At 37.5% G+C, this 144,179-nt stretch overlaps 1 protein-coding gene across 1 annotated transcript; it reads left to right on the forward strand.

Annotated features, from left to right (window-relative positions):
• Positions 1–635: 635 nt before the first annotated feature.
• Positions 636–98,173, forward strand: LOC149802315 (cadherin-23-like). Its single transcript, XM_089951499.1, has 13 exons — positions 636–755; positions 8,866–8,946; positions 9,831–9,913; positions 15,369–15,535; positions 15,832–15,885; positions 16,245–16,334; positions 20,386–20,507; positions 21,943–21,946; positions 28,091–28,216; positions 63,891–64,013; positions 65,559–65,622; positions 96,041–96,137; positions 97,978–98,173. The coding sequence occupies exons 4-13, from the start codon at positions 15,419–15,421 to the stop codon at positions 98,171–98,173; spliced, it is 993 nt and encodes a 330-aa protein (XP_089807625.1). The 5' UTR covers positions 636–755; positions 8,866–8,946; positions 9,831–9,913; positions 15,369–15,418.
• Positions 98,174–144,179: the final 46,006 nt, after the last annotated feature.

The raw sequence follows: 144,179 nt of genomic DNA on the forward strand, positions 1-144,179 counted from the left end.
CGATTGATTGAGAATTCAGATTTTGTGAACTATGCAGGAGAAGACATATTTATATAACGCAGGATGAATTTCGTTTTTATGCGTTTGCACAGAATATGATATTATTAGAAGGCAATATTTACAAAACGTATATTATATACAACCAAGCGTTGAAAAATTTGTCTCGCTTATGGCTAGAAGTGATGTAGTGATGCTGCAGAATGTATCGCACTTTGACAGCTCATTTGCTGGAAGAAAAGATCTTTTATCTCTTTCCGAATAAAATCATGTGCAAATGTTACTATTTGGAAATAAGTGTAGAAATAAGTGCACAAGGGAATCAAAATTCATATTTCACCCCTATTAAAGAAAATGCGGCGTTCCAATTGCGTATATCATAAATATAATGTTGTATCCTGGGCCGGCGGCATATATTATAGAAATAAAGTGATTTGAATTATGATTTCGACACAGTGGAAAGTACAGTACTGAGAAACAAATGTAGAGACTATACAGGAAAAAAATCGATACCGGAGTCAACATTACTAGAACATGATAATCACTGCTCTTGAGATAAGAGTAATTTTTGCGAACCTTGCCTGGCATGTAGCACAGTGAGCGTTCTCGTGTTTTAGATACATGACTTAGCGACACATTCTGGATCTGATAGAGAGTCCCAGTCGCACAAGCGGCTACGAGACCCAGCTGACATAAGCACAACTTCCGTACGGGTAACGTGTGCAGCTTTCGCTGGATTCGCCCTGAACCTTTATGTGGTAAGAAAACTTCATTCATCCTTCTTGCAAGATTAGCCACGTCGCCTCTCTTTGTTCTGCTCGCATGTTAGGAGAGTTTGTTAACCTTCATGTAGGAAATCCAATTTTCTTCCTTTACAGGTTCCGCTAGATATAGGTAGGATGCTCAACATTCCCTCCACTTGTTATCTATTTTCCTTACGTTGTTATGCTCGAAGAACGTATCTGAAGGTAATCGAAAGAGAAAGCACATTTGTTCAGTAAATTATGTGTCTACTGTTTTGTAGACTCACCTTACATTTCTTATGCAGTGGTAAGCACAGTCCATTTCATCAGAGAAGTGGGGTGCGGAATGTGATTTGCTTTTCAAACAAATTTTGTCTCATATTTACATCAACACCTTTTTTCTTAATGTAAAAGATAACACTCTTTTGTCAAATATAAAGGCCGTATTTTTTACATGACTATCATTTTTTTTTTATTTATTTACCTGCAAATCAAAGTATTCGGTTATTTAACATATCTAAGGTCACCATACCCCACACAAATAATTGAAGTTTAATGGTTGGTTCCTTAATATTTATATCAGGAGAATCGAGTAAAAGCTATTTCTGAATTTTGAAATAATTTCTGGATTTATGAAGAATAAGAAGCGATTTGCTTAAAACGTGTTTATGAACAACTTAGTAGAAACTACCTCTCACACTTATTATAGTGAATAATTTATAATTAAAATAATAACGAACTGCGTACAGTTCAACTTTCACAATTAAAATCATTAGATTTTCACAGCGTATCCGTTTGGGAATTAATCATCGAAGGCAGGAAAACTGGATCTTAGACAATATCGAATATCATGATTCTGTGGAATTTCAGATTATGTATGGTCCAAAGCAGATATTATTATGTACACACTTCTATTTTCATTGATATAATTTTTAATCTGGTCATGTTCAGAGATAATGCAATATTTTGAAATGTTGTATCAATATAATAAGAAGATAATGAACTTGTCTATATCAATTTCATCTCATTTATGTTGGAAGCGAGTATCCTTTTAAGTTTCATCTGAAATGTTCATAAAAATCGTGCTCACCATACAAAATACTATATTAGATGAATCATATGGTTTTCAGGATAGTAAGGGTAATGTGAGAAAGATATGTGCAATTGCGTCTTAAAAAACAATACTTGCAAAACAGGACATCAGTGGAGACACAGTAACAAACTACTTAAATGTTGAACATTTCAGATATTGTTTTCTTAACAAAATAGTTGTGTCTATGATATACCCCATATCCCCTTGAAACATAATGGTTTAGCCCTAGTCAAATGTTTCTTTTCAGAAGGTAGATGTATAGTCACATTATAAGGCTAAAAAATACAGATTTGGCGTATTGTTTATCGTGCTATGTCTAAGGAAGATTGGTATTATGTTCCAGAACTATGCATGTGTATTTTGCTGAATTTATGTAATATCAAGAGTTTTACTAATTATTTGCTGTTCAGCCACTGAATCGTTTGTACACGTTTGAAGTGCATAAAATCTCAATTAGCATTTGCCACAATTAAGTATCCTTTTGCGATTATGCGAGCCTTAAACTCATACCATGAATACTAGTAACAATAGCTGTAGTAGTAGATTTGTTGTTACTGATAATCAGGAATCCTACTACTATATTCCAGCTACACAATCGGTATCAAGATGCAGCAACCGGTTGCATTTTCTAAATCAGGAATAAGTAACCCGATCGTTATTCATGATTTTAATGGGAATTTTATATAAGGAGGGCGAAGATTAAAGCGAAATAAGATATAACGATGATTACTATTACAGTAGCAAGAAACAAAAAACTCGTGGCATTTTCAGCAGGCAGTAAGTAATTGAATGTCTATTTCTTATTGAATCGCGAATAAGAAGCAAGAAATACTCGGAAATACGGAACTGATCATTTAAAATCCGTATTTACTGATTCCAATAGACAAATTTAAACTCCTTTTGAAACATTGCTGGAGATAAAATCTTAGAAAAGGTCCTTGACAAATTCTTTAAAGAGGGCGTATTTGGGGTTATATGTATACATACGACTACATCATCATACAGCATGTGTTATACCCGCGGCCCGTTCCCCATATATTTAGCAACCTAATTCTCTTAATCAGATCGACGACTTTATTTCCTAAATTTTCCTTCTGTTGAAACAGATACCTCACTAGACACGGTCAAACGGAGATTGAGATCAAAATTGTCTAAACAGTGGTTCACACATCGCACAGTGTGGCAATAATCGATACAAAATCCGTGACGCTTTTATCCTAATGGAATCCACAAGGACCCACCTATGTCTCTGATTGCACTCCAAGAAATTCGTCAATACTTCTTTTGGGAGTCATATATCCCTACATACAAACATATCAAAGAACGATCCATGCCAAAATCATTTTAGTTGTGAACTGTAGGGTCCATATAGGATTGAATAGATAATCTCATGGTGCACTGTTTTATCACCCTTATGAAGAGCTCCCGATTTTCTCAAAGAAATTCTTCAAGATACGTCGAACTCCAAATCATTTAGGTAGGGGTTTAGTTATTAAACAATATCTATACTATGGATCCACTTTGTACTGTGTGCCATATCCGGTGCCCAGAAGTTATCCCTTACTTCGTTGATTAGTCTCGACGAAATTCGAGTATACTCTTTTCTTCGGTCGGATATATCCCCGAGAAAAATCTAAAAGAGGAGTTATGCCAAAACACTGTAAAGATGGGCTGTTAGCGCCTATTTGTGTACGTGATACTGGACCTACTCAAGGCATGTATTGTATATTTAGCCCGCAAATTCTTTAAATTGGGTGGACAAGTGGGTTTTTTTTATTAACTTTTGCGACCGTATCAACAGATCCCTAAGTATGAACCGAAACAGAGACTTAAATCAAGATTCTCTATGTAGGTGTTTTTAGTTAGATGCTTTGATCTTGCATCCTATGATCATATCCGTTCGTCACAGCTAGTAAAACATACTGTGGAAGCAACAGTGCGGTAATTTATCATTTTAGAGTTTCTTGCCAAATCTGCCATATGCTTTCATTGGTTGTAGAGGCGATTGGTGTATTGCAGGAAAGACTGCGATTATATTCTTTGAACTTCTAATAGATGGTTTTATCCGAGGATGCACATTTTGGTCTGAAGTCACGAGGATGTTGCTGTGGGTACATTGGTCAAGATATTGTTGTTATTATGATGTTGCAAAGAAAAATCTTAACCAGCACTCTTTTGAACCTTTAGCTAAGTGTGAACTGCACATTACATATACCAACAATTTAAACTTGCGTGATTCCATCTCCTAATAATTTCAGTTGTTATCAATTAATTAAGTTTGCACACACACACTGTTACAGTATTTATCACAGGTACCACCAGGGGAAAAAATGGTATAGTTATATGCGGAAAATAGGACCAAGCAGCATGTCGTATTAACATAAGAAACAAATACGTGGTCTACATCCAATAAAATGTTCGAGTTTTGTTAGTCGATGGTATAGTAAGCAGGGATATGAACGAAGCTTTTAGTGGTTTTGTTTGGACATATTCATTTTATATTCCGTTCATATGGCTTTGTCTGTGTTCAGTTGTTCTAAACTAAATACCTTTAGCAGATTTATAATGGAGTTGCTTTCATATCATTAATATGTTCCCTGAAAATATATATCTTCTTAACAACAAACTCAACGCGTCTTGCATAATTACACATATACTGATTGAAAAATAATATCCAGAACAATATTTCACTTTGTTCCGCTAGCCAGTACAATTTATTTTACCCTTATTTATAATACGAAGATTATTTTAATGTAGAAAACAATAGAACATTACAAATTATACTCGAAAAGAGTATATAAAAAGTACTAAATAATACAAAATAAGGCAGGTAAAATAAAGAAATATCCCTTGCAATATTAAGTAATGTTTATCAAAGGATAAAGGTACAAATATTAGGCTATACATAGAGCAAATAAATTAAATAACGACATCTAAATTGACTAGAGATACTTTTAAGTATTAAAATTTGTTACAGCTATTGTGCCATTTTCTGAAACGTCCACTAGCATGGCAATAATATACAGGTAGCGTACAGTAGACTATATGTATTCGGAACAGAGTGATTCATTATAAATCCTTTGGGGTAATTTTTATATATTTCTATCGACATAAACAATTTAAGAGTTTTCATTTTCACATGTCCTCGTGTCGAAATTAATCAATGTCTAGTCATCTGTTGTAACAGTAATGCAAGTACTTTATTATTGTCAAACAACATGAGAGTGATTCATAACCTGATGAACAAAAACTTCTTTATAGTTCAATAAATGACACATAAACTTCATCTAACAACTTTGTTCTCTTTATCATTTGGAAATATTGTTCTAAGATATCTCTAAACTTTAGGGCCTTTCAGGCTTTCAACAATAACACAAAACAATACGATTTGCATTCATATACTAATGTAATAGCGTTGTTATTCTGAGTAGCGTCTTCATGCACTATCACGATCATTCTCCCATTTGGTGCATATTAGCAAACCGGCAGATTATATTCATAAAGAGGTTTTAGTGCCTTTTGCGTATGGAAAGTCCACTTTCCTCTACCTCAAATAAAGATGGTCCCGTTTTCCATATTTGCTACTGATTCGAAGACTATGTTAATCTTCCAATTGTCACTCGACACGCAAATCCTTGCTTGTTTCAAAACTATAGATATCAACAGATTTAAATTTTCGACTGAAAGTATCCGAAAATTTGAAGTTTAATGTAAAATATCAAAACATTTTATTTTCTCGACTTTTTGCAATAGATATTTACGTTTTGGGGCACATCATGGACTCTTGTCGCAGTTTCAGCTTAAATTCAAGTTCGAAGGTGTCATTAGTTTGTTAATAAACAGGCGTCCCATTTTAAAACTAACTCAATGACGAAGTTCGGTCTTATGTCAGCTTTATTGAAAACTTACTTTTAAAGGTTATGTTATTTTCTCAGAGAATAATTCCGTTTGTATATAGGATTGAACATGTGACATAATCATCTTTTATTGATATACCTTTTACAAAATTTTAACATATTGATATTTTATATTGCATCTTTTTTGTACTTCATGCTTACATGTATTAGGAAGGGTTTATCTTTTTAGGGTTTTTGTGCAGGTCTTCATTTTCAACATTTCTAGATGTCGTTAGGTGTCGTTATATGCTAATACATGCATCCATCTCTCTCTCTCTCTCTCTCTCTCTCTCTCTGAGAAAGAGTATGATTTCAGTTGAACCCGAAAGTCGTATATCTATGTATGTCTACTTATCTAAATCAGAGTAGCGTGGGATATTCTCAAGTAATTTGGAACATTCCCCAATAAGAATGTGTTGTCAATGACGAAAGTGCTTACCAAGATAAAGCGTGGTCGGGAAGTCCTCGAGCGATATGAAGATGATAGAAAATCAATAAATTACTAAATATACACCCTTACATATCTGTAAAATGGACGTTTCGCCACTTAAATATCACACATGAGAATTGCATACATGTTCGGGATGTTATGTGAAACCTTTTGAAACTGCTAAAAGTTTGTTTTGATAGAGGGGCACTTAAATGAGGCCATTATTTTTTGTGCTCGTCGATGTGTTTTCCGTACTTAACATATTTGAAAATGGATAACTTCTTTATGATAAACATTCAGTTTCAGTTAAGAGAGATCAATCTTTGTATCCTTCTTCACGTTTTCATTGATATGAATATTCTTTCCAAACTCAAAATGAAAACGTTTGTCATGTTACCTCCTAATATTTCTTTTCGATTTATGTGCTCCTTAATTGTAATGACATTGTTAACCCATGTTTTTAGTGTATTCATAAATCGTCAATTCAGGAATAGTTTTTATTAATCAGCCTAGAAATTAATTAGATCTGGATAAATTGCGTCCGTCTGATATTTAAGAAGTTCAGAAGTCAGATACTGCATCTCGTAGTGCGTTACTCCCACAATTATTTTTCTTTTAATGGATATTATAAAAAAAACTTCGCTATGCTAATAATGCATTTAATCTGAGTGGGAATCGAGGCACCAGTCTCCATTAAAGGTCACTGGCTACGTATATTGTACAAAAGTGTAATATTATTATAATCATAATGCACACCATAAAAATGTTTAATTAGAGTTGAAAATCCGCTTTTTTACATGAACAAATTATTCACCAATCTCCGTAAACATCTGGTAGTTTCCGCGTGCCAGCAACGGATATGACCTACATTTATCCGTCCTATTCAACCTAGTCATTCAAGTGTTTAATTTCCCCACTTAAATGTCTATGTGATATACCTTACGATATTGCTTTAGCACAGCAAATATAGTGCACTGTGTTGCATATCTATGTAACCAAAAGAATGATGATGGGACAAAAGGGTTCTTTCTTTTTCCAAAAAATCCTGTTTATCACAAAGAATGTGGATGAAAACTGTGGGATTGAATAAGGTGAAGGATTGGAAAGGCTAAAATCACCTAAATCCCGTTGAAAGCTCTATAGCGCATATGAGAAGATGAATAGAAAGGGCGTAAGTAAAATATGTAAAATCAAGGATTACAGTACAGTAATCTTACTGCATATGTAAAATACTCACTGCAGATGTAAAAGGAGTAATGTTTAAAATAATCAGAATAGTTTTTGAACGTGCAGAGTGTAGATTTGATCAAATTCTTTATTTAGCATTATTATAACCAAAATGAACTCAAAAGGATTTACAAAAAGAAATATGAGCTATTACTCTGGGACGTTAATCACTGATAGGTGTTTAATTCTGTAGAATCAGTCACACACACACACACACACACACACACACACATATATACATATACATATATTAGGTTTGTTTTGAATTTGTGCCCCCCCCCCCGGCACGATACAATAAAATAAGTAAACAAAACTGGTATTTAAAAATAAAATAAAGGAAACTAACCTTGCATTGTTATCATTTATTCCTTCTTTTTTCATCACGCGAAATTTATTATAGAAAAAGATTAAAAACATACCCATGGCCTCCGTATATATAACAGATGCCGGCTTGTGTATCTATCCTTACTGTAGTGTTTATCGCTTATGTCGGATAACAAAATCACAAATGAGACTGGAATATCAACTGTATGCTTGAAGGCACCTGCGATTCACACATAATACAGTATAAGGTGCAAAATGACCAAGATTGTATTGTATCCAGGTTAACTATACGATTGTATATCGCAAATAAAAATCATTATTTGAAAATACATTCACTCTGAGTGCAAATGGTAATCTTTCGCTAGCATGGGTTACAAAAGTATCATTAAAGCAAGTTATTACTGTGTATACTATTTACCCTATGAACATCAATGCCCGTTTGCATCAATTATGATTACATATGGCAAACAAATAGAAGCCCGGGTGATAAATAAACACAACTGGCAGCGAGCAATAAACTGATTGCAAGCCAATTCCGGAAACTCACTTTGGATTTGTTTAAAAGTGTCCATTTTTTATGAAGTCGGTCGACATAATGAAGCCAACTTTGGTACCTTTGGATTGTTTTAAGCGTATATATTTTTTTTTTCAAAGTCGGCCGACATACGGAAGCCAGTACTGATTCCTTTATACCTGTACTAAAGGGAATTTTGAAGAAAAAAAAATTAAACAACGAAACAGTTTTGAATGCGACACAATCTAGTGCGTCCTGGATGCATATCGATCTAAGGCGGAACAGTTCATTAGTTTTCAATAATTTCGTCTAAATGTTCCCTACCCATGGTTTAGTGATTCATTTTCGACAAGAAGCATGAATATCGCCTTGTGGGGATAAGTTTACGGCATTTCCGGTTGGCGTCCTCTATAGGTGGGAAATCGTAGCTAAGGGGAAGTAACAGTGTTATCTACTTTCATTTCGAGTAATTAAAGTACTATTTCTTCTTTATACTTGATAATGATTTTATTCTTTTTATGCGAGCATAACTATTAATCGTGTAATGCCAATCTGATGAAAAAGGGAAAATGTTAATTAAACAGCGGTGGGTATGCTATCAAACGGTTTGCCAATTTGCTATCTTACTTTATATTTTCAAGCACGTTTTACAGAAGAACAAATGGGCGTTAAAGATGGAAGAAATGTAATTTTGGCACACGTGATTGTCATTGGAATCACAGGTTTGTAAGGTTCATGAGTTGTTGTCGATACTACCGATACGCAAAAGTAACGGTGAACTGCGTTATCTTTCTTTATGTGTAAAACGCATGATGTCCATACCTCATTTAAAATAATTTATATAAACGATATTCGCATTGTAATGAATATAAATGTCTCTAATGATAAGTGCATTGAATTGCCTGAAATAATAACAGTACTAGTATTTATCGAGTTTTGATTCATAGACAACCCTGATGTAATTTCTCTCCCTTTTTATATCATAAAATCTTCTCATAAAACATAATTGCATTTTGTTGCGCTAATAAATGACAAACTGTTAGAGGTTAGTTCAGGCTACATGGTCTCATTATGCCCAGAAATGGCAATGCAAAACCTCAATATTTTATAGACAGATACATTCTGAGATGACCGAGTTCAAGTAATAATTCGTACAACAGACAAGTTATTTAGTCAGACTAGTTGGACAACATTATTTTACTACAAAGTTTCTCGAAATATTTGATCGCCAGGACAAACGATGATGATGATGATGACTATATATCTATATATAGGTTTCTCTAATCTGGAAGGCAATTTTGGAGATGTCCGGCTTATCAAAGTCCGGACATTTTTGGAGGATGCTTAACCTCCGTTTCCGTTTTTATTATATTTCGTTTCTTCATAATTGTTTTTGTTCTCTCAGCCTCCTTCTCCTCGTGCATCGGCTACTGCTACAGCAGATAGGGTAAGGTTTACGATATACAATTTCTTTTAAAAACTCCTTCTAGAAAGAACTGATGCATTATTGTCATTTAATTATCACATAGATGCAATTTGCATAACACTAGGTATTTTATCACGATGTTGATGCAAATAAATGTTTTCGCAGTTTCGTGTTTTACAGATTTGCTTTTTACTAGCTGTGTGGCAATACCGTCGTTTGATCTTCAACCGGCATTGTCGAGTTCTTGGAGAGCACACCAATAGGTATATTAGCAACTAGTAATATGAAACGTATTTATTCTTGCACCATTATACGTAGATTATCTGATGTTACACTGCTTTATATGCATTGTATTGGTCTTTTGAATTTTCACAATATTTTTGTTATTTGTACATTGTTATTTTATAATCTACTCAGATTATATTTCGGCACATTATTTATCATGCATATTTATAGTGTTGCTTTCTCCAGTTGGAACCGTCCCTTTATAGCAGAAAAGCCGAACGCATCTGTCTAATGCTCCAACAGAACACTGAAGGAGGACTTTTCCTAAAAGAGAGTATGATAATAGATTCAATCAAACTTCACAAAAGCTACAGCGCTACTTCAATCTCGAATGATTCACCCTTTATTGCTCTTACTAGGGGAAGGGGATATGATGATATGCATAAAGAGAAAGTATATCCTACTGCTTATTTGTATGTAAATATGCAATATTGAGAACCAAAAGAACGATAGGCATCTGAGAAGATACATTTAATACCTTTCTGGCAAGGTTTGCCTACCCTAGACTTATTTTTATTTGCATGCATTTACGTCTAGTGTTCACGATGAAAAAGCATTACAGATCCGAAGATTTCACTTCAAGGTGAAGCTGATAATTTTGGCGTCGGGTTAATACAATTGATTGTTCATAATATTAGTAACAATTTATGTTCGTCTACAGATACAAACAAATGAATATTGCAGTTTGTTTCCCCTCACTACGCTATGAATGTTGTTGAACGAGAGTTTAAATGATACCAACCTCTCGCGATTTTTAAAATATCCACGCTTTCATAAATATTAAAAATAGAATTCCTAAACTTCTTTGTATTAGCATTATTGATACCAGTTTACATGACGAAACAATAACACAATCAAATCCTAATCTACGAATAGTTCTCTCTCTAACATATATTTTTATCCCGTCATCTGTTGCCCTTATGTGTCCATTAAATATAGGGAACAGTGATTTTAACAAAACATTTTATGCTATTTATGCTAGCATCTTATTACCATAAAAGGTTTTAAACATAATGTTTTCAACAAAAAGGAATGATATTCAAGTAATGTAGCTGTAAATCACTGAAGAGACACTTATAAAACACCTTGTACATAATCAGTAATAATCAAGATTATGGCACTGATTATTGAAAACAAGGCCAAGTTTAGATGTCACAAGATCTTCAGTGGACACTTATACGTAACTCAGTTCAATTAGCATTTGAAATCTATTCTGTATTTTATATCATTTTTTTTTTAAATTTAACACAAGAAATATCTTAATAAGGTCGCAATACGTTTGTACAAATTAACCTTATTATGCATTGCTTTATACGCTTTATACACAGAATGGGCATTGGTGCGGGGCTGAACTAATGCAAAGATCACTGTTTATACATTTAAACGATATCTATCAAGAATTTAAATATGTTTAAAACACCGGTTCAGTAACAGTCATTAGATAGTCAAGTAACTTGATCAGAAATATCTCCAAGATTCTGTATTCATCTGGAACTGGCATGTTATGAGCAATATTTTTCCATCTATTAACGTTTTTCTTCTTGTATATTTGGCACGAATAATTATTACACGTTGTTTTCTTGTATATTTGGAATAAATAATTATTACACTAGGGCAATTCATTTTACGACACGCTCACTCACCCTGTGGCCTTTAGGTAAATGTCGAAACCATATAAAATTTACGTTATAAATATGGGTACAGTTTATTCATTTATTTATATTTCCTAAACTATTGGATGGATTATTCTCTTCATACTTAGGATTCATCAGCATGAAGTCAAGACAATCCATTATGTGAGGTTACGCATGCCGTTTCACACAGTTGTCAAAGTTACATAAACAAATGCGTTCAAGCTTTGGTTAAAAATATTGTTTATAATTCCTAAAATCATTGATCGATTTTCTTTACATTTTGGACGAATCATTATGAAGCTAAGGCAATTAATTCCGTTGCACACTTTTTTTTTAAAAATTTAACACAAGAAATATCTTAATAAGGTCGCAATACGTTTGTACAAATTAACCTTATTATGCATTGCTTTATACGCTTTATACACAGAATGGGCATTGGTGCGGGGCTGAACTAATGCAAAGATCACTGTTTATACATTTAAACGATATCTATCAAGAATTTAAATATGTTTAAAACACCGGTTCAGTAACAGTCATTAGATAGTCAAGTAACTTGATCAGAAATATCTCCAAGATTCTGTATTCATCTGGAACTGGCATGTTATGAGCAATATTTTTCCATCTATTAACGTTTTTCTTCTTGTATATTTGGCACGAATAATTATTACACGTTGTTTTCTTGTATATTTGGAATAAATAATTATTACACTAGGGCAATTCATTTTACGACACGCTCACTCACCCTGTGGCCTTTAGGTAAATGTCGAAACCATATAAAATTTACGTTATAAATATGGGTACAGTTTATTCATTTATTTATATTTCCTAAACTATTGGATGGATTATTCTCTTCATACTTAGGATTCATCAGCATGAAGTCAAGACAATCCATTATGTGAGGTTACGCATGCCGTTTCACACAGTTGTCAAAGTTACATAAACAAATGCGTTCAAGCTTTGGTTAAAAATATTGTTTATAATTCCTAAAATCATTGATCGATTTTCTTTACATTTTGGACGAATCATTATGAAGCTAAGGCAATTAATTCCGTTGCACACTTTTTTTTTAAAAATTTAACACAAGAAATATCTTAATAAGGTCGCAATACGTTTGTACAAATTAACCTTATTATGCATTGCTTTATACGCTTTATACACAGAATGGGCATTGGTGCGGGGCTGAACTAATGCAAAGATCACTGTTTATACATTTAAACGATATCTATCAAGAATTTAAATATGTTTAAAACACCGGTTCAGTAACAGTCATTAGATAGTCGAGTAACTTGATCAGAAATATCTCCAAGATTCTGTATTCATCTGGAACTGGCATGTTATGAGCAATATTTTTCCATCTATTAACGTTTTTCTTCTTGTATATTTGGCACGAATAATTATTACACGTTGTTTTCTTGTATATTTGGAATAAATAATTATTACACTAGGGCAATTCATTTTACGACACGCTCACTCACCCTGTGGCCTTTAGGTAAATGTCGAAACCATATAAAATTTACGTTATAAATATGGGTACAGTTTATTCATTTATTTATATTTCCTAAACTATTGGATGGATTATTCTCTTCATACTTAGGATTCATCAGCATGAAGTCAAGACAATCCATTATGTGAGGTTACGCATGCCGTTTCACACAGTTGTCAAAGTTACATAAACAAATGCGTTCAAGCTTTGGTTAAAAATATTGTTTATAATTCCTAAAATCATTGATCGATTTTCTTTACATTTTGGACGAATCATTATGAAGCTAAGGCAATTAATTCCGTTGCACACTTATTTGCTGTTTTAATCCTGAAGTCAACTACACAATGATAATATTTAGAGTTACGGTTTGTGTTAAGCTGTTGATTATTTGCTTATATCTCCTACATCCCTTAACCACTATTCTTCATCCTGTCGGTGACATTATAAGGCAAAATCGATTCATTCTGCGAAATGCTCGCTCTGCCGTTTGACCGCGGGCTCAAGATATCAAGTTTTACAGTAATGCTTTTATCGTGGGCTTTTCATGCAGACCTGGTCTTCTTGCAAAGTGTTCTCTCAGCTTAAGATAATTTATGTCACATAACACATCTGAAAATTTTCTTCAGTCATGAAAGTCCATTACTGTCTTTTGGTAAACATACATCAGAGCACACAAAACCATCGCATTATTTATTGCGTTAAATAACGTTAGCCTGATTGTCGACAACTGAGCTATTGGTAATATTACGTGTATCTGTATATGCATACCAGTGGTATAGCACATCATTGTGATCAATCTCACTAATTCTGAACCATCTTACATTTCCAATCTGCAAATTCCATTTGTCACAGAATAATACATTTGACATGCTTTGATTTGTTTTCTGGTAAAATGTTAAACAGAAAGGCAGTAATTTTGCAAGTGCTATTTTGTAAAGATCAATATTGAGTAAACCTGTAGATAGCATGAAGAGATGAGTATGTAATGTTAATTATGTATGTGTATAATCCACGCAATCTGCAACTTATGTACGTACGGTTAATGTGGACAATCAGTTATTATATGGTATAAGTGCACAATATGGAAGTTTATGGGGAAAAAAAGCAGATATCAGAAACTTTACTTAAATCTCTAGGAACATTTTCTTACATAACAAAATAATGATAATAACATTCTTTATTTATCAAGAGTGACATACTTAGCTAGAAGCTAATTTATTTACTTGTATCGCCCTGCAATTAATGGCAAATACGCCAATAGGTATGCATTAAGTTAATTCCCACTGCATGGTTTAAATCATGTGAGTTCTTCTAAAAGGCTGGAAATTTTCGATTTGTCAGGTAGGTGGTTGTAACAATATGCTTGTTTTAGCGTTTTCGCCTGTGTATAAGTTTTTAAGACTGGGCAGTATTTCTTTTTCTTATTTCTTGTGTTCTTGTTGTAACATAATGTATGCAGACGTGTTTTATGTTGTATCTAGATATTTTCTGAGAGATCAAACAACTGTTTGGATTATTCCGTGGAAATATGAAGTGTTCATTGGATTTTGATATTATTATGGAACAATTGTGAATGACTGAAATGAGTTCTGATCAATGCCATTTTGACAACGTCACGATTCATGGAGGACAAGTACATTTCTGGTCTTAAAATTGATATGGAACTTTTCATTCTTTCTGGACTTTAAGTTACAAAACCTTTTGGTTTTACTTCTTTATGTTACTTAGTTTATAACCATAGATTCGTAAAACCACGGCCTTCGTATATTTGGATCATCAGTTATGAGATCTCAATCAGTAAACATTGATTTTGGTTTTAGAAGAAGCGTGATATAATCGGGTCAATAAAATGATTCTGATTCTGATTGTGGTTTGTTCAGATATTTTTTTAAATTTAAGACAAATTTGTTGTTAAATATGCTAAGCATTCAGACATAAAGCGATTACATTCGATGAACGTTAATATTGAACAGTGACATTTTTGTCTAGGGCAGGTAATTACACGGAGTAATGTTTACGATGACTGAATGCACTTAACATGTATGTATGTATGTATGTATGTATGTATGATGGATGGATGCATGCATGCATGCAGTCGGTATGTTCGTATGTAGTACAACGGATTGTTTTTATATGCCGATTGGAAGACACCCACACCAGCTTGAAAAATATATGGGAGTGGCACCGTCAATTTAAAACTCTGTGTCTGTCTCCCTGCATGTACATATGTATGTATGCATACAAGTATTAGATTTTTGTATAGTCATGTTTAGGATTTGACATACTTTAACCGAAATTTACTCGTTGCATTATCAGGAACAACATTGTTCGTTTTAAGAGCAACCGATGTGGACCACTTCAACAAAATGATCTTCAACACAGACAGTGCAGATACAAATGAATATGTCCACATCAATCAGACAAGGATATTGAGTCCAGCTACTGCAGATATAACTTTAAAGAAAGAACTCGATAGAGAATTAGTAAGTGTTGATCACATGAGGTAAAATGGTACAGAAAACACTTATTATAACTGATTTTTGAAGGCTTATTTTCAAATCATATAAATTCACAATCGGTGATAACTGTTATACAAGTATTGACTCACGCGAAAGAATGTAGTTTTTTTATTTATTTGAATGGAAACATCACGAAATAAATGTTGCAAAAGACAGCACAAGTCCGGTAACAAACGGCTTACCCATGAAGTATTACCAGCCAATATGTATATTTATGTAATTTATTTATTTTAGGAACATATCTTATTCTTTGATTTTAGCAACCTAGTGGGATATTACTGAGGTTTTCCCTTACCGACACCACAGGCAACAGTGTAAGAACTTTTCAGCAATGTTGACACTATGAAGGCAATGGAATTGATCTATCTATCTATCTATCTATCTATTGATCGATCGATCGATATATTTATCTATCAGGAAAGATGGATTAGAAAGCTTTATGCGATTTCAAGAGCCGTAATTTGTATATACGTCTTTATTGTCCTTTCAAAATGTAACTGATGAATGTTATTTTTACAAGTGGTTTATTCCATGACAGTCCTATCTCATCTACTTCGTACGTCTCAAAACATACTATTATTTCATTAACAGTTTCATCTAATATACATGTATATGATTTGTTGAATTTTAGCTTCTATAACTGAATTTCTGAAAGTGTTTTTTTTATTTATAGATACATAGATCCGTTAATGTTTACATTTTGGACGTGTGTGATGAACCACCGAAATTCGATAATTTATTTTACACGTTGGAAATTAATGAGGTAATTTTCCTGTTTCCATTCAATAAAATTGTACTCTGATAACGTTACACAGTATCTGCATATTACAAGATATTCCAGTCAGAACACAATTCAAAACGCTTAGTGAAATACTCTTCATTGAAAACATAATGAGTACTGGAAAAAATGCACATTGCCCTAGATAAAACAAAAAGTTAAATGCAACATGCCTTTGGCTATAAACAAATCACTAAATCTATTTATAAATTAAATGTAAATTTCCATTAATGCTACTCTAGTTAGTCCATTTTTTTTCTTCCGGGTTGAGTTTGCAATACTTTCTGAAGTGACTGCATATGGACAAAGTCAGTTCCAGAAATATAGTTTAGTGTACTTTAGAAGGAGCATCAACAAATAAGAAAGGAGTATCTGAAATGTAACCCCCAATGGGGGCCCGTGGTGGCGAAGCCCCAGAAGCTTATATATTTTAAGCCTTTCCTGGACATAATTTTATCCATCTGTATGAAAAGAAAACTTACTTTATAAAACGTTACGGTTGTTTCTCTCTAAGTTTTAGAAGAGGGAGGGGATACAGACTTTGCTCCCCTTCCCCTGGTTCCACCCATATATAGAAATAAAAAGGAATCTTCTTGATAGAAAGAGCGGTTTCTTTTGATGATTATATTTGATAGTAAGAGGGTGAGACACTGTTAATTTAAAATTTAGAGATGAATTGTTTTCAAAACAAAATTTACATTCGAGGTATAATATATTGATTAAAAAAGAAAACATGTAAGTGCAGAGGCAATGGAAGTGTAGTTCTTTCCTAAAGATATACAAAGACGGCCGGGCTGGGTTTTGTCTGGGTTGGATTCGAAAATGCAACCCAAGGATTTTAAACCCAGCACGCTAACCACTACACTACCCTAATTCTTGTATGAACGAATGTTATGCATCAATTGTTCAAGGTAAAACTTCTGTATGTTATATTTTCTTGAGCTATGATATATGTCTACCGTTTTTTTTTTCTCTTCAGTTTTAGTGAATTTTGCCGTAATATAAGTTCTTTTTATCCGTAAACATTGTCAATTCACTGTTCCAGCGACTTATTGTAACCAGTCATTTGTTGTATATAATCAAACGTCGTTGCTTTCTAACTTGGAGCTTTGCTCATCCATCGTCTTTAGAACTATTGACTTTCACAGGTTGTATTTTAGAGCAATATTTGCCGATATTTAATTTTAAACGCTCATTTTAAATATAATTTTCAATGGGATTGTAAACTCTGATTAATGGAATAAATAAATGAATATATATTTATATATGCATGTGTGTGTCTGTGACTGCGTATTTTTCTGTGTCTATGTGTCCGTGCGCATGTGTATGTATGTATGTGTATGTGTTGTCTATATTTTTAGGACTGTTTGCTACGGTTCTTTCAGTCATAACATATTATGGGTTCGCCTGGTACTGGCTTGAGGTGAAATGAATGTAGTAGTTTGATTGTGGTGTTGATATTTCTGTACAATAAAAGGCTAGAATACAGAGGAGATTATAGAGAAGAACGAAGAAATGTGTGCTATTTATGATGTAAATAATTACAGAATAAATTATGTTTTACTTTTTATTGTGTTTTCTTATTTCCTTTTTCTAATACTCACAACATAAAAATTACATTGACATACCAATAATAATTTTACTTCTCGACCATACATTTACTATACAATATAAGCAAACAAGATTACTTTTAATACACAATTTTTCATGTATACTTTAATAAATAATGATTTTAGCATAGTTTTATAAAACTAATTAAAACAAATAAAGATTATGTTATTATAACATGAAAGTGTGATCTTATTGGGGGAGAATTGTACTAATCTTATTGATAGAAACTTTATATAATAAAACCTTCAAATGAAAATCTGAACAATTCCGAAATTTTAGACACACCCGAAATTCGTATAAATCAAAATCTGGGCAAATGCGAAGTTTGGACAAATCCGAAAAACGGATTACTTAAAATCTGGACAAGTCCGAATTTTGTATAAATCTAAATCTGGGCAAATCAGAATTTTAATATTGTAATAATATAACACTTTCAGAGATGCTTTTTACCTGAGTAAAAATAGTCATGACATAATAATTTGGATTTGGAAGTTTCAAATTTTGTCCGAAAGGAGACAGACAGTTCTGATTAAAATGCTGTCAGTCCCTCGTGTGCAACGACGGAGCCTTATTTATACTTACAGTACCCTTGGAGAACCGCCGATGTTTATACAAACATAAACAACGGGGACACTCGAGATTCTCCGATTCGGGTTAGAAACGGAATCGCTACCACCTCGCGCTGAGCAATATAGAATGCTGATAACAATGGCGTCATTACAAACCTAGCCGAAAACGTTCCGGGAGGTAATATTTGATTAAAATACCATGTAAACAAGTAAGGCAACATAAAATATCGTCATCTAGTAATAAATAAGCATCTAACAGTTACTCGAAACATAGTGACGAGTTGAAATAATCATCACAATGGATGAAATGAGTGGCGGTCGATGTCATTCAAAGCCGACATGTGCTTTCAAGGAGGGACCCTCTCAATGTAACGTAATCATTGGAAACAAGGAACATGTACGCAACATTTTAAATAATTGTACTAAACATATATATATATATAATAAAATTGTGAGACTGCCATAGCCATATATATATATATATATATATATATATATATATATATATATATATATATATATATAAGAGCACATGATCATTTCAATTTTTGATGGCGAAATAGGTCCATAATCCGTTATTGAAAACAATATATAAGTAAGAAAAACAATGTGGCTTTTATTAACCATAAATGTGGGAGGCTATTTATAATGTCCAGTGTATACGATTTCAAGCCATGGGCAATTTTTTTAAATATTTAATACTAATGCTAAAAAATGTATCAGAAAAGAACACCAATAGCTTTGAACATTGCATGCAACACAGTAATGTAGAGGATTTTCTGCTTAATAATCTAAAAATTGTCTTTTCACTTGATGTTTAGATTTTACGTACAATTTTTTATGTTTGACAATATCTTTATTTTTTATATTGATTATACGCTGTTGAATTTAACTTTATCGGAATTAAAAAGAATATATTAAGATATGGAGCGATTGTATAGACTCCTGGTATTTTTTTCTTCCAAATGTTAGTGCAAATGTCATATTGGAGACAATGATGCTTATATAATTTTTAATTTTAGTGTTATTTTTCTAAGACAGTTCTAAAAAAGATAGTTTATTATTTTACCTCCAGACACCTACATGTTTCTTTCATTCTTCAAGATGTTAAAGAAGTCTGCAAAATGAAAACATAATATATGTTGTATATCGCCGAAATATTCTGACATAAGATCTATTTTTCAGATTGTATGCCTTTCCTTTTATTAACAAAGGAACTATTTTCATTTGAACGAACATTTTCTTGTTACTATATATGATGACAGCAGCAACATGAACCAACCTGAAATCTTAAAAATAAGATTAATTATATATATATATATATATATATATATATATATATATATATATATATATATATATATACTTTTTCTATTACTTTGAAAAACAGCAATAGTAATGGAAAGTATAGCAAGGAGTATATATTATAGCGCACGAGTCAAATTTAAGTTCTCTTTCCATCTTATTCAGGCAAACATGTATGCGATTGCGACCGCAGTAATTCTTCTCATGATATATTATGCATGCCTAATGACCGATAATGAAATAAAAAGTAAATGCCAGGCTATTACTGATGCTGTATTGGCTGAACATTACTGATGCTGATGCTGGCGACGATGGTGACGATAATTCAGTGCAACAATTCTTAAATAGACTTATATTAAAGCTGGTTTCACATGGTCATAACTTTGTGCTAAACAACGGAAGGATGAGAGATTGGGGCCGAGAAAGGTGAGACATAATTTTCCTCGGAACCCTTATTTACCATTAAACACTTTCCTTACCTGATACTTTTTAATAGCTAATAAACACGACCTTTTGGGTAGATGCTGCTACTATTACTAATTTAATTTCAGACGAATGTAAACACGCCAATACTAGTTTTCACGGAAATACACGCTACCGATGAAGATAACGCTTTCAACGCTTTCTTTACATATTCGATGGAGGTAAGAGCCAATATGTTCTCACCAGAACGGCAACTGTTTTACACATTGTTACTGATATGAAATTTCACATGACCTTAGCGTGTTGTCTAAAATGTCCACATTATCTTAAGTCCATAGTCTGAATGTTTTTCGTGTCTTTTCGCTGAAATTGCAATACATTCAATTGAAAAATAGAAACTTTCATTTGTACTAAATTTGTCTAAAATTTTAATTTCAACATTTTTTCTTCAACTAAAGGTTGAGTATATTTAAATATTATCTTAGCTGTATTAGACGCTCGTGCTACATCCACTAGCATCCACAATGCAACGAAGCCACGGACAGTCATGTTGGGTATATGCATTTCGAAACATTTCTGAGGGCATGAGTGAGTGATTTAGAACGATGGTTCAAGCTAATTATGTGACATGTACCGTATGCCAATAAATAAATTATAACTCTGTAATCTGTTTAATTTTATCGATGTAAATGTATTTATAGATAACTGTTTGCTTGTCAGCCGAACGATAAGGGCACATCAATCATTTTTTTCACATTATTAAAGTTAAAAGCAGCCTAGTACACTGTAAAGACACCGTGACATAGTTATGTGTATTGAAATTGTTTATATTGTGATTTGGTCATTTTGTGATCTGCAGAAATAAAGATGCAGAATCGACATATTTGATAAAAGAAATGCTCCTGTCAGTTCATTCTTGATATGGCTATGCCCCTTTTTAAACAAACTTTACACGTCATACTCCTTATTGCTTACTGTCAAATTGAATTTTGTGAGCATATATACAGACCATTTACTATCCTTACCTCAGGAGGGATATGCATGCTTTAAGAAGTTGTTATACAACCTTTGCCAGCTTCATGATATAATACGGATAAATATTTCTAGTATATCGCTAGATTTATAACAAATGAATGCAAAATAAATGTACACCTACTTACTTTCAACATCGGAAAGCCTTTCACAATGGAATATTTTTCCTAACATTAGCTAATTATCATCCTCTTATAAAAAGTTACTAATTTCAACCTTACTATTATATTTATTGTCAAACTGAGAGTAACTGTGAGCAAATATCTGAATTTTGAAATATTCAACTTTCAACGTATTTCCGCAGCCAAACACAAAGGTAAGAAAATCTCTCTCTCTCTCTCTCTCTCTCTCTCTCTCTCTCTCTCATGAGTAAGCTAGAGCATAGACGTGAAAGGAATTGTAGCTATTGCCTATAGAAAAATGATTTTATTTAGACTTCTTTTTAAAAGTAAATTTCTGGACAAAGTATAAGGAAAACATTTTCTCTGTGAAGCTGTTTTATTGACAATTCTGCAAAATAATTTAATAAAGATGTGCAATGATGTGCAAATAGATTTTTTCTATTAGAAAGACGTCTTAAAATCGCAAATGAATTGCATTTTTCATCAAATTATAACAAACATAGGTCTTATTTTTTGTATCTCTGTTTATAGATTTGTTAGGTTTTAGTGACTTTTATTATGGGTCAAAGTGATGGAAGATATTTATCAAACCTAGCAATAAGCCAATTTTAGGTACATGCGTCATTATCATTGCAACGTTTTAATGGGACATTTTTGGCAGCATGAATTAGTTTTACAAATTGGGTTCTGTCAGATTTCTTAATATAAGGAAATCTTGGTATCCTTACATATAAGTGTTTAGTAATTTGAGACAGGAGCAATTCTTTGCAGCTGGTGCTTTGGTCCTGTTTGGTGATACGGGGCATGTGATACTGGTCTATAACTTAGAATTACGTGCCAATAAATCATACCAACTTGAGCAAGCAAAACCATGCAAATGTGTAATTAGAGTCTCACGAATGTATGGTCCTTGGTATTATTAAAGAAATACTTTTTTCTGCCTTTAGTGTGTTTAAGAACCCTTCTGATTACGACAGCCTAGGTTTCGAATGTTTTGGAAGTAGCAGAAACAACTACCTCAAGCGAAACTTACGCTTAGTGACTGACGTCATAATTTCTCTCCCACGTAAAGTTATTGTGGCTGCTTTTAGACTCTTTGAATGTTACAATATTGTTTAACATTTATTTTACTCCTTATATATATATATATATATATATATACATAATACACACGGGGGGTGCGTGGCCTGGGCCTGACGTCCCGCTTGCCAAAGGAAAGTGAAGCGTCTCTCATAGCCTCTCCTTCCCACGTGTAGTGATCGCCGCAGGACCACTGTCTCGCTCTGCGGGGCAGGAGGTTACTTGCATATGGCCTCTCCTACACTATTGTGTCCACAGCAGCACCTTCACGCGGTGCCCCCTGTTTTAACAGAGCCTGCTGTGTGGCGCGACCGAGTACCCGGCGGTATAACTGGGTGGGCAGACTGGGCTCATTAGCCTTGGCAGGCAACCAGTCTAAGAGAAGGGAAACTCTGACCCCAAACCCGGGCAGATGAAGCTCGTTAGCCTTGTCAGGCAGTTCATCTAGGAGAAGGAAACTCTGATTCAAAACCAACAAAGTCCCATCCATTGGATTATGGCTCCACTGCCTTGTGGATATCTTCGGGAGAAGGAAAGGCTACGGGAGTAAACCCAGACAGAAAATCAGGAGTGGAGCCCCTAAGGCGGCTGGGGGTCGACTACGACCTCCTTCCGGCAGCTCCTGCATCCAAACTGGTGCCAAATGTCATGCTCAGCATTCCTTTGGACCCCACCAGCAAGGACGAGAGGGGGATCCTGACGTCTGGGCAGCCCAGGATCTCCATATTCCACGCCCAGGCTTGCGCCCTGGAGAGGACACTCCAGTCTCGCTACTGAGTGAGGAAACAACACGGAAGCTGACAGTTTACGGGTTATAAGTCCCACCCGATTGGCGTAGGGAAGGGGCGCCACGGGTCAGCTTTGACGGTGGGAGGGATCATCGTGTCCCACTGGCCAACTATCGCCCGCCTCAAGCCGGGCAGCCCCCGGTCAATAAGGTGTTGACCCCCCATCGTCTGCCTGCTCCAGTGGGTGTCTGGAGCTCAGTGTGTGGTTCAGCATGACAAGCAGACGGTAATTCCACACCAGACAAAAGAAACAAGAAACCAATAAAGAAGACTCCAGATCTTCGATGTGAAAGCTGGAATGTGCGCACCATGTGTACAGGCATCTCCGACGACCTCAGAGAAGTGGACGACACCAGAAAGACGGCCATCATCGATAGAGAACTCACCAGACTAAATATCAGCATAGCTGCCCTCCAGGAAACCAGGCTCGCCTCTAGTGGCTCCCTCAGAGAGGAAAACTACACCTTCTTCTGGAAGGGTCGAGAACCTGAGGAGCCCCGTCAGCACGGAGTGGGCTTTGCCATCAAAAACAATCTCCTGGCCTCGGTTGAACCTCCAACAGGGGGCACTGAGCGTCTCTTGTCCATCCGCCTCACCACTACTTCAGGTCCTGTCAACATCATCAGTGTCTACGCCCCAACCCTCACGTCATCAGAAGACGTGAAGGATCAGTTCTATGGGCAGCTGGACGAACAGATCAAAGGATGCCCCAAAAATGAACCACTATTCCTCCTCGGCGACTTTAATGCCAGAGTAGGTGCGGACCACGAGTCCTGGCCTACCTGCCTCGGATATCATGGCACTGGAAAGACCAACGAAAACGGCCAGAGACTGCTGGAGCTATGCACCTACCATGGCCTGTGCATCACAAACACCTTCTTCAAGTGTAAGCCACAACACAAAGTGTCATGGAAACACCCCAGATCTCATCACTGGCACCAACTCGACTTGGTCATCACCAGGCGCTCTGCCCTTAACAGCGTCCTCTCCACCAGAACCTACCACAGTGCAGACTGTGACTCCGACCATGCCCTTGTGAGCAGCAGAGTGCGACTACAGCCACACGTGCTACACCGCACAAAACCAAAAGGATGTCCTCGCATAAACACTGCACAGATGTCAGTCCCTGCCAAGGTGGAGGAGTATGTGTCTGCCCTGAACAAGGCTCTCCAGGACCTGCCTGAGTATGACGCTACAGCCAAGTGGAACGCCATGAAGGGTGCCATCTATAGTACAGCTATGTCAACGTTTGGCAAGAAGGAACGACCCAGCCAGGACTGGTTCAATGCACACCTATCAAGGATGGAACCACAAATTGAGGAGAAACGAAAAGCCTTCATAGCTTACAAAAAATGCCCTAATAAACGGACGCTTGCTGCTCTCAGAAGTGCCCGAAGTAACACCCAACGCATTGCTAGACAGTGTGCGAACGAGTACTGGCAACAACTGTGTGAAGGGATCCAGCGCAGTGCCGAGTCCGGACACATCCAAGGCATGTACAGTGGCATCAAGAAGGCTCTTGGCCCTACAGTGAAAGGGGTCGCTCCCCTGAAATCCCTGACGGGAGAGAAGATCACAGACCGTGGGCAACAGATGGCCAGATGGGTGGAGCACTACTCAGAACTCTACTCCAGAGAAACGTCAGTCACTGATGTAGCCCTCAGCAGCATAAAGAATATGCCCACCATGGAAGAGCTCGACAAAGTGCCAACCTTAGAGGAGCTCAGCAAAGCAATCGACTGCCTTCCAAACGACAAAGCACCAGGTAGTGACAGCATCCCGCCCGAAGCTATCAAACGTGGAAAACCAGCATTGATTAAACCACTGCACGAGCTACTTTGCCGCTGCTGGGAGGAAGGAGTAGTCCCCCAAGACATGCGTGATGCCACAATTGTGACCCTTTACAAAAACAAGGGCGACCGCAGTGACTGTAATAATTACAGAGGGATCTCGCTCTTGAGTATTGTTGGTAAAGTGTACGTCCGCATCATACTCAACAGGCTGCAGCTGCTGGCAGACCGTGTGTACCCGGAATCACAGTGCGGCTTCAGAGCAGGCAGGTCGACGACAGACATGATCTTCTCCCTACGACAACTCCAAGAGAAGAGCAGAGAGCAAGGTCAGCCACTCTACATGATGTTCATCGACCTCACCAAGGCCTTTGACTTGGTCAGCAGGAAGGGCCTTTTTGAACTTCTGAGTAAGATCGGTTGCCCCCCAAAACTCCTCAGCATGATAATCTCTTTCCATGCAGATATGAAGGGAACAGTCCTGTATGATGGATCATCCTCAACTTCCTTCCCAATTAACAGTGGTGTGAAGCAGGGCTGCGTGCTGGCACCAACACTTTTTGGGATCTTCTTCTCCCTGCTCCTGTCCTACGCCTTCGACACGTCCACGGATGGCATATATCTGCACACCAGGTCTGATGGGAGCCTGTTCAACCTGGCACGACTGCGCTCAAAGACCAAAGTGAGAGCTGTGCTCATCAGGGAGATGCTTTTTGCAGATGACGCAGCTCTTGTGGCCCACACCGAGGAAGCCCTCCAGAGACTGGGAGACCGTTTTGCTGTTGCCTGCACGCACTTTGGTCTCACAATCAGCTTGGAAAAAACAAATGTCAGCGTGCAAGATACCACCATTGCCCCTTCAATCAAAATCAACGGTGTCACCCTGGAAGCAGTCAACAACTTTACCTACCTAGGGTCAACCATCAGCAACACTCTCTCGATTGATATGGAGCTGGACAGAAGGCTTAGAAAGGCAAACACCATCATGGCTCGATTAACAAAGAGGGTTTGGGAAAACAACGCGCTGACAGAGCACACCAAGGTCCGAGTCTACCAGGCCTGCGTTCTCAGCACCCTTCTATATGGAAGTGAGACGTGGAGTACCTACATGAGGCAAGAACGCCGGCTCAACTCCTTCCATATACGGTGCCTAAAACGCATCCTGAAAATCAGCTGGCAAGACCGTGTTCCACACAGCGAGATCCTGCAGCGTGCAAGTACCCCCAGCATGTACTCCCTGCTAATTAAACGCCGCCTTCGATGGCTGGGTCACGTCCGACGCATGGAGGATGGAAGGCTGCCAAAGGACATCTTATATGGACAGCTGGCCACTGGCATGAGAAGAGTCGGACGCCCCTCACTCCGTTTCAAAGATGTGTGCAAGAGGGACATGAAGGCATGCAACATTTCACCCGATGGCTGGGAAGAGCTGGCTGAAGACCGAGGCACCTGGAGACTGATGGTAAACAATGGCATATCAGTCGCTGATGCGAGGAGAGGCCAGTTGGTGGCAGAGAAACGTAAGAGAAAGAAGAACGCAACAGCAACCACAGTAATGCAGACTTCCCAGTATGTCTGCACCAACTGCAGTAGGGACTGTCACTCACGTATAGGCCTGCACAGCCACAGCAGACGTTTCTAACAGAGACAGGCAACACCCCAAGGGCGCTATTCGCATGGTCTTTCGAGACCGAGTCGCCAATGAGATATATAATACACACACATTAACATTACAGTCTGAGCTTAAACCTAAGGATAAGCAAATGGCTAATCTGATCCACTACTGTGCGATGCAAAATAACTCATGATCCACACGATGCATAAAATTCCTTTATGTACAAAATCTCATACGAGATCCTCCGGCAATACAGATTAAGCTATTAATGTTCACTCTCTTTGCCTTGTACGCGTCAAGACTAATCATTTCACATATTTAATAGGGTATGTGTGTTCTTTGCATGAACATGATTCTGAGATTATAATTTCAAATCTGGCTATGAACCGACAATGACCAAATAAAATTTACTCAATTATATAATATATCTGTAAGAGTGGTCAATCAATTATAAACTGGAATAAAATGTTAAAATTCCTACGAAATCGTATTGTCATTGTGCATGCGCGCGTGTATGTGTATTTTGTAGTACATGCGAGGAGAAGAATTAAGTATTAGACATAGCAATTGCAGAGATAATGGAAACATTAAGACTTGTCTTACCATCTGTATGTTATAACGGAATCAATACAGAAAGCAAGCAACCCAATAAAATCACTATAATTGATCTCGTACCTCACACAAGTTTGATTGGACATTTACATACCTTTTTGCCTGCTAAGTAAAGAACACTATTTCGTAGGAAGACGCTCATTTTATAATGTCGAATTGAATGAATATCATGTCTGTTTTTCGACACCACTGTGTCCAACTGTTTCTTACATGATTGGTATTGATCGATCGCGTTTAATAGATATTTGGTAAAACAAAAATCATTTACGTAATTGATGATGCTAAAAAGAAAAATTATGCATAATTAGCTATTTGACAACTTTGATAAAAAAACTTGAAAAGGTTTGAACTCTTTCCTTGCGATCCGTCAAATATTTATAGCAGCAAACCCTGTATTATCACTATATAAAACTCGGTCCTTCTTTCTTACTAAACTTCTAAGCACTGTACTATTCACTGATGTGTGCATATTTGGTTTCCTTGTGAAATGTACTTTATTAGAGGTTGTATGCAGTCACTATTAATACTTATTCAGAATGACGGGTAAGTAAAACTAGCAGAATTCATTATTTTGTTGTTTGCATGACAAAAGACACTCAAATGAAATTTGCTACTATTATTTACAGCTCACATTTACGATAAAACGGGTAAGTAACATGCTGCCCAAAAGTTTCTTCTCTCTTGTGGGTTGATTTGTCGCTACATTGTAAAGTGTTTCAGTAGTAACTATGGTTTCCATTCATTATCTCATTCACTGCCACAGTTGTAGCAGTAACCTTTCCTTTTAATTTCAGTCTGAGGAAAGAAAGAATATGTACAGGGAGATGTTCACGATTGACCCTAACAATGGAAGTGTGTTCCTTATGCACAGCCTAGACTACAAGCAAAGAAATGTCTATCAGTTTACTGTCCATGCGAATGTACGTAAAATTATCTATCTCACGTATGTATGTATGTATGTATGTATGTATGTATGTATGTATGTATGTATGCATGCATGTACGTACGTATGTATGTATGTATGTATGTATGTATGTATGTATGTATGTATGAATGTATGTATGTATGTATGTTTTTGTGTATGTATGTATGTTTGTGTGTATGCGTGCGTGTGTGCGTGCGTGCGTGCGTGCGTGCATGCATGTATATATGTATGTATGTTTGTGTCTGCGTGCGTGTGTGCATGCGTGTGTGCGTGCGTGCATGTATGTATGTATGTATGTGAATTCAATTGGAGGAAGTTAAGCCTCTAATCCTATAATGCCCCATGTCAAATGGAATTACAAAGGAAAAAGACAAAATAAAACATCAGATAAGAAATGCTATCGACGTTAATATGCGGCGGCACCTTTTATTATGCATTCGATTTTTGTGTCTATAGACAAAGCTTAGCTGAAATTAATCATATTTAATTATGACGATATATATATAATTCCATTGATGTGGCTATCAGATCCTTATTTTGATCTGCACAGCAAATCTTTACATCCAATTGTGAGAAAATTTCTTGTGGATGCGGTGTAGAGCTAACGTATTATCAAATTTACAGGTAAATACATTTTGTAGCGACCGTAAGGTTATTACACGTGCCACAGACCATGGGCATTAAGTCATGGGTAGTACCAAAGTAAAGTGAGTTATGGATTGGCCAAATGAAACTCACTTTGGAGACTTATTACACATTCTGACACAAGCAATGTGCAGAGGAGTAGAGAACAGCTAGGAACCATGCAATTAAGGATAATTGTTGTTATCATTAGAGTTTTATCTGCTTTCAATCACAATAATAGTACACATTTGGGTAATTTAGTTATAATCGAGCTATTTAATGAGACAAACAAACAAACTAACAAATCGTTCTCGTTTGAAAGTGTCATATTCTTTTGAATCGTTCTTTTCTCCTTGTCCGTTTTCCTTAGTTTCTGGTGGCTTCGAGCTATCTAAATATCGTCACATGTTGACGTTTGGCATTGGAAGTAGCATGTGTCATCAAACAGTGCATAGAGGTAGACGAGCTTTTATAAGACTTACAAGCGTCTGTTGAAAGCACCACGAGAGTTATTTATCTTCTCATCTCATCCAGATTCACAGGCGGTCATCAGAAACAATTAACTGTTACTTTTCTCTCACATGTCTCTAATATTTCTGTTAATGTCATGCCAAGTACAATTTGTAGATTATATATATATATATATATATATATATATATATATATATATATATATATATATATATATATATATATATATATATATATATATTCCAACTGGCCAGATGGACAGGCTATTGATTTTTTTGCCGAAGACCCTTTTGAAATAGGCTGGCATCGGTTCGGCCGAATGGCAGATATTTCGCACACGGGTTAGTGTATGACTTTTACAATGAAGAATAATAAAACATATTTCGCAAAATTGAACACAACATTAAAGATAAAAAGGAAAAATCCAAAGGAGGACCAGTACATTCAGAAGGACGAGATAACATGTTAATATGCTAGATTGATTTCGAATACTCTGGTCGTCCTGCAAACGTATGGCAATTGAAGCAAGATCAGTGTGACACATATCTGTAGACAGACCATTTAATAATATATGTACTGAAATAGGGCAGGTTTTATTTCTTTCTGTTTTCGTTTGTAGCACATAACACATGTACACAAAGGCTATTCCACCATATCTTAATTGTACCGTATGCGACCTGTCGCTCATATTTGTTAATCTGCATTCACCGTCTTATACAAAAAAATCACAATCGGATCTTAGTCCCGCAGCTATGGGGGGGTTGGGGTTCTACTTTAAATATAGTTGAGGAGAGTTAGGGTAATTCTATCAAAATTTCATTCAGACTTGGTGTAACATATTTAAACGAAAATCATGTTGACATGTTTAGTACGATTTTGCTAAAAAGGCAAATTAAATCATTCTTAATTTGCATGAATTGATTTGCGGTTTACAGCTCCGGTTACATAGTGGTTTGAGTGTCCGCCTCGGATGAGGGAGGTGGTGGGTTTGAACCCCAGCTGAGTCATACCAAAGACTTATAAAAATGGTACTAACAGATACCTCGCTAGGCGCTCATCGTTCAGATGTTAATGCTACGACTGGTCGGCCTGGTGTCAGGATAATGTGACTGTTTGGGACATGATGCTACATGTCTGCGGCATGAAACCTCAGTGCTAGACATCGCTATAGACTGAAACACTGCAGACATCGTAGCGGTAAAACTAAAATGTTCTTAATGCTACTTTAGAAATCAGTATCACACACACAAAAACACACAAATATGCGGTTTGATTGAAAGAAACATATGAGTAGTGAAGGGGGGCACTTTACGGTCAATGGGAATTAGCATTAAAAACACCCCTGGGCAAGATTACCGTCAAGGGAAATTTAACATGGAGAAAAATCGTGGGTAAGATTACCGTCAAGGGAAATTAACATGGAGAAAGAAAAAATCGTGGGGCAGTTTAGCGTCAAAGGAAATTAAACAGGGTGGGCCTTTATAGCGTCAAGGGCTTTCACTAAAGTGGGCCTTTATAGCGTCAAGGGAAATTGAACATGGGATTTTTTTATATTTTTTTTTTTTTAAAAATTAAAAAATTAAAAAAAGGGGTAGGCAATGGAAAGGCTATCTCTTTTCGAGAAATATGGTTGGCCCTGAAAAGGGCCTTTGGGTTTATGTTAATGTATTCATTAACATAAAGGGCACCGTATTGGTCTTCTTCTTGTCCTTAGGCTGCGTCTCACTGTTGGTCCGTAAACCAGCACTCTTTTGAGGCATCCTTGTCTTTCAACGTAGATCCTACGTATCCACAGACTGGTGTTTGTCCTGTGGACAACGGTCCACTTCGATCGGACATACATGAGCAAGTCTGTCCGAAACATCATGGAAGACACAAGGGTGGATGACTCAACTGTGGTCCACATCTTGAAGCGACGAGAACAGGTGAATCAATGCAGTCAACTGCGCTTATTTATAGGTACAGGTAGGATTGAAACGGATTGAGTTCATTCACCAATCCTAACACGCGTTACAAACTTCAGTCAGCCCGCATCCAATCCGAAGAGAGCAGTCTGTGACGTCTGTTGGTCTATATAGATTCGCTAGCGCTTGTGTGCAGTCAATCTATGCGACAGTGATTCAACATGACGGAAACTCAGAAAACGATCCATTGGGCTGCACCAACAGGGGAGACTGCCCAAGGGAACCCGGACTTACTTTCAGAAGAGGTGAATTGGGATTTTGTGGATTTTCTCTCCTCGCAAGAATTTGTTCCGGAACCTGCGTTACCTTCTTCATTACCGCAAGTGGGGAATTTTAGACAGAGACAGAAAGAAGAATTGGAGAAATTTATACAACGACAAAAGGAAGCAGAACAAGCTTTTCTCCTACAGCAGCAGCAGCAAGAAGAAGAGGAAATAAAAAAACAACAGCAGCAACAGCAAGAAGAAGTAGCAGCAAAGAAACAAGAGGGTGAAAATCAAACGGTCATGGTACTGTTGGACATTTTAGCGGAGTTAAGAAGTCTGAAACAAATGTATCAGACTTCTTTATTACGACCGAAGAGAATACGACCTTCCCGAGCTAAACACGTCAACCCTGTGACTAAGCCTACCGTACCACCCTTAGTGATTTCAACCCAATCATTATCATCATCATCATCATCAACATTACGCAGTCCAGAAGTAGGCCTTGGCCGTGGCAAAGGCTTAAGGCAGTTAAAGTTGATTGCTTAAACTCACCCCTTCACCATGAAGAAAAAAGGCCCTTTTCAGGGCCACCCACATTTCTCGAAAATAAATACAATTTCAATTTGCCAATAACTCAAAAAAAACCCATCCATTTTACCCTTATAGTACGTGTCTGTGTATGAGTGCGTGAGTGTACGTTCTTATTTTAAAATCAAAACTCAAAGACACTTACCTTATATCATTCATTTATTCTTTTCTCCATTTTTTACAATCCAATTCACAATTCACAACACTTTAATTAAAAGTTCATTGATTTCTTCTTTTTCTCCTTGTTTAGTCTCTCGGTTTTTTGAATTTCTTCACCGTCACACTCTTTTCCTCTTCTTCTTCCTCCTCGCTTTCTTCCCTTCTTCTTTTTTTCTCCTGTTTCTTTTTCTTCACCTGTCTTCTTTCTTCCTCAGAAGAATCCCTCTCTTCCTCTGAAGAATCCCTCTCTTCTTCTTCTTCTGAACAATTCCTCTTTTCCTCTGACTCCTCTTGTTTCTTTTTGGGGCAATCTGGAGACCAATGTCCTTTTTCTTTACAATAATAACAGGTATCTTGACTTTTGTCTTTTTTATCCCCTGTTTTTGTTCTTTTTTGACGGTCTGGACATTCTGAAGACCAATGCCCTTTCTTCTGACAGATATAGCAAGTATCTTGACTTTTATCTCTAAAGGAAGGAGAGTAGTCCGTAGGCTGGTCTGAAGAGAATTTTCTAATGACCCCTCGCAAAGCTCTGACGAAACGTTCCATCTGGTTAGTCTCTTCCATCGTTGTGTTCGGCTTGAGAGTGAAATGAATAGTGAAAGGACAAGACACACACCCTTTTATATACGCTGGTCTGCTATAACTATAAAGTAGCTCATGGTGTTTGAACTTGAGTCATTTGACTTTTTGCTTTCAAGATCAAACGATCTAATTCATTCGAGAAGAAAGAAGAAGAAGAAAGTAAGAGGCAGAAACGTGATCTATCGCCTCGTACCAGGGCTGAAATCTTGGCACAAATTCATGCCAGTGATTTTGAAGAGGACATGAGTGAACCAGAATCAGAACCCTCTAAACCAAGTTCACCACCCTTAGTTAACCCTGAAAAGTACTATTCCATTCGAGAGACGGAAAAGCGCTCCTCTAGAAAATTTAGAACCACGGCTTACAAATACACGGTGAAGTTTAAAGATTTCAAGGCTGAAGTGCCGTTAGAGAAAGCAGAAGGGTTTATCACTGGGGTGTGGGATTCTTTGCTCACTTCACTCAAGCAACAATGTCAACCCAAAGAAGACGACCGCTTGAGACTTTCCATACAACACGACGGTTTGAAATCCCCTGTTTGGATCGAGTTTAGCACCCCTGCAGAATTGACTGCTTCCAAAGTCATGGACAAGATTCAACACGTGCAACAATCCAATGACCAATTTGACATCACCGATGGTAAAGCCACACTGGACATGACCCAAGTCTCTCCTCCTCAAGGGACTGGACGCAAAAAGATGTTATTGGTGGACGACCTTCGCAACACCAAAAAGAGTCTCGTCCGAATTCGCAACCCTCATGACCAGATGTGTTTAGCCCGTGCCATCGTGGTGGGACGAACCTATGCCAACAAGAACGACACGGTAGAATGGAAAAGAACCTGGAACACTATTCAACGTTCCGATCGAGCCAAACAACGAAACGAAGCAGAACTCCTGTTGCAACAAGCTGGCTTGTCCAAAGACACACCCTGTGGCATTCCTGAGATGCAAAAATTGCAAGATGTCCTAGCTCCACGATACACCTTGAAAGTGCACCCTCAAGAAGTGCGCGGACCTCTATTGTTTCGAGGGCAAGACTTTAAGGACGGAAAATACATTCATGTCTATTATCACGATGACCATTTCGATACGATTACCACTATCACTGGATTCCTGGGATACAGTTATTACTGTGAGAAATGTGACCATGGTTATAACAATCGAGAGCAACACAAGCATTGTGGATCGAAATGCACAGGATATTTGGCCTCTTCACCCTGTCTGAGCGAAGAACCAGTGCCTTGTTCAACTTGTCTGCGCACGTTTGTCAGCCCTACCTGTTACCAACAACATTTGAAGACGCAAGGTTCACAGAAGAAATGCGCTTGTCAACTGCTGAGATTGTGCTCTACGTGTGAACAAGTCATACGTACCAATAATACCAAGGCACACGTATGTTCAGGAAAGAAAAAATGTCACATTTGTCACCACATCGTGGACTTGGAACACCAATGTTACGTGCAAAAATACCAACCCCCACCAGAGAAAGAGGACGGTCACAAGAAGAAAGGCAATTTCATCTTTTTCGATTTCGAATGCATGCAAGAGACCGGCATTCACATTCCTAATTTCTGCGTGGCTCATCGAGCGTGCGAGAAGTGCATTCAAGAACCTATCTTCAGTCATTGCCCTCACTGCAGCAAGATTCCCGGAGGGCGTGAAAAAATCTTTCGGGGGCCGAACACGTTAGCCGATTTTGCCCAATGGGTCTTAGACCCCGTCGACAAGACGTGGAGCCAAGAGGATATCGAACGTTACGGAGATTGTCATCGTCATGCCACGGTGATGGCTCACAATTTCTCCGGATACGATGGACAGTTTCTTTTGAGGTACTATACGGAACAAGGCACCGAGCGTCCTAAAGTGACTTTGAACGGAGCTAAAATCATTTTCATGCAAGTGGGACAAGTACAGTTTAAAGATTCGATGAGTTACTTGGCCATGCCTTTGAGTCGAATGCCTAAAACGTTTGGAATGACAGAAATGGCTAAAGGGTACTTTCCACACTTTTTCAATACGGAAGCCAATCAACACGCCGTTCTACCCCATTTACCCGAGACTCACTATTACGACCCCGACAACATGCGTACCGAACAACGAGAAGCTTTCTACGCTTGGTACCAGGCTCACGCCTCGGACCCTTTCGACTTTCAGGAAGAAATGCTAAAGTATTGTCGTTCCGACGTGGACATTTTACGGCGTTGCTGTGGAAAATTTCGAGAACTGTTCATGGAACACGGAGGGGTCGATCCTTTGAAAGAAGCTTGCACCATTGCCAAAGCGTGTTCCTTAATGTACCGCCAACGATTCATGTCTGATGGAACACGGAGGGGTCGATCCTTTGAAAGAAGCTTGCACCATTGCCAAAACGTGTTCCTTAGTGTACCGCCAACGATTCATGTCTGAAAACACCGTGGCTGTCATCAGTCCTCAAACGACCCACTATGTCAAACGTCAATACTCGGTCAAAGCCCTACGTTGGTTACATTACTTGTGCGACAAGGAAGACAAGTGGATTCAGCATGCCCGCAACAGAGGGGGCGAAAAGACCATCGGAACGTATTCGGTAGATGGCTGGGACTTAGAAAACCCCAAGATCGTGTACGAGTTTAACGGTTGCTTATTTCACGGATGTCCCGTCTGTTACCCTGACCGTGGCACCAAAAATCAGTTTTTGCAACGAACCATGGAAGACTTGTACCAGGACACTTGTCAGCGTCGCCTAAAGTTAGAACAGCAAGGATACCAAGTGGTGGAAATGTGGGAACACGAGTACGATCACCGTATGAAAACCGATCCCGAGTTTAAACGCCTCGTGGAAAGTTACCAGTTCATGGACCCGCTGAACCCAAGGGATAGTTTGTACGGAGGAAGGACCAATGCCACCTGTTTGCTGTACCAAGCCGACGAAGAGAAAGGAGAAGAAATCAAATACTTGGACGTGTGTTCGCTGTATCCCTACGTGTGCAAATATTGTCGCTTTCCTGTAGGGCACCCGCAATTGCTGACGGAACACATCGACCTGAAAAACATTCGACAATACGAAGGCTTGATCAAGTGTAAAGTTTTGCCTCCCACGAACCTATACCATCCCGTCTTACCTCACCATTGTCAAGGCAAACTGATGTTTCCCTTGTGCCGTACTTGTGCCGAAACGTGCAACCAAGACCAACCTTGCCATCACAGCCAGGAAGAACGGGCCTTGACGGGAACCTGGGTCAGCGTAGAATTGTTCAAAGCTCTGGACATGGGATACCAACTGTTAGAAGTGTACGAAATTTGCCACTTTCCCAAGACACAACAATACCACAAGGGTGACCCCAGTCAGAAAGGCATTTTCGCCGACTACGTGGATGCCTTTTTGAAACTGAAGCAAGAAGCCAGCGGCTATCCTTCCTGCTGTCACACTCCCAAAGACCAAAGACAATTCAAAGAGAAATACTACGAACAAGAAGGCATCACTTTAGACCACATCGAAAAAAACGAAGGCAGGCGATCGTTTGCCAAAGTGATGTTAAATTGCTTGTGGGGTAAAATGGCACAACGACCGTGTTTACCCAAGACGGAATATTTGACAGAACATTCCCGCTACTTCCAGATGATTCACGACAAAACCAAATACATGAAACACGTGGACGTCGTTCGAGAGAATTTAATCTTGGTCAATTACGAAGAAGATCTGGACTTTGTACAAGACGACCCTTTTGGAAATGTCATCATTGCGGCTTACGTGACAGCTCATGCTCGCTTAAAATTGTACGAAGCTTTAGAACTGTTAGGAGAACGCGTCCTGTACTTTGACACGGACAGTTGCATTTACATCCATCACCCGATTCAACATCACCCTGACATCGAAGGAGACCGTTTAGGAGCCTGGACAGACGAGCATCCCAACGACAAGATTCTAAGTTTCGTCAGTGGCGGTCCCAAAAATTACGGCTACGAATACCGGGACAAACAAGGAGAAGTGCACACGACGTGCAAAGTGAAAGGACTGACTCTGAATTATCGTACCAGTCGAGTGGTCAACTTTGGGGTATTGAAAGAAGCCTTGCAATCGGGAGAGGATGGAAACTTTAAAGTGACCACCTATCAACTCAACAAGATTGTACGTTTACCCACTCACCACATCGTCAGTCGATCCCTGGAAAAAGTCTATCAAATCGTGTACCAGAAGCGAGTGCGACTTCCCAATCATTTCACCTTGCCGTATGGACACGTTGGTATAAAACATTGGTTGTAAGAGGATAGTCATCCACCAGAAAGATGACTTCGCCACAGCAAGAATCAAATGAGAAACCCGATGAGAACTCCAAGTTCAAACCCTACCATTTTCCAGTCTTCTTGCCTGACTATTGTGATTGTGCCCGTCGATTGGACACGTTTCAGAAATGGCCTACGGATAGGGAAGGATTACCTTCTTCGCATGTTTTAGCTAGAACAGGATTTGTCTACTTGGGACCTGAGTCAGGATTGGGATACGAGGTACAGTGTTTCGCTTGCGGACTGAAGTTACGAATGGATCTATGTATCTATAAAGATTCAGCTATTCTGGAGCATACTCGATGGTCTCCGCATTGCCCTTACCTTTCTATGGCCTTTCCACCCATCACACTACGGTACAATGTTGACGGTACCTTAGAGACGGTACCTTCCAGAACAGGACATAAAAAACGTAAAAAAGGAAAGATGTACAAGCTGGAGACTGCATTGCGACTAGTATAAAAAAGGGGCTATGGTCAAGATCGATAGTTCATTGTGACTACCAAGACCGAGCGAACAAGATGAATACTTTCAGAGAAACACAGAACAAGTTGTTTAGAAAGGCACAATTCAAGTGTGAGGCTTCGGAAGTGGAATGCGATTGTGAGCCTTGCGATGGGTACGATGCTGTACCTTGTGACCTGAGCGATGCCGTAAAGCATCATGGGAACTTTAGTGTCACTACCCCTATCATGGAAAGTGATGCTGTGCGTGTCAAACCTGTGGGATGCGAAAGTGATGCCGCTCGTCCTCTTGGACATTTTACTGGGTTTCGTTTTAAAGGGGAATGTTCACCTTCACGTCTACCCCCCTACGTATGTCATCTAGCCCTGAGCAAACTCCTGCCCATGTCACTCAACCCTCATCGAAACGAACCTGTGAAAGACGAATATTCGTTTCCTGTGCGTTTGTCGGAATACTACGACTTTGAAAATCGTCTTCAATCGTTCAAAGGAAAATGGCCTAAGTATCTGGGAGGACCGACCCCCGAAGAATTAGCCAGAGCCGGATTTTTCTACTTGGGTGAAGGAGATAAAGTCAAGTGCTTCAGTTGCGGTGTGTCACTTCACCACTGGGAACCGCAAGATTCGGCCTACGTAGAACATGCTCGATGGTCACCGAATTGTCATTACTTACCCTTAGTGGGACCGAGACATTGAAGTAACCAGATTGGCTAGGAGTCAAATGTTGCACATCACCGAGACCAGTATTTAAACTTCATTTCAAAAACGATATTGAATCATTACCTAAAGAACTGCAAGAGAAGATTTACAAGGAAGTTTGGCAGGGGTTTGCCAGAGTGAAATCTCAATGGGTCACTGTAGAACTTTTGTGTCGAGAAATTCATAAGAGGAAAGTGAAAAAAGTCAACCAGTGTGTTAGATTTCTTTGGGTCAAGGTTGCATTCATCCTATTATATCGCTTTAGACCGTTTACATCAAAAGAGTTCAGTGACATTCTTGGACGTTACCCTGAATGGCAGTGGTCAGAAATTACTCACTATGTGGATTACTTTTGTGAATTGTACAGACTGACCTATTCATGAGTACTTTACAAGAGAACATTCGTGCTTTGCCTGTGGAATTGAGAGAAAGGATTTACCGAGAGCTGGTGAAAATACAAGTGAAACGTAAAGAACAATTGCATCCGTTACGTCACCAGATCTTTAACCACTGGTACCTGAATGGTATAAGAGAACTGATTCGTCAGAAATTGTTTCAATGGTCAGACCTTGTTCAATACTTCCAGGCCCCCGATGATTCACGTGTTGATCATTTTGGTTACTGCGAGATTCACCTAGAGCAACCCCTTGAGGAAGACGAGGTAAAGGATTACCAACATTTGTTACGTGGAATCTACTTAGCGGAAGAGGAAACTTCTAATCGAACTCTGACGTTTCGGTTACAGTATGCAAGATTTACATTCCCCACTGGAGAACGAAGATCACTGGCTAGAAAGTACGTGTATTCTTTTCGAAACAAAGAGACTATAAAAACAGGTTGCTATGCCACGACTTATGTCGTATGTAATCCAACAGATTCCGTGGAAGGAACTCAATGACCATATTCAAACTGTGGATCATTACCATCGATTATTACAAGAACTGTATCCATTCAATTTGGGACGACAAGTGGTGTGTGTCTTAGTGACTTGTTTTCTGGGATTTCGTTTACCAGCCGATTCTTTGTGGACTCTTTACGATCAGTACTTACCACCTCAATGGCCTTAAATGGTCACGAAAAACTCCTTTTGCTCAAAGCCTTGCGGTTTCATCTGGATACTTCTCGACCTCAACAGGAAAAAAAGATTCGTCAACTTTTAGCTACCCAAGACGTGTATGACGATGTGTGTGTAACTTGTGACTTACATCCCCATTGGACAGATGTCCGTGCCTGGAAAGAATGGGGTTTTGAGGCTTGGACCCAAGAAGTGGCCCAGTATGCACGAGAGTTGTTCAAGGAAAAAAGTTACTTTTCAACCCGTGTTAGTGACGGTGCCAGAAGAACCCGTCACCCAGGACAGGACTGTCCTGGACAGGCCTGAAAGACCCTTTCGGGAGGACACTTGTGTGACCTTACCCCCTACTATAGAACTGGTTAGAACATTACCCAAAACATCTTGTTGTACAGACACTTGTGTTTATTCCACGTTCATAGTTATCATGTGCCTTTTATCCTTGTACTTAAGCCTTTGGCTTTTATTTATTTTTGTCTTTCGTATTCATGTTTGAAAAAAAACATTCAATAAACGTGTTCTGAAAAAGTATATAAACTCTCGTCTTGTTTGTTTTTCGTGTCACAAGTGACATTTCTCACACCATGGCTACCTCTGCTGTCTCTGCTCCCTCTTCCTCTACTGTCAAAGTCATCGACGAACACTTAGATCGTGCCAGTTGGGAGGCTTTGTATCTTCGCCATCCCTTTAACATGCTCATTGCTGGACCTAGCGGTTCAGGCAAAACCGAATTCGTCAAACGTTTGATCGAACATAAACATCATTTGATCGATCGGCCACCTCAACGGATCGTGTGGTGTTACAAAGAGTGGCAATCGGCGTACAGCCTCTTGCGAGAAAGTCAAGGCGATTCCATCGTGTTTGTGGAAGGCATTCCTAAAGAAGACGACGGCATCGTCTCTGACTCCCGTCAAACCCATTTGGTCATTTTCGACGACATGTTAGGAGAAGACGAAGAAGAAATTAAACTGTGGTTCACGCGCAAAGGGCATCACCGTAATGCCAGTGTCGTTTACATCACCCAAAATTTGTTTCAACAAAGTAAAGCCCATCGCACCATCAGTCTCAATGCACATTACGTGGTCTTGTTTAAAAGCCCTCGAGATAAATCGCAAGTGCAAGTCTTAGCCAAACAGTTAGGAACGCCTTGGATGACTCATGCGTACGAAGATGCCACTCAAACGCCACACGCCTATTTACTCGTCGATTTGAAACCTACCACCCCCGAGGATTTGCGATTTCGTACCCACTTGTTTCACCACTGGTGCCAAGACGGAGGGCCTGTCCTGTACACGTCTCCGTCCTCGACTTCATTTCACTCCCCATCAAAAAATCTATAAAAACCTCAGACCCTTTTTCGTCTGTCTCACTCTCAGTGCAAACATGACGTCCCTTCAGTCGCATCTTCCCGTCAAATTGATTCGTGCCTTGTATGGCATCAGTCGAGAAAAAGATCCACAAACACGAGCTCGTGTCTTAGAAGCTAGTCTCAAAGAAGTCTTACGATGGTTCACGGTGACGGCACGTCAAATACTCCAAGGAATCATTCAGATTCCTCATCAAACCAAACGCTTTTTCGATCGAAACAAAGTCGCTTTGGTCCAACTGGCCGATCTCCGCATCGACACTCAAACCAAAAAACAAATCATTTTGAAACCTGGAGGGAGCGGTACTCTAGGAGGGGTCATCATTCGCTCACTCTTAAGATGGGATCCTAATGCCCCCAAAGTTATCCCCAAGACAAAAGTCCAACGAAGCCCCAAGAAGAAAAAGAAAAAGACCCCAAAGAGAAGAACTTCTCCAGTGGCGGGACCCTCCTCTTACCAGACACCACCCCGGAAAAAGAAAAGAAGCCCCAAGAAAAAGAAAAGTCCACAGAAGAAAACTAGTCGCAAGAGAGGCACTTCGACCAGGACGCAACCTTACACTCGCAAACCACGACCTGCCACAGCGGTGACTGCGTCTCCGGCAGCCTCACGTTTATCCACTTCTCCGTTGATGTCACCAGGAACTGAAGAGTACTTAGAGACGTTCATCACACCAAGAACTTCTCCGTTGATGACCCCCAAAAGAACTTCCCCAGTGGCAGGACCCTCCAATTTAGTGGCAGTGGCTGCTGCTCACAAAGTACCTTCTCCCAAAATCAAAGTCCATGAAAGATCGGGCATGTTACAAAGTTTACTGGATTTGTCCAAGCATGAACTGGCTCAATTTAGTCCGTTACGTACCCCTGCACGACGTGTCATGCCTGTCCTCAAACTGATACGCCGTAAAGACAATCAGTGGCGACGCGTTCCAGTATAAAAAAGGCCTGTGACCGAGTAGGGTATCAGTGTTTTTAGGTGCTCCTAAAGACTCAAAGATGTCACCCTCCAGAAAACCCCAAGGAAAGAAAAGGAAAGGACTGCCACCACGTTTAGCCAAACATGGGGACCTGTTATCTGTCCTGTCCAAAGCTTCTCCACCCCTACGAAAAAAACTCATTCAAACGGCCTCCAAAGAGGTCATCGATACCGTGTGCGAATGTTGTTTGAACGTTTTGAAAGGCACGATCCCTTTGTCCAAACACCAGAAACAATGCTTAAGCAAGCATCGTCACGTTCTTCGCCAAATGGTTCGAAAAAAAATTCCCATTCGTCAAAAAAAGAAGATGTTGGTCCAACGTGGAGGCATTTTACCTCTCTTGTTAGGTCCCATACTGAAAGGAGTCTTGGGGACCATGTTGGGAGGACTGGTGGGAGCAAGATAAAAAGGCCCTCGGAAGTCCCAAGATCTCAGAATCGACCCCTGACAACCCCATGGAAGGACGAAAACTAGCTTTAGTGCCTTACAAACGATGGATGGAATACCATCGGTGGCAAGAACAACGCACTCCGCATTTACCTCCCAATCCCAATTTGAGCGAGATGTCCCAGTTACAACACGAATTGCAGTCCTTGATGGATCGCCAAGATTTGTCCGAAACAGAAAAATCGCAAAAGTACGGTCAACTCTTGCAACGACTGCAACTCTTTCACCAGAAAGCTTTAGACGAAACAGCTCTACCCACTTTGAAAGATTTTAAGACCTTGATGAAAAGTCCAGCACCATCACCAGTACCAGTACCAGTGGTCAAGACAGAAAAAGGAAAAGAAGAAGAAGAAGGGTTTCAAAGTCCACCAGAAAAAGTACGCAAGTTAACAACACCACCTACCTCCAGAATTGGATGGATTAAAAAGATGATGGCCACCCCTTCTTCATCACAAGAGAAAAAGAAAGTGAAGACAGAAGTGAAGACAGAAGTGAAACAAGAACCGATATCCCCCGTTCAGACATCCTCCTCTTCAACACCTATTGCCGGTCGCACACGCAAAGCCTTGCAATCCAAGAAAATACCCCAAGAGAAAAAGAGTAGCCTCTTCCAAGAGTGGGTGCCTTATTAACACGCAAACACAAAAAATGGAAAAAGTCTTAGCCAGCATTTACTACGATCCCTCGCATCCTGCAGGTTACGCAGGAGTTCAAAAATTGTATCGTGCTGCCAAAACTCGACTGAAAAGTCTCCGTTTACCTCAAGTGCAACGATGGTTACAAGAACAAGCTACCTACACTTTACACAAACCCATTCGACGCAAGTTTGCCAGAAGTCGCACCCGAGTGGAAGGCATCGATCATCAATGGCAAGCCGATTTAGCCGATGTCTCTCATTTGGCCAGCTACAATCGTGGCTACAAATATTTGTTTTGTGTCATCGACGTCTTTTCCAAATTTGCCTGGGTCGTGCCCTTGACTTCCAAATCGAGCAGCGAGTTAGTGCGAGCCCTACAACGAGTGTTGAAACAAAGCGGTCGTCACCCTCTTCGATGGCAAACGGACAAAGGTACCGAATTTCTGAACCAAGCTTTCCAAAAAGAATTAAAGAAACGTGACATTCATTTTTTTTACCACCGAGAATCCCGAAACCAAAGCCAGCATCGTGGAACGTTTTCAACGCACTTTGAAAGAACGCATGTGGAAATATTTTACGCATCACCACACTCTGAAGTACATCGACATCTTACCGCACCTGGTGCAAGCGTACAACCAATCTTACCATCGAAGCATCGGACGTGCCCCGCAAGACGTGACTCCCGACAACGAAGTGCTGGTGTTTGAGCGTCTGTTTGGTACGTCCCCGACGAGGGCTGTCCCCAAGAAAAGTGGAGAGTTGACCGTAGGAGATTGGGTGTGCATTGGCAAAACCAAACGCACTTTCGACAAAGGTTACTTACCTAACTGGACGACCGAATTGTTTCGCGTCACTGGACGAGTGCATGGTCGTCATCCTACCCTCTATAAATTGGAAGACATGAACGGAGAAGTACTCAAAGGAACGTTTTATTTACCCGAGTTACAACGTGTCACCAAAAAAGAAGACGACGTGTACGACATCGAAAGCATTCTCGAACGCAGAACCCGTAAAGTGGGCAAACGACGTGTCGAAGAAGTCAAAGTACGTTGGAAAGGATATCCACCCAGTTTCGATTCTTGGATCGACGCTTCGCAAGTCATCGACTATAAAAAGAAGAAGTGACCATCATGCCCTTTCACACAGCAGACGCAACTACGTCGACCACTCCTCCTTCACCTAGTTCTTCTGTGCAAGATTTACAAAAACAACCCTTGTGGGTGTGGTGTGGAGAAAGTGTGCCTAAAACGCAAATCGTCTTTTTCTGCCAAATCTTCGTGGTGTATTGTGTCATCGGGGCAGCCATCGCCAATTTGAGTTTGCAACAAGGAGACAAACAATTGTGGACCATTTTATTGAGCAGTTGCATCGGTTACCTGCTTCCCAATCCTTCCCTGAAATTCTCCTCGAACGGGAACCCCGGAAACCTTGTGTCTAGTGCCAGTGTCAGTCACCAGTTCAACCACAACCAGAACCCCATTTTGGGCGGAGACACTCCTCTGACGTCCAGTAATATCCCCTCGGACAGCCACAGAACTCTGGAATTATGAGTCACGAAAACCAATTTTACTTAACCTTACCCAGTGACAGTTCCATGGAGGTGTTTCCCCACAACACGTTGTGCTGTTACACGGCCAAATTACCTCAGGCCATCCCCTTAGATCACGAAGCCCATTGGGAAGTGGCTTTGGTAGAAATGATTCACCCGACCCAAGTCCTCAATGTCCTTCCCAATCAAAATAAATTTGATGTGGAAGTTCATGACGAGCAAATGCAACAGTGGATGGATACCAATAGCAAATATGACAAGAAAACCTGTACACCAAATCTAAAGTGGACCACCTATCACTTGTTCATTCCCCCAGGCTATTATTTTACTGGTCAACATTTGGTCAGCACCATAGCCACCAGGTTTAATGGCGTGTTTCTGAAAGCTTTGGAAAGTGTCAAAAAAAGTGTCACCCTGGAGTACCACAAAACAGCTCGTCGCTTCCTGATAAAATTTCCTGAGGGGCCCAAAATCATGTCTTTCTTATTTTGTCCTGAATTGTTTCACATGTTGGGCGGTGACATGGAGCTGAGGAAGAAAGTAGAACAAAAACCCGAATTACCAGTCATTTCTGACAACGAGACTTTTGCCAAGTATTTTCGTATCCCGGTAGAACTGAACCAAGGACTGAATTTGATGTTTGTGTATTCTGATGTGGTGGAATACAACGTGGTGGGACACACCTCCGTGCCGTTACTGCGTGTCATTCCTTTCAAAGTGGATTCTGCCGCAAACGCTGACGTGGAAGGTGGAAACACTTACCACGTCCACCGCGAATTTGTCCATCCTCACTATTTACCTGTCAGCAAGTCGTATTTGGACACGGTCAACATTACTATAAAAGGAGATTTAGGACAAAATATTCCATTCACCAAAGGAAAAGTCACGGTGAAACTCCATTTTCGAAAACGGTTTTCTCACGACTCGTAAGTAAGTCATGTATCCAGTGTACCGAGGGGTTGCACGACAGCGAGGACACGGTTTAGGAGACATGTTAAAATCGGCCTTTCGTTCGGTGGCCCCGGTGTTGAAACCGATGGTAACACGCGGATTGCACGCCTTGAAAGATGCGGCACTGACGCAAGGCAAAGAATTTCTCCAAAATGTCATCATCGACAAACAAAACCCTAAAGAAGCCTTCATGAGGGCTGGCAAAAATGTCTTGCTGCAAACGGGTAAAGACATTTTAGGCCGACGAGACACACCTATAAATGCCCTGCACGCTACCGAGTCAGGCATTCAGCAAGGACAAGGCAGAAAGAGACGACGCAGAAAACACCCTTTCACCAGACTTCAAGCGAGAAAGGCCAAGAAAAGAAGAACCGTTCGAGACTTAGACGTTTTCGATTATTGAGAGAACAGACCAAAAATGATGCACCGAGAGTCTTGCGCTTGTTCCAAGACGGAATTGGATCTGTTTGCCATGCCCCCCACCATGATGACGATGCAAGAATCCCAATGGGTGGAATTTCACCCCGTTTCCTCACTGACCGATTCCGCTCCCATCGAGTTTGAAATCAAAGGACAGCCCGAAGATTACATCGATCTGAATAGCAGTTACTTGTACCTGAAAGTCAAAGTTGTAGATAAGACAGGAGGTGATATAGACACTGAAGCGGTAGCTCCCGTCAACAATTTCATGCATTCCTTGTTCAGTGGAGTGGACTTGTACTTGAATAACAAACTGGTCAGCAGCAGCATGGATACTTACCCTTACCGTGCCTACCTGGAAAATCTCTTGACGTACGGAATAGACGCCAAGAACACTCAATGCCTGTGTGGTGTGGGAAGGTGACGATGAAGGCCAGTTTGAAGAATTGGAAATTGATACAAAGAAAGAACACAATGCGGGATTTGTAGAACGAAGAGACAGAATCAAAGATGGAAAGAGTTTAGAACTGATGGACCGTTTGCATTTGGACATGTGGTTGCAAGAGAAATATTTGCTAAACGGAGTGAATGTTCGCCTGAGACTGAATCGGAGCAGTACCGCTTTCCATTTATTGGCTAATGATGACGAGTACAAAACCAAAATCCAAGAAGCCAAACTCTACGTACGCCGTGTGGAAGTGTTACCTAAAGTGGGAAACGACATCAGTCAAACGTTGAGCAGAACGACCGCCAAGTATCCCATACGACGCGTGGAAGTCAAAACGTTCACCATTCCCGTTGGACATCATTCCATGATCGAAGATCATCTGTTCCAAGGACAGCTACCCAAGCGTTTAATCCTTGGTATCGTCGAAAATGAAGCCTTCAACGGAGCTATCGGTAAAATTCCTTTCAACTTTCAACACTTCAAGGTGAAGAAAATCGAAGTCAGTCGCGATGGCAAAACCTTGTGTACCAGACCTTTCGAACCTGACTTTGACAACAAAAATTACTTGAGATCGTACTTATCTCTGTACGAAGCCACCGGACAGTTAGGAACCAACACCAGTCACGGTATTACGTACGAAGATTATGCAGGAGGCTATGCTTTGTGGGCTTTCGATTTCACTCCAGACCAAGGCAGCGACGAGGGACATTTCCACCCTATAAAATCTGTCCAGATTCGTGTGGAACTTCAGTTTGCAGAACCACTGAAAAAGACAGTGAACGTCATCCTGTATGCAGAATTCGATAATACCATAGAAATCAACAGTTTGAGAGAAGTCATTCTAGACTATTAGAAGCTATGGAAGACTGTCTTTGCCTAGTGGAGAAACTTTGGACATGGAATGTGAGGAGACCGTGGAAAAAGAAGAATCCCAAGACAAAGACGAAGAAGATATCATGATGAAGTCAAGATGGCCGGAACAAGAAGCCCATTTAGTCTGCTGTTTTGCCAAACACTTGGTCGATAAAATGACGGAATTGATCAAGAAAAATTGTTATGGATGTCAAAACGATCATCCTAGTCAAATTCAACACGATAAATGCCTAATGTTAAGTCAAGAAGAAAAATTGGACGTGTATCTGGACGAAGCTTGGAGTCTCATCTCGGACAAAGACGTGTTGCACCAGTGGTATAAAGACTTGCGTGAACATTCTTGTCCACCATTAACCACTCAAGAGATCCATCGTATCGAAGCTCTCCTGAATCAGAGTGAGGAAACAGAACGAATAACCGTTTATTCGTCAGACATTTTCAAGCAAAAAGTCAGGATCGAATTGACAACGTATTATTACCTGTGAAGAAGAAGAAAAAAACAACACAGAAAACAATGGATACCTGGGAACTTTATTACCTTTTGAACCACAGTTCGTATACGGCTTCTTGGAATCCTGTCGTCTGTGCTAAAGATGAACTCCCTCATCGCAAACCTAAAGACCATCAAGCTTACGTGATCAACACGGACGACAGTCATCTCCCAGGAACCCACTGGGTAGCCGTCTACTTTCCTCAAGAAGGATGTGTGGAATATTTCGATTCGTACGGATTGCCCCCTTTGGAAGACGATATCATCGACTTTATGAGAAGAAATGCTGAGACCACCCGATTCAATAACGTGAAATTACAAGGCACAGATTCCTTGGTGTGTGGACAATACCGTGTGTATTTTCTGCATCATCGCAGCCTGGGCTATTCCTTAGAACATTTAGTGACTCATTTTGATCCTCGTTCTTCTGCTAGAAACGATGTGAAAGTAGATCGATGGTTTTGTGACCATTATGCTTATCTTTTGTCTCAAGCTAGGAAACGTAGTGTCAATCAATGGCCTAATGATTTCCAAAAGTGGAAATCACAATTTCATTCACAACGTTGTCAGCCCTGTTCAAGGTAGATTGTATTAGAAGAAAAAAATGTTTGTGATTTGAAAAAAATTGTTTGATGTTATAGTGTTGGATTATTGTTAAAAAATGTTAGAGTTGTTGTTTAGTGTTAAGTGATTTTTGAATAAAAAATGTTGTGTTTTGAAAAAAAAATGCCTTTGTCTTTTGTTTAGCTATAAGAATGTTGGATTGATGCTCTTTCATTTCTTACTATCCCTCGCATGACACTCGCTGAACGTTGCGACTCGAAAACCGTGTGGGGGATGTTTTCCTTCATGTCCGCGCTTTGACTTTAAGAACCGGGGTTGTTTCCAGTCTAACCATCCATTGTCGACTCATCCTCCTAAGAAGATGTGCTCCAAACTAGCTAAGCTCAACGAAGCCTACGTGAATTTGCATAGGGTCAGACACAGTCTGATACCGAAGCCAGAAGAAATAGAGAATGTGAGAATGTTAAAAATCACTGAAGACCTGATAGAAGAGCTCTTCAGAGAAGAAATGAACAGGGAAAAAGAAGAATGGACAGAGAAGTACAGACTTCAGATACAGCAGCAACAGCAGCAACAGCAACAACAACAACAGCAACCTGAAGCTGACAGAGGCTTTGTCGATTGTCGTATCGACACCAAAGAGTTCTTCTTCTCTTTCCGAAGAAGCAGACCTATCGCCAGAAAGTCTATCCTCAGAGGACATCGCATTCTTAGAAACTAAAAAAAGAATGCCATAGCAAACAAAAAAAACAGCCCTTTTCAGGGCTACCCAATACTCTAGAAAAGAAATAACGATCGATTTGCCAATGTGTGTAGGCAGAGTAGTGTGAAAATAAACACTAACTGTTTATTGATAGTGAGAGTGTATGTGTTTGTGTGTTAGTGTTAGTAACAGTTCACGTAAGTTTAGGTCAATAGTAAATTAAAATAATGTATTTTTTTTGGTGTTTGAGGTGTATATTTGGGGTTAGATTGGATTGCTTTGAGTATGTAAATAGTCTATTGAAGTGATTTATAAAAATTTTAAAATAGTGATGGGTAGCATAAAAAAGTGAGTGAGTGTTTCTTTTAGGTCCGCGAGTTGTTGTTTTTTTTTTTTGGTCATGATCTAGGTAAGATGAATTTTATGTTTTTAGGGGGATGTTTTCCTTCACGTCAGCGCTTTCAGTATAAATTGAAACTCGTTCGGCAGTCTAGCTACCCTTGTTGATTGATCAACACAAGAATGAATAGTAGCAGAATAAGCAAACTTCTTGAACTCCAGGTACATCTGGAATATGTCAGGCGCCTGGTAAATGAACTGGCTGCGGAGGCTATAATAGAAGAAGAAAGAATAAAGAAGGAAGAGGAGGAGAGAAGACAGAGGGAAGAGGGGGAAAAGAAAAGAGAAGAGAGGATGTCGTTCAATATTCCCGAGACAGAGGATTGGGGTGCTGAAGCGAATAATCCTCCCTCTTCGCTACCCAAAAGAAAGGTAAAAGGAGACTGGGGAAGAAGATGCGTGTGTGGCGCCAGGCCAGGAAGGTGCAATCATTAGATAGTTGCATCTGGAGTTCAAAAAAACAGCCCTTTTCAGGACTACCCAATACTCTAGAAAAGAAATAACTATTAATTTGCCAATGTGTGTAGGTAGAGTAGTGTGAATATAAACACTAACTCTTTTTAAAAAAATGTGAGGGTATGTGTTTGTGTGTTTGTGTGTTTGTGTTTGTAAGAGCTCAGGTATGTTTGTGTGAATAGTAGATTATGGGTTTCTTAGAGTATGTGAAGAGTATAGTTAGGGTTTTATTATATGAAATGAGAAAGTAGGGGGGATGTTTTCCTTCACGTCCGCGCGTTGTTAGGTCATGATCTAGGTAAGATCAATTTTGTTTTAGGGGGATGTTTTCCATCACGTCCGCGCTTTCACTATAAGAACCCAGTGTTCGTCGTTCGCACGATTCTACGGAAAGAAAATGGCAGCTGTATCTGACCTGTTCAACAACTTGAGACACTGTTATTTTTGGATAGTAGATGGAGTATATGTTGTAGAAAGAGTAGAAAAGGAATGGAAATATCCAGTTACAAGGGATTTTGTGACCAGACAAGTGAGGAGTCTGAAACTAGCTATGGATCTCCTTGACGGTATGTTAGAAGAAGAAGTGAAGAAAATAAGAGGATTCATTAACCCTCCCTATGTAAGAGTAGGTAGCTTGAAGGAAGCTCTGGATAATACAACATTAGTAAGATGCTTCCTACAAGATATCTTAGTTTGGAGTGAGTGGTCTTTTGTGAAATGGGGTGTTGACCAACTTATAAAAGCCGAGGTACTTATGAAACGAGTGCTGACCCAAGAAGTAGAGAACATAAAGGAAAGGTGGACTAAAGAAAGAAAGGAAGAACAGAATAAGAAGAAGAAATTAGAATTCGACCAACTGAATAACAACTGGATGAAAATACAGGCCAAGTTCCGAGCCATGGGTCACCCGGACTGGATGCCGGAAACAGAAAAGAAGAAGAAAGGAATGATGAACAAAATAAGAGGATGGTGGAAAAAGTTAAGAAGTTAAAAGAAGAAGAAAAACCCAAAGGCCCTTTTCAGGGCCAGCCATATTTCTCGAAAAGAGATAGCCTTTCCATTGCCTACCCCTTTTTTTAATTTTTTAATTTTTAAAAAAAAAAAAATATTAAAAAAATCCCATGTTCAATTTCCCTTGACGCTATAAAGGCCCACTTTAGTGAAAGCCCTTGACGCTATAAAGGCCCACCCTGTTTAATTTCCTTTGACGCTAAACTGCCCCACGATTTTTTCTTTCTCCATGTTAATTTCCCTTGACGGTAATCTTACCCACGATTTTTCTCCATGTTAAATTTCCCTTGACGGTAATCTTGCCCAGGGGTGTTTTTAATGCTAATTCCCATTGACCGTAAAGTGCCCCCCTTCACTACTCATATGACAGTTCAAGGAACGTGATGGGTTGAAATATTATTTCGAGGCTGAATATGTTGAAGGATATATGTACTCGCGGTGTATTCTTTTATTCCTTTCCTACATATGGAATGTGCATTACTAAACAAAAATAAGCTAGGACAAATTATAGGTTAAATCAATTAGCTAATCAGGTCCTTATACTACAAACTAATTTTTGTACAGCCTTTGGCACTGTATATATCAAGATAATAGTGTCGACGATGTTATTACGCATTAGTGCTAATGGAAAGACTTTATGGATGATTTACAAGATGTACCAAATAATTAAGTACCGTGTTAGTTGTGCAGGGGAACTGTCCAGTTAACTTAAATGCAATATTGGGGTGAGGGTGGGTGGAAAACTATCATTGTGTTTGCTTATATGCTAGTAAACTATTCTCTGTCGCTGTAGCATTTGTCATGGTGATAATGAAGATATGATGATTCAGTGTCAGCTAGCATTTTCTGCTGGCTACGATAGAGTTTTCGTCGTTTAGCCATTCGAATAATACTATCAATTATTTGATAGGCTATAGAGAAATCGACTTGGAAATCTTGCTCATTTGGTTAATAAAAACATGATGGTTTCTTATAGTCTTTGAGACACATTGGTAAAAATGTTGAAAATAATGAACAATCAGCCAATGCAAAGGGGACAAATTTAATCTTGCAATAGCGCAGCAGCATAAACATAGCAAATATCATGTACTATGTACAATCCAATAACAGAAATGCTTCAAGCTTTTCGAGTGTGCGTGGTAAGCGTTTCCTTTAGAGAAATAGCAAACCGTGTATCGAAACAAATATTTTCATCAGCACAATTTACCATGTGATATATAAATCTTCTTTCACAGATGGATGCATCATACTTTTAAAACCCTCGATTGAAAGTTTACAATTGGCCCGTCATCAACCATGGACACTGAAGAAATACTGACCTAAACATTGCATTTTCACGTAGACAGTTCACAGCTGACAACGTGGCACCCAAAGAACGTTTACCTGTCAGCATTTGTAGCACCATACAGTCGAGTTTTAAATCAAACTGGCATTTATAATATTTTCGGCATAAATAACATGTAGAGAGAAACAAAAAGCATCTTCAATATGATGTACTAAGTGACATTACTATATGCTCTTATTGTTGCATTCAATGTTCTTTTAAAGAAGCTATTAAAGTGTAGAATTGGTTGTCCGTCAATATCGGATATTGCACACGTTTTCAAGCTAATCATTTATCTTTATGAATAGACTACGATAGACTACCTAATAGCGAATGAAGTTTTACCTGAAGAGAATTGTTTCCCATTACATAGCGCCGATGAGACAAATCGCCTCAGTGTGGCAACATCGTCTTCGAGCTGGTACAGAGATCAGAAATGATTTGGTCACGATAATCCAGCAAACATTACATACTCATGAGAAATATTTTTTGTTAAAGTACATATGCTTTGAACTATTTAGAGGTAAGTATAGAAACAATTTCAGCTGGTATAGGTATTGCAAAAGATGGGTTGGGTTTATTCGAAATATCAGCTGGCACGGGTTGGGCACTAACCTTCGTCGGATTTAGTTCTCGATGTTGAATTTATCATGACGCTCATGCAACGACAAAATAATCACTTCACCTGCTGTAACGCAATTATGTTGTGGGAATATTTTCCTAATGATTCGCGTAAATTTATAGTCGATTGTAGTCTCGGCCACACACGCGATAATGTCACACTGACATGTCTTGAGTGTAGCCGACGTAGGAGACCTAGCTCCCTGAGCTAGTGCCCTTTGCCTGCACAAATTCAACCTGGCAATCATTATGTATTTTCAGGAATTACTTGTAATTGTTTAAGGACAAATCCATGCGCTGAAGACGCAGAATCTAATCTGTAGATTGCTGGCCAACCTGTAGATCCTACAACGCTGACAATTTTCTGTATGGCTGTTCTAGAGAGGATCGGTTGCTCTTTTTCTACCGCCTTCAAGTTCCCAAGGTTCATATAAATACCTGACTGTCACGTTGCTGCCCAGCACCGGTCTCACCGGCGTGTCGCTCCGCTTAATCGGGATCTGTTTCTTCGCGATTGCACCGGCGGGTTTCATAGCAATTTCACTCGTAACTTCGTTGTTTAACGTGGCTATCACGTGCGTTAGTCTCGTAACCCATACGCGATATCTGTCTTTGCTCAGAAATTCCTGATGTTCAAACAATGGCTCAAAAATGTTCGATTAAATCGTTCAACGTTTGCCTGGTCACGATATAACGCGGCGTGTTCGCTTCTGATTTCAACTTTATGTTGTTACACCAGCGATATTACTGTGCCGGTAAACTCTTTGCCAGGGTCAACCTGCAGCAAATATGGCGAGGGTAGGTTTCCACGCGAATAACTTCGTTCAAACGCGACCGCGACTTCAGTTACTGTATTAGTCGATAGCGCATCAGCTTGTTTGTAACTCTTTGCAACGTCGACGACCGTCAACGCGTATTCGTATGTGTCTCTCTGTCGTTTACATGCTGCGCAAGTTAGAACAATGTAATGTGGGAAAAGCAAAATATCTGCCTGATGAACATCGTTGGGCGTGCTGACATCAAACCGTCCATGCAGTATCGTTTTAGGCGGCGGCAGATACTTTTGCCATATTGCCTGTCGAGACAACCAATCCGTGGAAACACCACGCGAGCTTGCTAATCGCTGATGTGCCTTGGACTATAATAAATCGACTCGGTTATTATAATTACACTGGTTTGCTGCCAAAATACTTCCGAAATAAATGTAATCAAACTTTAATAAGTCTGGGTCAATTAGAACGAAAATGATGCTTAACATTGTTGATTGGCTCTAGTTTTAAAGATATGATACTGGGTCGGTATATAGGACCTTTGACTTGGGAATGACGGTGGATAAGTGAGTTATAAAGGGAGGTGAGCTCAATTTAATCCAAAAATGACTGAAACACATCTCTGATCGGATCTATGAATAAATCTATGACTAGGTTTGGACAGTACTAGCTTTTTAGGCAAAATAATGAATAATGAATCTGAAGTTGGTATTGCGTCATGCATGGTATGAATTGCATCATGGTATTCCTGTAAGTCATGGATGATGCAATCATAACTAAGCTTAAATCACTCTGTTGAACAAATTGCCTATATCAGCTCTAGAAAGCATACAATATCGTGCTCTCTTATTTGTCAGTGTTTGATTTTACATAGGAACACCTTTCTGTTTAGCCAAAGTGAGCACAGATGCCGCGTACTTGTGTGAACAATGCGTAAAACGTTTGCTATGTTTGTGGTGAAGTAACATTTGCATCAAAAAAGGGCAGAATAACCATTATGGTTAAGAATGCCTATCACCTTTATTTTGGCTGCAACATTGGAGGTCAGGACAAGAGGTGGGCTCTACACATGTGCTGCAACACTTGTACAACAAATCTTTGCCGATGGCTGAACAGGAAAAGGAAATATATGCCTTTTGCAGTGCCAATGATTTGGAGAGAGCCAACAGGTCATAACAGCAATTGATACTTCTGCATGGTGCCTCCAGTTGGGAAAGGTGTGTAAAAGAAAAAAATGTGGACTGTGCATTATCCAAGCATTTCATCAGCTATACACCCAGTACCCCATGGAGAAGGACTGCAGGTTCCTGATGTACCATAATCATTCTCACTTGAGTCAGACGAGGAAGAGGATGAAACTTCAAGTCTTGAACCATCAATGTAATATGACCTATATTTTCTCCTATCCTCTCCCTCTGAACCACACATCATAATACATGGTGAATTGAATGACCGTGTCAAGAATTTGGAACTAGCTTAGAGTAAGGCAGAGCTATTGGGATTCAGACTACATCAGTGGAATCTCTAGCATGTGATGTTAGGGTTTCCATGTTCCGTAACCGTCAAAAGGATCTTGTCCCATTCTTCTTCATGGAAGTTGATTTTGTAGCCTGCAACAACATTGATGGTGTGATGGCAGCCCTCAATATCGTTCATGATCCAGATGAGTTGGGTTTATTCGAAATATCAGCTGGCACGGGTTGGGCACTAACCTTCGTCGGATTTAGTTCAATAGTCACTGGAATTGTGTCAAAAGAATGAAATATTAATTTACAACAAAGTTTCAAAAATATAATGAACTGTTTACGTCAGACATCGATTTAGTTGAACGGCATTTATGACGTGCTTAGCAAGGGAATCATTGATAAGAACATAATCGATGATGCGTGCATTGGTTCAATTTAATGGTGAATGAGACAAAGAGAAGAAAGCGATTAAAACTGAATAAGGAAAAAATGTAGAAATGAAATTGAAAATAAACACCATTAGATAACGTTGGGCAATATTTACAACTGATCTACCACATCGTGAATAGTGATACACATTCATTTGAATCTGATATGGAGACCATTAAAACATATCTGGAAAGTCTATGTACATGGTAGTTTGTTTCGTGTCCTTTGATGTAAAGGAAAAGTATATACTAACCTTTGCTATCAATTTTAGTAGATTAATTATAAAAGATATCCCTATATCATATAGAATCATATAGAAGCGATGTTATTTGTACGTGATATAATCACACCGTGTTTACAGCGGACTAAGGTTAATTTAGCTGTGTCGGTTATGACAAACAAAACTGAGCACATATCCACAATGAGAAATGTTTTAACCACACTGTATTGTATGGCATAAAAAGAAGATCAATATATGTATTTAGCACTGCAAATCAAAATCATCTGTCAATCATATTCTGTAAGTTTATGCAAGAAATTCTATATATTTCTCTCATTCAGACAAATCATGTATTCGTTTAATGTAAAAAATGTAAAATGGTGAACTAAACCACCGTTTAGTTTCTTTATCCATTATTTGTAACCATCCTTCAAACGTCTTTTGGCCTCCGTATTATTACATATTTTTTCTTTCAGTATCTTACCACCGATAGATTTTGAGATTCGGTCTTTTGCTTTGGTTCATCTTGCATAAAGTAAATTGTATTCTCTATTAAATTCTTTTTAAGTTCTCAACATTAGAAACATTCCATTTGTACCAGATCGTATTGTTTTGCAATATCTTCCTAATCAAGCCTTCTCGTCTTCTTACCGTTTCTAGCCAGTGATCGTACAGGACAGTTTTCCAGTTTTGCAAAGACATTACAGTTATGTTGAAACACTTCATCATTGCGCAAAGGAAAGGAAGCCAAAATGTGCTTAAAATATTGACTCACATGACATTCTACCTGTAACAAGATTGCTAAAAATACCTGTAAGAAGATTGCAAACAATACATACTAACTCCTTGCGCTGTGCATGCTAAAGCTGATCTTTTAATTTAGAAGCTGGTATATAAAAAATGCAAGTTTACAGACGTTCGGGGCAAATGAAGTTTTCTGAATGAAGTAATCAAACAGTTTACATCTTCTTCATAACACTGAGTATAGCTCTTTCGACTTCTTCTGGTGAAATTGTGCCTGTCGATGAATTTTCAGCTCTGTCTGGAATTTTCAGATTGAGAATGAATTTTTGTAGATGTTCTCTAAGCAGATCAATATATTTTATGTGTGTCTAATTCCACCCGTACGAGCCTGTTGTTATCTCTTGTCACATTTTCTATTCTCTGCTTCTCAGAAATAAATCTGTAAAAAAATTAACATCATTATATCATTATTTTGGTTTTGACATGATTGGATATATTGAATTCGGAAAGAACACTTTCAATTAAATGAAACAAAATATAAATATTTCGTACGTAAGAAAACTGTAACTAACATTACATAGTTGACAAATTATTCAAGGAAAACTTCTCGCGTTAAAAGAAATACAAATGGAATAAAACGTATATTTCAACTGTTATTCAATCAGAAGTTTATCTTGTTTAATCCTTGTAAACACTGAAAGGAACAGAATATTTAAACTAAATCTTTTAAGGTTTGAAGAAGCTGCATTAAGTAGTAACTTGTGCACGTTTGACATTGACGCGATTTATTGGTAGATTAGTATTAATTTAGAATTGCTGTCAAATTTTAACGTTTTGTCCACCTACAAGTGTTTGCGAAAAGTAAAAACCCTAGAAAGTATTTCAGTAAGTTTCTTTTGAGTGTTAGTTATTATTAATTTAATTGTTTGCTAGTTCCTTTTCTATCTGTGTTTTTTGTTTATTGCATTACACGCTCTTGTAATGTAACATTGGATTGTTGGACATGACCTTGCCTAAACCTGAGTTAATGTCTGCTTGACCCAAATTGAGTTTTTTAAATTTTATTCTGTGTAAACAACTAGTACAAAGCTACATTATTGTTTACTTGGGTCTAGGTTTGGGAATTTCATGAGTGTAATCCAGGTTGGTTTTTTTATAAACATTAGGATCATTCTAGAAAAAAATATTCCATTATGTAATAGCTTTTTTTAAAGAAAATGTTAATTGTGACCTGTGGTCAAGTAGAGAACTGTATACTCTTGTAATTGAGAGAATGTTTCAGTCGTGCTTTAAGACCAAGCACATTGAAATTTTATTATATAAACTGTCCAGTTGGACTGAATATTATGGTTTCAAATTATTGAATTCAAGTGATTATTTTCTCTGGAAATACAAAAGTCTTCTGATAAAATTCTTCGATAGAGACATTCACTGGAATTTATAGTGAATTCAAACCTGGAATTATAATACTGTGATTCAACAAAATACTGTTGATACATCAACACTTTATAAGCTACCACAAACACAGCATCGTCTTCAGTTTTTGGATTTAATCTGGACCTTTACTGAATTTTATTCAGGACTTTAAATTACTAGGACCTGGTTCTGTAATTCGTGGATTATTTTGGGACTTATTTCGCAATAAAGTAAGTTCTTTATTTCTCATTTTCATTTTACGTTCTATTAAAAAATTATTTTTGTTAATTTTTACAACGCTTGTTGTGTTTCAATCTTTTCTGTTCCTTAATTTAAGAGCATAAGCTCGTAACAGAAAAAACTGGGCGCTCGTCCTTGGGATACGAATTTCTCTAAAATATTTCAGAAAACATTGTTTTTGACATTTTGATTCATGTTGTTTTGGAATGTTTTAAATCCCATGTATTATTTCACATTTTAGAAATCTTTAGTGAAACCAACAAGCGTTTTACAATGTCATCTAAAGTGGAGATCTTTATTTCAAATCCTACCCAGGAACAGTTAGACTCCTTGAAAAAGGATGAATTACTTCAGCTTGCCAGAACATATTGTCTTTCTGAATCAAACGTTTCTTTAACGAAGAAAGAAAAACAATATTTTGGTTCAATATTTAGTGGAAAAGAATGTTTTGGATAATAGTGCATTGGATTCGGTTAGTAAGGCTGGATTTAATTATTCTGTCTCCATATGACTCTAATTGACAAGTTACGCAATTGAAATTAAAATAGAAGAATGCAATCCAGGTAAGAAAGCTTGAGCTTCAAGAAAAACAAATGCAATTAGATGCAGAGGAAAGAGAGAGCAAAGTGTAGTTGCAGAAAGAGGAAAGAGAGTAACAAATACAAACGGAATTATGAGAGAGACAAATGCAGTTACAGAAAAAAAAAACAAATACAATTGTAGTTACAGAGAAAGGAGAAACGAATGCAAATGCAAAAAGAAAAAGAAGAAATATAACTGCAGAGAGAACGAGCAAATGAAGAAACGGAATATCAATTTAGATTTAAAAAAACAATTAGAACTGGCAAGTGTGAACAACAACCCGCCACATTGCACACAAATTCAAGTTTTGATCTGATTAAGAATGATAGGTTAGTACGTCCTTTTTGCAGAAAAAAGTAGATAAATATTTTCCTCATTTTCAAAAATATGGATGAAAATTCGAAATGGCCAAGACAACATTGACCACTTGAGTGGATTATGGTGGGAATTAAATCGTTTACAGTGACTATGAGCTACAATAATACGCATGTTAGTTATAAAGCAATGTCTGACCATCAATATCTACCTGGATAGTCAAGTCGGACTTGTTTATGTTTTAGGAAACTGGGATGATACGGACTTAAAGATAATATCGATTACACCCATTGATGTGGATATTTGAAAATGACTTGATCTCACTAAACGTTCAACATGCATTGTGTACAGGTGATTTTTTTGTCATTTGATTTGATCTTTTAAACTCTTTGGAGATTTGTGCATGTTTGTCACAATTGTGATAACCGTGTGTGACAAGCAATGCAGTGAAAACAACCGTACTATATTTACTTGTTATCGCCTCTGTCAGAAGTCCCCCCCCCCCTTCCCCGTATTTACCTTTTGTGTTTGTTTTGCTCACTTCTTAGAAGGTGAGTAGAGCTATTGTGCTACCTTTGGCATCTATGTCTGCACTGATAAAAGCATATTCATATGTACAGCCTCACTGCATCTCCACCATTCTTTCTTCCTAGGTGCTTGGAGACATTTTGGAGCGGGTTTCGTAGCACCAACTGTCTGGGACAGGGCCTAAATTGGTTGACTTTTTTACAGACATATACATAAGTTTTACATTCTTGAGTAAGTGTTTGCCTTCAGTTAAGGTTTCTTGAGCACTGTATAGAAACTTATATACCTGATGACCGATTGCGACTAATCATGAAACATTATGAATATCATGAAACATGATGAGGGGACACATTATGACGAGTACTACACCCTCATTAATAAATTAAATAACTGCAAATAATATGTCGCATGTCACTGATTTGGGCTAAATCTTGTATCTTAAGTTGAGTGGAGTTTTATTTCTTTGTTTGTTTGTTTTCAATTGTTTCGTTTCTTCTCTCGGACTGGTCATGTTAGAATCGTCAGACTTAATATATCGTCTATGTTAGTACCACAACCTTACAAAATATATTATATAAGTGATCGACATTTCACTTGTTACTTGCTTAGGTTCAGTATTTATAGGTTACTGCATTTGTATGGGAAAATATGAACGAGTTTTCGGAATGAATAATGCACGAACTTGTGAGTGAAGTATATCCTTCCGATAAAACGAGTTTATATTTTCCCATACAAATGCAGTAACCTTTTTATTATATGCTCATTTTTTATTCTACCTAAGGTTTAATTATATAAACAAAATACACTATAAGAAACAACGTAAATGAATGAATGCCGTATTCCAAACTAAATCCACAAGCGCAGATTTGACATTACAAAATGACATCATTATTAATGCGCACATAGTTCCGCCCAGATAAATTTGAACTTAGTCGCGCGGTCGACATAACTTTCGAAAGAAAAAGGCATGTCTAGTTAAAATTGAAATTTGCAGTCATATTGTGAATGAATGCGCATTGCAACGACTTTTCCATTTGATCTGGAGTGAATATTTTTTGGTGTTTTGTTTCGATTCGACGAAAGTTTGTGATTTTGGACTGGATTCATCTGTGCAAATTATACATGAAATACATCGGACTGAAGTGACGCGGGAAAAGCTTGTTTACGTCTGCAAATGTGATTCTGTTTCTGTCATTAAATGTTTGAAATCATAACGAGGGAAAAATATGAAGTCTTTCAATTGCAATTTTCAAAAAGACGCTATGGATTTTAATGTGTATTTCATTTTGAGTGCAGTAAGGAGGATGCAATTGCACTTATCATCGAAATTACAGCACGCTTTCGAAATGTGTAATCCAGATTGAAAACCTATGACATGGCTCATGTAATTCGGATTTGCAGATTTAAGAAAAAACATTTTGAGGAAATTCAGGTTGTAAAACTGTAAGTATATTTTATTTTGCCATTCTTATCACAAGATAAAGAAGACAGTATATGCCTTGTCACTTGTATGTTATTTGTAAGGATTTAATCGTCCATCTTTTATATAATGTAGCTAGCCTAAATCTGTAACATTGTATCAACACAGAATGTGCCAAAACAGCTGGGGTTTTTTTGCAGTCCACGAAACATGTTTTAGTTTATTCAGAAACAAATTTAAATAACCACAACGTAAAGAGCCTCTTCCCCAAGTGTATATGATTTGCTTACAAATCAAAAGTGCTGGTGTCTGCGTCATTGTTTGTTTATAATAGAAAGTAGTTCCTTCATTCACGTGAATGCTATATGTGTATTGTCGCGCGCGTTCAGTATAGGGGAATATTGAACGATTCGGACAATGTAAAGTTAACGGGGAAAAAATGAGCATATAATAATTATGTTTACATCATGACCAATAGGTTTATTGAACCCTTTATATATATCGTGTTATAATTAGATTCATTTAATTTAGATACATCTTACCAAAGCTAGTCACTGTGACCCAGGTATAGGTTTTTCCAACCTGTATAATACCGGTATACAGAATCATGAAACTTGGTATGGGGATGCATCTTAATGAGCAGTGTACATACTTGCCTCAAGTCGGTCACTTTGATCTATTATGCACGCCTCACTGACTTTGGTTAAATTGTATGGTTTCTTACTATTCAAGGTTGAGCAATTATCTAGATCACTGTATACACCTCTTCTAGTACCAGATCTATACAAAAACGTCATTGAGACCAACATTTCACATGTTATTGGCTTAGGTTAAGTTTCGAAAATTAGCTCATTTTCTCATAACTTTTGTACATGCTGTGAGTCAAACTACTCATTAAAGGACACGGTCATTATACCCCATAGTTTATGCTTCAATGGCTCGGGGGTTAAATTTTGTTTCTGAGGTTTATATTTCAGGCACTGTTAAGGCGTAAAAGCGACCATGCTATGTACCCATTCACTCCTACAACTAAACATATTTTTCACCTTTTACTGGCTTGAGTTATCTTTTTTGCGCTGAATACATAAGATCTGGTCTGTTATGTGCATTCTATTCTGCCAACAATCATAACACTTTGGTGAGGCGATGTATCGTAACAAGTTCTATATGCGTATTACACAATGAGGTCTCTTCCAGCTACATTTCAGGCTTTAGTGACTTTGTTGAAATGTGTTTAATGTTCGTTTTTGGTTTATATAACTTGATAACTGGATCTATCCCTGCTAGACAGGATTACAATTAAAAACAGATACTGCGACCTATATTTTACTCCTTGCTGAAATGGAGTAATTGTGTTTAGCCCATAGCCACCTGACGATTTTTATGGTATGTACACTCTTGCATATTCATAAGGGTCTTTCTGACCCATTTACTTGCAAGTTGGAATATACTTTCATTTAAATACGACAGACCTTCCATGTTAACGAGCATGCATTTTGTGATAACTTACCCTCAACAAGTTAACAGTCTTGTACATGAAATGAGGCTAGTCAAGGTAATAACTGATGATTGAACTATGTTCTGCTAGCTGTCATTCAAAGATTATTCATAACCTGTACCTTTCACAAAGTGAATCTGGGTTTTAGTGTGGACTGTGCTAAACGTTTCCCAAGAATATTTTAATAACAATAATGTTCCTCTTAAAAAGTCAAAAACAATATTATTTTTTTCTATCAACTCAGTATACTACACCGTATTTGCTATCATTACAAATAATTACTATGCTTGCATTGTTTCATATCTTGTATTCCCTGTCATCAGATGCATGTATGATGTACGGTATGTTCAGCACAATACTGACTATATATTGGCATTTAAAAGTAACAAATTTAAATTTAAACGATGCAAAATTAATGTAAAAATACAAAACGGGAAAAAAACTTACAACAATATCAAAATCACGTTTGTTGGAATTTATTTTGTGCATTATAATAATGTTTAAAATGGTTATTGGAGACTACTGAAAGTTTCGTAAGGATACAAGGATACGATATTAATGATACAGTCGTTAATTACACCGTGATCGTGAAACTGGTGTCCATTTCGCAAAGTATGTTTTATTATTTTAGGATTTGTTGCGGCGAAAGTAGCTATAAATTTCTGTTTTCAACGTACTCACTGAAAAAAATAATAAGTGAAACACAGGCCAACGGAGGTCATATCCAAAACTATGGTTGAAAAAGACAATCGTATTTAAAACACATCGTTTTACCTGAAGATCGATTGTCGGAACAGCCATACCATCACCTTTATATTGTGCTTGATGATTATCCCCACCTTCTTCTATTTCGATATCATTAAGGTATTAACGAAGCCGAAATCTTGATTGTTTTTATGTGCTTTTCGTGGCTGAACAAAATTCAGTTTCGCTAGAGGTCAAATTTTAACTTTATATATGCATCCACTTATTATAAAAATTCGTTTTCATTTAGTCATTGTTTCAAGAAAGGAGATAATTGAAATATCATTTAATTCTACAACTTTGTCTACGCCATTAGCTACATGATATGTATGGTTACTAAACCCGCAATTTATATATATATATATATATATATATATATATATATATATATATATATATATATATATATATATATATATATATATATATATATATATATATATATATATATATATATATATATGCATTGTGAGCATCTACTCAGTACTTTCTATAATGCATAAGAGAATCACCCAAACGGTGTCGAAAAGAATTATCCTTGAAAATAAAATCAGTGCAGTGACAACAATAATACGTGAGGAACATTGCTTGAATTTTTTATGGATGGTTGGATGGATAAATTAGAATTTATTGTACGATATGATGGCAGCAGTTTCTTCTTCTCATACTGTTAAAATATCGTTTATTTTCTCCTTTTCTTTCTTTCTTTTTTATCTATCTCTATATATTCTTGTATAAATTTCCAGTGAGACTATTTATAGCTATCTATACCTTCCTGGATGTCTGTATGTGTATATGCAATAACAAAGTAGGACGAAAGCGCAAAGTATTTGCAATCCATAATCATCATTTCTGCATGTATATCAAATACATCTCTCTCTCTCTCTCTCTCTCTCTCTCTCTCTCTCTCGTAGCGATATATTGTAATTTCATAATTGGTACGAATTGTCTCTCTTTTATTTAGGATACATGCGGTCTCACAGCGGATCCGGCAAATCTTATTATCATAGTCATGGATGTACCGGACGCTACTACATTCTTCACAAGGCTGCCCTACACCAGCAATGAGTATGACAAAAATCAAAGTGTGAGTATTCATGCCAAAAAGTAAAGATACGTGTCGTCCTAGGGCAACATCAAAGCCAGACGATCTGGCATAGTAAATTGAAACTAAACAATCTGTTACATACACAATATCATTACCTTTCGTTGGATGTATACCATTAGATACCAGAGAGCCAGCATTTAGTAAAAGGAAGACACAATTGTACATTTGGTGGACCTTTTAATAGCAAACAGTGCAAATAAGTTTTAAGATAATACACAGACCTTACAGTATGTACCCATAAATTAATTATCACTTTGTACATATTAAAAACATTGTTTGGAAAAACGAAGAGATTTGAATAAGCATTACACCGTGTCCATAAAAATAGAAAGAAAACCACCGTACTAGTTTCTTGGAACAATACGTAATTTAATTTTACGGCTTGTTTTCTACGTAAAAGCAGAATATCTTGTCAGAAAAAAATTGACTTTAAAATGGTATTATGACACTTTGTACTATTACAGATTAAGCATATTTTCACAACCCTATGTTTTCTATCGTTAATTGTAACAATGACTTATATTTGTATTATTAAAATCTTACATAGTAATCAGAAGGTTTGCATCAATATTTAGAAAGGTTTTAATTCTGGAGTACTATCAAGTTCATGTGATTCGCTGAACAGTCCTATAAACTAGCATAAAACGGTAATGTCCTGGTTAAGATCGTTGACGGAATTTACAAGCAAAACAAGTCCTCATAGGACTTGTGTTTTTGTAAACCAACCTAAAACGGAAAAGATTTGGTGCTATGTTTAATCTTCTTCGACCTTGCTTAATACATGTATTTTTACACATAAGTCTACTAAGCAAAGTGAAAATTGTGGCCTCTGTGGACCTCGTTCTTTAACGAGGGTCCTTTAGATCATCTATAGTAACATAACGAAAGTCGATAGGTTTGGTCTCGTGGGTAGTATTTCCTTTCCATTCTCAGGATTTTGCTTTGCCTCCCCACGCAGATTTGCTGAAGGTTTTTGTTTTGCCTTCCACGAAGATTGGCTGGAGTAAATCTCAGCATTCAATGTTTGGAGTTATATGTCTTCCACAAGTCTGTGTTTTTGGACTGCCTATCTTGCATCATTTGATTAAAATATTTGCGATAATATCTGTTAAATATCGAGTGAAATTGTAAATTGTAACATTCTGTTCTAAAGGCTCTCCTGTTTGAGATGCTCTCTCTCTCAAAAAGATAAACACTTTTCTGTTAGAATACATGTCGTGTAATCAATGATTTATTCTTAAAACTCCTGACAAAGAAAAGTAGATGTTATGATAAACTATTATATTTATTCTTTGATCGTTAATACGATTAACCCCAAAAATGGTCTTCCCTGCTTTTCCTAGTGACTTAATGATGTAGACAAGCAATCATCAACTTATAGAAATCCTACGTTACATGGTCATACTATACGCATTACCATTGTATATCATGCATGATCTTTAAAAATGCGACTGATTCTACCATTACGTCAGTTTAGCTAAGACAAACAAAATATTTTAACAAGTTTCAATTGATGATTTACAGAAAACGCAGTTCTCACAAGTAACAGCTTTTAATGGTTCCACTATATCATATTCTACGAACAAATGTAAGTATTGGTCAGAAAGTTTTCATAGTGACGCTTTAAATGCTATATCAAGTGGGTGTTATGTACATTTTATTTAATTATATTTGATTTAATATATATTTATTTCAATTTATTGTTTGTCAGTTTAAAATATTTTTATTTTTCATTACATGAGCAGCTGAGAGGGTGAACAGACCTTTTGCTGAGAAGTCATTTTTGAAAAATAAGACCTCATACGAAACAAATTAAAAAAATAAGGTCAATAACGTCAAACCGAAGCCTCTAACTTCCCGAGAGTTTCTCTAATTTGGCTAGTTTATTTTGTTACTTTATCTTTGTCGTTCGTGTTTTACTAAATTTGTATGTTTGTTTTATTTACCCGCCGGACGTTTTATTGAGGTCGCACCCTCTCTGCTGCTATAAATATATGAGCAATTATACAAATCTCTCAACCAAAGATTGTATCAAAACATATATGATATCTTGATCGAGGATCAAGTAAATTTATTGTTATAAATCCGTGTGGGGTAGATTGTGCTTTTGAAAAGAAGTTTTTGAATCTAATCATGTCGATATCCCCACCACATCAATTCTGATAAATATTTTGCAGAGTATGTGCATCAACTCCATTAAAGACAACAAAACTATTGCAGTGATCTCTGATTGCTTTAGGTATTTGTGCATATCGCTGAGTAACATAAATCACATCAGTATTTTTATGTCTGCCTCGAGAAAATATTCTTGCTGGATTTGATTGTTTGTCCAGCATAGCGTCGTCATATACTACTAGATTATTAATAAACCATCAAAGTCATCTACAGATGGGGCTTCATCAATATCGGTGATAAAATTAATAATGTCATCACCATCTTCGTCCAACAATTTTGCGTTTTCATTAAAATTTTTAAGTACATCGTAACATCTCTGATCATCAACTGATGGAGATACCAAATACAACTTATCCAATTTGAGCCATCGCATTATCAAATTAAGCAGTAATTGTGTTTTACCCAATCCGGATGGACCTATTATTGTCATTTTGATCGAATTTGGTAATGCTGAAATATGTTTTACTGGTCTTGTTTTTGTGTCGCTGAGAAATCGATGACATCCATGTTGTACAAATATAATAAATAATTTTAATTCATATAGCGTTCGATGCAGAGCATCCACCCCCAAAAGTGGATTGACAGCAATAATAACCAAAAATAAAAAAGCGTGCACTTACAGGTAAATGTGTAAATGTGGTACAAGTAAATATAAATTTATTTCTAATAATACAATTGGTGGTGATATCGCTACTTCATTACGAAAATTACCAGGAACTCCATGGTCTAAATACCAAGGAGAAAAACATCTTCCAGGACATAATTATTGTGGTACTGGAACCCGACTTGATATCTCACTTGACGAGCGAGATCAACCAAGACATGGAGAGTATCCAATAAATGATATTGATCAAGCATGTCATGCTCATGATGTAGCTTATAGAAGTAAAGACATATTGCAGATGTGAAGTTGATTCACTCGTTAAATTCCATAACAAATAAATAAATAAGAGAATCATTAGCTAATTGGTTGGTAAGATCTGCGATGAATGGTAAATTATTATTCGGAGCCGGTAATTAATCAACCGATTATTATAAAATAATGGAATCGATTTACTATTGCCCAAGAGGATATTGGAGAGGTAGAGCAGAGATTAGTAAACTCGCTGATGCAGCAAATGTTACAGGTTATGTTGCTGCAAAATGGTTAGAGCGACAGGCAATATGGCAAATTTAACTACCACCACCTAAAAAAATTCAGCATGCTCATTTTGATGTCAGCACTCATAATAAAGTTCATGAAGCAGATATTTTATTTTTACCACATCATACTACTAAAATTGGACGACGTCAATCACATACATACAAATACGCGTTAACCGTCGTTGATGTTGCAAGTAGATATAAGGAAGCAGAGCCGGTATCAACTAAAACAGCAACTGAAGTTTCTTCTGCTTTTTAACGAATTTATCAACGAGGACCCTTACGATGGCCACAGTATTACAGGCTGATCCTGGCAAGGAATTTCTTGGTACAGTATCATCTCTGATGAAAAAACATAACGTCAAAATCAGACGAGGACATACCACATATCATCGTGATCAGGCAATTGTTGAACGATTTAATCGAAGACTTGTTGAGAGGTTATTTGGATATCAATATGCGAAGGAAATAATTCAGAAAGATATGAGATCTTGCGAATGGGCAGCATGATTACCAAGTGTGATAGCCGCTATAAATAACGAAATTACTCGAACAACTGCCATGAAACCCGTTAATGTGATTACAAAAAACATATGCCAATACAACGACATGAATTTTCAACACAACCAGTATTAGGCAATGCAACTGTCTGGTATTTATATGAACCCGGTGAACTTGAAGGTGGTAAAAAAAGCGACTGATCCTATTTTGAGTATTAGGACACATACAGTTTATAGTGTGGTAAGATCTACGGGTATATCTGCAATCTACAGATTATATTCAACTGCTTCTCAACGTGGATTTGTACGTGAACAGTTACAAGTAATTCCTGAAGATACACAATTACCACCGCGTTCACTTTTGTAAACAAATACCTCGACCTCGATTACATTCAAGACAGGTCAGCATTGCGTGTATGACCAAAATTACTATTAGTTAATTCTACGGTAAATTGTCTTGGATTATTTTTTGAATATTGCTACAACATTACTGTGTTACAGCTCGCACAATGGTTATTCTGTTGTTCTTTTAATGACATGATAAATTCAGCATCGAGATCAAAGTTGCGCTTTTTTTTTGTCACACTGTTTATAACTAATTTTGTTCTTACTATCTCATCGCCATTGCCAGCAATGGTTTCCTGAATTTGGCTATTATTTTCTGTGAAGTCTATGACAATTCTCCACAGCTGAGATATTCTTCTGACTCGAGCCACTGCGAGATAAACTAAATTTGACTATTCGATACGATCATCGACGATCCAAACATTTCTATCAGAGATGGTTAATCCTTGTGATGAATGAGTTGTCATTGCGTATCCTAGCGTCCATGGAGTTTTGTCCATAGATAACATGCTCTCAACAACATTGACAGGAACTAAAACAATATCATTTAATACAAAATTTTGTTTTTCTGACAATCCTGGTATATCAACGTCGATATTCTGTCGTCGCGTATCTGCTGGTCGATAAAACAATGTACCGGTAGATTTGAAAAAAAAATTTATGCAACATTAATAATTGTTGTTGAAATGTATCACGAACTATCTTTCTACTTGCAACTATCAAATCATCTAGTCTCCATAAATTCTAAAAAATATCAATATAAGTTTCTGAAATTGTCTCACACATTATTTCATATTGAATTTTATTTGGTTGTAGTCTGATCTTTTTTTAAACTTTATTCTGAATCAAGCGCTCTATGATCATCAGTTATTTCTTCATAATAATCTACAAAATTCCTCAGCCATTTATATGGAGACAATCCAACAAATGGCTGTGGTTGACCATGATCGCCACACATTATTACAGCAGTATTTTTTGCCAATAACCAATGAAGAAATAATTTTAACATTTCTAATGAAACAGTGCATATTTCATCCCAAACAATCATCTTTGGAATATATTTCTCTCCCATTTGTTCAAGGGTCCATTTATCTGCATTCCATCGAAAGAATTTATGATAAGTGCATGATTTAATATTTATTTCTCTCATTTCTCTTGCGAGTCTGTGTGTAGGTGTTAATACAACTATTTCTGAACAACTGTTCAAGAATAATTCAATTACACGAATTGTTTTACCACAACCCCAGGCCCACTTAGATAAACTGTTTTATGTCTAGCTACAGGATCATATACAGATGGTGCTGATGACAATTGTTATATCTGATATTTTGGGTAATAAATACCCTTAATTTTAACGTCGGCGGATTCAGAATAATTAAGTATATTTTCTTGTTTTATTCTCCATTCATCCCAAGATGAATAAGTGCCGATATGTAGTTGTTCTAGCAATCCTGTACTTTTTTATTGATATAAAACGAATCCGTAGCGACTCTCACAGCAAACTCAGACACGCTATTTATCATCGATAATAGATTTATCAAAACGTACTCGAGCATTGAAGATCCTAAATGAGTAAACTGAGGTGACTCACCATCACTATAACTCACAATTGTACCTAATTTAGTTGCATCTGATAAATTAACATTTCTTTGACTTATAAACGTATTTCTATTCGTTGTAGCAGCAATTATAAAATCTAACTCAGCATCATCTATAATCAGTCTCGTGCAATGTCGTTTATGATCATATGATCCTCCTAAGGAGAATTTACCGATAATATTTCTGCCAAGATCTTTTGCGATTTTGTTTTCAAAATCAGTTATATAAGGATTTTCATCATCGGAATATTTCTTTTGTTGTGGTAACCAAACTTCTTTCTATGGACGATATGATATTTTTACATCTAGCATATACCGTAATAATACTGTTGGTGCCCACATTTTTTCTTAAAAAATGTTTCCCAAACCAGAGATAACAAATTGGATGAAGATTTTCAGCAAACTTAAAACTCGATACAAGCAGGGTTTGCTTTTTCATAACAGGTTTGTCAATACCAGTCAACATTCCTGGTTTGGAATTTTTACTTAATACGTCAATGTTTTCAATATGAAGGACAGGGTCACATTTGTCACTGTTAATCCAAGTATTATTGCTTGTTTCTGCTAATACAATAAACCGTACTCTGAAAACAAAATTTCGATTGTCGAGATAATTAATAATCGTTGCCACTCGTTTGTCATTCATAGTAGCGTTGATAACATCGTCGACACCATCGGTGTTGCGTATAATTTTGAACGTTGACCACACATGAGATGCACCATCTTTGCTAAATTCCTTCCTGGCGTCATGCATAGTATTAATCAAACTTGTATTCATCGGATCAACCAGAGCTTGGATCGGTAAGTCAGGGGATATTCTATCTAGATTAAATTTATATTTAGAAGCCTTAATCTTAATCTCTGTTTGTTCGTTTATAGTATAATTAAGACAAATATATATTTAAATTGATATATTATGCGGATATCATTTATAAAGTGCATGGAGAAAGAGTTTAGGACCACTACCGTGTCAGAAGTGTGGTGTTGGAGTTAGAGGAGAAATACAGTTGTGTGTGCAAAGTGGTGGTAAAAATACAGAGAACTGAAAAGATATTATGATTTCTAAAAATAACAATGATAACAATGATAAAGTTATAAGAAACGCTGAAGACTATCTTGCTAGATTTTCAAAATAATAATTTAGACAAATAATCATTTAAGCAAATAATATTATATATAAATGAAACAAAAAGAATTTGCTAGACATCCTAACATCAAGGATATGAAGCATCCCTTTGTGGTGTAATCAAGCACTGTCGACTAAAAAGACCAATCGGTTCTGTTAATAATACTGGTTATCTTCAATTTTCTGTTGGGGGAATAAACATTATTTATGTCACAGGTTCTTCTATGAATGTTTTAATGTATTGATCGAAGACGGTCTTGTAATCGCTCATATTGATTCAAATCCCAAAAATAATGATTTAAGCAATTTACAGGTGGTTACACAGATTCAGAATTCTGCATACGGTAGTACTGGAAAAATTTTAAAAATTTCCTAGAGCCGTTAAGTCTATAAATACAGAGACCAGTGAAGAAATAACATTTCGATCGATAAATAAAGCTGGTAAAAAGTTTGATATTCACCCGTGTTCGGTAAAATTTGTCAAAGATAAAATATACAAATCGGCTTTTTCGAAGAAATATGAACAAAAAATTAAATTTCATTATTGTTGAAGGGAGATAACTCTGTCACTCTCGGGTAAGGTAATTAAGTAATGTTGCTGCTAATATTATATTGCTATTTATTTAATTTAATTTTTTGTGTCATTATACTCATTGTTAAAATGCTCATTGTTAGAATAATTATTTATTCATTGTATAACTTGTATCGTTGGTGGGGAACTTCCATTTTTATATAGTATATATAATTATGGAAGTTTCCCCAGTCATGAAGCATGTTAGGTGTTTGTTTATCCAGCATAAAATGTCATAATACAACTGATTTTTTAATCACTCCGATATTTCTATTGTTGAAAGGAGATAACTCTGTCAAGCTAAAACTGTCTCCGGTAGAGTAATTTAGTAGTTACCCTGCTTGTTGCTACGTTATTGATCTCATGAAGGGAGATAACTCTAGCAGATCTTTCTCCTGTAGATCTCAATTTTTTTAATCACCTTAATTAAATATTAACCATCTATTTGACCATTTATATCAGTGGAGTAACAATTTTATAATAGTTCAAATTAGTTGAATGGTATTTGTACTTTCTAACTTTTAGACAAAATCAAGGCAGAAAACAGGTCACACACGCCGTTAAATGTACAATACAGTTCAGTCATTTTTAGATCTTTCTGTTATACAGAAATATATGTATTTTAAATTTAACTTTGTCAAAGGCTGAAATATATACAATATACGATTATTTTAATACGATGTGTTCTTGAAAATGGAAAATAAATACATGCCATGGTTATTTGTAAGAAAATCCAATATAGGTAATTTTATATTAATATCTGAAACACATATCAGTAAGATTGGAACGTAGCGCAATGCTAGACTGTTGGAATCTCATACCCGAGGTCGAGCGATCAAATCTCGTGGCGGACAACTGTCGACGGTGGCGATATTTCGCAATTTTCACATTAAAACGTGGGGGCCCAACCCCAAAGCTCGTACTTCAACAGAAAAATACACCCTCCTCACCATGTCACCACGTGGTTTGTAAGCTTTCGCACTCTCCCGGGGTTGATTATTGGAGGGATGTGTGAAAAAATCTGTTGAACGTAGAAAATGCCCCTTATATGTATTGTGATGTGCTTAGAATTAAGATTATATGTATTGTCCCGGCCTTTGAATTAAGATTATATACATTGACATTATGTGGTATTCTTGACTGAACTATTGTCATGACACTATGTGGTATTCCTGACTAAACCATTGTCATGACTGAACCATTTTCATAACTGAACTATTGTCATGGCACTATGTGCAAAAATATGTTGAATATAGGGAAGGCCCCATATATGTATTGTGCCGTCCTTAGAATTACGATTAGATGCATTGTACCGTCCTTAGAATTACGATTATATACATTGACACTATGTGGTAATCCTGACTGAACTATTGTCATGACACTATGTGGTATTCCTGACTAAACAATTATCATGACTGACCCATTATCACAACTGAACTATTGCCATGGCACTATGTGGTATTCCTGACTGAACCATTGTCATGACTGAAATATTGTCATGACATTATGTGGTATTCCTGACTGAAGCATTGTCATTACACTATGTGGTATTCCTGACTGAACCATTGTCATGAATGAACCATTATCATGGCACTATTTGGTATTCCTGACTAAATCATTGTCATGACACTGTGTGGTATTCCTGACTGAACATTAGCATTAAGATTGTATATGGTATCACGGTACCAATTGTTTTTCCATATACCTCAATGCTAATGTTTTGTGAAATAAATATACTTTCTGTCCTACTTGGGCATGCATGTCACACGCTGTCATATAGAACAATGCTAGATTGTCAATTTGACAATGACATAACCAGGTACTCCATTGCATTTAAGAGAGATAACTCTACTGGAACTAGACAGGGGTAAGAGTTATCTAGTCACAACAAGCACATTTTCAGTCATGTGTACCATATTTTAAAAAAATCATAAAAAATACAAAATATGATCTAGATAGAAATTAACACAAACTCACATGTTGCCAAGAGGCTCAACTTTTTTTTAAGCCAAACAGAAAGTACAAGTCTTACATAATGCACCAATCACAGCTAGTTTTGTTCTTTAATTCTGAATACAATGTTCCATACACCTTAAGCTCCGCCCACCTGGACTTGCGCAATTGGTACCGTTATACCTATAGCAAACCTTAATTTTTCCAATAATCTGTGAAATAGTTCGGGACTGTATAAGTAACAAATATACTTAGTCTCACTTGTGAAAAACAATTTGATGAGGTACTAACCTATGTCTTATATGAATGTGTATAGAAATGTCATTGAGCTGTTTGAACTATTGTTTTCATACTTTTGCTTCACCGTCAAAATCATCTTTTGAAATAAAATGAATTCTTTCAACTATGAGTTGTATCTTATTCATATCAGCAATTATTGAACTTCACATAGGTGATATGGGATAAATCACATTATATCATATTATGTAATAACTAGGTCAAAGGTCAATGTACCAAATAGTATGCACCTGTCCTACTTCAAAATGTACAATTCACCTAAAAGAAAGGAATTTATATTTGTTTGGTAGGTGCAGAACTTAACATCAGAGACAGGTGGACATGACCCAATCTTATTATAAAGTATAAGCTTTGACCACTTTACACTATCTGCAGATACAAGAGGTCACTAACCACCAGTCCTCACACAAAGGTCCACCTACCCATCCTCTTTGTAACACAAATAGTAAGCTTTCCTCCTTTGTAATGTGAATAAAATTGTTTCAATAAGCCAGTCAGTCACCAAATATAGTAAATCGCAGCTTCTAAGTGGTTATGTTTGGATTGGGAGGTGAAATTAGGGGAATAAAATACAGAAAAATGCCAAATATAAACACTAAGTATAGCACATCAAATGGAGTTAAAAACAGGAGGAAAGTGTTTATCTAAAAGGGAGAGGTAGCTTATGATAAAGGAATTAAAGGTGGCAAAATCAGCAATGCGAAAAATGAGAAGTGAAAGTTTGATGACTTTACCTTGGACAAATATATGGGGCAGGGCCCAACAGGTCCAAGGACAGCCCAAAGGCAACTGTGCTATAACATCCCTTACAGGACCCAAATTTCAAGTGAAGTTGTGTTCATTTCCATCTAATATAAAAGGGTGAATAATTTAGATAATATAGATACATATAAAGTATATTTCTTCTAAATAAGAATTTAATAATAATTGGCATAAGATAGAGAGAAACTTATCTCAGAGCCAAGAAGAACATACCTTATCAGTTTTTAAACTTGTAAACTTTACTGTGAGAAATTATTAAATTGCTTCTACTTACATTTGCATCAAGATTGAGGGCTAATATAATACTTCACAAATCTTCTCTTTATTTTCATAATCAGTCACTAAAAATGTGAGATTTTATTTCCTTGAAATGTTATGACTGGTGTAAGGGAGATAACTGAATGATATACATAAGGTGTGGTAACCTTGAATACATTATCCATGTAATATAGATGAGTTCATCAACAACCTGTATTAACTTCATTGCAATTAAATTATCTCAAAATACATTACTGACAAAGTGAGAACCTAACATTTAGACTCCTATGTTTAGTGGAGACCTCAAGAGTCATGTAATTTTAATTTCTAAGATGACGCAGCTCTTTCATATCACATAGTTCATATTTTCTACAATGCCGGCATGTAGAGTGCAGCCTTCCATAACCATGCAGATATCATCTCATGCCAATTTGGATTCTTGCGATGGGATGCAAAGTTTCAAGAACAGTGTGGATTTGAATGGAATGAATACGCACTGTGTGACTAAAATGGTTATCATTCTGTAATGTTGGACCAAACATGGAAATTCCACAGGAGCAGCTTGACAGAAAGAAATAGGATTAATTGAAAGTCAATAGTAGATTATAATTGGGCTTATACAAGTGCCAATGGGAAATGCTGACTTAAGGAAACTGTTCTTGTTTGTTGGTATTCACTGCTACTTCAACAAAAGGGAATGCAAGAGAACTGAACTAACTACATGAACAATTTCAAAGCAGGAGAGTGTAAAAAAAAAAGGGACAATTAGAGCAGGACAATTCAAATCAAAATGGGAAGGAATACCAAATCCTTAATAAATTACCTAAAAATTACTCATGCCAGAACATCCCACATGGTACAAGTGATCTATCTACAAGTGTACTTAGAATGTTCTCTATCCTGGTTTATGGCATGCCTTACAAGAGCAAGATAGTTGTTTTTGTACACATGATTTTTCATCTTTTGCAGGTACAATAGCCAATATTTGGCCAAAATCAACTATATTATGTTTACATAACTTATTTTGTTGCATGCATTCCAATCTAGGAGGTAACAGCACATACATAAAGGCATCAGGTAACACAAGTCTATATCTATCATAGCTATAGTTATCAAAAGTCCCCATCCAAAGCCATCTTGTGCTATTTTCTAAAGATTTCATACATTTTATTCTTAAAGAACTTTCAATATTTGACCAAAAGTGTTCAGCATACATTTGTTTTCCTACATCAAACTAGTATAGTTCATAAATGCCGCCCACATGTATGCGTTTCTATGGAAACACTGTGAGGCTATTCTTTCCTTTAGGTATCACGGTACCAATTGTTTTTCCATATACCTCAATGCTAATGTTTTGTGAAATAAATATACTTTCTGTCCTACTTGGGCATGCATGTCACACGCTGTCATATAGAACAATGCTAGATTGTCAATTTGACAATGACATAACCAGGTACTCCATTGCATTTAAGAGAGATAACTCTACTGGAACTAGACAGGGGTAAGAGTTATCTAGTCACAACAAGCACATTTTCAGTCATGTGTACCATATTTTAAAAAAATCATAAAAAATACAAAATATGATCTAGATAGAAATTAACACAAACTCACATGTTGCCAAGAGGCTCAACTTTTTTTTAAGCCAAACAGAAAGTACAAGTCTTACATAATGCACCAATCACAGCTAGTTTTGTTCTTTAATTCTGAATACAATGTTCCATACACCTTAAGCTCCGCCCACCTGGACTTGCGCAATTGGTACCGTTATACCATATACGCGGTAAATTGCTTAATACAATGCTGTAAATATGCTACTATATGTGTTGTGCCGTCCTTAAAATTAAGATTGTATATAGTGCTGTAAATAGCTTAATGCAATAAATATGTAAATATGCAGTGCAGTAAATAGCTTAACGCAATAAAGATCTAAATATATATATTATAATAAGTTACGAAAATATTAATGATATTATTTATGTAATTAAAAAATTATAAAAATACAGCATAAAAATTCAACTTGATCCGGAAAAAATTATTTGTGATTTTGAATCATTGCAAACACGTAAATTTGAAGATAGGTATACACTACCAGCAGAGTACAAATTTATAAAGCTCATCCAACAATCTATGTTCCAATCTTTGGCTGCTGTGAAATATACGGAAGTTAAAGATTCGTATCTCTCTCAAGCGTTGTCGAAAAATTTAGATCAGAATTAGCTCACAAATACGAAACGAAAAACTTATTAACACGCGCATGAGGCAGTTAAAAACGTTTGTCAGATAGGGAACATGAAAATAGTAAAGGGGATTTGGAAAGTGAAAGTAGTGACGAAAGTAAAAATAGAGGGGATTTTAAAAGCGAAACTATTGACGTCATTGATGAAAATGACAGTTACGGCAATGTCGTGGTGAATTATTCTCTGACTTTAATTCTACCTGAGAAATAAAAAAAATTCTGTTACAAATATATTTGTTTATGAAATTATTATTGTACAAATTTGTTTCGATAATTTGAATATACCCATGAAATAGTTAAGATCTTACGTAGAGATTTATATTCATATTTTTATTTCTTAAATCAATTAAGTGTCTGGATTGGTCAGTAAGTTTGAAATGTATTTTTGATAATAACGATTATGAAAACGTAGATAAACTGGATTAATAGGCTCTTGCACAATCAAATATCCAGGAGGTACTTGAGGTGTAAATGGATATAAAATATATCCTTGCTGGGTCGGCCTAGATTTTTCAAGATCTGTTTGATACCTGCCATCAATTGTATCAGATACAATATTGACTGCAATCGTTGAAGTTATATTTACAATTACTGGTGAAATATGTATTCCGCTACCGTATGGATCATTGTTATGCTTGAGAATATTTTTTGTGGGGCTATTTGTTTCCATGCTTCAACAATTTTAGGAAATTTTCATCGATAAGATCACTGACTGATTTTTTTAGTATTATAAACGCTGGTAATTCTGCTTCAGTTATTTTATAATAAGCAAGAAATACTGGTTTCTTATGTATTAATTTTCCTCTACCACTAAGTACCTCCCGCAGTGTAGAATGAACAGCATCTAAATTAATAGTCTCATTTTCTGATACAACCTGATTTAAATGCTGTATTGTTTCAATTATTTGTTTCTTTGTTCGTCATTAGGATACTCTTGAATAGATTTGTCAATGAACTGACGTAGAGTTGTGAATACAGTCTGATGTTCACCTTTGATTTTATAAGTTATTAATTTTATCATATTTTCATTAACATAATATTTACCAGATTTAAGATCTACAACGAATCTATGTAAATCACGACCACTGGTCCACATATATTCATTCTCATATTTTGGAGTTGTTATAAATTTATTTTCGTTAGTAGAAAAATCATCTCGTTTTGGTTCTGGTGGTCGTTTATATTATGGTGCTTTTTCTCCCATCATACAACACTTCGGATTGATAAATATCTAATTTGGATAATTTGATGATTGATAAATACCTAATTAGGATAATATGGAGTATGCTAGCGTCTCTGTATGTACTTTTATTATATAAGCATAATCTTGTGAATGTACTTCAATTGCAGCTGATAAAGTCAGCTATTGATCTGTTATAGCTATTTTAGATTCTCTTCCAGTTCTAGATTTGTTATCCGTTGAAATTTATCATTGATTTTCTCGATTTGATAATGGCCTTTTGGAGTTCTGACAACTTGCCAATCAGTTGTTCCATCATCTTTATTTTTATTTGCAAATACAAGCGAATTATTCGCCTGCAATCCACCGAATGATTTTCATCTGATATTTGGCCAGCTATAATAGACTCGTAATTGAGCCAGTGCGATTTCATTTGCAGTTGGAAAGTTAACATTAAATTCAGGATTAGTTAAACTTACCGATATCATCGTAGTTTTTGACGGAGTTGTATTAACGACAATTTGTAGTAATTCGTTCAGAGTTGAGAGTCTTATTTAAATCCTGATTTTCTATCACAGGCATTACTTCCTTGTAGATGTTAATCATCTCCGTGGACTCAAAATCTGATATTTTTCCATCACTAAGCCTTGTTGATAACAACAAGGATAATTTGGAGTATGCTAGCGTCTCTGTATGTAATTTTATTATATAATCATGAAATTTTGCATTTGTACACGTGCATATCGTTTGGCAATGATATTAAGAAGGCCAGCAATTGTTGTTACAGCTGAAACACAAATTGTTACAACTGCTGGTGTTGATAATAATACACCGGTTCCAGCAATCACAGCAGACGCTGAAAAACAATTATGTCAACGACAACTACAAGTCTGCGATATTTTTTTACTTTTACTGAATACTCGTCTACGATATTTTATTAGTTTTGTCTGCAATTCGCGTGCGTGATTGTATCTAAAACGTTGAACGTTAATCGGAATGCTCATTATATTTTAATTAGGTGTGAATTTAGCTACTATTTCAAGACACCAATATTAAATCAAGCCGAGTTCTTTTTTTTCCGGTTCAACAGTATATGTTTCCTTGTCGTTTTGATCTAACATCACTAACATAGATCAAGGAGATCCACCTGACGGAGTCAGTGGACAACGCCGTGAAATTGTGTAGATATTATAAATGTTACAAGACCAAGTACTGAGAGCCTGTATATACCGGTATCCTCAGCGCGATGTTTAATGGTTTTATTGAGTGGTGACTATAATGCTTGTTCAGACGATATTGTATATACCACGTTGATAATCTCCTTGTGGGGAATTTAAACAGTTCAATTTTTTAACGATATCAGGAATTCCGCTTATAACATCTTCTTGATTTTTTTCCTAATATCATCGATATTGCTCTGCGCTATTGTAATTACCTCTGAAAATGATTTAGGATCTCTGATAACACCTAATCGTTTTTTAATCGTTTCAATATCTGACATAGCTGTTTTAACATCGTCGAGTTTTACGTCGGCAGTGAGCGGACTTCCAAAGAAATCATCTGCGATTTTATTCAGTTTTTGAAAGTTTCTACGAAGATTTAAAAACATACTTACGTGAGCGTCATACTCAACTCGCAGCATGGTCAATTTAGTATCTGCTGTATCATAGTTATTGTCTACATATTTTTTTGCTGCGGCATCTTCATGAGATGTTGGATCCCATAAAACAACTATTCTATTTCTATTCATGCTGAGCCTACCTGTCATTATATCACCGGTAGATCGCAAACGATTAGCAACACTTTTTGCAATTTCATTTCTAATAGTTGCGATTGATATTTTTAAGTCTCTGATTCTACCTCCATCAGTAAATACTGGAATGTTATCCGTAGTAGCACCGAGAACTCCACGAATTATGTCATTCCATTTAATATTACTCGTTTTTAAAACACCGTCTTTATCCTGAAAAATGATAACTTCATCTCGGTCAACTCCAAAGAGGTTCCTAGTTATCGGTAAGTTCATCTATAGTCGCGTAATATGACAGATCGATATCATTTTTTTTCTTGTCTTTGATAGAAGAAGATCTTCCGTAACTATCTACCATTATACTTTAAGATCTGTTTAAAACGATTAACAGCTACTTGTATAATGTTGATGAAGATATAGCGTTGAGTACAGCAATTGCTTCACGGCAGCATATTGGCGGATCGGTTATTGTCTGTGTTGGCAATGTTGAATACCAGACTGGAGTTTTTATTGATTTTACGTAACTTATAAATTCTTTTGGGGGAACCAACCCATACGAATCAAAATAAACAATTCCACTTGGATCAATCGCGTATGCAACCCAATGAGTGCCATGACCAGAACTATCATCAAGATAAATGATACCTGTTTCAATATTATTTGGTTGTTTTGGTAATTAATCGCGCATAAAACACTTCTGAAATTGTTTATTTTTAGTTTATTATCAGCATCAAGTAAATCACAATTTGACATTAGAAAGATTAACGAAGTGTTTCCGTATCGATAAGGAGTTCCTGTATGATACAGACCACGTCCTCTTGTTTAAATCCCTTTCCTACTATTTTATCAAACGCCATTTTATCAGCAGCTCCAACAGCACCGAGTGCGGCTGTTTTTGCCATAACCGGAGCTGCAGCGGCTATTAACGCTGGTATAGCTGCAAGAAGAGGAAATATACCGCCTGTTTTAAATGAGTCTTTGGCCGCACCAGCAGAAAGATTGAGTTTAACGCCTCTTTTTGATTGTTTGGCGCTTTTGAAATGTTTATGTTGACGTTCAGTTAGCGATAATTTATTTTGACCACCTGTGATCTGATATTGTTTTAGTGATATTTTTATTCCGCAGTTCTTTGCTGACCTTGATTGAAGCTTTTTAATTTGACCAGGAGTCAGACTGACACTAACATGATGAGATGACATTATAAATATCGTGAGTGATTTAATTACATGTTTTCTACTGAGGCATCAATAACTCTCATTCGTCCACCAACACCTTCAAGTAACATTGATTTGTCGCTGAGTATAACTGCATTTGCTCTATAATTAACCCACAAGAGCTCGAAAGTGAATATCAACGACAGATCTAGATAAATCACGATGTTCCAGTGAAAAGTAATAAATCGGATACAGATTTGTAAAATCTAGTTGCGATATTTGCAAACCAGTATCTGTAATTTGATCACGTCCCATAAATGTCTTTAACCGATGATATGCACGTGATACATGATTTTGATCAAAGTTCAATAATATATCCTCAGCTGGTTCTTATATGTCCGTTTGTTCTTAAGGAAACTTCAGTAACTCTAAGTTTGTCAAATGTCATATGACTACGCGTTTGTGAATTTACTCACACAAAATCCTGAAAAGCTACAAATATATGTCGCGGTGCAGAAACTCCTTTCAGTGATGCTATAAGCCATGTAAATAAACCGTTAACGTTAGTTTGAACACTGTCTGTAGGTACTGTTAACCATGATAATATCGATTTACCGCCCTGATCCATAGAAGAAAGTAACTTTTGTTCTTCAGCACTAGTTGGAGTCATTACTGGCATCCACTTTAGCTGCATCACCTATAGGTCGCCAGATTGCATCATCGTCGGTAGCCTTTCTCACAAGCGCAACTGTATGCTTGGCTCGAAAAATAACCTTTCTAACATTTCTGTAAAATCCAAAAATATGTGACAGTCGAATAGCACATGAAAATCTTCTACGAACATCTCTCAGCACTGATCGTCGTGTTGTAAATCCTAAGTTGAATTCTGGATTAGCACCATGAACCACCGGACACACCGTAGCGTCAGCAGTGTTGGTATCGTTTCTTGGTCGTCTTATATCATGCTGTCTGTTATCTTTGCGGTCAGAAGTGTCTTTGGTCAACATAATTAACGGACCGGTTGATCTTGTATGTTCATCTGACTATCTTGCTAGACCTATTATCATCGTCGCAACGACAACTTCCTTTTGAATTAATTCAATATCTCTTCTGTCGAAAATATACGTAGAACTATCAAACAACGCTATGATGCCGTTATTAACAAAACCAACTCTAACATCATTTGGATATCCAGTATCATCTGTTTATATAATTTCACCTTCCACTTCATTAAATGCTTCAGCACGTAAGATATATCTTCTTGTATCTTGAACGTTTAATTCAATTCGTCCATAGGTTGCTTTATAAGTAGGTAATGGCGAATTTATCACTCTGACCATTACAGGTCTACGTTGAGCATTATGTATAATCATCTTGTTTATTATTCATTTATTTAATCACTGTGGTAACCGTCAACAATTTAATCGATAAGAGACCGATACACATTAATGTCCATGATAGCGCCTGTAAATAATCTTCGACAAATATCAGAGATTTCATTAATGGTTTCTGGCAAATTATTGACAGCTCGTTTTCCTCCAATCAGAATGTCTAATCTACGTCAGAAAGAACATTGTTAGGAAAATCAATAAAACCACTTTCTTCAGGTGTAGTCAGGAAAGAAAAACCACTTCCAGTAGCGCCGGGAGGATCATCAGTAAAAGTGTCTTTAAGTTTTTGTTGAGAAGGTTGTGGTTTTTGTTGTGACCGAGGAATTCGTGACCCGGGAGATTGATTTTGTTGTCATTCTTTTTGTTCTCAGCGGTGGAAGAAGTTTATGACAAGGTCCTAGCTGGTGAGGTTTTAGTTTTTGTTGTTCAAGTTGTGATTCCAAATAAAATTTATTTATGTAGTCAATGTATTTATTATATACTTCATCATCACTTCTAGCCTGGGGTTTGTTATAATACACACGATATAATCATTTAAAATAATTATTAGCAATATGTTAGCATACTTAGGTTTTAAAATTTTAGACCATCGAAAATAATTATTAAATGCAACATGAGAAAAATCTTTATCTTCAACAGTACCTTCGTTAATTTTTTTAATTAATTAAACATTTTCTTTCCTTACTTTAGGTTTAGGTGCAAGATCTTTTTTTACATCGGCTATTTCAGTACGAAGTTTGCCAGTACCTTCAAGTATTTCTTCCTCCATGGGGGGAGGTTGAGCAGCAGCTATTTAAGTTGGAAGATCTCGTAAAATCTATTTTCTTTGTTTAGTTCTTCTTACTATTTTTTCAGTATCTCAATCAGATTGTTCTAACGTTGTACGAAGACTTTCAGTAACTTCTGCAACTGCTTTTGTAACAGGCTTAAATAATTCTTCTGAACCTTCTTCAAATTTAACTTGAGATTCTTGACGTTCTTGTAGTTTTCGTCTGACAGAATCACGAACGGGTAGAAATTGTTTGATTGCTTCTAATCTGTCTTGAGGTAGTCTAGGTGTATAAGACTCCATAGCTGGTGCCATTATTGATCTAATAAAGATTTAATTACTCATATATTTATAGCAACAGAGAGGGTGCGACCTCAATAAAACGCCTGGCCGGTAAACAAAACACACATACAAACTTAGAAAAAACATGAACGACAAAGATAAAGTAACAAAATAAACTAACCCAATTAGAGAAACTCTCGGTAAGTTAGAGGCTTTGGTTTGAGGTTATTGACCTTAATTATTTTTTTGTATGAGGTCTTTTTTTCTTCTTCAAAAACGACTTTTCAGCAAAAGGTCTGTTCACCCTCTCTGCTGCTACATGCTGTTGTAATGTAAATTTATTTACTGGAGATGATGCTTTTTCTGGAAAATAGTTTGACCTTGACTGTTCGTTTTAGTAAATTTAAGGTGTTCACCTGGATTCTAACCTTGATTCAAAATTAGTAGCAGCAAAGTAAATAAGTTTTATTTTTATTTCAAAATGATTGGTTGTTCTCAAGGTCATGAAGGGACTACGTGATTAAAAAGTATTTAAAAAAATTATTTTATTTCTTAGAGTAAAATAATTGGTTTTCGTCAGGGTCATGTTAGTCGTGATATGAACACGAACACGTGACCCTCTTTATTCGATATCGCAACTTGGGGATTTTCGAAATTGCGTTTTAGAATACAATATAACCTTTGTTTTTAGATAAATAATCTCAGTTGGGCTTTTTTCTTTACACTGGAAAGTGTTGTGCCGTTCAGAGCTGTTTCCAATTACTTAGATTCAAAAGGATTAATTCTTTTTGTTCCTGGAATATACGTGTGCTCATATGAAATTCTTGAACAAAGACAGCTTTTATAAATATTTATTCGGATTTCCAAAACCAGAGTGATATTTCTTGTTTCTACAAGGAACTATAGACTTCAGCACACTACAGATTACAGCATACGGCATCGTCTTCCATCTTGAAATCTTCATCGGGACTTGAGCTTGAAATCATTTGAATATTTTATTATTAGGACTTCTAAAATTATATTCGTGGATTATTCTTGGATTATTTTTGGATATGATTCTTAAAACCGCAAGTTCATTTTTTTATTTTTACAGTATATTTCCAGGGAAATAAATTTTTATATTTTTGAAAGCTTGTTGTTTTCACTCTTTCTTATGTTACTGTTCATTCCAGCCTAAACACGTAACATAAGAGTTGGGTAACTTGATAAAAAGCGTTGGGTACAATTATTGTCAATGTAATGTTGTTTGAAGTATATTTTTGTTCTGGCGAAGTCTTATTTCGTAGAGGGGTCATGACAGCTGCACCATTCATATTTAGTATATCGTTTGGAGAATCTATATGATTTGATCTGTTACCGAGAACTTTTACTTACTGCCATAATGTTTGCGGATTATGCTTATTTTCATCAATTTTTTGAAGAGAGATATTTAGCTTTTGCCTTTATAATGTCTCTCTGGACTTGATTTCTTGCTAAGCAGTCAATTTGCAAGTATCCATGTTGTCTTTCCTTTTTCATTCCACCTATAGAGCAATATATATCAATGTTTGTTATTTTCTAAGATATCATATGTCGTCCTTTAGGCATGACTCTGTTCTCGGTTTCACATAGACAGTTTAAAATTTAGAATGTTCAAAATTGTAAAATTGAATATCTGGTTTTTTTAAATATATTCATGACACTCGTTTTTTATTAATATTCAAACCCAATATATACAATCCATAGGTCACTGTTGATACATACACTTTCAAACAAACACAGAAACATATGATGACACAAGTATGGGGTATGATGCAAAACAAGGGGGATGAAATAGACACACTTTCATATATACACATACAAACATTCTACATATAAATACCAACATTCTATCACACACAATGCTAGGGTGTCTTTTACCTTGGGACATTCTTAAGACCAATGTCTTTTTTCTTTAAAAGATGACAAGTATATTTAACCTTGTATTGAGATCATCTCAGCGTATGAGGCGACATCTTGATTCTAAAATAAAGTTAAATATAGCAAATTCAAGATAATTGCTATATCTATCAACAAAAAGTAAAAACGAGAGAAAATTCACGTTTTTCCTTTTTCTTGACGGGTATTGCAAATATCTTCAATATTTCTCGAGAAAGTAGTCTTATCTACAGTTATCGTACAAAATATTCTTGGTAAATCTCTGACAATCTGTTTCGACTCTCCATTTTCTTTTTCACACTTATAAGGCTGAATGAAACACACACTCTTAGGATAAGACGCTTTCTCAATATGTAAGGAGCCAGTGTCTGTAAAACTTATTCAAATCAAATTTTAGAATCAGGATATTGCCTCATATGCTAACTGAAGTGTTAGCACAAGTGCATAATAATGTTTTCGAAGATGACATGACTGAGACTGAACCAACACCCAATCTCTGCCACAAGACCAAGAGAGTCCATATCCATCAGGAAATAAGTTGTTCAGTAGCTCCTGATAATTATTATTGCATTTGAGAGAGACAAACTATTAACCAAGGCTTACAAATGCACTAAAATTTAAAGAGTTCAGGTCTGAAGTGCCACCTGAGAAAGTAGAAGACTTAATTACAAATTTGTGGGATTCCATGTTAGAAACATTGAAACGACAATGCCAAGCTAAAAAGGATAATCTATAGAGACTCTCCATCCCTCATGACAGTTTGAAGTCTCTTGGATCCAGTTCAGTAAACCGGTAGAATTAAAAGCCGCCCAAATCATCGAAAACATTCAACACGTCTAACAATCGAATGACAAATTAAGCATGACCGATAGAAAGCCTCACTTTACACTTTACTTCCGAGAGGAAGCCAACGCAGAAACGTGTTATCGGTGGACGATAATCGCAGTAGCAAACTCAGTAGGATCCAAAATTCACAACTCAGATGTATAGATGTGCTTAGCCCTTGGAACAGAGAACGCATGCCGTGAAGAACGATATATTCGAATTTGAAAAGAGCATGGATGAACATTAGAAAATCGGTCTGGCCTCAGCTATTAAAAGAAGCAGCACTTATTTTGCAATAAGGGACCGTGTGCCAGTCATTCCTGAATTGCAAAAACATCAAGATGCCCTGGCAAATCGCTAAATGTTGAAAACATACCATCAAGTCCTTCACGCAGCTCTCTTGTTTCAAGGACCCGATTTCCCAAATGGAAAGTACATTCACGAGAATCATCATCGAGAGCATTTTGATGCTATTACTACCGTAAAAACGACGCCTGAGGTTAGATAGACAAGGCTACCGTCGAGTCTTTGAGTCCAGGGGAAAATATATTTGGACGACTAAACAATACGACACGCTTGCTTTACGACGTGGGTAAATCCGAAGGAGAAGAAGCAGAATACATTGATGGTTGTTGTTTTGTATCCTTTGGCATGCAAATACGCTCGATTCCTACTGAGGATTCTGCAATGTTGACAAAGCACATCGATGTGGAACACAATCGTCAAAATGATGGGTTGATCAAATACAAAATCTTACCTCCAATGCATTTGTACCATTCTGTTTACCATATTATTGTCAGGGAAAACTGATATTTCTGTTATGTATTACGTGTACCAATCAACACCAACAAAGATGCAAACGCGTTTTAGCAGAAACGTTGGTGTGTGTCCAATTGATTCATGCTATGAATTGTGGATACCGCTCGTTAAAAGTATACAACATTTGGCACTTTCCTACCACAGAACAATAACGTAATGACGACGACTCCAATAAAGGACTTTTCTCAGGCTACGTCAATGAATTTCTCACACTAAAACAATCTAGTGGCTATCTATCTTCATGTCAGACTACAGAAGACAAAGACAGATAGTTTTAAATCATTACTTTGGAAAATGTGGAAAAGGACGAAAGAAGATGATCGTTTGCAACAGTCATGTCAAGTTGCTTGTGAAGAAAAATGCTTCATCGCCCGATATTATTCAAGATGGATTACTTAGTAGATACAAGTCTATGCTTTCAACTGGTCGACACCAAAGGAAAATTTATGAAACGCATGGAAATCTTCCATGAAGATCTAATCTTGGCATATTGCAAATAAGCAACAGAGTTTGCACCCCCCAATGAGTTTGGAAATATCATCATTGTATGTACGTGACACCCACTGCCCGTTTAAAATTGTATGATGCTTTTGAACTTTTAAGAGATCGAGTCCTTTATTTTGACACCAACAGTTGTATATCTATCCATCGCCGTCATAGTCATCAATCAAATATCGAAGTAAATCGTCTAGGTGCCTGTAGGGACGAGCATCCACAAGACACTGTCAGTATCTCTAACGGCTGCCCCCAAAAGTAGAACACCAATACAGAGACCTACAGGGAGAATTTTCCATATCAACTGCTAATTCAAAGGACTGACATTCATCTGTCGATCGAGCCATTTGGTGAACTTTGGTGTCTTGGAAAAACTACAGTCCGGATAAAGTCAATACTTGCTAGTGAAACGAGGCGATCCACGCACAATGCTACGTTTGTAAAATCACCAAATCTTCAGTTGAACTTTAGAAAAGTCTTTTAAATTGTATATTATAAACGAGCGTGGCTTCCTGACCACAGCACTTTACCAAACCGACACCAAGGGCTCCAGTATAAAAAGGTGAAAGGTCAAAGACCAACACATCATTGTGAATACAAGCGTCGATAGAAAAAGATGAAGAATATTTAACTCAGCGTCCAAGGGAGGGACTCACAATAAATTCCAAGTTTTTGAAGTATAAGGCCAGTACACTTTCACCTATACGAACACACTCGACACAGCAACTGAGTCAGGGGCTCACGTGAAACTCCAAGATCGATAATGAACTACAGTGCAATGTTGTTCCTTGGGACTAGAATGCATCTGTGTTTTGCGACATCAGCGATGCGACACGACCTTGTTGCAAGAACGCATTTAGAGATGGTTCGTTATAATGCAACCTCAAAATCATTTCTCAGTCTTTAAACTATTGTAATAACCTGCATTTAGGGAGTGAGGTATGCATGCATATATACGGTAAACACTATTCATACAAGCCGTCCAATTCGGTATAGATTTTATAAATCTGTGCATTAGCAGTGAATTGCTCAAATGAGTTGACATTACTATTTTCTAGGATCCTCTGTTTTGTTTACTTGTCGATTAATAGCTGGTATAGTCTACGTGTTTTTGTGATAGCGAAAATAGGGAGTATCATGCCGGCGGCTGGCATCCTTGATAATTCGATTAATGGATATTTCTAGTTAACAGCTTAAGACTGTACACTACATACTCAATGTGTTTATAGTCCCTGGGGTTTCGTTTGTATACGTCATCGCATTTAAGTTTGTTTTTCCTCTTCTTTGTTTCTTTGGTACATATATTGTTGACTACCCTTTCATGCGGTCTACTTCGGTAATATTGTAAGAGTGCATAACACTGTTTCCGAACCATTGCTATAGCGACAGACTAACAAGGTATGTGCCGTGAAATACAAAACTGAATTTTTTTCTTTTTCTATTTTTATGGCAATTCATTCGCAATGTAGCAATGTGTAAAATATCCAGCTGGTAATTTCCATAAATAATCACTGTGAAAATTAACTAAATATACACATGCAATACTAGCGCATGATGGTTTGAACATTCCAACAAGGATTGTGGGTTTCGTGGGCTTTGTGGGTATTGTGGGTTTTGTGGGCGTTGTGGGTTTTGTGGGTGTTGTGGGTTTTGTGGGTATTGTGGGTTTTGTGGGTATTGTGGGTTTTGTCAGGAGTATATAAGGCTTTGTGGGCTGCTTGAGAGAGTTCAGTTCAGTCAGCTAGCAGCCATCAAACTAGGTACATCACAGTTATTGTGAGTTTTATTTTTTTTATATTTTTTTATTTTGTTTTGTTTAGTTTATTAGAGAATTATGTAACTTTAGGCAATATTTTGGACAGTAAATATTTTTATAAAGTTTATTTAAGTGCAAATCAATTTTTATTTAAGTTATTTTTTTATTATTTTTAATTCCTTTCTCTCTTCCAACTTATACAAATTCTAGTCATTTCTAATTTATTTTACAAGCAACATAGATATTGTTTTATCATTTGTTATTTGAAATTCAGTTATATGGTCAAGTGAGTGTTGTCCTCACAGACCAGTACTTTTATTCATTTCTTTATTTATTTTCTTTATTTAATTAGTTTTATGAAGCTAAAGACATACAGAAAAGTTCTGCTACACTACAAATATATAATTCCTTTTTTTCTTAAATTATAGGTCCAACAAAATTCTTAGGGAAATAAAATGTCTAAGTCATTGTGAGTGTTTTCCTCACCGACTTGACATTCTAACTTCAATTCAACAATACTTGATTATTCTAGCAATCTATAAAACACAAGTTATTTGTCTATTTTATAATTTATTAGTTGTCTAAGTCATTTGAGTGTTTTCCTCACCGACTTGACATACTAAATTCAATTCAACAATACTTGATTATTCTAGCAATCTATAAAATACAAGTTATTTGTCTATTTTATAATTTACTAGTTGTCTAAGTCACTGTGAGTGTTTTCCTCACCGACTTGACATACTAAATTCAATTCAACAATACTTGATTATTCTAGCAATCTATAAAACATAAATTATGTGTCTATTTTATAATTTATTAGTTGTCTAAGTCACTGTGAGTGTTTTCCTCACCGACTTGACAGCCAATTTACTTCCATTTATACCAATTCACTTCAAATAAGTATTACGCTATAGTTGAGGTGTAAAGTCAAGCAAGTGTTTTCCTTGCAGATTTTTACATTTCACAATTACAATCAAATCATAGTTTCTCTTCTGTAGTAACCTTTATTGCAACTAAATCCACATATGGTAACCCTAATATAATCTTCACTCATCAGAAGAAATAATATAATGAACTAATAGCATAGTGCTAATGTGTATCTGACCTTGCATGAAATTATCATATACCATACAGTACCTTCAAACAATGATAATATTTTGGCTTAGGACAAAAACAACAAGACTGTCATGGTCATGAACTGACTTTATTCGCTGTTTCTTAATAAATGAATCATCTTGTGTTATGGTTGAAAAGAAATCAAGAGTTCGAGTTTACTCCATTCTCCCCCTCCTTAGTCAGCTGATAAGAAGCATACTCATCCCTGGTGCGATACTCCAAGATAGTATTATCAGGACCTAGCTTGGCCGTTACACTATTACTATTTTCACTGATTCTTTGGAAAGACTGCCACAAACAGAAAACGCATCGTCAAATACAGGGAAAGCTTACCATGCCATGGCATTTGACCTCAGTGCTGAAACAAATTTCTTTGAAGGAAGTCAGTTTTCAGGTCTTAGAAGAGTACCTAACCATTATACGAGAATTGTTTCCACCTAATACAATTCCACTGAATTTTGGACGACGTGTAGTTTGCGTGTTAGTGTCTACATGTCTTGGATTACCTTTCCCAGCAGGTTAGTTGTGGACTATTCATCAACAGTGCATGTAGCAAAGATATGACCACACAAGCTTCATCTGTGCACGAAAAACAAATTGTCTTCAAAGATTTTGGAACAGTTACAAAGTTAGTTACGTACCTTTGTGCGAAGAAGACATTTGTCGAACATTGTCGACGATTCATACTTACAAAAAAGTGTGTATAGCCAGTTAGTTGCAAAAACATATTTACGATAGGAAAGATGAACGTGACTGGATAGGTCTTGTCTTCATTGCTTGGATACAAGAATTGGCTGACTATGTCAAAGACAATGTATATCAATAATCTAAGGAAAAACGTTAACTTAAACCTACTGCAGGAAGTGAGCATGAAATTAAAGACAGTGTTAGAAACAGTGGCTTAAGCAAGAACAAAGGAAACAGAAGAAAACAATTTACATGTCCACGATCGAATCATTGTCCAAATAGAAAAGAATGTGGAAACAATGGCATTACCGGCACAATTAGAGACCACAAGACTTGCATAGAACAAAAAAAAACCCAACTAGATCATGTATTTGGATTTCATGGACATACCTCGGTCAAAAATATTGTAGACTGACTTGTTTGTATGAGGCTGTGGTCATTTTAATTTGTGCCTCATCGATGTACAAAGACATTAATGCAATTTATATTTTCGTGTTTTAAATCGTAATTCTTTTTGTTGTGGTTACACTTTTTGAACAAAAATTAAATATGTTTCAAATGTATAAAAAGTCTTACGTCGATGGTAATCTCAGAATTCTCAACACTTTAATTATGGATGCATCCTCCTCTGTCTTCTCCTCCTCTGTTCTCAAAATGATTGACGAAAAATTAGATCTCCAAAGTTGGGATGCCTTATATCTTCGCCATCATTTTAATATGTTGATTGCTAGGCTGAACGGTTCATGTAAAACTGAAGTTGCTAAACACTTCATCGGACACAAATCATATTTGTTTGATCGTCTACCTCATCGTATCATGTGGTGTTACGAAGAAGTAGTAAACGGGGTAAACTTTAGTTCACACGACAAGAACATCATCATAATGCCAGTATTATTTACATTACTCAAACATTTTTCACCAAAGTAATGCACATCCCACCATCAGTTTCAATGGCCATTATTTTGTAATAGTCCAAAGTATGTGTAAGCCATACAGCTGGGAATACTTTAGCTAATTATGCCACTCAAATACTTCATGCGTGTTTACTCATCAATTTAAAACCCAACATTACCGTTAGTATGATATTTCGTACCAATTTGTTTTAACAGTACACGTTGAAAGAACGTATGTTAAAATAGTTTACACATCAGCACACTCTCGGGTACATCGACGTGTTACCAGGTCTTGACAAAGCTTGCAACCAATCGTACCATCATAGCATCTGATGCGCACACGATGAAATGACCCCCTGAAAGCGAAATGATGGTTTTTGATTGATTATTTGGAATGTCACTAAGCAACCCAAAAGAGGAAACATAAAGACTGGCAATTGTGTTCGCATTTAAAAACCAAAGCGCACAATTGACCAAGGTTACAAATGAACGACATGAAATATGGTGGGTGAAAAGGGGTGTTAAAATGAATATTTTACTCGCATGAGTGATAAAGAATGACCGAACAAAAAGACTACGTGCACGAAATCTGAAGCATTTCCAATCAAAAAGCACGAAAAGTAGGCAACCATCGACTCGAAGAAGTGAACGTCCGTTGCAAGGGATTTCCACTTAGTTTTGATGCTTGGATTGCCGCTTCACAAGTTATCGATTTTAAGAAGTAACCATCATGCCGTAAAACACGCAACTGTCTCTCCTTTGCAGAGTTTCTCTCTTCAAGAACCACAAAAACAATCTGTGTGTGTGTGGTGTGGAGAACGTGTGCTTTAAACTCAATTCGTCTTTTTCTGCCGAATTTTTGTGGTGTATTGTGTACTCAGAGCAGCCGTTGTCAACTTCAACTTGTAGCAAGGAGACGACCACTTGTCGACAACTCTGCTCAGCAGTTGTATTGGTTATCTTCTTTCCAATCCTTCCTTGAAAACTAGAACGGCTACTAACAACAACGGTAGCCATGCAGACAACACCAGTCACCATTCTTCTAGTCGAAACTATAGAAAAACTATATTGAAACATATGGAAAATCACCTTCTTTTGACATTGAGTGACTCGACGGAAATCATAGCGATCGAGCTATAATTGCCAGTTTTATTTAATCCTACTAAGTGACAGTTCTATGAATGTCTCCCAAACAACACTTTGTGCTGTTTAACAGTTAAATTACCTTATGACATACATTTGGATCACCAAAGTCATTGGGAAGTTGCTATGGCAGTAATATTTCATTCAAGCCCTGAATATCAACGAAGGTCAAACCACTCGCATCACCGCTGGTATCCTGAAATAAAAAGAACAGATGCACAAAAGAGATATTCTCATTTGCGAGTCACCCCAATAAATTCGCTTCACATATCTGGCCAAGTCATTGCCAAATCCTCTACACCACAGCAAGGACGAGGCTACAAAAATCTGACATTTGACAATCGTTTTATTCTTGCGCAGATGTTTTTTAGGTCTTATGCACACTTTGAATAAATATACACATATACCTTCGTCATTTTTGCTTTGTGCCATTTCGAGGAACGTGAAGGCCCTTTCGAAACGTTTGAGAAAAGAAAAAACCTGACCTCAACCGGCCCTGCAGTGTGTATGTTCGCCTGAGACTAAATCAACGTAGCACTGTATTCCATTTCCTGGCGAATGCTAACGGGTACAAAAGCATCGTCAAAGTCACTCGAGATAACCAAACAATGTGTACCAGACGTTTTAAAACTATGTTTTCCTAGAAAAATTACTTGAGATTATACTTGATACAGTGTGAAGCCCACAAGACAGTTAGTTAACCAACATCAGCCACGGTGTTTTGCATGATGATTTTTGCAGGAGGATTTGGATTGTTGGGATTTCATTTCCCTCCAGATCATGGCAGTGACAAAGTATTTTTATATCCTATAAAATCAGCCCATCTCGGTGTGGACCTTGAATTGCAGTTGCTCTAGCCAACACAGTAAATTTCGTCTGCTATGTAGAATTTGACAATACCCTGGAAATCAACAGTTTGAGAGATTTGATTATATACAATTAGAAAAAATGGGACACGAAAAGCCTAAGGAGATAATAATGTGTTTGAGCGATATAGAAGAAGACCAAGACGAAGATACGGTCATGATTTCAAGATGTCCAGAACAAGAATCGCATTTAGTGTCCTGTTTTGCTCAGGACCTAGTTGAACAAATTACAACTAGATAAATTTAATCATACTAGTCAGAAACAATACGATAAATATATGATGAGTCCAGAAGAAAAGTTGTAATAATATCTGGAAGTGGCTAGGACCGTCATCTCAAAAGAGAAATCTTTCCGAAAGTGGCGTAAAAACTTGATCATTCCATACACCCATTGACTTCTCTGGAGACTAAACATATCGAATCTCTCTTGCAACAGAATACGGAGACAACCGTTGTTTATCGACTTATTTGACAGACTATTTTTAAGTAAAATATCAGGTTTGAATTGATGACTTATCATTACCTGTGAAACCACAAAAGAAAAAGAATCGAACATGGAAACTTCATTTAAATTATAATTCACAGTTCACGTACACCTTCTTGAAATCATGTGGTGTGCTAAAGATGCACTTCGTCATCCTAAACCTAAAGACTTTCAAGCCTATGTTATCAACACAAGCTACAGTCATCGATCAGAAACTCATTGAGTTGTTATAACATTTTTGTCCTAAACTATGTAAAAAGCATGAGGAAAAACCAAGGACTTTTGTAAAATCCAACAAATAACTTATTTTCCTGGAATACAGAATGAAACTTTAATAATAACTCTTAAAGTATTGTGCATTAAATCCCAAATAGTCCAAAATGTGCTAAATGAAATGTGTGAAGCTCCAAATGAATTTCAGGGGTATTTTAAATAAATGTCGATATTGATTTTGCTGATATACCTGTTGTCTCGAACGTATTAATGTTCCAATGACCTGGATTCTGGCTATGTTGTAACAATTTCTGGATGTATCACAATAATACAATCCAAAATATATTTGTCTGAATTCATAATAATTCCACAACTTTTTGACCTAGAATATTATTAAGCATTTTGCAATCCAAGTAAATAACAATTTGAATAAATCTTCCAGCCAAATTGCAATCTGAACACAACAATAAGACTGATTCTGTTTTGGATGTTGAGGCAAGAATGACTGATCCTAATTAAAACAAGATTATATACCCCTCTTTTGACCATTTGCTGAAAATAATGTGACAACTTAATAGGAAATTTACATTTTAGAAGTTGCTAAGGTCAGAACAAAGACTGTGTCTTTAACTCAAGTTGAAGTAAAATGTTTACTATTAATAATGACCCGAATATTCAATCTTCAGTGGTAGAAAAATATTAGCTATGTATTATGTTGTTTGCAAAATAAATGTCACTGGTCAAGAACACCATTAACTTGATCGTGGGCAAAGGTCAAGTATCAATACAGGTATGCATAAGATTTAGTCATTGCGAAAAGTCAACATGTAATACAAATTGAATATGCTGTCTGGTTGCCCAACTATAACAGTACTTTTATTTATGTGGACTACCTCATCTGGAAGTAAATCCAGGAGTGAGATATTCTTGAGATGCACAAAATATACTGTCATGAAACGCGCTTCTTTCTGGTTGATCTAAAAGATATCTCAGCCTGAATATACAAAAAGAAATACCTCTTCAATTTTCATAATGCCGCCGAGAAATTAAATATTTTTGCTCATAAATTTGAATTGCGAAATGTATGGAAATCCAAGAATGCACGTAATTGGCAGATAAACAGCTCAATGCTGAAACGGCTTCATGTCATAAGTTGCGATACCGGTGGATAGACAGAGAGGCAACAAGACAGATATATACCTTATATATATATATATATATATATATATATATATATATATATATATATATATATATATATATATATATATATATATATATATGCTTATTTATTTATTTTAGATTCGAGTCTGGATGTCCCACTTCTGGCTTCTCTCCTACCAGTGTTGCTCCTTATCTTAATTGTCTGCCTAGTACTTGGAATTTTCACATGGAGAAGGTATTCACTGACCAGATTCAATTAACTGAACGTTAATTATTTGAAAGTAGCAAAAAATAAATTGCTTCCATAATTTGCAATAAAATACAACTAAATATTGTTATAATGCTTGCCACATGCATGATATACGATTTCAACACGTGTGCATTCTTGGAATTTTTCACAAAAGTTTTTAGGTTTAGATCACCCATATTAAAATGCTCGTTGCATTAATATCAGAGAACCTTTTTGAGGTTTGCCCTGTGACCTTGAAAACCTTTAAGGCTGAAAATTGAATTCAAGCTCAAAACTTAAATTTTTTCATCCTTTATGATATCCTATGTTATTGAATGTCATCTAGATTTATGAGAAGAAACAATTATAATGAAACGTTCCGAAGTGTCATTATTCACAGCGCATTCTTAAATTCACAATTGAGAAAATTATATTTCGATATCATGATGAATATTCTATTATCTCGAAATATACCCAGAAATGTTATGAATAATGTGTTATTCCTCAAATTATGTTTGAAAAAAATATATTTCGTGTAATTTGGGTTACGCCAAATTCTCTTAAGATACAGCCGGTAGCGAGACCTGAAATACAGCTATTATGTTGAATTCAAATGAAAAGATAATATTATTATTGAGGACAAATTAGGTTTTAATTAAATGTTATTTACTCCATAACTCCTTCTAAGACTGAAATAAAGAATTTTGATGTGTAGAATTGGTAACATAAGAGTTATGCTTCATTTTCTCCAGTATCTCTACTTCTGATTACAATTACAACAGTGTGAAAGTAATATAAATATGATCAAGTAAAATTAATTTGAAGAATATTTGACTTGAGAAATGTAGCAAACTTTGGGACAGTTCTTGTGATGAATTATTTGATAGCGTTAATATTAATTATTTGAAAAGTGCTAGTCATCGTCTTTTATAGATACCAAACATCACTACAATTTGATAGATAGCCAATGTCAATGAGAATTGATAGAAACCTAACATCACTGCAAATTGATGATCAATGTCAATGCAAATTGATAGTCAACATACATGTAAATTGATAGATAGCCAACGTCAGTGAAAATTGATAGAAACCCAACAAGACTGCAAATCGATAGATGCCCAACGACAACGCAAATTGATCGATAGCCAATATACCTGCAAAATAATACGTACCAACCATCTGCAAGTTGGTAGACAGCAAAAGTACTTTCACATTGGTAGATATCCAACGTCAATGCAAATATATAGAAACCCAACATCACTGTATATTTATTGAGATGCCCAACGTCAATGCAAATTGATAGATAGCCAACAACCCTGAAAATTGATAGCAATCGAACATCACTGCAAACTGATCGATAGGATACCCAACACTCCTGCAACCAATTATCTGAAAATTGGTAGATAGTGAACATCACATCAAACTGATAAATACACAGCGTCAATTCAGAAAAGATAAATAGCAAACATCCCTCTAAATTATTAGATAGCAAACATCCCTTCAAATTGACAGATAACCAATATCCCTGCAAAGTGATAAAAACCCAACGTCAAAAGCAAATTCACAGATTGCCAACATCACTGCAAAATAATAGACAGCCGTAATGACTGCAAACTTAAAACTATATTATGATGATTTAGATGTAAATATTGAAATGCTTATTTACCATTTTTAATATAAACTGGCAAGTGACAATCATTGATAAAATATTAGTATAAATGACCGGTAACTAATGCATAGTCATGCCAAATATATATATATATATATATATATATATATTGTTGCATTCATTGATTGAAACAACTTTCGGGAAAATATAATGAGAATGCATATTTTTGTATTGCAGGAAGCAAAATGCTAAAATGTCTAACACTAAGCGAAACGGTGCGACACCAAGTGTAAACGAAGTCACGGTCACTGAATCTCCAGAAGCTGCTTATGAAAGCCTGGACGATTATTATATGTCTTTGGATAACAGCAAAGAGATCAGTCCTGAGTATGATCAGATTACTCATGACTACATAAACAAAACAGGATTATAGTAATATATGATGGTATACCAGATATAAGTTTCAGATGTAAATATAATTTCTTGATTCATTATGTGCTTCTGGCATACAGATCCATTGTATCTGCGAAACTTCATGGAATTTTAGAATATCATCAACTTTGAAATGAATATACCAAACAAACCATGATTATACGGGGAAAATAAAGTATAAATAACAAGTATTTTTTAAACTCATGAAGAAATTGTTGTGAGTGAAAGATAGACAAGAAAGAAACTTCACAAAGATACCATGTCATTGATAAACAAATGTGTTTGAAGATATTCTCTTCAGGTTAATGAATCATGTGTAAATTTCAAACAGCTGTCAATTTCAGGATATATATAAAAAGCACGTCTTTGCTCAATATATATATATATATATATATATATATATATATATATATATATATATATATATATATATACACACACACACACAGACCGAATAACAATCCATCCAAGCGTACCAGTGTTTTAAGCAGTTAAAAAATGTCACTTATAAACTGGTTGCAACAACTAATTCTTGACACATTGGAATACTTTTGTCACTATCATGTAAATAGGTCAAACCTTTTTAGTTCTTATGATAAATATATCAGTGATTGATTCGTGATTGATCGCAACGTTGCCTTATCTGCAACATATCTTTATGTAAATGCATATTTAATTTAGGTTTTTGATTATATATATATATATGATTTAATTTAATTGTTTGTCTGTTAGTTGTAAAAAAAAAAATTTTTTAATTATATGTCATAGTAATGTAATATTGTTTACTGGAATTTGAACTTTCCGGAAATTTGTTTGACCTGAATGTTTATTTCGTAAACGCCTTATAATATAACTTTGTATCTAAATTCTGACCTAGTTACTGGCCTTGACTCAAAATCAGTAAACAACTTTTTTTTATTGTGTGATTTATAGAACGAGGGATTTATAGTTAAATCGAGGCTGTATTGGTTGGTGTACGTGACATTACACATCTAAATAGCTTCTATTTCGAAATTCTGGTTTTACCTGATTTGCGCAGTAGTCATATTTAATAGTGATGTATTGAGAGAAAAAACTAGGACTTCTATTTTTTAATTCTTGGACTACTCTTGCATTATTTTTGGATTTGATTCTTAAAACTTAAGTTCTTTAATCCATTTTTACCTTGTTTTTCTAGGGAAAAAAGGATTTGTTGAATTTATAAAGCTTGTTGTCTTCGCTCTTTTCTTGTTACTCTTTATGACAGCATAAACACGTAACAATATATATCTGTGTGTGTGTGTGTGAAAATGTTCTATATTTTATATTTACATATGTGTTATATAAGTCTTAATAAACAATTTTCATAACACTGAAACTACATTTAAGATTAATATCCTTTGTTAAGCGCTTCATCCGGAAATACATTCATTGTAATGTATGTTACCTTAAGAGCCAATGCAATATTAATGAGAAGAAGTTACATGATTTGTAACAAAAGCTGCAAGAAATTTCACTCGCATTCAACCTACGATTTGAATAGCTTAAATGATAATATTTTTAAGAACCATAGGTATTTATTTTGCTGTTTAAAATGTTATCTATCTATCTATCTGTCTGTCTGTCCGTCTGTTTACTGTCAATCTATTAATATATCTATCTATTGATGATTATCCAAGAGGGTCTGAATGAAATAATAATTCTGTGCATACTCATGAACATCCTGTTATATACCCTTACACCAAATTATTATACCCTTCGTCTATTGTTTGGAGTGATTGGTTTGAAGTGTGCAGTAATACATACAGAATTGTACATCTGATTTGTTGTTTCACCTGTTGGAATTAATAAATCGGTAATAATTTTATTCACAGTCGGTAATATCTTTGAATGTGTCACAAGCTGTTTAATATATATATATATATATATATATATATATATATATATATATATATATATATATATATATATATATATATATATATATACTCTTTATGGCCCAGTGACACAAGAGAAACATAATGATGGAGGAGGAAAAATGTGTGAACTTACATTTGAAACTGGAAAGGATTCATACCAAGAGAAGTAAAATTAAACGTCCCTTGAATGTCTCTTAATAATCAGGTAAAGAAGACACGTCATAATACTTTGTATTTCAGTAATCAAATTGTTAAATGGTAGTATTGTTCAATAAGACCTAACTAGCTGGGGCATTGAATTGGAACAATATTATGCACACAAGCTTTGTGTCACAAAGACATGTTTTTTGTACATGGAACTAATTGCAAGCCATAAAGACCTTTCTGTACTTGAAAGGCATTATGATCTGTGAACCTATTTATACCAATTCCAGTCATGATTTGTATTCAAGCTTTTCTTAAGCCTGTTATTTTCATTATGTGACATATTTTGTTTAGATATTTAGTGCATAAAGTTACTCAGATTTAAATAAAAACAAGAGTTACTCAAAAGGACTAGTATTCTGCAAAAATTGTTTTCTTGAATCCAAGATAAGTTTTTTCTTTTCATTGATGATCCACAGATGCGTAAGTTTCATGTGTGTTGAAGCGCTGCGTGGTATTTTTTAACTTTTCAAGGATATGAAATGATGATACTGATATGGCGAATACAATAATAATAATAATAATAATAATAATAATGATAATAGTAATACTTATTATCATTATTAATATTATTATTATTATTATTATAACATTTTCCTAAGTCACAATCACTTTCGACACAAAAGGAACAAGGGCTGGCATTTCGTTCTGAGGAATAATTAAATCACAAAGATCAGACAATAATGAGTGATATATAGTCTGATTTTCGAAGAACGAACAATCGGTCTGACCACTGGTAAGTGCAATTGAAGAATTAAAGAAATGAACAATCTCAATAAATTGCGTCAAAGTTTAGAGGTAAAGCTTCTGAATATGAAAAAGAAACTTAGGAAGCAAGAGGCCCAATCCTGAATAACGTAATCTTCCATGGCATGCCAGAAACATACATCAAGGGTGAAAAATAAAGCTATACTGAAAGCACAATAAGAGGATATACAAAACAGAAGTTTTGATATAGGTTAAGCAAAAACTGAAATTGAATGGTGCACCTTCTACGTTCGAAGCGGAGTCCAAGGTTTGCAATTATTAATTTATTCGTTTTAAAAATAATTCAACAGTTGGGTTTTTTATATAAAGAAATAATTCTGAGAAAGGACTAAGCTTGAAACGAGGCACAGTTGGAGGATGGAGAAAAATAACTGAATCTGTCAATTAATGTCTAGACATCCCAGATGTAACAGAACCGCATACCCGTGTTAATATAGACTTTGCAGAAAGAATTGTTTGGGCACGAGCAAATCCCTTATTCAGCTGCACAGGAATGGAAAGGCAGCTTTCTTGAAATTTGATAGACTTATTATAAATTGAACTGGATAGGTCTTCAGGGAGACACCGCTGGATATTATACGTATAAACGTTATATCTGGGTTTGGTTTATTCGAGTCTTTGCATGGGATACATGCTGTACAGATGAATATTTACATTAAGCCCAGTCTCTGGAATATTCAAGGTTTGAGAAAAGTAGTGAAGGGGGGCACTATACGTACAATGGGAATTAGCATTAAAAACACCCTTGGGGCACTATACGTACAATGGAAATTTAACATGGAGAAAAATCGTGGGGCACTATACGTACAAGGGAAATTTAACATGGCGATAAATCGTGGGGCACTTTACGTACAAGGGGAATTTAACATGGGAATAGAGTTTGGGCTTGTTTAGGGACAAGGGGAATTGAACATGGGATTTTTTTTTTAAAAAAATTTTTTTAAAAAGGGGTAGGCAATTCAAAAGACTATCTCTTTTCGAGAAATATGGCTGGCCCTGAAAAGGGCCTTTGGGTTTTCTTCTTCTAATTTCTTCTTTTCCTCCACCAACTTCTTATTTTATCTCCAACACTCTTTCTCTTCTTTTTTTTCTCCTTCTCTTCTTTCTTCTCTTCTTTCTTCTCTTCCTCCTCTTCTTCTTTCTTCCTCTTCTCATTTTCCTCTTCTTTTTCAATTTTTTCGTTCCATGTTCTTATTCTTATCTTTTCCTCTTCATCCTCCTTCTCCTCCTTGATCTCTTTCATTACACCACTAATCTTGTCCTTTGCTTTCCTTAAATTGTTAATTTCCATCTTTACACGATGGGGACTATAGGAATAATGGTCTTCAACCAGTCTTAATAGCATCTGTTCCATTATTCCTAAATTGTCTAAAACGTCTTGCAAGGTTTGTAATTTGTCTATTTGGTTTGACGCCATCTTCTTTGTATTCTTTGCAGAATGGTTTGAACGACGAATACTGTGGGTTCTTATACGAAAAGCGCGTACGTGAAGGAAAACATCCCCCTAAAACATAAAATGGATCTTACCTAGATGATGACCGAACATCGCGCGGACGTGAAGGAAAACATCCCCCTACTTTCTCATTTCATATAATATAACCCTAACTATACTCTCCACATTTGCTAAGAAACCCATAATCTACTATTCACACCAACATACCTGAGCTCTTACAAACACACACAAACACATACACTTCCACTATTAATAAAGAGTTAGTGTTTATTTTCACACTACTCTACCTACATACATTGGCAAATTAATAGTTATTTCTTTTCTAGAGTATTGGGTAGCCCTGAAAAGGGCTGTTTTTTTTTTTTTGTTTTGCTATGGCATTCTTTTTTAGTTTCTAAGAATGCGATGTCCTCTGAGGATAGACTTTCTGGCAATAGGTCTGCTTCTTCGGAAAGAGAAGAAGAACTCTTTGGTGTCGATACGACAATCGACAAAGCCTCTGTCAGGTTCAGGTTGCTGCTGCTGCTCTTGTTGTTGTTGCTGTTGCTGCTGTCTCTGAAGTCTGTACTTCTCTGTCCATTCTTCTTTCTCCCTGTTCATTTCTTCTCTGAAGAGCTCTTCTATCAGGTCTTCAGTGATTTTTAACATTCTCACATTCTCTATTTCTTCTGGCTTCGGTATCAGACTGTGTCTGACCCTATGCAGATTCACGTAGGCTTCGTTGAGCTTAGCTAGTTTGGAGCACATCTTCTTAGGAGGATGAGTCGACAATGGATGGCTGGACTGGGAACAACCCGGTTCTTAAAGTGAAAGCGCGGACGTGAAGGAAAACATCCCCCACACGGTTTTCGAGCCGCAACGTTCATGAGAGGGATAGTAAGAAATGACAGAGCATCAATCCAACATTCTTATAGCTAAACAAACCACAAAGGCATTTTTTTCTAAACACAACATTTTTATTCAAAAAATCACTTAACACTAAACAACATTTTTAACAATAATCCAACACTATAACATCAAACAATTTTTTTTCAAATGACAATCATTTTTTTCTTCAAATACAATCTACTTTAAACAAGGCTGACAACGTTGTGAATGAAATTGTGATTTCCACTGTTGGAAATCATTAGGCCATTGATGGACACTACGTTTCCTAGCTTGAGACAAAAGATAAGCATAATGGTCACAAAACCATCGATCTACTTTCACATCGTTTCTAGCAGAAGAACGAGGATCGAAATGAGTCACTAAATGTTCTAAGGAATAGCCCAGGCTGCGATGATGCAGAAAATACACACAATATTGTCCACACACCAAGGAATCTGTGCCTTGTAATTTCACGTTATTGAATCGGGTGGTTTGAGCATTTCTTCTCATAAAGTCGATGATATCGTCTTCCAAAGGCGGCAATCCATACGAATCGAAATATTCCACACAGCCTTCTTGAGGAAAGTAGACGGCTACCCAGTGGGTTCCTGGGAGATGACTGTCGTCCGTGTTGATCACGTAAGCTTGATGGTCTTTAGGTTTGCGATCAGGGAGTTCATCTTTAGCACAGACGACAGGATTCCAAGAAGACGTATACGAACTGTGGTTCAAAAGGTAATAAAGTTCCCAGGTATCCATTGTTTTGTGTTGTTTGTTTTCTTCTTCACAGGTAATAATAAGTCGTCAATTCGATCCTGACTTTTTGCTTGAAAATGTCTGACGAATAAACGGTTATTCGTTCTGTTTCCTCACTCTGATTCAGGAGAGCTTCGATACGATGGATCTCTTGAGTGGTTAATGGTGGACAAGAATGTTCACGCAAGTCTTTATACCACTGGTGCAACACGTCTTCGTTCGAGATGAGACTCCAAGCTTCGTCCAGATACTCGTCCAATTTTTCTTCTTGACTCAACATCAGGCATTTATCGTGTTGAATTTGACTGGGATGATCGTTTTGACATCCATAGCAATCTTTTTTGATCAATTCTGTCATTTTGTCGACCAAGTGTTTGGCAAAACAGGAGACTAAATGGGCTTCTTGTTCTGGCCATCTTGACTTCATTATGATATCTTCTTCGTCTTTGTCTTGAGATTCTTCTCCTTCCACGGTCTCCTCACATTCCATCTTTAAAGTTTCTCCACTAGGTAAAGAGGGATAACAGTCTTCCATGGCTTCTAGTAATCTAGGATGACTTCTCTTAAACTGTTGATTTCTATCGTATTATCAAATTCTGCATACAGGAGGACGTTCACCGTCTCTGTTAGATTTGTAGTAAACTGAAGTTCCACACGAATTTGGCCAGATTTTATAGGGTGGAAATGTCCCTCGTCGCTGCCTTGGTCTGGAGTGAAATCGAAAGCCCACAAAGCATAGCCTCCGTCATAATCTTCGTACGAAATACCGTGACTGGTGTTGGTTCCTAACTGTCCGGTGGCTTCGTACAGGGACAAGTACGATCTCAAGTAATTCTTGTTACCAAACTTAGGTTCTAAAGGCCGGGTACACAAGGTCTTGCCGTCGCGACTGACTTCGATCTTGGACACACTGTAATGCTTAAACTCAAAAGGATTTTCGTTGTGGGCTCCGTTGAAGGCTGTATTCTTGACGATACCAACAATCAAACGCTTGGGTAACTGTCCTTGGAACAGATGATCTTGGATCATGGATTGCTGTCCAGCAGGAATGGTGAACGTTTTCACTTCTACGCGTCGTATGGGATACTTGGCAGTTGTTCTGCTTAACGTTTGACTGATATCGTTTCCCACTTTAGGTAACACTTCTACGCGACGCACGTAGAGCTTGGCTTCTTGAATGATAGTTTTGTATTCATTGGCATGGGCCATCAAATGGAAAGTGGCACTGCTACGATTCAGTCTCAGGCGGACATCCACTCCGTTTAGCAAATACTTTTCTTGTAACCACATGTCCAAATGCAAACGGTCCATCAGTTCTAAACTTCGCCCTTGCAGAATTTTCTTACGACGGTCATTAAACCCCACATTGTGAAGATCGTCATCTGCTGTCAGGACTGTGTCGCTAAACTTGTTCTCACCTGCCGTGTCAGGTTTCCATACCACGCAAGCATCCAGATGAGTATTCTTGGCTTCTTTTCCGTACGTCAAGAGATTTTCCAAGTAGGCACGATATGGGTAAGTATCCATGCTGCTGCTGACCAGTTTGTTATTCAAGTACAAGTCCACTTCGCTGAACAAGGAATGCATGAAATTGTTGACGGGAGCTACTCTAGCATCGGCTGCAGGGTTGGTGTTGTCAGTTTTGATCACTTTCACTTTCAAATACAGGTAGCTGCTATTCAGATCGATGTAATCTTCGGGTTGTCCTTTGATTTCAAACTCAATGGGAGCGGAATCGGTCAATGAGGAGATGGGATTAAATTCCACCCATTGGGATTCTTGCATGGTCATCATGGTGGGGGGCATGGCAAACAGATCCAGTTCCGTCTTGGAACAAGCGCAAGACTCTCGGTGCATCATTTTTTTTTTTGTTGTTGCTGTGTTTCAATAATCGAAAACGTCTAAGTCTCGAACGGTTCTTCTTTTCTTGGCCTTTCTCGCTTGAAGTCTGGTGAAAGGGTGTTTTCTTCTTCGTCGTCTCTTTCTGCCTTGTCCTTGCTGAATGCTTGACTCGGTAGCGTGCAGGGCATTTATAGGTGTGTCTCGTCGGCCTAAAATGTCTTTGCCCGTTTGCAGCAAGACATTTTTACCTGCCCTCATGAAGGCTTCTTTAGGGTTTTGTTTGTCGATGATGACATTTTGGAGAAATTCTTTGCCTTGTGTCAGTGCCGCATCTTTCAAGGCGTGCAATCCGCGTGTCACCATCGGTTTCAAGACTGGGGCCACCGAACGAAAGGCCGATTTTAACATGTCTCCTAAACCGTGTCCTCGCTGTCGAGCCACCCCTTGGTACACTGGATACATGACTTACTTACGAGTCGTGAGAGAACCGTTTTCGAAAATGGAGTTTCACCGTGACTTTTCCTTTGGTGAATGGAATATTTTGTCCCAGATCTCCTTTTATAGTAATGTTGACCGTGTCCAAATACGACTTGCTGACCGGCAAATAGTGAGGATGGACAAATTCGCGGTGGACGTGGTAAGTGTTTCCACCTTCCTCGTCAGCGTTCGTGGCAGAATCCACTTTGAAAGGAATGACACGCAGTAACGGTACGGAGGTGTGTCCCACCACGTTGTATTCCACCACATCGGAATACACAAAGATCAAATTCAGTCCTTGGTTCAGTTCTACTGGGGCACGAAATAACTTGCTAAAAGACTCGTTGTCGTGAACGGTGGGTGATTCGCTGTTCTTGAGTATGGTCATTCTCATGTTCATGTCTCCACCCAACATGTCATACAATTCAGGACAAAATAAAATGGACAGGATTTTACTCCGTTCAAATTTCATCAAGAAGCGACGAGCTACTTTGTGGTACTCCAGGGTGACACTTTTGTTCCTGAAAGTTTCCTTCTTAAAAACTTCCCCAAACACACCATTAAACTTGGAGGCTATGGCGCTGACCAAATGATGACCACTGAAATAATAGCCTGGGGGAATCACAAAGTTGTAGGTCCACGTTTTAAGTTTTTCATCATAGGTTCTACTGGTAGATGTGCTACTAGTCTTATCCAACTCATCTTGCAATGGTTTGTCATGAACTTCCACCTTAAAAGTATTTTGATTGTTAAGGACATTGTGGACTTGGGTCGGGTGAATCATTTCCACTAAAGCCACTTCCCAATGGGCTTCGTGATCTAACTGGATGGCTTGAGGTAATTTGGCCGTGTAACAGCACAACGTGTTCTTGGGAAACACCTCCATGGAACTGTCACTGGGTAAGGTTAAGTAAAATTGGTTTTGGTGACTCATAATTCCAGAGTTCTGTGGCTGTCCGAGGGGATATTACTGGATGTCAGAGGCGTGTCTCCGCCCAAAATGGGGTTGTGGATGTTGGAGTGGTGACTGGCACTAACACTGGCACTGGACACAACGTTCCCGTTCGAGGAGAATTTCAGGGAGGGATTGGGAAGTAGGTAACCGATGCAACTGCTCAATAAAATGGTCCACAATTGTTTGTCTCCTTGTTGCAAACTCAAATTGGCGATGGCTGCCCCGATGACACAATACACCACGAAGATTTGGCAGAAAAAGACGATTTGCGTTTTAGGCACACGTTCTCCACACCACACCCACAAGGGTTGTTTTTGTAAATCTTGCACAGAAGAACTAGGGGAAGAAGGAGTGGTCGACGTAGCTGCGTCTGCTGCTGTGTGAAAGGGCATGATGGTCACTTCTTCTTTTTATAGTCGATGACTTGCGAAGCGTCGATCCAAGAATCGAAACTGGGTGGATATCCTTTCCAACGTACTTTGACTTCTTTGACACGTCGTTTGCCCACTTTACGGGTTCTGCGTTCGAGAATGCTTTCGATGTCGTACACGTCGTCTTCTTTTTTGGTGACACGTTGTAACTCGGGCAAATAAAACGTTCCTTTGAGTACTTCTCCGTTCATGTCTTCCAATTTATAGACGGTAGGATGACGGCCATGCACTCGTCCAGTAACGCGAAACAGTTCGGTCGTCCAGTTAGGTAAGTAACCTTTGTCGAAAGTGCGTTTGGTTTTGCCAATGCGCACCCAATCTCCTACGGTCAACTCTCCACTTTTCTTGGGGACAGCCCTCGTCGGGGACGTACCGAACAGGCGCTCGAACACCAGCACTTCGTTGTCGGGAGTCACGTCTTGCGGGGCACGTCCGATGCTTCGATGGTAAGATTGGTTGTACGCTTGCACCAGGTGCGGTAAGATGTCGATGTACTTCAGAGTGTGGTGATGCGTAAAATATTTCCACATGCGTTCTTTCAAAGTGCGTTGAAAACGTTCCACGATGCTGGCTTTGGTTTCGGGATTCTCGGTGGTAAAAAAATGAATGTCACGTTTCTTTAATTCTTTTTGGAAAGCTTGGTTCAGAAATTCGGTGCCTTTGTCCGTTTGCCATCGAAGAGGGCGACGACCGCTTTGTTTCAACACCCGTTGCAGGGCTCGTACTAACTCGCTGCTGGATTTGGAAGTCAAGGGCACGACCCAAGCAAATTTGTAAAAAACGTCGATGACACAAAACAAATATTTGTAGCCACGATTGTAGCTGGCCAAATGAGAGACATCGGCTAAATCGGCTTGCCATTGATGATCGATGCCTTCCACTCGGGTGCGACTTCTGGCAAACTTGCGTCGAATGGGTTTGTGTAAAGTGTAGGTAGCTTGTTCTTGTAACCATCGTTGCACTTGAGGTAAACGGAGACTTTTCAGTCGCGTTTTGGCAGCACGATACAATTTTTGAACTCCTGCGTAACCTGCAGGATGCGAGGGATCGTAGTAAATGCTAGCTAAGACTTTTTCCATTTTTTTGTGTTGATTGGTGTCTTAATAAGGCACCCACTCTTGGAAGAGGCTACTCTTTTTCTCTTGGGGTATTTTCTTGGATTGCAAGGCTTTGCGTGTGCGGCCAGCAATAGGTGTCGAAGAGGAGGAGGATGTCTGAGCGGGGGATATCGGTTCTTGTTTCACTTCTGTCTTCACTTCTGTCTTCACTTTCTTTTTCTCTTGTGAGGAAGAAGGGGTGGCCATCATCTTTTTAATCCATCCAATTCTGGAGGTAGGTGGTGTTGTTAACTTGCGTACTTTTTCTGGTGGAGTTTGAAACCCTTCTTCTTCTTCTTCTTTTCCTTTTTCTGTCTTGGTCACGGGTACTGGTGGTACTGGTACTGGTACTGGTGATGGTGCTGGACTTTTCATCAAGGTCTTAAAATCTTTCAAAGTGGGTAAAGCTGTTTCGTCTAAAGCTTTCTGGTGAAAGAGTTGCAGTCGTTGCAAGAGTTGACCGTACTTTTGCGATTTTTCTGTTTCGGACAAATCTTGGCGATCCATCAAGGATTGCAATTCGTGTTGTAACTGGGACATCTCGCTCAAATGGGGATTGGGAGGTAAATGCGGGGTGCGTTGTTCTTGCCACCGATGGTATTCCATCCATCGTTTGTAAGGCACTAAAGCTAGTTTTCGTCCTTCCATGGGGTTGTCAGGGGTGAATTCTGAGATCTTGGGACTTCCGAAGGCCTTTTTATCTTGCTCCCACCAGTCCTCCCAACATGGTTCCCAAGACTCCTTTCAGTATGGGGCCTAACAAGAGAGGTAAAATGCCTCCACGTTGGACCAACATCTTCTTTTTTTGACGAATGGGAATTTTCTTTTGAACCATTTTCCGAAGAACGTGACGATGTTTGCCTAAGCATTGTTTCTGGTGTTTGGACAAAGGGATCGTGCCTTTCAACACGTTCAAACAACATTCGCACACGGTATCGATGACCTCTTTGGAGGCCGTTTGAATGAGTTTTTTTCGTAGGGGTGGAGAAGCTTTGGACAGGACAGATAACAGGTCCCCATGTTTGGCTAAACGTGGTGGCAGTCCTTTCCTTTTCTTTCCTTGGGGTTTTCTGGAGGGTGACATCTTTGAGTCTTTAGGAGCACCTAAAAACACTGATATCCTACTCGGTCACAGGCCTTTTTTATACTGGAACGCGTCGCCACTGATTGTCTTTACGTTTTATCAGTTTGAGGACAGGCATGACACGTCGTGCAGGGGTACGTAACGGACTAAATCGAGCCAGTTCTTGTTTGGACAAATCCAGTAAACTTTGTAACATGCCCGATCTTTCTTGGACTTTGATTTTGGGAGAAGGTACTTTGTGAGCAGCAGCCACTGCCGCTAAATTGGAAGGTCCTGCCACTGGGGAAGTTCTTTTGGGGGTCATCAACGGAGAAGTTCTTGGTGTGATCAACGTCTCCAAGTACTCTTCAGTTCCTGGTGACATCAACGGAGAAGTGGACAAACGTGAGGCTGCCGGAGACGCAGTCACCGCTGTGGCAGGTCGTGGCTTGCGAGTGTAAGGTTGCGTCCTGGCCGAAGTACCTCTCTTGCGACTAGTTTTCTTCTTCTGTGGACTTTTCTTTTTCTGAGGACTTTTTCTCTGTTTCTTTTTCTGGGGGCTTCTTTTCTTTTTCCGGGGTGATGGTGGTGGTGTCTGGTAAGAGGAGGGTCCTGCCACTGGAGAAGTTATTCTTCTTGGGGACTTGGTCTTTTTCTTTTTCTTCTTGGGGCTTCGTTGAACTTTTGTCTTGGGGATAACTTTGGGGGCATTAGGATCCCATCTTAAGAGTGAGCGAATGATGACCCCTCCTAGAGTACCGCTCCCTCCAGGTTTCAAAATGATTTGTTTTTTGGTTTGAGTGTCGATTCGGGGATCGGCCAGTTGGACCAAAGCGACTTTGTTTCGATCGAAAAAGCGTTGGGTTTGATGAGGAATCTGAATGATTCCTTGGAGTAATTGACGTGCCGTCACCGTGAACCATCGTAAGACTTCTTTGAGACTAGCTTCTAAGACACGGGCTCGTGTTTGTGGATCTTTTTCTCGGCTGATGCCATACAAGGCACGAATCAATTTGACGGGAAGATGTGACTGAAGGGACGTCATGTTCACACTGTGTGAGACAGACGAAAAAGGGTCTGAGGTTTTTATAGATTTTTTTCATGGGAGGAGTGAAATGAAGTCGAGGACGGAGACGTGTACAGGACAGGTCCTCCGTCTTGGCACCAGTGGTGAAACAAGTGGGTACGAAATCGCAAATCCTCGGGGGTCGTAGGTTTCAAATCGACGAGTAAATAGGCGTGTGGCGTTTGAGTGGCATCGTCGTACGCCTGAGTCAGCCAAGGCGTTCCTAACTGTTTGGCTAAGACTTGCACTTGCGATTTATCTCGAGGGCTTTTAAACAAGACTACGTAATGCGCATTGAGACTGATGGTGCGATGGGCTTTACTTTGTTGAAACAAATTTTGGGTGATGTAAACGACACTGGCATTACGGTGATGCCCTTTGCGCGTAAACCACAATTTAATTTCTTCTTCGTCTTCTCCTAACATGTCGTCGAAAATGACCAAATGGGTTAGACGGGAGTCAGAGACGATGCCGTCGTCTTCTTTAGGAATGCCTTCCACAAACACGATGGAATCGCCTTGACTTTCTCGCAAGAGGCTGTACGCCGATTGCCACTCTTTGTAACACCACACGATCCGTTGAGGGGGCCGATCGATCAAATGATGTTTATGTTCGATCAAACGTTTGACGAATTCGGTTTTGCCTGAACCGCTAGGTCCAGCAATGAGCATGTTAAAGGGATGGCGAAGATACAAAGCCTCCCAACTGGCACGATCTAAGTGTTCGTCGATGACTTTGACAGTAGAGGAAGAGGGAGCAGAGACAGCAGAGGTAGCCATGGTATGAGAAATGTCACTTGTGACACGAAAAAACAAACAAGACAAGAGTTTATATACTTTTTTCAGAACACGTTTATTGAATGTTTCAAATATGAACACGAAAGACAAAAATACATACAACCCAAATAGTGATGTACAGGAATATAAAACACAGCAAAGCGATCAAAGTGGAATATAAACAAGTGTCTGTACAACATGTTTTGGGTAACCAAGATGTCCTAGGGACAGTGTGTAATGTTCTTACAGTCTCTACATGAGGTATTGTCACACAAGTGTCCTCCCGGAATGACCTTTCAGGCATGTCCATGACAGTCCTGTCCTGAAGCGAGTGGTTGTTCTCGGTGACGGGTTCTTCTGGCACCGTCACTAACACGGGTTGAAAAGTAACTTTTTTCCTTGAACAACTCTTGTGCATACTGGGCCACTTCTTGGGTCCAAGCCTCAAAACCCCCCTTTTTCCAGTCACGAACATCTGTCCAATGAGGGTGTAAGTCACAAGCTACACACACATCGTCATACACGTCTTGGGTCGCTAAAAGTTGACGAATCTTTTTTTCCTGTTGAGGTCGAGAAGTATCCAGATGAAAACACAAGGCTTTGAACAAAAGGAGTTTTTCGTGACCATTTAAGGCCATGGAGGTGGTAAGTACTGATCGTAAAGAGTCCACAAAGAATCGGCTGGTAAACGAAATCCCAGAAAACAAGTCACTAAGACACACACCACTTGTCGTCCCAAATTGAATGGATACAGTTCTTGTAATAATTGATGGTAATGATCCACGGTTTGAATATGGTCATTGAGTTCCTTCCACGGAATCTGTTGGATGACATGTGACATAAGTCGTGGCATGGCAGCCTGTTTTTATAGTCTCTTTGTTTCGGAAACAATACACGTACTTTCTAGCCAGAGATCTTCGTTCTCCAGTAGGGAATCTAAATCTTGCATACTGTAACCGAAACTTCAGAGTTCGTTTAGAAGTTTCCTCTTCCTCTAAGTAGATTCCACGTAAAATATGTTGATAATCCTTTAACTTGTCTTCCTCAATGTATTGCTGTAGGTGAATCTCGAAGTAACCAAAATAATGAACGTTTCGATCATTCACTAACTCAAAGTGTTGAACAAGGTCTGACCATTGAAACAATTTCTGACGAATCAGTTCTCTTATACCATTCAGGTACCAGTGGTTAAAGATCTGGTGACGTAACGGATGCAATTGTTCTTTACGTTTCACTTGTATTTTCACAAGCTCTCGGTAAATGCGTTCTCTCAACTCCACAGGCAAAGCACGAATGTTCTCTAGCAAAGTATCCATGAATAGGTCATACTAAATCCTCTTTGGTCTGACACAAGAAATGTACTCTTTGCACAAACATGGTTTCACTTCAGTGTCGAATTTAAATCGTTGAGTCACTAATCTACACATTACAATTCGTTCAGAAGTTTCCTCTTTCACCAAGTTGACATTGTGTTCAAGATGTTGGTAATTCGTTAACTCTTCCTCTGGAATTCGATGCAGTACGTTTACAATGATGTAACTACAATCGTCCATACCAAACCAATCCTTTTTAAAACTAGAGGATCGTTGATCAATGTCTGTCCGATGGAACACTTTCAATTGAATCAGTCCTTGTATAGCCTTCAGGTACCAGTGGTTCAAACACCGGTGACGTAACGGATGCAATTGTTCTTTACGTTTCACTTGTATTTTGACCAGCTCTCGATAAATACGTTCTCTCAACTCCACAGGCAAAGCACGAATGTTCTCTTGTAAAGTATCCATGAACAGATGATTATGGTAAGAAGTTACTTCAATGTCTCGGTCCCACTAAAGGTAAGTAATGACAATTCGGTGACCATCGAGCATGTTCAACGAAGGCCGAATCTTGCGGTTCCCAGTGGTGAAGTGACACACCGCAACTGAAGCACTTGACTTTATCTCCTTCGCCCAAGTAGAAAAATCCGGCTCTGGCTAATTCTTCGGGGGTCGGTCCTCCCAGATACTTTGGCCATTTTCCTTTGAACGATTGAAGACGATTTTCAAAGTCGCAGTATTCCGACCAACGCACAGGAAACGAATATTCGTTTTTCACAGGTTCGTTTCGATGAGGGTTGAGTGAAATGGGCAGGAGTTTGCTCAGGGCTGGATGACATCCGTAGGGAGGTAAACGTGAAGGTCGACATTCCCCTTTAAAACGAAACCCAGTAAAATATCCAAGAGGACGAGCAGCATCGCTTTCGCATCCCACAGGTTTGACACGCACAGCATCACTTTCCATGATAGGGGTAGGGGCACTAAAGTTCCCATGATGCTTTACGGCATCGCTCAGGTCACAACGTACAGCATCGGTCCCATCGCAAGGCTCACAATCGCATTCCACTTCCGAAGCCTCACACTTGAATTGTGCCCTTCTAAACAACTTGTTCTGTGTTTCTCTGAAAGTATTCATCTTGTTCGCTCGGTCTTGGTAGTCACAATGAACTATCGATCTTGACCATAGCCCCTTTTTATACTAGTCGCAATGCAGTCTCCAGCTTGTACATCTTTCCTTTTTTACGTTTTTTATGTCCTGTTCTGGAAGGTACCGTCTCTAAGGTACCGTCAACATTGTACCGTAGTGTGATGGGTGGAAAGGCCATAGAAAGGTAAGGGCAGTGCGGAGACCATCGAGTATGTTCCAGAATAGCTGAATCTTTATAGATACATAGATCCATTTGTAACTTCAGTCCGCAAGCGAAACACTGTACCTCGTATCCCAATCCTGACTCAGGTCCCAAGTAGACAAATCCTGTTCTAGCTAAAACATGCGAAGAAGGTAATCCTTCCCTATCCGTAGGCCATTTCTGAAACGTGTCCAATCGACGGGCACAATCACAATAGTCAGGTAAGAAGACTGGAAAATGGTAGGGTTTGAACTTGGAGTTCTCATCGGGTTTCTCACTCGATTCTTGCTGTGGCGAAGTCATCTTTCTGGTGGGTAATTATCCTCTTACAACCAATGTTTTATACCAACGTGTCCATACGGTAAGGTAAAATGATTGGGAAGTCGAACTCGCTTCTGGTACACGATTTGATAGACTTTTTCCAAGGGTCGACTGACGATGTGGTGAGTGGGTAAACGTACAATCTTGTTCGGTTGGTAGGTGGTCACTTTAAAGTTTCCATCCTCTCCCGATTGCAAGGCTTCTTTCAATACCCCAAAGTTGACCACTCGACTGGTACGATAATTCAGAGTCAGTCCTTTCACTTTGCACGTCGTGTGCACTTCTCCTTGTTTGTCACGGTATTCGTAGCCGTAATTTTTGGGACCGCCACTGACGAAACTTAGAATCTTGTCGTCGGGATGCTCGTCTGTCCAGGCTCCTAAACGGTCTCCTTCGATGTCAGGGTGATGTTGAATCGGGTGATGAATGTAAATGCAACTGTCCGTGTCAAAGTACAGGACGCGTTCTTCTAACAGTTCTAAAGCTTCGTACAATTTTAAGCGAGCATGGGCTGTCACGTAAGCCGCAATGATGACATTTCCAAAAGGGTCGTCTTGTACAAAGTCCAGATCTTCTTCGTAATTGACCAAGATCAAATTCTCTCGAACGACGTCCACGTGTTTCATGTATTTGGTTTTGTCGTGAATCATCTGGAAGTAGCGGAAAGGTTCTGTCAAATATTCCGTCTTGGGTAAACACGGTCGTTGTGCCATTTTACCCCACAAGCAATTTAACATCACTTTGGCAAACGATCGCCTGCCTTCGTTTTTCTCGATGTGGTCTAAAGTGATGCCTTCTTGTTCGTAGTATTTCTCTTTGAATTGTATTTGGTCTTCGGGAGTGTGACACCAGGAAGGATAGCCGCTGGCTTCTTGCTTCAGTTTCAAAAAGGCATCCACGTAGTCTGCGAAAATGCCTTTCTGCGTGGGGTCACCCTTGCAGTACTGTTGTGTCTTGGGAAAGTGGCAAATTTCGTACACTTCTAACAGTTGGTATCCCATGTCCAGAGCTTTGAACAATTCTACGCTGACCCAAGTTCCCGTCAAGGCCCGTTCTTCCTGGCTGTGATGGCAAGGTTGGTCTTGGTTGCACGTTTCGGCACAAGTACGACACAAGGGAAACATCAGTTTGCCTTGACAATGGTGAGGTAAGACGGGATGGTATAGGTTCGTGGGAGGCAAAACTTTGCACTTGATCAAGCCTTCGTATTGTCGAATGTTTTTCAGGTCGATGTGTTCCGTCAGCAATTGCGGGTGCCCTACAGGAAAGCGACAATATTTGCACACGTAGGGATACAGCGAACACACGTCCAAGTATTTGATTTCTTCTCCTTTCTCTTCGTCGGCTTGGTACAGCAAACAGGTGGCATTGGTCCTTCCTCCGTACAAACTATCCCTCGGGTTCAGCGGGTCCACGAACTGGTAACTTTCCACGAGGCGTTTAAACTCGGGATCGGTTTTCATACGGTGATCGTACTCGTGTTCCCACATTTCCACCACTTGGTATCCTTGCTGTTCCAACTTTAGGCGCCGCTGACAAGTGTCCTGGTACAAGTCTTCCATGGTTCGTTGCAAAAACTGATTTTTAGTGCCACGGTCAGGGTAACAGACGGGACATCCGTGAAATAAGCAACCGTTAAACTCGTACACGATCTTGGGGTTTTCTAAGTCCCAGCCATCGACCGAATACGTTCCGATGGTCTTTTCGCCCCCTCCGTTGCGGGCATGCTGAATCCACTTGTCTTCCTTGTCGCACAAGTAATGTAACCAACGTAGGGCTTTGACCGAGTATTGACGTTTGACAAAGTGGGTCGTTTGAGGACTGATGACAGCCACGGTCTTTTCAGGCATGAATCGTTGTCGATACACTAAGGAACACGCTTTGGCAATGGTGCAAGCTTCTTTCAAAGGATCGACCCCTCCGTGTTCCATGAACAGTTCTCGAAATTTTCCACAGCAACGCCGTAAAATGTCCACGTCGGAACGACAATACTTTAGCATTTCTTCCTGAAAGTCGAAAGGGTCCGAGGCGTGAGCCTGGTACCAAGCGTAGAAAGCTTTTCGTTGTTCGGTACGCATGTTGTCGGGGTCGTAATAGTGAGCCTCAGGTAAATGGGGTAGAACGGCGTGTTGATTGGCTTCCGTATTGAAAAAGTGTGGAAAGTACCCTTTAGCCATTTCTGTCATTCCAAACGTTTTAGGCATTCGACTCAAAGGCATGGCCAAATAGCTCATCGAATCTTTAAACTGCACTTGTCCCACTTGCATGAAAATGATTTTGGCTCCGTTCAAAGTCACTTTAGGACGTTCGGTGCCTTGTTCCGTATAGTACCTCAAAAGAAACTGTCCATCGTATCCGGAGAAATTGTGAGCCATCACCGTGGCATGACGATGACAATCTCCGTAACGTTCGATGTCCTCTTGGCTCCACGTCTTGTCGACGGGGTCTAAGACCCATTGGGCAAAATCGGCTAACGTGTTGGGTCCCCGAAAGATTTTTTCACGCCCTCCGGGTATCTTGCTGCAGTGAGGGCAATGACTGAAGATAGGTTCTTGAATGCACTTCTCGCACGCTCGATGAGCCACGCAGAAATTAGGAATGTGAATGCCGGTCTCTTGCATGCATTCGAAATCGAAAAAGATGAAATTGCCTTTCTTCTTGTGACCGTCCTCTTTCTCTGGTGGGGGTTGGTATTTTTGCACGTAACATTGGTGTTCCAAGTCCACGATGTGGTGACAAATGTGACATTTTTTCTTTCCTGAACATACGTGTGCCTTGGTATTATTGGTACGTATGACTTGTTCACACGTAGAGCACAATCTCAGCAGTTGACAAGCGCATTTCTTCTGTGAACCTTGCGTCTTCAGATGTTGTTGGTAACAGGTAGGGCTGACAAACGTGCGCAGACAAGTGGAACAAGGCACTGGTTCTTCGCTCAGACAGGGTGAAGAGGCCAAACATCCTGTGCATTTCGATCCACAATGCTTGTGTTGCTCTCGATTATTATAACCATGGTCACATTTCTCACAGTAATAACTGTATTTAAGGAATCCAGTGATACTGGTAATGGTATCGAAATGTTCATCGTGATGATAAAGGTGAATGTATTTTCCGTCCTTAAAGTCTTGGCCTCGAAACAACAGAGGTCCGCGCACTTCTTGAGGGTGCACTTTCAAGGTGTATCGTGGAGCTAGGGCATCTTGCAATTTTTGCATCTCAGGAATACCACAGGGTGTGTCTTTAGACAGGCCGGCTTGTCGTAACAGGAGTTCTGCTTTGCTTCGTTGTTTGGCTCGATAGGAACGTTGAATAGTGTTCCAGGTTCTTTTCCATTCTACCGTGTCGTTCTTGTTGGCATAGGTTCGTCCCACCACGATGGCACGGGCTAAACACATCTGGTCATGAGGATTGTGAATTTGGACAAGGCTACGCTTAATGCTGCGAAGGTCGTTCACCAATAACATCTTTTTGCGTCCAGTCCCTTGAGGAGGAGAGACGTGGGTCATGTCCAATGTGGCTTTTCCATCGGTGATGTCAAACTGGTCATTAGATTGTTGCACGTGTTGAATCTTGTCCATGACTTTGGAAGCGGTCAATTCTGCAGGGGTGCTAAACTCGATCCAAACAGGGGATTTCAAACCGTCGTGTTGTATGGAAAGTCTCAAGCGATCGTCTTCTTTGGGTTGACATTGTTGCTTGAGTGCAGTGAGCAAAGAATCCCACACCTCAGTGATGAACACTTCTGCTTTCTCTAACGGCACTTCAGCCTTGAAATCTTTAAACTTCACCGTGTATTTGTAAGCCGTGGTTCTAAATTTTCTAGAGGAGCGCTTTTCCGTCTCTCGAATGGAATAGTATTTTTCAGGGTTGACTAAGGGTGGTGAACTTGTTTTAGAGGGTTCTGATTCTGGTTCACTCATGTCCTCTTCAAAATCACTGGCATGAATTTGTGCCAAGATTTCAGCTCTGGTACGAGGCGATAGATCACGTTTCTGCCTCTTACTTTCTTCTTCCTTCTCAAATGAATTAGATCGTTTCATCTTGAAAGCAAAAAGTCAAATGACTCAAGTTCAAACACCATAAACTACTTTATAGTCATAGCAGACCAGCGTATATAAAAGGGTGTGTGTCTTGTCCTTTCACTATTCATTTCACTCTCAAGCCGAGCACAACGATGGAAGAGACTGACCAGATGGAACGTTTCGTTAGAGCTTTGCGAGGGGTCATTAGAAAATTCTCTTCAGACCAGCCGACAGACTACTCTCCTTCCTTTCGAGATAAAAGTCAAGATACTTGCTATATCTGTCAGAAGAAAGGGCATTGGTCTTCAGAGTGTCCAGGCCGTCAAAAAAGAACAAAAACAGGGACTAAAAAAGACAAAAGTCAAGATACCTGTTATTATTGTAAAGAAAAAGGACATTGGTCTCCAGATTGCCCAAAAAAGAAACAAGAGGAATCAGAAGAAAAGAGGGATTCTTCAGAAGAAGAGAGGGGTTCTTCAGAGGAAGAGAGGGATTCTTCAGAGGAAGAAAGCAGACAGGTGAAGAAAAAGAAACAGGAGAAGAAAAGAAGAAGGGAAGAAAGTGAGGAGGAAGAAGAGGAAAAGAGTGTGACAGTGAAGAAATTCAAAAAACAGAGAGACTAAACAAGGAGACAGAAGAAGTCAATGAACTTTTAATTAAAGTGTTGTGTTGATAATTGTGAATTGGATTGTAAAAAATGGAGAAAAGAATAAATGAATGATATAAGGTAAGAGTCTTTGAGTTGTGATTTTAAAATAAGAAGCTACACTCACGCACTCATACACAGACACGTACTATAAGGGTAACATGGGTGGGTTTTTTTTGAGTTATTGGCAAATTGAAATTGTATTTCTTTTCGAGAAATGTGGGTGGCCCTGAAAAGGGCCTTTTTCTTCATGGTGTAGGGGTGAGTTTAAGCAATCAGCTTTAACTGCCTTATGCCTTTGCCACGGCCAAGGCCTACTTCTGGACTGCGTAATGTTGATGATGATAATGATTGGGTTGAAATCACTAAGGGTGGTACGGTAGGCTTAGTCACAGGGTTAACGTGTTTGGCTCGGGAAGGTCGTATTCTCTTCGGTCGTGATAAAGAAGTCTGATACATTTGTTTCAGACTTCTTAACTCCGCTAAAATGTCCAACAGTACCGTGACCGTTTGATTTTCACCCTCTTGTTTCTTTGCTGCTACTTCTTCTTGCTGTTGCTGCTGTTGTTTTTTTCTTACCTCTTCTTCTTGTTGCTGTTGCTGTAGGAGAAAAGCTTGTTCCGCTTCCTTTTGTCGTTGTATAAATTTCTCCAATTCTTCTTTCTGTCTCTGTCTAAAATTTTCCACTTGCGGTAATGAAGAAGGTAACGCAGGTTCCGGAACAAATTCTTGCGAAGAGAGAAAATCCACAAAATCCCAATTCACTTCTTCTGAAAGTAAGTCCGAGTTCCCTTGGGCAGTCTCTCCTGCTGGTGCACCCCAATGGATCGTTTTCTGAGTTTCCGTCATGTTGAATGACTGTCGCATAGATTGACTGCACACAAGCGCTAGCAGATCTATATTGACTACGTGACGTCACAGACTGCTCTCTTCGGATTGGATGCGGCTGGCTGAATTTTGTAACGCGTGTTCGGATTGGTGAATGAACTCAATCCGTTTCAATCCTACCTGTACCTATAAATAAGCGCCGTTGACTGCATTGATTCACCTGTTCTCGTCGCTTCAAGATGTGGACTACAGTTGAGTCATCCACCCTTGTGTCTTCCATGATGTTTCGGACAGACTTGCTCATGTATGTCCGATCGAAGTGGACCGTTGTCCACAGGACAAACACCAGCCTGTGGATACGTAGGATCTACGTTGAAAGACAAGGATGCCTAAAAAGAGTGCTGATGTACGGACCAACAGTGAGACGTAGCCTAAGAACAAGAAGAAGACCAATGCGGTGCCATTTATGTTAATGAATAGATTAACATAAAACCCAAAGGCCCTTTTCAGGGCCAGCCATATTTCTCGAAAAGAGATAGTCTTTTGAATTGCCTACCCCTTTTTAAAAAAATTTTTTTGTTAAATTCCCCTTGTCCCTAAACAAGCCCAAACTCTATTCCCATGTTAAATTCCCCTTGTACGTAAAGTGCCCCACGATTTATCGCCATGTTAAATTTCCCTTGTACGTATAGTGCCCCACGATTTTTCTCCATGTTAAATTTCCATTGTACGTATAGTGCCCCAAGGGTGTTTTTAATGCTAATTCCCATTGTACGTATAGTGCCCCCCTTCACTACTGAGAAACAATTATCCGGCGAGCAGTGTAATGTGAATTGTATTGATTTGATTAGTTATATGTATGACACTGGTCGAAACTTAGATTCGTGATAAAATCTATATAAATTGCTTAAAGAGTTTCATACATTCATCAACATGCGAGTTGACCAGTAGAACAAATATTGACAAAACAAAATTTCTTATTATGCACATAATCTTCAGCAAGACCTATATGTTGGTGTAGTGTATATTGCACCTGAATACATGTCAATCTGAGCAGGAGAAGATTTCTTTTCATTACCGAAAACGAATCAGCACATTTTATATGTCCAAATCGTGTATTTATTATTGCTTACTTTTATTATTATTATTTTAATGCTTACACCTCGATAGAACATGTCTTTATTATAAATGATGGCAATGATATCATTGATAATGACATAGCCGCCGTTGAGCAGATCGATATAAGGAAAGGACTAATTTGGACAGAAAAGAGTTCAATAACTGGTCTGAATTTACAGAAATTATGTCTACTATCTGGAATGATAATTGCTAATGGTAGCTGTGTTGATGATAAAAGCTTAGTAAACTTTACAACTCAGATATAACCATAAACTGCTTACTTTTAGATCAGTCACTATTGGCATGTATGCAGAAGTAGGTTTAAATCGGTTTTGGTAAACTGATTACAAAAGCAATACTAAAAATATGGGATAATAAAATGACTCCAGCCTTGAATTATAGGTCAGAAGATTTTGCAAAGTAACAGAATAGAAGTGGTACATGCATCATTTTGTGAATATGTTGTTAGTCTTACGAAACACAAACCGAGTGTGTTTGTATCTACAATGAAATAGAATACCAATGAAAGTAATAAGATATAATAGAATACTTAAGTTCTGGTTCAAATTACTAAATATGGCTGATGATAAATTGCCAAAACAAAGCTATAACCTATGGTTGACTTAGGGCTAACAGTGTCAGTGTTGACCAAACTAATTAAAAAATCAGTTGTTTCCACAGGGGATCAGGGCTGACACGAGTGGGGCAATCGAGAATATATCCCGGGCCAAACAACACTTTTCAATGTTATAAAAGAAAACTTTTGTTTGAACAAAAACAAGGAGAGGCCCGGGTGTTTCTTATCCCAGGCCCCGTGATCGCTTTATACGGCCATGCATGGGATAGTAGAAGTTTGGGTAAATCAAGCGTTGGATGATAATAATTTTAGGGTACTGTACTGCATTTGTATGGGACACGAGTTCATATTTTCCCATACAAACCTTTTTATTTTATGCTCATTTTCTTATTCTACCTAATGCTTAATTGTATTAACAAAATACAATACAAGAAACAAATCTACTGACTGTATGCAGTATAACAAACTAAATACACAAGCGCAGATTCATTATTACACAACAACATTATTACTGCGCAAATAACTCCGCCCAGATAAATTTGAACTTAGTCGCGCGCTCGACATAACTTTCGAAAGAAAATGGCTTGTCTAGATAAAATTTAAATTTGGAGTCATATTGTGAATGAATGAATGCGCATTGCATCAACTTTTCCATTTGATCTGGAATGAATATATTTTGGTGTTATTTGTTTTCGATTCTACGAAATTTCGTGATTATGGACTGGATTTATATTTGACAATTCCAAATGAAATACATCGGATTGACGAAGCGAGGGAGAAGCGTGTTGACATCTGCAAATGTGTTTCTGTTTCTGTCACTGAGTTTGAAATCATAATGTGGGAAAAAATATGAAGTCTTTCAACTGCAATTATCAAAAAGACACTATGGAATTTAATGTTTATTTCATTATGAGTGCAGTAAGGAGGATGTAATTGCAGTTATAGTCGAAATTACAGTACGATTTCGAAATGTGTAATCAAGATTGAGAACCTATGACAAGGCTCGTGTAATTAGATTTGCAGAACTAAGAAAGTACATTTAGACGAAATTCAGGATGTAAAACTAATAATATTTTTGCCATTCTTATTACCAGCTAAAGAATACAATATATTCCTGGTCACTTGTATGTTATTCGTAAGGATCCTTTCTTGCGTCTACTGTACAGCTAGCCGAAATCCGAAATACTGTTTCAAAAAAGTTAACGCAGAATGCGCCAATGCAGCTGGTATGTGGCAGTCCACGAAACATCTGCTTTACTTTATTCAGAAAGAAATTGAATCAACCAAAACGTGAAGTACCTACTATGCTAGTGTACATGATTTGTTCACAAATCAAAAGTGCTGGCGTCTGTGTCCATTGTTTGTTTACAATAGAAAGTAGTTCCTTTATGCACGTGGATGCAACATGAAGGTGTGCAATATCGTAAAATACTGAACTATTCTTACAATGTAACGTTAACAGAGAAAACAAATGAGCATATACTAATATCTTTCTCATTATACTTGATCAACGAAATAAAGATATGTTTCTGCTGGGGGAAAATGAGATGTAGATTGAATGGATACATTCCGAGTTTTTAATAAGATCAGAAAGGACTTGATTTGTCAGTATTATACAGATTCGTTAAACTCTTCATACAGTGTTCACTAAGTATATTAATATATGTAAACTTCCCTATACTGGTTGGTGTAGGTAGATTGAAAATTGCATGCTATGTTGAACGAATGGACCCTATTTGTGCAGATGTATAAGAAGACTTTTGGTAAATCTTTATCTGCCTTTGAACATTTACTATAATTAAGTTTATATTAGGTTATATAACTTCCCGCAGAGAATAATATTCTTCCACACAATTTAGCTTTTCATCTACCAAAATCTATAAAAGTTAGAGAGTCAGTTTGTTAGTCATCGAATTGTTATATTCCGTGGTATCTTATTTTGGTTAATGCCTATATCTGCAAGAATAGAGATTTTTAGTAGTTTTAGTATAATTATTATTATTATTATTATTATTATTATTATTATTATTATTTAATTAATATTGGAGGCACCAACAGGTGTTGTTTTTTTTAAGTTGTGGAGGCCAGCTCAAATCCATAATATATAGTTAGATTCCGAGTCTCCAAACACGACTGTAACTTCGAAAGTCCAGAGAAGGTCACTGATCATGTTGTAATCTACATGATCGTGTGATACTACAAACATACTAATCTACTCTGGTTGGCTCTTTCAATTCCGATGCAATGCAACCAATAGGAAAGGTTCTGCTCATGCACTCCAAAATGGTTATCCAAATAGCTCCAGGTAGACAGCGAATTAAGTGACTTACAATAGCTTCTTGTACGAGTCTCTGACTACCCCCTAATATCATGGAACGTGTACGTGTACAACACCTCTATTCAAGCTTTATCTTATGACCTGTCGAGATTAAATTTAAATATCAGCCAGCAACACCATCTCTTAAAGATCATTATCATAAAAAATCCCATTATAAAACAGGCAATTTGCATATCATAAAGTTGTAGATAAACTAAATTATGTCATTATATATACAAAATCTAAGATAGCAATTAAGATACCAAAAGCGGATTTAAGAAATAATGGAAAATAATGAAAGGCAAACTCTTTCTTTATATTCACCGAACACTTAAAACGCAACTCAGTGGTTTGCAATTGTGAATATTTTCATCGGTTATAAACAGAAAAGCTTCAAGTTCTTTTTGCATCAATATGTATTATTGCAATCTTCAGCAAACTGTTAGGTGATCTGAAAAACTCCCCCTGTTACACACAGCATAAGAGCTAGAACATGTATGCATGTATGTATGTATGTATGTATGTATGTATGTATGTATGTTGTAGGGTCTCATGCCATTGTTCAGCAAAATATAGGCTACACATGTTAGCCGGTCTAAATGGTGGAGGAAAACCCAGTGGAAACCCCGGAAAGAACCACCGACCCACGAGAAGCTACTAGCAAGCTTACTTACATACCCACATTGACGGAACCCGAAACTCGAACCAACGCAGACAGGTGAGATTGCAGCGATCCGTAATGGTGAGCGCTTTAGACAACTCGGCAAGCAAACAACCCTATTGACAACTCCACTTTTTTTTAAAAATGTATCAAAACTTTGCACATATACTTTCCTAAATCGTATGCTAACATGATGTTGTTGTTGTAGGGTGTAACGCATTTGTCAGCACAAGATAGGTTATATACATCGCAGGCAGTATAAATGGTGGAGGAAGAACCCAGGAAAACATCGGAAAGAACCACCAACCCACGAAAAGGTACTGGCAAGCTTTCTTACGTACCCACATTGGCCGAACCCGAGAATCGAACCCACGAATACATAGGTGCGATGGCAGTGATCCGTAACGGTGACCGCTTTATGTATGTATGTATGTATGTATGTATGTTGTAGGGTTTCACGCCATTGTTCAGCACAAGATGGGCTACACATGGCGGTCAGTATAAATGGTGGAGGAAAAAACAGAGGAAACCCCGGTAAGAACCACCAACCCACGAGAAGCTACTGTCTGCGCTGGTTCGAGTCTCGGGCTCAGCTTTCTTACATAGCCACACTGACCGAGCCCGAGACTCGAACCAACGCAGACAGAGGTGAGATGGCAGTGATCCGTAACGGTGAGTGCTTTAGACAACTCGTCAAACAAACAACCCTATTGATAACTCCATTTTTTTTAAAATGTGTCAAAACTTTGCACATATACTTTCCTAAACCGTACGCTAACATGATGTTGTTGTTGTTGTAAGGTGCGACGCATTTTCAGCACAAGATAGGTTATACATCGCAGGCAGTATAAATGGTGGAGTAAGAACCCAGGAAAACATCGGAAACCAACCCACCAGAAGCTACTGGCAAGCCTTCTTACACACATGCACTGGCCGAACCCGAGACACGAACATACGAAGACAGAGGTGAGATGGCAGTGATTCGTAACGGTGAGCGCTTTAGACCACTCGGCCACATGGGGCCCCATGTATGTATGTATGTATGTATGTATGTATGTATGTATGTATGTATGTATCTATTCATGCATGTTCACGTTAGATTCTCACATATGAGAAGCCCTTGCTGACCGAGTTGTCTAAGGTGCACACATTTACAGATAACTCGCACATCTCGCTTCTGTCGGCGTAAGTTTGAGTCTCGACCAGTGTGGATTTGTGAGAAAGCTTGCCAGAATCTTCCCGTAGGTCAGTGGGTTTTTGCCATGGTCTTCCCTGATTGTTCCTCCTCCAAATTTATTGCTCGCCATGTTGTCATGGGTGGTGAATATGTGTGACATCTCGCCAACTCCATAGGGTTTTTGGCTATCATTATCTAGGAGATGATTGACAATGGTGTTATTGTCAGGATGTAGTAATTTTAAGAACAAGACTATGCAATTAATGTATGGAATAACAGAGAACTGAGCATTGATATAGAACAGGGTAGCACGAACCCCTCGTATGTACAATACAACAATTTAATCAATTACATAAACAAAATGGAATTGAAAATGGCGTGTGAGTGATTCATATTCTCTCAGAAATAAAGTTACCATATTAAGTTCAATTAGCCGTTCTGTTACTCATAAAACCAGTTTCATCATATGATCGAGCGACAGATCAAACTCAGATTGCCTCTCATGGCAGCATCACCTGGAGCTTCCGGTCTTTCAGAAATCACTGCTGGTGAACGGTCGGAGTTTGCCTCCCCCTCTGTCTTTCTCTCTCAATCGGGTTATCAACCTCTTGGTTGCATGTTGTGCTATTTTCCCCACTGGATAATACAGTTGTGTGAAGAGCTATTTTCTTTCCTTAAAAATATAAATACAGTACCCACCCTAAAAGCTTGTCAGGTTTGTCATTCTCCTGCGATCGACAAATACTCCAACTATCTTGAGTCAGATACCGTCGATCAAACTCAACAGAGCAAGCTGTGGTCATTCATACTTAATACATAAGTATGTTATTAGCATAAATCGATGTCTTGTTAGCAGCTACCACATTTGTAACTGTCCACGACATAATTAGCCCTTTCTGATACTATTATGTACTGGCTGCGGATATACATTTATCAGCTGACCTATCAGTCGATACACTCCTCAGTTCTCAGCCGAAGATAATTCACAACTTAATTATACACGAAATAATGCACTTCACTCATTGTCCTCGCTACTTTACTTTGCTAATTAGCGATTCATTGAGACACTTTTTCAGATATACAAAAACCAATTTTCAGTATGAATGATAAATCTTTTAAGACATATAATTTTCTCCTCCCAGTTTGTCAGAAGAAATGCATGAAATCTTAAGACACATGATTCCCATTACATGCAAACAATTGAATCTGAGCTCATTCATATAACGAAATATTGTATGACATCCTACATTATATGAATATTATATCATGCACCATTATTCTCTGAACTCAAGGAAAAATGTAAGCATGAATTTACAAATGAATAATTTCAACAATAATTACAAACTACGCACTATATGTAATCGAGACTAGCCTTGTTCTTTATTCGAGATTTGCACCTCCCTATGCAGCTGAATCTCTCTCTTCTTGTGTCCTCAGCTGCTGATACTCGTCCTTAGGACGATGTAAATAACTAGGTAATATAATTAATACTTCTCTGAATCAACGTCTTGGCGCCCCACATAAACTAAGCTTTACTAATGTTATGAGGGAAACTATTTTAGAATTCCCGAATTCCGTCTAGGATCATACACACTCGTTTAGGTTAACCAATCATGATTACTATTCTATCCGCCAAAATTCATTATGATTCTCATTGAATTCAGAAGATCATATTTAGTCTGCCTTTATTAATAACTATTGTGGAAAATATTGTATGACACCTGTTTCAAATGGACTAAAAGAATTTCTTCATATGTTCTCCAGATCCATATCACTCTGGACAGTTTACCGCTATGACCTCGCATTCACATTGCACTCCTGTCTTATACAGTTAGACAATTATGCTTTAATTAAAATAAATTCAATTAATGCCCCAAGCAGACCAGATTCTCTCTCTAGCAATCAACAATGAATTGCGGGAATAGCCAAGACATCAATCTTCATGGGTACGGGTCACGCTGACCACGACAGAAGGAACTGGGAAATTATTTTACAGACAGGTTGCAGTGTGTACATATATTATTTTGCAAAAGTTTGAACAATGTGCTATAACATGGCCCTAAAGCCCATAAAGCAAACAAGTATGTGTGAGTTAGATGAAAGCATGAACGTATGAAAAAATTAAGCTTTTCAGCTGCATGATTTGATAAAGTTAAATTAAAACATTCACTGTTAATGTCTCTACATAAACATTTGAATGAGTGATTGATTATATTTTGTACTGTCCATCAGCACGATTAGGCTATTTAGTGCCAAACAAAAGGTCATATGTAGGGTTATTTAAAAGTGGTAAAAGGTTTCATATCGACCAGCGATATTAAACCAAAGAGTTGAATGTAAAACGACAAGATGGAAAAGATCATAAATAAAGCTTCCAAATCAATGGGGAATGTAAACGGTGTACCTCAGTGATGACAGATGAAAAGGTATTGAATGTTTATACATTACTTAAAACTTCTCAACGTGATGGCATAAAAAGTTAAAGTTTAGAATGAATATTTACTTCTTTTAATAATTCTAGAATTCAACTTACGTTTATTGTATCAAAAGGTTCCTTCACGTCATGCACATCGCGCCTAGGTTGCATGTCGAAACACTCCGTCATAATGTGCTTAAAAGTGAATGGTTCATTGCAAGTAACGCACGCTGGTGGGTCTTCACATTTTAGTACGTGGAATTGGGTTATATAAGTATGTCCAATTCGAATTCTTGCAATGACTACCTCCTCTCTACGGATATTTCTGTAGGAAGAAGTCCATTCTGCTAGAGCTGGCTTGATTGCATGAAGTTTGTTATTCGCTGCATCATTCCATGATGCCTGCCACTTCTGACGTAAGGACTTTTTGATAATAGGTTTAAAATCAGTACACGGTATTTCAAAATCAGATGGTTCTTGAGTAAGGGCCATTTTAGTAGTGGAAACTGCTTTTTCTTTACCTTTAATGCCAATATGGCTGGGTAACCAATAGTATATTATCAGCTCGATATTTTTGACGAGTATGTTTTTCAATAATGGATTCTCCAGTTTTCTATTGTGTAGTGACTCAAGTACTGATAGTGAGTCGGAGAAGATGATGCTGTTTAAAATACGTTTGTTTTCGATATATTGCAGAGCAAGGTCTATTGCTCTGATTTCGGTTGATAATAATGATGTACCGTTTGGTAAGCGAATTTGTCTTGTGTAATTTCCTCTAACGAAGGCTGCTGCAGCCGTTTCCTCATCCTTTGATCCGTCGGTATTAATTCTTGTGTAGTTTTTAAATTCGGTGAGGAGTTATTTGTAAGAGTTGTGGAAGATGGAAGGGTTTGTCTCGGATTCTTTTCTATCGTTTAGCATAAAAAGTACTTTTAGTTGTTTAAGTAGCCAGGGTGGTGTTTCAGGAATTGACGTTTTCTGAATTTTAGAAAGATCAATTTTTGTACTGTCAAGGCTGGATGATAATCTGATGCCATAGGAAGATATGACGTTTGGATTATTTTCGTATAAGGTTTTCTATTTGGGTTAAAAAACAGCCGAAAAAGCAGGGTTTAGAGGGTTTGATCTCAATTTCAGAGCATACTGTGCGGAAAGCATTTCACTACGGTGTGATACAGGTGGTTCGTTCGCTTCATAGAGGAGGCTTTCACACGAGGATGTCTTAAATGCTTCCAGAACGAGTCTTATTCCTTGATGATGAATTGGATCATGCATTCTCAAATACGACTTTCTGGCTGAACCATAAACAACGCAACCATAGTCAAGTTTGGAGCGAATAAACGTTCTATATAAATTGAGGATGACTTTTCTATCGGCACCCCAGTCAGTGTACGCTACTACTTTGAGTAAATCTAGAGATTTTAAGCATTTAGCTTTCAAGTTCTTCAGGTGTGGAACAAAAGTCAGTTTTCTGTCGAAGATAATACCTAAAAACTTTGTTTCCTCAACAACTGGAATAGGTGTTCCGTCCAGTGTGCGTTTAGGTTCATCGTGATGTTTAATAACTGACAGAAATGCATACATACAGATCTCGATTTCAAGAATTTGAAACCGTTAGTACTGGCCCAAATTTGAATCTTGTTTATACTGTGCTGTACTTGTCTTTCAGTTGTATGCATGTGCTTTGATCGATATCATATTAGAAAATCAGCAACATATAGCGAGCAATCCACACCAGGAGCCAAACATGCTATTAATTTTGATGCTGAAAAGCGTCACAGATAAAATACTCCTCTGGGGAACATACATCTCTTGCTCGTGCAGATCTGAGAGGGTAGAGCCCACTCGTACCTTGAATTCTCCGTCTGAGACAAAGTTTGATATGAAAGAGGGCAGACAGACTTTTAGACCTAGATCGTGCAGGTCATTATAAACATTAGAAAATAAATCAATTTCCCATGAGAGGACCACACATTATAATATTAACTTAGGGAATCATTTAAATTTATCTCTCAATTCCTTCTTCATTTTCCAGTACCATGATTTCCATGATAATATTATAGTTAGAAACGAATAAATGCAGTTTTAATACGAGGCTCCGATGTATTAAATCACCAAGCCATTTCATCTATTCAGCATCAACAACTGCACCTTCTTATGATATTTTCTCTGTGTCATAATATCATCTTGGCTCCCCCTGCGGGTCCGGGGTGGTAGCATTGGCCCGACGTGCCTCACTACGTGTCGTAAGAGGCGACTAAGTAGAGGCAATCTGTTTGCCGTGGGTTGCGTCCCCTATCGGGGGAGGAAAGTATCCTGGTAGTTGAGCAGAGGCTTTCCGATGAAATACACTACTTTGGCATCTACGTCTCTTAGACGGGTGGTCGGGATGAGTCCAGTCTCGACAAATCGGCTGGTCACGCCGAGTCCTAGGAAGTCTTTTATTTACTCGCTCACTTTATTTATCTTTCTTCTTGTATCTCTCTTGATACAACCGTTGCCCCTACAGTTTATTCCTTTATATTTCCCTTTCCCAAGTCTTAGGAGACTTTTTAGAAGGCGAAGGCTTAACTGGTCAACCAGAAGGTAATTTTACCGACCCTAGAAGGTGGTGGCTTCACGGGTCAATCATAGGTAATTTAATCAACTGTCAACTGAGTATACCATCTGTGTATCCCTGGCACTTGAACAGTGTCCCCTTGTTGGGCCCCATCGTGGGTGGAGAGTACGGGTGCTGATTTTTAAATACACCAACTTGGATATTTCCAGAAAAAATCAAATCAAACGTACCAAAACTCTATCTGACTCGGATGACGAACCATGTAGTGTGGAGTCATTTCCACGCTTCATGATTATACAATCTAAAGATCCCACAAAACAGCTTGCATCACTATCTCAATTTGTCATCGAAAAGACTACCACAGGACCAATTGGCACACCAGAAAGTGTTCAAAAGTTGCAATAATGTTGTCTTCTTATTGAGTGTGAGCGACGAGGTCAAACAGACAATATCAAGAAAATGAAAAGTTACTTCAGTTATCCCAGTGATCTCGTTTGCTCATACTCAGCTTAGTATTTTTGACGAGAACATTCGTCAACAATGGGTTCTCCAGTTTTCTATTGTGTAGTGACTGACGTACTGATAGTGAGTCGGAGAAAATGATGCTGTTGAAAATACGTTTATTTTCGATATATTGCAGCGCAAGGTCTATTGCTCTGATTCCGGGTGAAGAAAATGATGTCCCATTTGGTAAGCGAACTTGCGTTGTTTTATTGCCACACACGAAGACTTCAGCAGACATTACCTCATCATTTGATCCGTCGGTATAAATTCTTGTGTAGTTTTTAAATTCGGCGAGGAGTTCATCATAAGACGTGATGCTCGTTTACTTTCTTTTATTGTGCGGCGAGCTTTGACCCGGAGAATACGATATGAACTTAAGTTTTCGGGAGTCGGACGATTGTTAAATTTTTTCAAAGCTTCTCGGCGTTGTCTAATGGATTCCTTATATTATTTAGTGACCCAAGGTTTTGGGGTTCTTTTACGGTTCGGTTAAAGTAGAAGTAAAATGCTGAATAGGGTCATTAGCATTGAAAACTGTTTTCTTATTCGGCCTAGTTTTACAGAATGTTTCAAACTTAGTCCAGTCGGCCTTATTTAAATTCCATTGTGGAATTACGTCATCAATTGTAGAGTTAATATGTACAAGGGAGATTGGAAAGTGATCACTGCTGTGAAGGTCATCAGCAACCCTCCATTCATAGTATATAGATACAGATCGTGTCTAAAAATAAAGTCTTCAACTTTGTGACCTCTGTCGCTTATATCATTTGATCCCCATAAAACGTTATGGGCATTAAAATCCCCGAGTAAAACAAATCACGCGGGAAGTTGTTGATTAAGATTGTTTAATTCGTTTTGGTACTAGGTTAGTGTTAGGTGGTAAGTAAATAGAGCCAAATGTAATCACTCGATGTAGAGCGACCCTTAGAGCAATGGCTTGCAAATTTATGTTTAAATTGATGACGCTATGAGGGGCTATATTGTTCACGATAACATAAATTCCTCCTGAGGCCATGTCAACATTTTGGGAGTAGGTGTTAAACACGGAGTTCTTTTTAAGTGTGGTGTGATCTGTATCTTTCAAGAAAGTTTCCTGAAGGCCAAGTACTTCAGGATTATGTTCGTTTAAAAGCAGAAGAATATCATGGTATTTGGCTTTAAGTCCTCAACATTTCCATTGTATCATGGTGTTCTTCATTATAAATTAAAATGAAGACTGTGGAGCTAGGTTAGACCTATCGCGGAGGGAATTTGTTTGGTTATTTCTCTCGAGGAAGGATGGGGGTGAATGTTTTCTTTGTGGGTCTGGAACTACTTTGAGCGCATGGAACAGTTTCTTCTGCATCCATGCTCTCAATGTCTCCAAATCTGTTACAGAGTTTGATGGGGTCATCTGACCCCGTTTGTTACCTGTTTCCATGAGATTTGTTATTATTCTTTGGTGATTTCCGTGGTTGTGTGTTATTGAAAGTTGTTTGAGTAGATGCCGTGTTTTTCTGTGCTTGGGAGTGGGTTTATTAGAGCTTGGCGTTGTCTCGGATGTCTCTGTTTGTGTTTGAGCGTCCTTTTGTTGTTTTTGGATTGTTCTTCACTAGTTTGAGAAGGATGGGTCAGGATGGGCTGTTTTGGCTTGAACGAGTTTTCTGGCTTCTGGATAGGGTATGTTGATATATATTTTACCCCCGTATTTCCTTCTATTTCCAGGTATCAGAATCCTTGGAATTGGCGTGGTGTTCCTTTCCACAGTTGACACAATGCGGAGTTGCTCTACAAACAGATTCCTGATGAGAATTGTCTCCGTATCAGCCACATATTTGGCTTTCTGAGCAACAGTCTTCGAAGTTGTATAGGCAGAGGTCGCTTATTCATATCATGGTGTTTGGCTTTAAGAACTATTCTCCGCATGTTTTTTAATTTTTAATGTTTTACTAATTTCATGTTTGTTTTTGTAATAATATTATTATGTTTCTTATCTTATAGGTGTTGTCTGATGTTGTAAAGCGCTTAGAGCTTCTAAAGATTCTGCGCTATACAAAGTCCTCATTATTATTATTATTATTATTCGGGAATCTAAACTTTTAGGCCCACAGATTTGTAAGATAGGGAAGTCAAATGGCGACACCATATACTTGTATGCGTGTATAATTAAACAAACACGGTGAATTCATTTGAAAGCGTAACTGAGTGTCTGACTTTTTCTAGTCATACTTGGGTTACAAGAATATAATTGTCATGTTTTAAATTGACCATAGGCTAATGCTAATTTCTGTTGTCGTTTAGAAACAAACTTTTTCAAATGTTTTGACCACAGTTCATCTTTTCAGCACATACAATGAATTCATAGAAACACGTTGTGATGTTTATAACTCCTTCCTAAATTGCTATATGGATAAAATGGTTCCGAGATAAGAAATATAACGGCAATATTAGTCAATTTAAATTTTACACTGCTCTGCAAAACAAGTTTCCGATTCTTAAGCATTCCTCAAGTCCTAGCTCTTTATTAACACGTGACACCAACGTGATATTTAACACCTAATCATTGTAAGAAATATTTACCAGTCACATATTGTATCAATATCATTCTTTTTGTTACATATTTATATTAACTTGCTACATACATGGTGAATAAAAATCCAAGATTCTAAAGTTATATACATGCTTCAGCATGATTAGAGTGAGGTTGTGAAAAAGTAAAGAACGAGTTATTCTTATGTCAATTAAATTTTTCTAAACATGTTCAAGCTAACTAAAGATACAGTTGCATTCATAACACACCTTCGTTCTTAACAAAGTAACATAAAGCGTAATGGAATGCTTATACTGACAAAGTAAACAGAGTTAGCCACATGTATACGCAGATTTGGAACATAATATTCAGTAAGAACACTAAACCATGACGCCAAATAAGACAATCTATTTGTAAACGACATTAGTTGCTTACTAATTATCATTGAGTTTAAATGTGGCTTAAATTTACCTCTAAATATTTTCATTTGTATTCAGGTTCAATTCAAGAACATCCAAGAGACTGACTTCACTTCAGCTCGAACAAAGAAAAAGCTACTAGACAAAACAGTCGCTGGGATTCAGGCAATGCCTTTGAATAAGAAGAAAACGTTGCACATTGTAACAGAAGCAACAAGCGAAGAATTGTCAGAATTCTTCGCATCACTTGATATGAGAAGTAATAGGCCTGTATTTTTGTCACTTGCACCAGTGTATGCACACAAGTATAGACCAAAAGCCCTGAGTAAAAAAGATCCAAAAGTGCTAATTTAACTTTATCAGGTAGAATGTCTTAATGCGACAAAGGAAAAGGTTTAGTGCCTTGCTGTAGAGAAATACTTAAGACTATATGGGTGACACCAGAACAAAGTACCAATTGTGTGAAGGATAATAGAGTTCAATGCAGTAATAAAACAGTGGTTTAACTTCAGGGCTGGTAGGTGACAGGTTCAAGAATCAAATCTGTACGCCATACATTAATAGACAATCCATCAAAACGGCTACCTTGGTAGATTTGTCACCCATCTGGGAAAGAATTCACTTCAAAACAGACAGAATGGGGATGTAACCATGTAAAGACTGCAAAAACTTATACATTGAAACCATGAGGAACAACCATGAGAATTTTAGTTTGCGTGAGAGTGGACTCGTTATTCATCCCTCTTATCCATTTATTGGAGCCATACCGTATGGTGTAGCATCATGTGACTGCTGCGGTGTAATGTTAGCAGATATTAAGTGTCCATTTTGTTCAAATGATGCTCCTGTTTCAGATCATGTTCATTGTATAGAGACTGTAGGTGGATAACATAAACTTAAATCAAAACATCTCTACTGTTACCAGATTCAGTATCAATTGCTTCTTTGCGAAAATGAATATTGTGATTTTGAGGTATGGACAAATGTTAATACTTTTCTACAAAGAATTTCATTTGATGTTGATTTTTGTCAGATCATGGTGGAAAAATCCAAGACTTTTATTGGTCAGTAATTTTACCAGAGTTGGTGGGAAAATCCTATTCCATACCTTTGGCCTAAGCCCAGTCATCAGATATAGAAGAAGGCAAAAATCAAAGCAACAGACTTCAGCACCACTAAAACACAGAGTTTGATATGTTTATGTCAGAGGGTTTATGTTGAAGATGATGTAATTGGCTGTGACAACAGTAACAGCTCATAAGTTCACTTTAAATGTGTGAAGCTTAAGAGAGTTCCAAATGTTTCATCTATGTTGAATTTAACGACTGATGCAGAAAATTATTTTATATTGACCTAGAAATCGATAGATTATTTTATATTGACTTAGAAACCGCCATTTGTTTTTCTATATAAATTTGCGTAACAGCAAATATTATCCCGGATATTTCACTGTTTTAGCAGTAATTAGAGGTTATTGGATGAATAATAAGCAAATTGAAAGAACTATTTTGAAGAAAATGTGCCTGCTGCAAAAAGATGATTTTATTTGTGCGTGGCTGTTTTGTCTAGTCTTCTAGGTTTAAATTGCATGGTTTTAATGTTCTCAATGCAGCGTATCCAACAAGATTCCTTTCCTTTCCTGGTTTCGATACTCCAAATGGGGTTATGAGCAACTGCAATAAGTGAACGCATGGCCACGGGATGTGACGTTTATTGCAAATGAATTTCTGTTCATCTTCATTGTCTTTCATCAGATCTGTGAAGATTGATTCTTTCTTGTAACTTTTAAGTTTTTCCGGCATACGGAAGGCTACAGATCTGACATGTGATGAGATTAATTACATTTTCTCTTTTGCACGTTCTTTTTGGGCCATGTATGTTTAGTTTTTAACTAGTTGTTGTGCTAGAAAATGTTCTGGTCTGTATCATGTGTTGACAAACTTTGTACTTTTTATTGCCACAGGAGCCAGATTTACTAGGGTGGTCTTGGTTAGTGTATGGCGTTAGCTTCGTCCTGACAAAGATGTCTTTGAGGTTTTTCAGTACCCGATAAGCAACTACTATTTTTATCGGGAATTTTTATCGGGAGGATTAACGTCAGTGTTTCACACGATTCCACGATGTGCCGGTGTTTGCTGGTGATTTTACCTACTTTGGGACTGTCTGGATAGTAGGTCAGGATAAATGGTATCATATTAACCTTTTCCTTCTCTCTATAGTTTAGTAAGCCATTGTTCGTTTATTAGCCCATTGGGTTGCCTCAGCTGTAAGGTCTTTGTCGTAGTCTCGGTTACTCAAATGTTTAGGTCTGAATGTCAGACTGAGACTGGTTTTTTTCCCCAAAAAAGTCTGTTTATAATACACTTTGATATTTGAATCGACCGAGGCCACTAAAATGCAAAATGTTCCCTGTTTCCAAAAAGATTGCTTACCTTAGAATTCATTTAAACCTTAAACTTTAAAAGATTGCCAAATTTAGTTTTGTTGTTTGGCTTCCATGATGAATTAGTATGTAACTATTGTTCTATACATATATTTAATATGTTCTCCTGTGTAGCAGTATCATTGACAAAACGTATACACTTTCTATTTTTCTCTAAAGATGTGACATTATTATATTCTTTAATTTTCTTCAATATATATATATATATATATATATATATATATATATATATATATATATATATATATATATATATATATATATATATATATATTGATACTGTATCCTAAATAGGTATAAAAGTTCTACCTTATACACCGTCAACATATCAATCATACAACATCAAATCCACGCAAAACGATCAGTAAATATAAATATAAAATTTCCAGTTGCATCATTATTTTTTAGGTTTTGGACACATACAACATTTTCGTCAATGATGTGTAGAAGAACAGAAAGAAATAAAAACAGACTTCATAACAAAATATTGTATCTTGTATGAATTGCAACTGTAAAATGAAAGAAAACTATTTAAATACTGAAACTACAACAAACAATAATAATAAAAATCAATTGTTTACCATCAAACTGTAGTGCCTTCATAAAACATTATTTCTAACAAAGAATTATATAATTCAGCTTTAATGCAAACTCTTTCTGTTGTGGTTGCTTCAGCAGAATTGGGATTACAAAGCAACAACTTGTCAAAATTTCTCAGCTTTATATTGATTAATCTATTGTTATATTTGTAATGAAATATATATATAAACAAAATATTACTTTTCATAACAATAAGTTCCAAACATCTAAATCATTTTTAAAGACTTCACTTTACTAGTGCTTGATTATCGCTTCCAAACTGTATTGGAATGTTATGTTGGTTGACTGGATAAAGGCGAACCTGCTCCACACATATCCCCAGTTTATCCTATGGTCGATTGGGTGCAGGACAGAGACGAATTATATTACGTGGCTGTCTCATTCCTATGGACAGTACAGGGTTTTACTTCCTTCCAGACTGTCATTGTATAGTTTAATTTGTGTACAAGTGTGTTACTGAGCAATGGCAAATTAAAAAAAAAACATCTGGTATACATGAGTATATGTATTTAAATGTTATTTGGTCTTTTATTATATTTCATTATCCACCTCCACCCCCACCACACAAATTAAGATAAAATCCCAGCAAACTGAACATCAATATTGTCCTCAATTTCACTTGTTTCCAAATAAGATTCTTATAATATTTTAGATCAAAATGCATTTCTTAATCTTTTGGTGATAATCGTTTAGACCAATTTAACTTACAAAAGACTATTCCATTTAAACATATATGGTACACAGAGAAGGTGGTTCTTTTGAATAATACATACCAGGCACTACAATCTACTTAGGTGGCGCTCTACAGTTTCGTACTTTGCACAGAGTTAGATTTTGTTTTAAAGAAAACAAATTTCCCCGTTTTTCTAACTGGTTATATTAGCTATTTAAAAAAAACATTGAATATCTTAGGTACTGTTCAAAGAACTTTTAATTCCCTTTATTTTGATGTATGATTGATGTGTTTTATATGGCTTACAGACTATACATTTTGGCCTTACGTCAGACGCGCACCCTTCAAACAACTGTAAGCTCCGTTTGGTCATTTTCACTCGCTGAACTTCAGAGGTAATTTTGCTTTTCAAATGAGATAATAACCAGTTTTACATTTTATATATCTGGTAATTCATTCATTGCACTTTCAGCCGCTGTTTTTGTCTAGTCTGGCGAAATTCATTTTCCAAATTTTTATAACTGCTAACGATAGTGTAATTTGTTGCAAATGTAAACAACCTTACACCTGTCACTCTGTCAGAGGTTCATAATAGCTGCAGAGTACTCCCAGAAAGAACATGTATGAATGATTATTTTATGATTTAATTCTGATTGTATGGCTGAAACATTTAAGTCTCAGACAGCAAAACAGTCCTTTTGAATAATTCTAATGTATTCCCCTCATAGAACCATATCTATTAGTTTTAACGTTCCACACAAGCCCAGCGCCCAACCCCACCCCGAGCGCATACCCCCCTACCAACCGTGATGAAAAAGAAGCTATTTTACATATGGACATTTCGTCAACATAACAAACAATAATATGCTGATAGACAGGAACATGACTTGCCACAATTATTCCTGAAATGTCACCAATACATTTTAGAGATTGACAAGAGATGGAAAAAATGAAGTTCATGGAGGTCAAAGGTTAAAATTGGAACTTTTTGCTTATGGTTCTAACACTAGATCATGGAAGAAAGCAGTATGGGTTATCATCATTTATTTTTTTATTTTATTACAAATGAATGGAACAAAACATGCTCATTTTCCTTATGTCTACACAATATGCCTTAAGGCAGTATTCCGTGTGCATTGGTCTTAATTATGGGCAAATTAGAAGTCAAGAGTGAAGACAACTTAAATATAAAACTGTTCCATCAAATAGAGAACCAAAATATCTTAAAAGTGTTTCTTTTCATTCATTGTAACGAAAGTAAGAAATAAACAATGGCAAAGCAAAATATCTTTCTTTCATATTCTAGTGTTAGAACAATTAGCAGTCATTTTAACCTTTGACCTTGAAATAGTACAATAATAACACCTACATTTTCTATTTCGTCGTTTGCTGCCAACCAGTCTGAATGAGCACACCGGCAAATCATTCTGAGCTTCAACAACCAAAATCTGTGTCGTCAAATTTTTTATAATTAGTAAATTACTAGTAAGTAAAGTTATTTTGAGTTTGTTTCACTTTGTATAATGTAAATATACCAATTACATTTTACACAATACAAAAGTGCAAACAAATTCAGCTTATTTATTTAAATTATACTATACATTTTCACTTTTGACAATCAGGCACCGTAATTACGAAACTCCTCCAGTCCACGCTCACAATGAAATCTGAGTTTTCCCTCAAATTCTTGAATATGCCCTCAAATAGTGATTCACTAATCCAAGCTGAAGGTACCAGTCGACTCAAGTTTGAGTATTAGTATTTCACTCACATAAATGAGATAACGAGTTACTTAACTCAAGGAATAAACTATAAAATGGGTCTGAAAAGTTATTACAGTCTCTTTTTACAAACGTGGATGATTTATAATGCTTCCAGAGATTCATAATTTGACGGAAGACAATTTTTATTGATCTTGCATAAATTTCGCATCGATTTCTATAACTATTAACATACTGTTCTATATCGCTTTCACCGTAAGATTCGGTACTCGGCGCACGTCGATATTTTACAAGTGGAGGCCATATGGGGCTATAATCAGTGACACACATGAGGTTAACAGAGCCAACGGTTAGCTGTGTTGTAATCGCATTTGCAAGAGTCATTGCTCCATGGCAAGTTTTGGCGTATTGGCAACGGTAAACAACAATTCTACAAAATAGGCGGTTTGTACGCATATGCATAATAGTTATTATATATGATTCATATTGAATAATTTTATTCCTAATTCATATTGTTAACTTTCTTAATAATGTATACATTTTCATTAAGGTCATCATACTATAAATACTGGAAATAAGCAGATTAGTTTCTAGAACATAGTTCCTTATCATTAACATATGGTGGCTTTTTTAATGCATGAACCGGCGTAAGGATGGCTGGACAGATGAATATTAGAATATTGGAAAGAATGATATATAAATACATGAATTCTTATTGAGATATTGAAATACCATTTTAAATGGATTATGAATATGATTAATGTGTAACCAAAATAGATATAAATATCCAAAGCATATTAGTCCATGTAGTCCATATGTCCATCTGAAACGTATATAAATTTCTTAACTATGTGATACTTACCGTTCCGGTGGATTAAGTGGTTAGAGCGTCCGCATAGGATGCGGGATGCTGCAGATTCTAAACCCACAGAGTCATGCAAGAGGCTTATAAATTGGTACTAGCAACTGCATAAAGAGGTTAGCGCTAGGACTGGTAGACCTGGTGTCAAGATAATGTGACTGGGTGGGGCACGGTGCTACATGTCTTTAACATGCTTCCCCAATGTTAGACATTACTATAAACTGCCACACGGTAGACATAGTACCTATGTGACTGAAAAATGGCTAAAGCTACGTTAAAAGTCTAAATCACATACTCGCATGCACGCATATTATGTTACATTTATTTCAGTCATGATATTTTTAAGAAAAATATGATACTTTTCGTGTCAGTCAATATTGATCTGCATAACGATGAACTGTCATAAGGTTTCAATATACCAATCAACATATATACTTTAACATTATTTTACACTGGCCTATAAATATTTTCGACTTCTTCTGGCTAATATAGGTTGTAAATAAAGAGCAGAGGATTGTTTATAGTAGCACCTTATATATATATATATATATATATATATATATATATATATATATATATATATATATATATATATATATATATATATATATATATATATATATATATACGACTATATGGTCTTAAACTAAGCAGCAGATAACTATGAAAATCAATCTGCCAGTTATGTAAAATTCAAAACATTATTTTTCCTGAGAACACAAAAGTGAAAATTTAAAAAAAAAACAGTCTTGTAAATTAAATCCCAAGCAGTCTAATAAGTTATATCACCAGCCATAATGAAAAAAGTTTTAGTTAATTCCAGTAGTGTTAGAAGTAAAAGGCAACACTGAATGTGTCGATTAGCAGCTTGTGATGTGGAGATGTGCCAACAGACTTATGATGATTTTCAATAAATATAATTCAAGATGTCCTTATCTGAATTCACTATATTTACAAAGTAATGTTTCTGTCTAAAAATATTATTAAAGAGTACTTTATATTTCCAGTGAATAATAATTTGAATAAATAATTCCACCCATAAAAAATAATGAACAAAACAAGAAGACTGATTCTGCGTGAAGATCCTAAAGGAAGAATAAATAATTTATGAAGAAAACAAGATTATATTTTTTTTTATAAACTAAGACACAAAAGAAAAGCCCGGATGTAGGTCCAAAGCTAATTTCTAGAGAATTCAAAGTTGTAAACAGATGAATTAAGTGCACACTCACCTGCTTGTGTTCTACAGTACTCATAATGGTATGTTCTGTCACAGAGTTCGTATTTTCCAAGGTAAACAGGTTTGGAATTGTTGCGTCGTAATGTCATGGACCTTCCGAGCGTTTCATCTAATTGGTGGAAAATATTGTTATTTTTGTGCCTAAACAGGCCCGGTGATATATCACATTAATCGCAATTAATGGTGTCCAATAAATGGTAATATTACAAGGTAATTATTGTTTTGCAGAATATATTTTACCACGCGACAACCTTCGAAATGTAATACTTAAACGATTTGCAGGAATTTGTGAAATCACTGCCCATCTCCAAACTCACAATTCGTTATGTACTTACATCACATCCAGTAATTTCAAACATCTTATGTACTTTGTTTACACATGTACGAGTCCCTACTGTTATCATATTATGATCTTTTATTGACTCCATTATTGACGTTATTGGTTCTCTATTGTCGCATTGATGACATGACAGATGCATGCTGTCCACTTCACACTATTTACCAACCACCAATTCACACACGAACAAGCACCATAGAAATATTAAGGTCAGTAATTATATACTTGCATAAACAAAGTACTATGTTTGTTAATGAGAAATCTACTAATATATCAACAGTCCAAAATGGAAATCTTCTTTGAAGTGGGTTGGCACCTCCGTCTTTCTCGCCTATGCCTTTCAAGGATATTAAATATTTTCGTACCTTCATTCCCAGTAAGGAGAATATAACTTAATCCGGGTACCAGAAAATCTGGCTAGCCTGGCTTAAGGAGACTAGTCTATGAATAACCGAAAAAATAGAAGAAAGTCAATTGTAGCATAACCTGTATACATTTCGAGATAAAACTGTGTTCCACAACTTGATAATCTGACTCAAAGTTGGTTCTTCTACATATGAAATTGACTGCAAAAACAGCGGGGCCCAGTAAATGCCCCATAATTGGCAAGGGCCCTCAACAACGGACTATTAAAGAAATCTGGGATATATATCCCAGGTCCATTGGATCCTTACGAGCTGGCATAAGACGCTCCAAACCCCACGAGTCTACCAACTATGGCTAAAATAGTGTCATGATAGCATAGCATCACTGGGCAGATAAGTCCTTCGATGAAGTCAACATCCAGGGCGGAAGGGTTCCAAGACGAGCTCAACGACCATGGGCTCAGGACCAGGGTGTGCCACATTAAATAGTGGATTTTGGTTCTGGTCATCCAGGCTGGAGATGGATGTCTCCACAAGGCTGTATCTTGCCTTTGACACACTACATGAAGACAACTAACAATTCTGGCTCGGTTGCAGCCCTTGTCGACAATGACCGCGCCTTCCCATACACACCAGGATGGAGGTGACAAGTATTCTACTGGTGCCTCCACTACCAAGATCCGTGGGAGAGACAACATCATCATCTGTATATGAAACGAGAGTCCACTGAGGGCTATGGAAAATTTGAAAGAACTTACACATCATTTGGAGAGGTACGACTGGAACGTTATTAGTCATAACAAAGCACGCTAGAAACACTTTGGCAAGATAACAAAACATGAAGGGCATAAACTCTACTTCAGCGGAAAAGGTGACAAGCACAATCATTGCGTTGAATTTTTTTGTCTACAATCGATCCTTCTGTATTGCAGATAAAAACGATAGAAGACTCAGGCTATTGGAGTTTGCCGCCTACAACAATTGTTTGTGCTAGGCACCATGTTCGGCCCTCACAAAGCACATAGAAGATGGACCTGGCACAGTTCTGATGGACATCATCACAAACAGACTAACTACTTCTTGTTGAAAAAACGATTCATCACATGTCTGAATATCACCTGAACACGAAGTTTCCAGAAGCAGATATTGGAAGTGACCATGATTTATTAATGACAACGTTTCGCCTCCACATGAAAACGATCAGAATGACTATCCAACCAAGAATCAGATTTGGCTTTGAAATATTAAAGATCCAAAAGTCGCAGAAGCCTTCCAAGCAACGATTAGTGGTCAATTTGCACCTCTGATAACCTTGACTAGCACAGCTAACGACATATTTGCAAATACCGTTGAACAAAGAAACCTTTGGTCA

This window comes from Sinohyriopsis cumingii, chromosome 3 (genome assembly GCF_028554795.1).
Source record: "Sinohyriopsis cumingii isolate HCF-2022 chromosome 3, ASM2855479v2, whole genome shotgun sequence".
NCBI lineage: Eukaryota > Metazoa > Mollusca > Bivalvia > Unionida > Unionidae > Sinohyriopsis > Sinohyriopsis cumingii.

What these genes read in the sequence shown, in the direction of transcription:
- LOC149802315 (XM_089951499.1), top strand. Translation starts at nt 15,419, where the DNA reads ATGATCTTCAACACAGACAGTGCAGATACAAATGAATATGTCCACATC. An exon ending in CCGACACCACAGGCAACAGT is followed by an intron (nt 15,886 to 16,244) that starts GTAAGAACTTTT and finishes TTTTATTTATAG; the next exon opens with ATACATAGATCCGTTAATGT. An exon ending in ATCATATTCTACGAACAAAT is followed by an intron (nt 65,623 to 96,040) that starts GTAAGTATTGGT and finishes TATTTATTTTAG; the next exon opens with ATTCGAGTCTGGATGTCCCA.